Here is a 144,179-nt window from a genome sequence, read left to right as displayed (position 1 = left end):
ATTATCCTTAAGGGTGTTTGGTACTTCTTTGTAGTATTGTAGTGTGTAGTAAAGGCTGGGTGCCTTTAGATGTCTGAAATGGTTTGACTTCACAGAGACTTCTTATATTTTGTTTTTCTGAAGATACTGTTACTGAGTTAAAACCTGTGTATGTCTCTTGTCATACATCCAGTAGGTTGCGTGGTGTAATGAATGTGATAGAAATAGTGAGATTGCAAGGATACTTGGAATAATTCAGCCTGCTGGGTATTTCCTAGCATGAATAACTTGTGTTCGAGTCTGGCTTAACTCACTTTTCTAGGGGCAAATGTTCTGTGACGTGGAGCATTGTTTTTATATTGGTACTTTCTTCTGTGTCGAGGCTTGGCCTTTAAGCCAAGCTACCTTTCCCAAGGAAAAGGAGTGGCAGCATGGTGCGCGGTGTCACTGCGCATGTAGTCATCGTGCCTACTATTGAGATTTTTCCTAGCCTGCATCACACGTTCTCCCTTTCGGCCAGTCTGGGCACTAGTTTTATGCATGTGTGCATTGGGAGCGCATTGGGATTTCTGAGAGTGGGTTCTCCATGCTTCGCATTTGATGAGTTGCATCTCTTGTCTTCTACTTTCCCTCCAGCTGTGGTAAAAAGAGCTAGAAGGGGGTTCCTGCTATGTGGTGTAAATGTTTGTTTATAAAAGCAGAGACCTGAGATAAGGGATCACATCTAATGTATGGCAGAAGTCTTGTTAATCACACGAATTATTCAAATTAGTGGTGTGACACCTTGGGAGAAAACCTCCCTGTTTGCATAGCCTGTGCTTTGCGGTGTCGCATGGTTCTGGTGTTTCAGGCTAGAGGGCAGAATTTAGAAAAGGTAGCGATTGCAAAAATTGGGTCTTGACAGCTAATTAGGAGATACAGCAGGGTTGGCAAGTCTCCTTGGCCATACTCAGCTGAGAGAATTCTAAAGTGCTCTGGGTGGGTATGTGTCTACAGTCCTTGTGAATTGAAAGTCTGTGCAATACTTACAGTAAAAGGGAAGAAGAGCCATCTTAAAAACAATCTTAAAATTAGAAGGTCTGTTTTCTGAGGAGTTATATCACTTGTTTCTATGTGAAAGCTCAGCCATATGATTTAGGCAGAAAGAATGTTTGTATATATTTATAATTACAGTTAATAAATGTCTAAGATCTAGTTTTTATCAATATTGCGTGATATAATGGCCATCCCTTTGTTTTTGTCTTTGAGGGCATTGGGAAAATATGAAGCTTTGATGCTTCCTAAATAGCCTAACCCCATTTTCTTTTCCCCTCTCTTTTTGGCTGAGACAACCCGTTTTCATGGCTAGGCCATCTCCTCCTTGGGTTGTGGTGTTTTTTTCCACAACTGGTTTTGCCTTGCAAACTGTAGTGTCAGCATGAGAGCAGCAAATGGCTGGAGCTGTTGCAAGCCTGCAGAACTGAGTGTTACTGCAGCTGACTGTCAATGGGCTAAGCCCATCAGTAAACAAATTGGCCCCAGAGCTCTTTTGGTGGGGTAAGTTTCTACCAGCTTGCTGTTGAGCTGCTGAGTACGGGAAGGTGGTAGGTACCACTCCTCCTTTCCCTATACAGATCAATTTAAAGAGATTATGCTAGTGCAGCCTGCTTCACCTCCGATCAGCTAAGTGGTTTTGAGCTGTGGAATATGCAGAGACATCAGATATGATGCTTTATTAATGCTCAGCTCCATCCACTGAGGACTGCTGTGTAGACACACATGCTACTTAGGATGCCCTTCCAGTACACTTTGATCCTCCTCTACTCGAGGAAGATTTATAACTATAATTATCTGTTTTCCCCTAATTGTTCCATGATGTTGGAGAAAGAACAGTGCTAGTCTCCCCAGCTTATTGCGACGTGCTTACTCTGAGTGCAAAACTCTGTCCTCTACCTGTTTTCTCTTTCTTTCCATATACTTTCTAAATGCCATACCACCCTCCATAATGAAATGCTCTGTTAGAATTGTCTCTTGGAAGAAGTGGCAAATCATCTACAGAGCAAAGGGTGTTTGCCATGGTTATCGATCTCCGAGTGTCCTTTTGATGGCTTGGTTGCCAACAGTAGTTAGTAAATATTTAGAGATTTTCATACTTGTACATGTAGTTTTGTATCTATGTACATAAGTTCACGTTGACTTAGATGCCTAGAAACAGGAATTAAAGAGAGTGGAACCCCATCTAACTGCTGTTAGATGGAAGAAAGTCATTTTACACTGGTCTTCCTCTGACTGTATTGCACTGTGCTGCTGCCGGTGCAAGATTTAGCTGTGCCACTAATGGTATTCCCACTTCAGCCAAGCAGGATGGACAGTGGCTTTAAAATGAATTCTCTTCCATGTAATGTTCTTATTCTTACACTGTCCTGTTGCTTTGGAAATAGGAAGAACCTCAGCATGGCTCACCTAAAGGTTCAGAGTAGCCTCAATCATTTTTTTTTGTCATGCAGAATATTTTTTTGTGCTAATAACTGGTGCAATTTGATTCATGAGCACAAGCCAATTACACTTCACATGGTTTATATCCTGGCTGCCCTCTGGTCTCCTCCTTCCCTTTTCCTAAGTCCTTCTTATCCCTGTGACAGAGGAAGCTGTTCAGGAGCTCATCTAGTTAATAGCTTTATAAAGGAAAGAAAACCAGTCCCGATTTTGATGGGACTGATAATGAATGGTTCTTGCCACTGTTGCAAAATCATTTAGTTAAGCAAGTGAAGGAGTTGCTGTTCCCATCTGACTGCTCCTGTCTTCTGTTGAAGGTACTGCTCTTCTGCCCTCAGTATCTCCCATCTCCCTAACCCTACAGCATGTTCATGCGGGAATGCTCACATCCAGCGAAGCTAAATTGGCAGCTGTGAGAAGCAGAGTTTTTTCCTCTTTCTTTCTCAGCCTCACAGCCTTGTGTACAGGTGGAGTTTCCCATGCAGTATTTCATATATATTTTAAATATCATCCTTAATAAGTGACGGCAATGATAGATGCACCTCTGTGGTTGCTGTGTGTTCTTTTTCTTTCAACTTAAGACAGATGATTATGGCCTGGATAAACTACTGAGCATCCTCTAAATACCAGATTTTTGTTACTTTTGCCCTCCTTTAGGGTTGTCCTCTACTTGAGTTTGCAATAAGAGGCTGCTTTCTATGTAGTATTCCATAAAGTAGACTTTTTTGTTTAACTTTGTGCCTGTTTTTCCTCCTTTAGTCTGAAATTGAAAGCCCAGCCTGTGATCTGTACTTGCAGCTTGTCCACAGCCACCCCTGTACATTGGCTGTGATGCTCTGAGCAGGCTTTGTATAGATGTAGCACGTTGACTCTCTTGCTGGAGTTTTGCCACCCCTCCACAGGCGAGTGGATGATCCTCAGCAGCTTTTTTGTATGCTTTTGTAAGGCCCTTGTTCCTACTCGACAAACAGCCTTACTCCATCAACAGTGTGTGCCCTTCGGTGGAATGCATAAGCATCTCTTGAAGCAACCAGCCTCGGTGCTGGTGTAAGACCTCCCAAATAACATCTGCATAGATTCAACTTTTGTAGTTGAGGTGTCCAGCAGTGAGGCTGATTGATATTAGAGCTGTGCATGCAGACCTGTTTCTGGTATAATGAATTACACTTTTTTGCTTCGTAAATAATTGCTGCAGTAGCAGCCAGCTAGGGTGCATGTAGAGCCATGGTGAGGTGGAATGGTTGGGATGATGTGAAACACTGGCATAGCCAGCAAAGATTTGAGGAATTTCCTATGACTTCTTTTTGAACCATCACTCAAAGTGAGGGTCCTTCTGTGAACTCCTTTTGAACCAGAGCTTGCTGCTTTGAAACTTAGGGTCCTGGAGATACTCAAGCTTGGAGTACAAGGAAAATGAAATTGAAATGAAATGAGGGTGGTTGCTATTGCTGCTATACCTTATAGAAGTGTACTGGAAGGTTGGTGTGACATTCTTGTTTTGTTAAAATGGCTGCAGATTGCACTTAGCCGCAGCAATGCTGTGTGGCTGTGTTGACAAAGTTGCTTGTGTGAGCAGGATTAGACCGAGGAGCTAGTCAGATGGCAGGGTGGACTTTGTTTCCATGTGGGGTGCGATTGTGCTTCTGTATAAATGTATTTGCTGATGATTAGGAATTTACAGTTTTTCCAGGAAAGAGTGGCAGGAGTGTGGAATATGCCGTGTCTTGTTCAAAAAGCAGTAGGTATTTTACTTGGAGAATGGAACCTCCTGAAAGTCACAAGATTGGCACAAGGTTTGGACTGAATAAAAAACTGCCTGGTTTTCTATTCCATCTCTCCATGTTGCATGCAAGGCAGATATCGAAGTGCCACTTCAGGAGCTCTGAATCATTATTTCATTCTATTTTCTTAATAAAACTCTGCTCTGGTTTAAAAACTGTCTAGCTTTAAGAAACAAACACACAAAACAGACCAAAACAAACATGTGTACATAAAGGTATTTCTGAATTCACAGAAAACAAACCATGGATCAATAATTAAGTGCCTTCCCTCACTCTCATACTCTTCCTGATGCATTAATTTTGAATGAATCCCCTGCATATCTTGTCTTCATTCACTTATAGTATTAGAGCACAAAGGCTTTCAGTGCTGCAGATGCTTGGGGCCTTGTTACAGGTCTCTGCATGGGAGCTGGGAGCAGCTCCTGGTGACTTCAGGGGGAATCACTTGGTGACAGCTGCTTAATTAGGCCCTTTGTTTTTGAGTCCTTTGTTTCTTCGGGGGGGGGGGGGAATGTAGGGGGAAGACTTTTGAAAGAGCCATTTCTTGTGCTCATCTAAAGAGCTAAGAGCTGACAAAAAGGGTGATGCTCTGCAGTCCAACCAAGAGGCAATGGCCAAGAACAGCATCAGGTAGTGCATGCGTCTCAGCAGTATCCTGCCTGACTATTTTGGACCTCTAAATGAATGTTTTCCCTCAATAATAGGAGCTATGTGTGAATCAAATCCTTTTAGCACCGGGAGAATTTAGCTGCTGAAGCACACAGGTTTCATCCGTGGCTGGCTGTTGTGTTCGTGTTCTCTGTTTTTGTAGTTTTCGAGAAGCTAGTTTATTGAGTAAGCTAGTGGGGCAGATATGCTTAGCTTCTTTTAAAGAGCTCCTGTAAACTAAGTGTATAAATCAGGTTTGCAAGTCAGTTTATAGATGGATGCAAACCAAACCTTTTGGATTGGTTGTAGCTGTGTGTTATGCTTCAGTGATTGATAGAGGAAATGGAAAAAAGGTCTACTTAAATGCAGAACTTGGTGAATATTGTATTTAATTCCTGCTGTCAGGTCCAGGTCTACATATAGAGCACTGGAAGTAGATGGTTATACTCTGTGCTCATACCAATGGTTTCAATGTTAAAAATGAGTAATAGACACAATCTTTCCTTTTACCTTCAAGTTTTAAAGAAATGTAAAATTGATACTTAACCATTGGCCTTAAAAAAAGGCAAAATTAACATTACTTCTTTGAACTGTTCATACTACCAAAAGAGATCAAGAACTTTTGAGCTGCTGCACTGAATCCTTAGTCTGCTGGTGTCATACGCCTTCAAATGTAACAGTTAAAATTATCTTACAGAGTCAAAAACCCCTCCAGGGTTTTGGAGGGGATGTACTGAGCCTTAAGTTCAGGTGAAAGGAGTTAGGAATCCTCCTCTCCTTTGTTTAGAGTGAGGAGGAACAATGTATCAATGCAGCTTAGGAAAATGTGTGTTAGTGAGGTGGTTGTAGCAGACAGTAATTGTCAATGAAGAACATGAAGCAAAAGGAGTAATAGCCTAAATGTCTGGAGTAGTGTCCAGGGGAAGGGCAGCTGGATGTCGCAGACCCATGAGCTTGCTTCTGGGAAGAGGAGCTGTAAGTCTCCAGATGGTGACCTACTTGGGTCTTTATGCAGCTTCTCCAATTACTATCAATTAATCATTTTTGCTCCATGCTGTGTTTGATTGCAGAGAAATACCTGCTGTAGTACCTTGGTAATAAGTAGTCTTTCTGTTAGCAGTTTTGATGTGGGATTGCAGTTGCCCACATCCTGGTGTGTTTTTTCATCTTTTTGTCCTCCTTCTGCTTAAAAGGAAGTAGCAAACAAACCCAACTACCTCCAAATCACTCTTATTCTGTCACTGGTTGAGGGGAGAACTTGATAATTCTAGAACAGTATCTGGGAGATGAGAATTCTGTGATAAACAGATATCCTGAAGGGGATTCTCAGGGAAAATCAGATTTTCCCCTCCTATTACTTGCTCTGAAAACCTTAGCTCTACTAACATAGTATTTTAAATCTCAACTGGTGCACTTATGCAGAGTGCTGTCTCAGATGTCTCTGAAGCAGAGACCAGTGCTGTTAGGAATATGTAAGGTGACTGTGGGCTGTGGAAACAGTGTGGTGTAACTATGATAACCTTAAGGTTGTACTGTAGCCCAAGCAGACTCTTTAATCAAGGCGAGTTTACAGAAAGGAGCTTACAGAATTTTACATTATAGCACAGCATTTGACCTCTGATGTGAATAGTGATGCTTTTGTTGTCATTTACTTAAATAGTTTTTGTGGAAAGGGGGAAGAACACAAATGGCATAGGTGACTGGTTGCTGGTTGTGCTTGGGTTCTAAGTTTGTTTTACTAAAATAAATGAATACTTTGCCTTTGTAAGGTCTTGTTCCCAGGGCCCAGATCTATGCTCTGATCCCCTTGGGAATCAGATTTCCGCATAAACATTTTTTTGATCTAAATTCCTGTTCCTATAGGAAGTCTTTACTTAAAAGCAAAACAAAAACAAACTAAAAAAACTCAGAACTATATGTATAGGCCTGAGAAAACAGTTGGGTATCTCTTCTCCCTGAGGTCTTTTTCACTTGCTCTATGGGCTTCTATTTTAGGACCACCTCAATGAAAGCTCACACAATGCAACACTCCTTGAAGGCAAGTTTGTTGATAGCTCTAGTTTGCCTAAAGCCTTCCCCACCTCCCTTCCTCCCCACCCCCGCCAAGCTTTTTTTTCTGGGTGGTGGTTAGGGTAAATGGCTCCTTGCTGCTGCTAAGAGGACATCAAAGAACTGGTCCCTCTCTGTGCCCCTCGGTACTCGTTGCACACCCGGTACTCGTTGCACACCCGGAGTCCCCTGCTCAGTGCTCAGTTCACAACCCTGTCCTGGCCTTGCGCTTCGGCAGCTGCTCGGCCTCAGCCTGACAGCCAGAGCAGGAATTAAAATACACGGGTCTCCTGTGGCTGTTCTTGGCTGACACTGATGGCAACTCAGACCTTCTACATCAGCCTCTCTTCACTTTCTTCTTTTTTTTTTTTCCTTAGGAGTTTCCTCTCTATTTAAATTGCTCACTGTCTTTCACTGCAGAGCTGAATAGGATCAGCAGCCCAGTGACTCCAAATGTTTTATGTACGCGAGTGACTGAGCAGTTTGTATGAGAAAAGAAGTAGCAGTGTGGATTTCATCAGCTCAGGTCTTTCCTTTTATGCTTCCTCAAGAAGAGGGTCTCTGCTTGAGCTTTTTGTGGCTGCTTATAGATAGAGCGAGCTGGGGAGCTTCCTCTGGTGGCTTTTGTTGCTAAGGCCGGGCATCTTGCAGCTTGCCTGTAAGGCAGCTTTAACTTGGATTTGGGGGTGGCAGTTTGTGGGAGGCACAATATTGGTCAATCTACTTGAGCATGGGGTGGATTTTTTTTTATAGTTAGTAGGTGATTTATTTTTTAATAAGCTTGTCTGCCCATCTCGGCTTTGTCCTTGCTCCAGCAGTCACAGCCTGGTGTGGTTTATGCTGGGCATCTGTGTTTGGGCCAGGACAATGGGGCACGAATGTTGTCCTGTGTGGTCTGCCAGGCTGTCCACAAGTTTTTGCCAGTCTTGCTATGTGTTTTAGTTCGGGTATGAATTTCAAGTCTCCAGCTAAAAGCTGATTTCTTTGTGTACAAAAATAAATGGACTGTTTGAGTCTTAGAATCATAGAATGCTTGAGATTGGAAGAGACCTCTAGAGGTCATCTAGTCCAACCCCCCTGCACACGCAGGGTCACCTAGAGCACGTGGCACAGGACTGGTCCAAGCGGATTTTGAAGATCTCCAGTGAAGGAGACTCCACAACCTCTTTTGGCAACCTGTTCCAGTGCTCTGTCACCCTCACTGTTAAGGAATTCCTCCCCCTTTCTCTTTCTTGGAAAATTCATTCTTTGCAGATAGATTCTACATTTGAATTTGCATCCTTTTGTGTTTGTGGCCCTTATCATGATGGGTTTTTCTCAAAGGTGTTACCAAAATTAGAAGGCAGGCATAAGGGAAGGGAAATGGTTCATCTCTGGTCCCTGGATATCTTGTAGGACTTGAGCTCTTTCTTTGCATTTCCTGTTAGCTTGTCAGCTAGTCCTCAACACAGGAGTAGCCTTGCCCTCTCCTCAGCTGATACTTCTTCTCTAACTTGAGGCTATGCAGGTTCTCCACAATTTGTGCAGTGATTCAATAGTTTTTCCTTTGATGTAGGCACATCCTGGCTTCAAATAGAACCCCTCCCAGCAGGGCAGCCAGCTTTCTGATTTAATCAGACTCTTGGAAAATGGTATAAAAACACAATTTGGGCTTGCATGTACTGATACCTCTGTGTGTGGATTTCACATCCTGTTTTTATTCTCAAGAGAGCATGTTAAGTCACAGAAGCTTTTTCTAGCCATTTCATTTTCTTGATGATGCTGAACTTTTTTTGAGATGAGTGAACTCCACTCTACCCACCAACATCTAGTTGTGAACTTTATGTTCCTTAGCATTTAATAAGAATATCAATTTGATCATCTGGATTTCCTGAACAGGTCCTGAAGGACAGAGTCAATGACAACATTTTTTCCAAACTGCTGTCTCTAATGAAGCTAAGTGTAGCCCTCAAATTTTCTGTCAAAACTACCACTGAATCCTTTTGTCCAAAGAGTTATTTAGGCTTTGGTTTGTCAGGGATAGGCTTCTAACACCTGAACAGCCTGTTTCGAAATCTGAGGCACAGCCTGTGGAAGCAGTGGCCTTATCTGCAAAGACTTAGGTTAGAGGAAAGAGGATGGTAAAACTTGCAAATGATCTGTAAGCTGTTGCCAAAAGTGGCTTCAAGTTGACGAAGGCTGATGAGAACTTCTCATTGACAGTATAGCATACTTGAGTCTATGCTGAATATTAATCATAGATTTAAGTCATGTGGATGCTTTTTTTAAAAAATACCCATTTTAAAATTTGTTTAAAAGTATCGTAGTATAAGTGTGTAGTAGTAATAGCAAATAATTGTGGGACTAACCATGGAATTGCTGTTCTGGCGCTCAGTTGGACTTAACAAGAACAAAATACCATTACTGCCTTCATAATCAGATTTATTTTAATGTCTTTGAACAAAATACCTCTGGAATCAAATGCTGAATGCTTTAAATGCTTCCTTGCTACTCAATAAAGCAATAGCCCTGCCAGGCTGTCAGCTCATGGGGTGGCTGCTCCATGGGGTGGCTGCTCCTTGGGACTTGGCCTGCTATTTTTTTCCTTCATATATGCGAAGTCTTCAGTGATGCCTGTTGTAGATACACCCAGTATAATGAGGTGTGTGCAAGAGAAATGGGGTTAACGCCCATTGATCTTCTTTCGCGTGTCTTGCACTTGGTGCTCACAGTAGGAATCAGGGTCAGAAAGTCCACTTCTTTTAACTTGAAGTTCAGGTGAACGCTCTTCCAAAACTAATGAGAAATGTACTGATTCTTTCATCCCATCTGATCAGGGATCTGTCTGATATTTAAAAAAAAAAAAAAAAAAAGAACAAAAAATGCATCACCTTTGGCTTTTAACTTTTAATAGACTCTTAGAGCAGATTTCACTTATGGTAATCAAAATTTATATTTTGTAACCACTGGTCAACCAGGATTATCTGCTCCTAGGGGAAGTGTAGGGGCCTTTGCTGGAGCTGGTGGTTCTGTGTCTGCTGGGAAGGTGTGGGACGATTCGCTAAATGGATCCAAGGGGTGTTCAGGATCACACTTTTGCTGGGTTTCCTAGTGTGTCTAATTCCCTGAATATGAAAGCGATGAATGCATATTAGCAGTAATTCAAGTAAGCCTCCTGGATTAATATGCAGGCTCTCTTGCTTTGTCGTAATTAGTAACTTTCTGCACTTGGAAAGCTTAAAAATAAAACCTGCACAAGACTAGGAAAGCCTTTTAGTCCACAAGTTTTTTAACCATAATTATATAAATATATAGTTAAATACAGAGATGCACAGGCACATTAAAATATATCCCTATATATATATATAGGTATCTCTTAAATTTACCTCTGTATAGAGGCATATTGTCAGTATACATACGTTAAGCCTCTTAAACATCCATTCAGATTTTATTGCTACAACTTTTGCATCACATTTTTTTTTCTTTATTTATATAATTGATTTGCTAGGAAAGAGAGAAGGAGGCGGCAAGTGATTTGATCTCTGGGTCCTTTTATCATGCTGCCAAACCTGAAAGGTACCATGGTGGTGAGGCAAGAGGATGACACTGTGCAAGCAACCTGTTCCGTAACAGCAAACAAAGCAGAACAGTGTGTGCATGCTGAAAAATGTGTAGTGGGCTTTTCTCTTCAGTAAACTTAGCAGGTGCCCGATGAATAGTCCTAGAGGTTCTGACATCCTGAATGTTCAGTTCATGTAGAGCTTGGGGAGTGGGCGAAGGGCCTTCAGCGCAGCATCCTGTAATTGATATGCAGAACTTGACCTTTGCCAGAAGGAAGATTAGGATTTTTTCCTCTTTCTCCTACCCCTCTTTTTTTTTTTTTTTTTCTCCTTTTTCCTCTTTCATGCTTCAATTCTTTTAAAACTTTTTAATAACTAAAAAATAAGGATACATCAAATTGCTCAGATTTATTGTATTATGTTGTATATATTGTATTGTGTGGACTGTAGGCTTTTCTTTTTTAAAACAGTAGACCTTCACCATGAGGAGAATAAGAATATTTTGTGTACTGTTTTGCTCGTGGTGGCAATAAAAAGGAATAGAAATTTGTGTATCATTCTGATAAGTCCAAGTATAAATCTTATGAAAAGCATTTTGGTAGAAAGAGTCCAGTGAGTGGCAAGATGCTTGGATTGCTGAGGACTGGTAACCTCAGCAGTAGGAGGGCTTCATGGAATTGTGACAAGGAACTGGGTACAGTAACCAAGACCAAAAGAAAATCCTAGCAGACAATTAATGTTGAAATGCAGCTTGGGGAACTGCTATGAATGCATTTTTGTGTTGCCTTTACTGTGGCTTCAGAAAACTGGCTTTTGTTTAAAGCTCCTCCCTGTCCTTCCCCAGCTGATTAAATAAATAACACTTTCTGAGTTTTTGGCATACCTTTCTGTTTCTGTTATCCTGTAAAGGTGAGGAAGAGGATTGAGCAGCATATCTGCATCCTCTTCCTATTTAATATAATAGCCAACAAAATAGACTTCAAGGGTGTGTGAGGGCAGCTTGGAAGTTTGTTTGAGTCTCTTCTGCGAGCTGGACAGTCAGCAAATAGGAAGAACACCTGCAGTATGTGCAATGACTTCCAGATAAACAATATTCCTTTGTCCTTCACTTGGGACCAGCGCAACTTGGGTCCTGCTCCATGTCTAATGTGAGCTGAAGAGACTCTTTTGGGAGTAGCTCAGTGTCAGAGTGGGAGAGCGAAGCTGCAACAGAGAATTCATTTTCTGTAAAGTGATCCTGGTATGATTCAGCTGACAGTTTTTAAGCTTGCTTGCATAGTCCTTTCACAACATAGGATGCTCTACTCTTCTAATATTGTGCTAAGTGACTGCCGTGCTTTCCAACAGGCTGACTGAGACTTTGATGGTTGTGACACCTGGCTTGGGCTGACTGTACTAGCCTAGTACAGGCACTGTATGTAATCTTATAAATTGTTATGCACCTACTTCTGACCTAGAATATTGCTTTAATGTTGTTTCAAGTCTAATAATGTTTTCTTATGCCTCTACAGTTTTTTTTCTCTTTTCTGAAATAAGATTTCCTGCGAAGTTGTTGAGATTATGGGAGCTTTTTAGGGAAGAATATGAGTTATAAGTCTTTTCTTTGAGACTGACATTTCATCCTTGCTTGGAATCCTTCTTTTTTTCTCATGGGAACTTGGGAAACAACTGCATACATATTATCTTCTGGTCACCGAAAGCTATTGCTCAAAGACTTGTTCGCTCTGTCCTGTTTCTGCTGCTTCCTACTGCAGGGAGGTTTGTCCTGGTCTGCGTGTTTGGAAGGCAATTAGTCCGAGACCAGAATTTGCTTAGTAGGTAGGAAAGCACTCAGGAAAGTTGCAGGATATTTGACAAGGTTTTGGACTACAGTAATAGGCTTTTGTTTTGTAGGACTTGCTGTTGGCTATGCTTTTCTAGAGTTTGGTATAGCTGAAGCAGTGTGCGTGTATCCAGCTAATTAGAAAAGTTTGATTAAGAATATTTTTTGGCATTAACACATGCATTTCTGTACTATAACCAATAAATGCTAATCTTGCATTTATTCTTAAAAAGTGGTATACTTCAATGATGTCTGTGGAAAAATAAAAGTAATGGAGTAAGATGAGCTGTATACTCTAAAACAGAAGTTGTGGCTTCTTTGTTCCAGTTAGAGAAATATGACTGGTATGACCTAGTTTATTTGCATATTTAACATGCTAAATACTTTTTGTCCCTTTTTTGCCTGTTTCCTAAGAAACAGATGCCCTGGTAGAGTTGAGAACAGCTGTTGTATGGAGCCTGCTGCCTGCCTAAAGCATTGTGCTGTTGTAGATGGTGGGTTTTAAAGGCAAAATAAACTTCTTGGAAATACCTTTATAAACCTGAATGGCATGAGGGTGTGCCACATGCTGCTATGCAGATCTCTAGTGTAATTATATTTCTTTCAGTGGGAATAAGTATGTTGTCTTATCTAGTAAAACTAGTATGCATGCTTCTACTCAAGGCCTTCTAAAAGAAAATGAGTAAGTGCTCACCTGTTGTTTTGGTGTCCTTGTGGAGGCCCATGCAGGTGCGTGGTCATCAAAGTGCTCTCTTTTGGTCTGTCTGGAATGGCACTAGGAATGCAAATTTGGGGGTCAATGTGAACTTCTGAAAATGGTATTATGTTAGTATGGTAGCTCAAAATATCTTCCCCCCCCCGCCCAATTTGATTTGATCTGCCATGCTCTCTGTCGAGCCTAAAGAATACTTGCCTAGTGTGTAATGGAGGGACATGGTCTTTGGTTTGTCTTTCTTCACGGTGGTCTCACAAGCCACCATCTAGGAACTGCTGATCTATGGTGCAGATAACTTAGAGCTGAATTTTTTGTAATTAGAGACACATTCTGGTGGTTCTGAATAGCTTGGAGGGTTGAGCAGGTAGCGTGGCATGTAAATCTCTTGATTGCATCGTTGGCTGGTTGTGTGTGGCAAGCCGTGCGGTTTGACTGGCTCCGGGCTGTGGCTTGCTGGGCGTGAGTATCGCTTCCCCCATGTGCAAGGAGATGCTCCAGAAGACGAGTAAGTTGTATCTTTACAATTTGTTATTTCTTTTCACTTGCGCTGCCGAAGCTTTTTACGTTGCACTTTATTCAGCCCTGCTCCAAGGACAAGAACAGGTAGATAGCAGTGTGGCAGGTTACTTGCTAGGAAGGTGAGGAGCCCAGGAGGCTGTGCTGGGGAAAGGGGCTTGTTTTATTTGGTACTGCTTTCAGCTTTGGAGTGTGACAGAGCTAATCTTTGACCTATTTGGCAGTAATAAGGATGTAACGTGTGCTTGTTGCCTTTTTAAAAGACTGTTGTCTTTCTAAAGCCGAAACAAATTTTGATAGCAAACTGCACTGAAGGCACACATAGGACTTTGGGAATCTTGTAAACGGTTTATTTTTTTTAACAAAAATGTAAAGTTTTGCAAAAATGTGTAATAAAATGGTACCCTTAGTGCAGGAACTAGGTGTATAGGGAGGCTCAGGACAGAGTGACTCTCCAAGCGAGCACTAAACAACCTGAAAGCAGATTCTCCTAACAATGGCCAGGTCTGTAAGTCCCAAAGCCACCACTAGTATGTGGTGCTTGGCTGCAGCTGGAGGTGGGAGATGGCTCTTCTGAGCACCGCCCCCATAAAGCTGCTCCTTCAGCAGGTACTGACAATTAGAGCTGCTCATGGCGAGAAGGTGGTGAACCACATTGCCTGGAGCCTTGCTCTGAGCAAGAGTGGTCAACAGTGCAACGGACATGCAACATGCACCAGTGTTCGTGTGTGGCCTGCTCAAGTTCCAACCGCTTCCATAAGTGTAAGGCATTTTGGGACACTTTGTGTATACATCCCTGTTTAAGTGAAGGCTGTTTGGTGAACTTGAGACTTCGGGAGGCTTTCTGTACTAGTAGTGTTCTGGTGCAAGTTTCAGGGATTGAAGGGCCCTGATCTTTAAAGCAAGGGCTGGAAGGTAGAGCTTGTTCAGTTTCCTTTCTGTGTTCCTAAATTTTCATGTTGTGATTTGGAGAAACAGCAGTACAATCATCTTTCTGATGCCCTACAAAGTCAAAGTATCCAAGTTATCTCTTTTTGATAGTTTACTAAGACAGAGCATCTCTTGAGGAAAATGTGCCCTTTTTTTTTTTTAAAATAAAAAATCTCTTCTTGGGGCAAGGAGAGGTTCAGCTTCTGTACGTTAAGTTCTGTAAATGAATCATACGGTGGTCTCCCCTGCATTAGCTCAATTTCTAGGCCAGAAATTCATGGTAGTTCATTGAAGGGTTTTGACTAGTGGCAAGAAGAGGTGATTCTGTCATTGCTCTGAATATTCAATACCACCAACAACTGCTTTTTGTGCTGAGTACCTGTGTCACACTGTACTTGACTAAAGACAGTGAAATTGCAGTCAGAAGAGAGACTACAAATCCTTGAGCTCTTCACTTGCTTTTCTGCATTGAGAGTACGTTCTGCCACTGCACTCTTTTACTGGTTACCAGTCGATAGGGTCAAACAGAAACCAAACTTGAAAATAAAAGCATTATTTTTAAAAGCCCTCCAAGTGATTGATTGAAGTTCTTATAAAGGCAGCTGTAGTTGATATAATTTTGACCTGTTATGAGAGTTGTGTGACGGTGGAACTGTTGATCTTGTAGGCTGATTTTTATGTAAGTGAAATAAAGCTTTTTCATCAGCTATAGTCAGGCTTGGTGAGCAAGCAACTTTGGATTTCACCACAAAACATAAATGTCTTCAGCTCTCATGCAGTAACAACATCCTAGGTAGTTTTTTGGCTTCAAGGGCCTGGTAGGGCAGGGGGAAAACTTCTGTGTCAGAGATCTCTTTAAATATCTAGTGGGTGAAATAGTGAAAAACATGTATGGACACGATCCAGGCCAATTGGCCAGTGCTGAATGGTGCCTTTGTGTGATCGATATTCAGCATGTGAGTTAACAAACTATTCATGAGAAGCTGCTAGATTTAGATTGCTGTTCCCTGCTGACAGTAGGAGGGTATTGGAGAGCATTCTCTGCCTTGCCTATTCTGTTGTTAACATCCAGGGACACGCTGACTGAAATGGCATGAATGGAGAGGCCGAGCATCTGTCAGGGAGGGTGTTTCTTGCTATTCCAGCCAGGATGAAGTTGAAGCCTGGAAGCAGCAGCTGTAGTAAACTTAGCAGCACACTATGGTGATAGCAAGAGTCTCTGTTCCTAGGTACAGCAGTTAATGTTGCAAGCTGTTTTCTTCAAAAATCTTATAAGATTTGGTGGTGGTGGTTGTTTTATTTGCTTCTGGTGCCTTTTTCCATGAGAGAAACTGGAAGGAGGTTGTGAGGAGTGAAGTGACAGAACTGCACATACAGCCTCAACTTCTCCTGTCTCCATTTTGCTTCCCAAAGTGTTGGACCTTTACCACTTTATATTTCATTATTATTACTAAGTGTGGGTTTTCTTTATCATACATGCCATGCACGTCCTCTGCTGTTGTCTGAGCTCTTGAATGAGAGTGTAAAAGCTCAGTACTTTAAATGCCTCTGTGTAGCAGCATTTGAGTGTGCATGAGAATTTAAGTAAAGACTCACTGCTGGCTGTGGAATAACTCCATGTGCATTTAGGTCAGGATCTGTACTGTTGTGCAAATATGCATGGGAATGTTTTAAGATTTCATTACATAAATAGAACATCTGGTTGTTGTTAACCAAATCAATTCTTCTAATGAAAGCCAGAGATCTGCAGAGTTGTTGCTCTGGATGCTGAAGAGCCATCCTAGCTGTTCCACAGTGCAGTGCAAATCTCAAAACAGCTTTGAGGCAGCATTGGGCTACTTCTCCTGTGAAAGAGACCACTGAATTTAGTTTTGGTGCTCTTTTCATCATATGCTTAATGTTATGAGCTCGGGAAATATTATCCAAATACGGCTTTTTAGAAATTCTTCCTTGAAGATCTGGGCTGCCTCTTTGAGCGGGAAGAGGAACACATTTACCCGAAGAAGCAGTCTCTCCAAATATCCTCCTGCTTGGTGGTCGTGCTGTAAATTTGCTCCTGTTTTGTTTACCCACTGTAGTGTGATAAGGAAAAAACCAAAATGTACATTTGCAAGTGGTTTCCATGAGCTGTGAGCATAACCTGCATCCCTCAGGACCGTAGGGAAGCTCCTTGGACACTTGGAAATGTGGAATTTTAGAATAATCACAGGGACTTCCTGAAATCTCTTCAAACTTCTCACTGCTGCTAAAATCAGCTGCTACCTAGTCTTTTGGAAAGCAGATGCCCTTGGGAAATGAAACTGTAGCTCATGTACGAGAGCAGTGGGTGTCAAGCAGTGGCTGCTGCAGCTGCCCCGGTTGCTCTAAACTGGCATGGGTGATGGTGGAGCAGGGTCTTGCATGGCGGGCAGGCTCCTGGTGGAGCAGAGTCCTGTGCAGCGGGAGGGCTCGTGGGCTCTGGTCTGCAATGAGGTGCGCAGATGGGTAGGACCTGTGAAAGACTGATTTCCTCTTTGAGGTTCTTGTGTTCTCATATAGGATATTCCAGCCCTATGAGTTTTCTGTGGCCATTTGCTGGACTTGCTGTGTTTGAGTGTCTTATTTTGTTTCTCTTTCTCTCCCCCGCCCCCCCCCCCCCCCCCCGCCTTGCCTTTTAATTAATTCAAGGAGACAGCAACCTCTGTCTCTGTCCCAGGGTGGAGCAGGAATGAGCAATGGAGGGAAGGGCTGTTGCTGATGGAAAATCTTTTGCATAACCATGGACCAAACCCTGGGCTGAGGGGGGCAGTGACCTCTGAAAGGAAACAGAGATCAACTGGAACAGCTCATAGTGAGACTGCTACGCAGTGCTCTTGGGGCTTTCTGCTTGCTATTGCTAAATGCAGTGGTATAGGGAATTTGAAATGGTAGAAACTTCAAAAGGCTTCTTTGGGGGGCAAACGTGGTAACTGGGGGATGCTTGACAAGCTTATTGAAGATGGTGTTTCTGATGGAAATACGAAAACTATTTTGTTTCAGTTTTTTTTAACTATTGGAGCTGTAGTTCCTGCTTGTCCTCAGTATGCGTGTATGTTCACCTTTCCTCCATTTAGTGCAAGACTGCAGGACTGCATAACCTTTTTTTCTCTTGAGTAAATTGCTATGTATTAGTGTAATTATACAATGTCTATTTGCTTGTGCTTTCCTTTTGTTGCTTGTTCCCTTTCAGTAGATGAGCAGTTCTCCACACTGTGTAAATCTCCACACTTCAAAACAGGTTGTAGACCAGCGCTGGGCTCCTCAAATGTGACCTGTGTTTCTACTTGGTTCTTTATAAATGAGTAGGAAAGTTGAGTTATTGACCTAAAGAGCAATATATGTGGCTTGATGCTTTTGAACTAAAATTTCTAGGAAACTCTTTATAGTGCTTCACTAGTACTTGAATTTTCCTTTCCTTTTGCTTGTACAGTGACCAGTGTCTGTGTACTGAATGGGGCTGGGAGGGAAGGTACTTCCCATTGCTGTCCCATGTATTACTTGGAGAGCGGCATTGCTGGGAAGAAAGAAGTGATATTGTAAATTTACTGAAGAGTGTAGAGATGATGTTATTGGTTCACACACTCATAATGATAATGGCTTTTTAATAGTAAGAGAAAAAATGATCTAGCAGAGAATTGTATGCCTTGTGCTTTCAGGCATCAGAGTACATCTGCTCTCTGAAAAAGGCAAATGGGAATTGGACTTGGGGATGCACCATCCATTGCTCAACTGGCACAATTTTTGGCAAATACGGTGTGTGCTACTAACTTGAAAAATTGGTGCTGGTTTTCGAGCACCCTACTTTTTACCTCTTTTGTTCTGATAAGGCATGCAATACATGAAGTAAATATGTGAGCATTGCCAAGGGAAGCTCTATATATGTGGTGTGCAGTCACACTACCCTCCTTATTAGTTCTTGGAATGACATGGGTGCACCCAGACCTGCCAGTGATGCTCAGGAACCCTTTGCATTCTCACTGGGCTTCTGGAATGTGAGATAGTTGATATTTTGTTTGTACTCCTTCAGAGGTGTTATTCTTAAGCACTTCCTCAGGAAGGAGGATTCAAGGATTGTCCCCTTTCTGTGCGGACTTGGCATGAAGTAGGGCCAATGCTGTTGAAGCAGAAGATGGGAGACTTTTTTTAAATTCTGTTGTTGCTGGTTCATCCATGATCTTGTGTTCTTCAGATTTGGTGAGCTATATTTTCTTTATCTACAAAGCTCTCCTGTCATTCTTTTTAAGCATTTCTAGCCTCTCTCACCTCTGGCAGCTCTCAAAGCAAGAAGCAGCAGTGAGAGGTGCAGTGCAGTGAACTTCCTCACCTAGAAGAGCTGTAGAGCTGCCTGCCTGTAAAAAGGCTGGTCGCCCCTGTTATTTCCTGGGGAATAGCTTGCCCTCATTGACTGGCATGAGACCTTCCTAGGTTAATGTTTGCTCCCAGCAGTTTTAAGTCTGCCAGAAGTTGATTTATGGTGGTAGGTATACTAGCACTAGGACTACTGGAAGCTTATAGTTTACATGACAGTGTAATAGAAAATTTAGGTGAGTGCTTTAAGAACCTTCTGCAAGCACTGAGATTCAAAGCAGTCGTTTGTTTTGGCTCCTGCTTCAAAGTAACTGTTTTCCACTCTCTTTGCTTCCCTCCCCATGCAATTTGAAGATCAACAAACAGATGCTGATCAAAATATATTTATAGCAGCTTGTGATACAGAAATAATTCCTTTTTAACAATGGATTTGTTGCTGAATCGGAGTGTTGTTCCTTAATGTTTACTTACTTGGAATGATTTTATTCATGCACTGTAAATAGTGCTGAGCTCCCATCCCTTGCTTATTGATCAGGATAGAGTGTATGCATCAGCACTGAAAATCGAACTTTTTAAGTATATAGTAGATGCATGACTTTTAATAATAACTTGCAGCAGGGTGCCTAACTCTTGGTTTGGACAAGGCCTCACTAAAATGATTTTTGAGATAATTATAACTATAGCATTTTACTTGATCAAGCGATGTCCTGGATGACAGTGGCCTGTGCTTCTGCACCACCCTATTTCGGAAAGGTGGCTTTCTGCAGTTTTTAGTGTGATATATGAGTTAAGTAGCCATTAGCTCTCTGCTTTTCCTGCTATGTAAGGAAACAGTCCTTATTGTGTGTAATAGATGTTTGTGTAATGCTCAGGGAAAGGAAAGCTCTGAAAGGAAAGCCTTTCTGTAGGACATGGTGTAAGCAAAGTGGTACACAAACAGATTAAGTGGTGCAGAAATTCTCCCATTGGAAACTCACAAATTGCAGGCAAGATGCAAGTCTGGAGAGTTGTTTAAAAAAAGGAGGGGGGGCAATATTTAAGGACTACAAAGCTGTAGGCTGTTAGTAGATATTTGTATCAACTGTAGAGTTGAGGGGAAATGAGTGTTAAAGAAATGGGTGTTCCCAAATTCCCCTCCTCACAGAGCAGTTTCTGTTCCAGATACTTGGCTTTACAAAAGTCAGCATGATGGTAACTGAGAAAGAAGCCTCCAGGGAATGTTTGAAAATTAGGGCATGTTACTTGAAAAATGCAAGTTCAGTGAGTTGCCACCACTGGTTGCTCATTAATTGGAGGGGGTACCCCACCCCCCCAAATTTCTTCAGAACGTGTTGTGTTTTAAGTTATACCCTGAGTAGTTTTCTGTTGCTCTGTCTACTACTGTGTTTCTTCAGTTAGCAAGCAAAGAGGGTGTTAATATAAACCATTTTTTGAATTCTTGTTTTTAGCATGGAAATAGGTTGAAAGCTAAGATTTAATCGCTGACTGCCTATGTTTAATTAATTGTAGTACATAGTTACAGATGTATTTTAAGTGTTTGTGAAAATAGGTCATTCATAAATTAAGTATCTTAGAAATGACACACTTCCAGAAGTGAATGAGCTTGAGGAAAGTTAACTCTCCTAGCAAAGATGGTGAAAAGTAGGGTGTCGTGTTTGTAGATAGTCTTGTCTGGTTTTGCCTGTTAAGTAGGCAGCTCATCTGCAAGGGGAATGATCTTAGCTCTTCAGGATGCAGAACTGAGGGGACAGTACCGTGCTTGCCCACCCAGTGCAGGCTCAGTGCCAGACCTTGGCCGCCTCTTCTGTCATGGGTCATGCACCCACGGCTTCCTGTTGTTCCTGCAGAACAAATTGTGCTGGAGCTGCTCCTCACATACTGCACCTGTTGTCCTAGGCCAAGCAGAATGCTACTTTTAAAAATACTTAGAAACAATATATGTAGTGGCCCAAAGCAAGCACTGTGTATCCCTGGGACTTGAGTTGACAGCTTGTGAGGATGCTTTGCCCAATACCAGCATGCGTTGCTGTGCGTAAGTTGAGTTTAACTCTTGCATGTAGTGTCCAATGTTGAAATCAAGTTTATTCTCACTTACGCAGTTTTGATGCATTGCGTTATACTTTTTGGTTTAAAGATCTGTAGCTGCTTTTCTATATGACTTCCATTTGGGGCATGTCTTCCCACTCTCTAACATATGATTCAAATGTAGTGTCTAGTCCATAGTTGTCTTAAGATTTTTTTTTTTTTTTTGGCCTGGAAGTGCAATTTAATTGCCATCAAAAATGGACACTCTGCCATTTTCTTTTAATGACATCTGATGACTGGTCATACAATTGCTGCTTTCATTCCTCTTTATGCCAGCACTTGGAAAGAGGGGCAGCCCGCTTGGGATAACTGCTCTGTAACTGTACCAGGTCACAGTGGGTGTCACCTTTTTGTAACAGTGACAAATGGCATCACCCCTTAGGGATAAACCTAGACTTACTGCCAAGGTGTGGCTTTATTTAGGTCAAATTGTCTTTGTTAACAGTGCTAGATGTTTTGATTTATCATGGTAAAATCTGTAACAGAGTAAAAGACTTTCCATTTTTATTTCATTGCAAGTCATCATGCAGCTGCTGAGTTGTGGAGCTGGCTCTTACATGCAGTTTGCACGGTGGCAGTGTTTTGGTTAGATTTTTTTTTTTTTTTAGTCCTGGCATACTAAAGCACGAGGCATGTGTAAGCAGCTGGCATCATCTATACTTACTTAGGTCTGTTTGGGAAACTCAGGGTAGGTAGAATTGCACACAGAGTGAATGCTACACCATTCCCCCATCAGTGGGTGTGCGTGATAATCCCTTTACCACCAAGCCCATTAGAAAAATAATATTCAAACTTTTGCTGGGCTGCTGGCACTAACACAGAGGAAGTAACATGTTGTATATGTCCATTGGCTCCCTTCCTCCTTTTCCTCTAATAATTTCAGAACCCTTTGGATCATATGTGCTATTTTTTAGGGGATGGGGAGCACATGTAACCCTGTGAAGATGAGCAATGTTGGAAGTCCTCAGAAGTGTAATACCTTGCCCAGAAGTGCTGTGGCAGGAGCCCTGCCTCAGGGAATGCTGTTCTATAACCAGGAACTCTTTGGTTACTGAAAGCTCCCAGTAGACATCTTGAATTAAAAAGGGAAAAGGGGTGTTGGGAAAGCTAGGGATAACTGTATCAACACTTCAGAATCATAACTGTTTTCAAAGGAGACCTGTAGCAAGGCAATGGGCACAAACTGCATTGAGTTAGTGAGAGCTCTGCACCCTTCAGTGAGCTGGGTGCTGAAGCTGCGGCCTGCTGTGGAGACTGCTGAAGGCCGAGTGCTCCTTGGTGCTTGGCGCAGAAATATTCCCAGGGATCAGAATAGGCTTTGGACGTTGCAGCACAGGAGCAGGATGAGAACATGAATCTACTACAGCACTGGTGAAAACAGCATATGTTTAGTTCTGTGAAGACTGAAGGACAGATGGTGACCCATAGGATAATTATGTAACTGCCGGTTCTCTTAACAAATCTTTTTATAATAGTTGTGATAATTACTCATAAGTAGCCAGTCTCTTAATGCTTCCTCTATTTTGTAAGTAGGGATCTAGTTTAGCCTCACATAAACTCAGATGTTCTTTAGGTGAGGTGGTTTTTTGCACTTACCTTGCCTCCTCTGCTGACTTCCCTTGCTCCCAGCAAAAGGCACAAATGGTGGGTGTTTCTGACTAGTCAAGTGAAGTAACACCCAAAGTGTTATTTCTTACAGCTACCTCTTCCTGGGTTCTCTTATCTTCTTTGCCTCCATGAATTTTCGGTATGTTTTACTCATCCCAAACTCTGTCTGAAGGGAATAATATTCCCCCAAGAAATGGGTTCCTGCTTCTTGCTCTGGAGCCTTCCTTGGAGGAATAGAGTGTAGAATTAAGATCGGCTTTCTGGGAACTGCTGACTCTATCCATGATTTTACCCCCTGTTTGTTCAGCTGTCATCTTAGCTGCTTTTTGCCTGACTCTTCAGCAGACTAAGAAGGTTAGCAGGATCATGCAAGAATTTTTCAGGAGCTGGAGCTAGCTGGGCTGCCACATCTGTGGTCTTCGAACCACCCCTGGCCCTCTGCCCTGGACTAATTCTGCCTCAATATGAGATGCCTTTAGTTGAGAAGTCTCAGGGCTTCTCAGGCTCAGGGTCAACTTCTGTTTTTCTTTTTTTTTTCTAATTCTTTTCAAATGCCTCCCCATCCCTCAAAGCAATCTTTTTCAGTGTTCAGAAACTCGTAACCCGCCTGCTTGTGGTATTAACAGGGCAATTTGGCAACTAGATACAAGCTATGTGTCCCTCACTGACTGATGCGATCTCAAGAGAGAGAGGAGTATTTTCTAGCTTGCTGCTTGTACTGTGTTTGTGGCTGATTCCTGCTTTTCCTGGCTAAGTTGAGGTACAGGGCGGGAATTTATGGCAAGGCTTGTTGAGCAGGCGTGCTGAGATGAAGGAGGTCCTGAAGAGGGAAGGGGCAGAATTCTGCAAAATTTTCAGTGCTACTAACCAGAGAGAGAAGTGAGTGCTAGCCAATTTGTCTACAAAGTGTGTGCCTGCCTTAAAGACCTCTTTGTGTGAAGCTCTATCCCTGCTTTCCCCAAAGGAAGCATTGATAACTTCCTTGCTAGCCATGGACCTTTACCAATCAAAACAGATTAGGCCCTGAAAAAGTAATTATAGGAAATTCAGCAGCAAAAGTACTTGAGCAAATGCCACTGCAGTGGCTCAGCTGGAGGAGTACTAACATTGTGTCCCTTTGGGACACCACACTTCATCCTTGGCAGTAGCCCAGTCAATCTGCCCTTCATAATTTTGCTCATGTAACTTTATAGGAAAATTCCTTATACTAAGAGCAGCTCAGAGCTACAAAAGAGTAGAGGGAGGGAACTTATGTTAGCCAGGTCGTTACCCTCTGAAAATTAGACTGTCATGTGAGTCTGTGGACAGAGAAACTTACTTTCATGCCATTGTATGGCAGCAGGAGCCCTAAACAAATCCTCTGGAGCAGATAGCTGGAAGCTGATCAAAGTCTCCTGCTTGCTAGGGCTGTAGCTTTCCAGGCATGAATCCTGCATGCCCTGCATTCACCTGTGGCAGCACAGACTGGGGGAAATATCCTGGAGTTCTGCAGAGGGGGCAGATGTTCTTTGTAAATAAAGGTGTTAATATATAGGTAACCAATTCAAAACATTCAATAGTAAAGATTAAGGAATATCTTCCTAAATTCAGGGAATTTCTTGAGCTCTTAATTAGGAAGTACCAGCTTGTTACAGGTCACCAAAAATGCTCCTGTTTTTTCTTTTTCTTTTTTTTCCTCCTCTCCCTAAATTCTTCTTTATTCTGATCTGGAATTTCTTGAATAGCTCTAGTAACTTGGTTCCTTTCTTCCTCCATTAGCAGAAGGGTTTTGGATCCAGTCCAGCCTCTGGCTCCTGCTGAGGAGCTGCACACAGTCTGCAGCATGCCAAGCAGGTTTCCCCATTGCTGAGCTCTTGATTGCTCTGGGGTGAAATCTCTCGTGACTACCATCAAAGAAACCTTGCTGGTATCTTGGTCGGGAGGAGAAACTTTTGGTTAAGTTGCTTGGACTCTTGCAAGTTATTAAAATATTGTCTTTTATAGCTCTAATACATTTTGCTCTAAAACTTTAGAATATACTTTTACAGTTTTTTGGGGTGTTCATTTAAACACTTAGCTCATTTCAAATGGTCTTTTTTTCTGATGACATGAGGCATGATTAACCACTGTGGTATGGCTCTGAATCAGCACTGGCAGCAGTAGGACTTCTAGTTTGCCAACATGGTTAAAAGCAACACAGCTGCTTTTAATACAGGTGATGGGAGGTTGTTATCCTTGAAACCCTCAGTGCTTGCTGGCTGCCAGGTGAGTTCAGAGCTGGTGGTCATACAACTGCTGTTTGTCTCATGATCGTCTCACCTTCCCTGTTCCTCTGCCTCTGACTTCTTTTCTCACCCTCAAAGTACTCTGGGGAATTGTAGTCTTGTTCTTTATTTTCCTTGTGTTTGCTAAAAGCAGTATGATTTATAATATGCACTTAATATACAAACTCACAGATGAAAATCTAGTCTGTTGGATGGTAGAGATTTCTACCTCAGAGCTATCAGCCTGCTTTTATGGCATTCTCCCTGCCCCCCACCTCCTTTAGTGTTTTTCTCCCCCGTTTACTTTCAGAACTGGTAGCTTTTATTGAATTTTACCGAGTATTACAAGATAAGTCAACACTTTCTAAACCAATGTCAAAAGTAATCACATGCCACTTAAAATGGAGAGTGACTCCTGTCCTTTTCTATGTCCTCCTAAAGCTTGGCCTATTAAGATGACTACACGTTGTCAACCCTGTTCCTCTTGTGTACAGGGGCCTGACTGCTACCTGGACAAATGAGTATCCACAAGTCTTTTGGGAAAAATCTCACAGTAGCTTTTGGGGTGTGCAGCTTATGATGCCCATTCGAAATGGGACATAGCTTGTTTTCTGGTCAATTGGTCATTCTGTAATTTGCTTAAGTATAGTTTGTTCATAATACAAGTCATAAAGGCACATAGTTTGTATTTGGGAGAATACATAAATATTTGTTGATTACTTGCTTTGAGAGCTCTCAGAAGGTTTGTTTTGGTTCTTTGCTATTAAAGAGCTCCCAAATTACTGTTGGATGACCTGTTTGTTGAGACTCAGTGTTATGTGTTTTATTTGCCCTGTGAGATCTGTGGCTGGAACTAGTGCCCCTCTGATAGCAGAAATGGGCATTACTCTTCAAGACAATTTACAAAGCTTGCTGCGAGACTTGGGAGCATGACTGAATTGCTAGGGATAGGCCTCAGGAACCTTTTCTCCCAGAACTTGGAGACATGAGCTTGCTACTAATGTAGCTTTAGTGTCAACTACCTTTTAACCCCAAAAGGGGCTGAGCAGGATGCTTGCCAGCATTTTGCAGTAGCAGATTCTTGTATGTTTTTCCCATTGGTGCAGCTTTTGTCTTTTTATTTCTTAGGAGTCAGATCTCTTTTAGAAAATCTCTGCACTGCAAGGCACATGGCACTGACCTTTCTTCTGTGCTAGACCGCTGAATTGTGTGGAAGGTACAAGGTTCATGAGAAAAGGCTTAGAAGTGGCAGGTAGTTGGGCTGTGATTTACACACCATGCAAATCTCTTGAACAACTGGGGGCCTTCAGTGCATGCAATTCCTGAAGGGAGCGATTGTCTGTCACAGTCCCAGGACAAAGGCACTTGTATGGTCAAGAAAATGCTGCCTTGGAGAGACCAAGTAGCTCCATTCCCAGCCTGGGACAAAAGTGGGATTGTTGCTTTTGCAGGGTGATGGATTGCAGCGTGGTAGAAATGGTGGCGTTGCGAATAAGCGGTGCAATTTTGAAAGATGGTTCTGAAAGTGCTGAGACATGAAGCATAATAGCACATACACCTAAATTTGAGGGTTTAATTAGTCTGTTCACTTTGCACCATTTTTGTTTCAGCCCCCAAGCTTTGAATATGTGCAACTTCTGCTAAGGGGAAGAAAAAGGCTTTGTGTTTGATAGCAAAGAATGTCTATTCATTGGTGGCATAGGAGGTGGGTGAGAGATGGCAAAATAATTACCATGACCATTTGTAAGGTGGTCTGCATTAACTTGAGTTATAACTTCTGTTGGTGAGAGTATGTGTGTTAGCTTTTTTGCCACATTTGCCATTTATAGTTATTTTTCTTGTTTAGCTACTCTAAATGATCCTTGTCTTGCTAGAGGTTTAGTGCCCCAAATTAGGTGCAACACCCAGCTGATCCTTACAAGGGCGGAATATAGCGCGAGGATTACTGTCTGTATTTTGCAGGGTATGTTGTTTCATTTATTAAACTCATACTTAAAGCTTGCTGTTTTTGTGAAGGACTGATAACTACCTGCTGAGTTGGGTTTTTCTCTCCCTCTTTTTATTGTTTCTCCTTCCTATTGCCCACTGTCCTTCTGATAGCTTCCCCAAAGCCACTTTTTTCAAGCTTGGTTTTAAGGGTGTCATAATTCACATGCTTGCAGGAAATGGGGCCCAACACAAACCCAAGAGAACCTGTGGGGGTGGATATTGCTGTAGGATTAGAATTTTTACTTTGTATATTAGCACTGATCAAAATACTTCCAAGTGTAGATTGCACAGCTGCAGTGCCTATGTCCTCAGGGAAACTCTTTTCAATCAAAATGTGGTGAGTGTCTTGTAAGGGCACCTAAGGTGTGATGGAGAGGTAGTTTCCCTGTCCAAGATGAAAAGAGCAGCCTTTCTGACAAATGTCAGGTTTTATGTAAAAAGGAGTATGGAGTTGGAGTCGGATTTTTTTCTTTGCCTGTTATGTTTCCTTTCATCAGAATGGGAAAGAAGCAGTTGGTTACTTGGGTTGTTTCAGAGCTATTATTGATAGTGGTAGTTGGATCAGATATCTGAAGATATCTGCTTAAAGCTGATAACTTCCATGAGATGTTCTAGACAGAAATGTTTTGCAGTCTTTGCTGCTCGTGATAATATCAGGGGATGCGGAAGAAGGAACCTGTTTCTAAACAGAGAATTAGCAGGGTGTTGTGTTGCAGGGTGTGCAGTGGCCACTACATGATTTTTGGTGGCTCTAGAAAGCGGCCTGGGGCTCACTGCTGCCTAAGGGCACATCAAAGCATGTTTCTGTTCTGTTTTGAAGTATTGTGAAGGTGTGAATGCCAAGTGCTGTAGGGAACTGAGCTGGGGAAAAGTTGCTGCCCCAGCCAGCTGCTTTGCTCCAAGTCTCATTTAATAGTGGAATTTCTTTTCTGAGGACTTGGTGGGTGTGCAAAGCAGCTGAGTAAATTTGGTGCAGACAAGTGCCACCCGGTGTAGGCCTTGTCCTGGGCAGTGCAACAGAATCACCCAGGCAGGGATAAGCAGTTTGCAGCGAGTGTGTTCAGCACTTCCGCTCTCTTGGGGTCCTCCGTGATATTATGGGGCTACCTACTGCACTTTGATTAGGACAGGGATAAAAGGAACCAGACAGCACAAGTCACGGGACCCTCCCTTGCTTTGCTTTTCATGTTCTTTTGTTTTGCTGTATGTCTCTTTTCTGTCTTTCACCCTTGTATTAAGAGGTGGGGAGGGGGAAGCCTGTCAGCAAGGTAATTACATCTCTGAAGGTATAGCTGTCTGCTTGTGTCTTGGAGGTATCAAAACAGCCTTGAACATGGGAGTTTATCAAGTGCAAGTGGGCTGGGGTTGGCGCTAGGTTTATTTTCATCATCACAGACACATCAGATGGGCCACTGCATCTCTCAGGTCTCCTCTGTATCTTTCTAAATCTTGTTTGCTCTGTGAGAGCAGTGGTACTCCATTACAATGGCATTTATCTTCTCTCTTCACAATATTAACTCTTAGTCTTCAGAAAATCCATCAAACAGTAGAATTTATTTCTCTGTTTGTAATATCAAATAGCTAAAACCAATGAGTGTTAGCAGTATTGTTGGAACAAAACTTTAGGAAATACTTTTCCAAAGCTTTCTTATGTTCCATATTAAAAATGTTAGTGGTAGCAATCCAGGAATAACTTGCTGTAACCCTCCAAATCCAGTGTTATTTAACATTAAGAGACCAATGCTTCATAAATGCTGTAGCCTTGTTCAGCCTGGGAAGCCCCTCTCTCACCCTCTGCGTGACAGCCTGTATTGTGCTGAAGCATTGGTTTCGAGACGGGCCTGCTGTGAAGAATGCAGTCTATTTGGACAGGACAAAAGATGGTAAGAAAAACTGAGGCTTGAGGGGGACGTGACCTGTCCAGGGTCTTGTTGCAGGTCAGTGGTGAAACTGTGGAGACCTTGAGCTGCAGCTGCTGCTTCGGTGGCCCCCATCCACCGGCTGCTGCTTCTCGGGTGCTGTTGATGTTGGACTTCATTTATATAGGGGAGCTTGCGCTGCTGCAGCTGTCTGCATGGTGGGCATCCTCCTCTCTAGTCTTCCAGCTACCCTTCCAATCTGTCAGTAATTTGAAATGAGGACATCTTGATTTATAGGACTATCTTATGCCAGATTATAAGAAGCAGCCCTCATGGTCTGACGTGTTTGGATTTAATACTGAGACCTTTATTCAACACATTATTGACACTATATAGCAAATAGTATGTCAATAAAAGTTTGTGACCTTAGGAAATACTGCTAAAAGTTTGTGATTTTAATTATTATTAGTAAAAAAAAGAAAAAGGCACGTATATGTTTTTGCAGTTGTTCTATTTTAAGGTCAGTGAAAGAAAGAAAATGGTCTCCTGTAGTTCAATCTCAAAGCTTTTTACCAGTAACTGTGGAGTTGCACTACTGCCAGTATTCGGTTTTGCTAAGCAGGCAACAGCTTTCCTATGTTGCAGTTCTTGTGTGCTTTCATCTTCCAAAGTTATCTGAAGTTAATTTGGCATGGCATGAATTTGGCTCACACGGCAGTGTGAGCAGAGTTTGAGATACCTATTTGTCTAAAAGTACTGATCTTGCACTCAGTGCAAGCTCTATGTTGAAGTTGCATTTTTAATGTATGGGTATGTGTCTCTGTGCAAGCAGACCCCACTGGGTTGGCCTGTGGGAACCTGGGTGCAGAACAGAGATACAGATGGGCAGAGTTGTCGTATCTGCCCTGGGGGGTCAGCAGCCGCTTGGGCCTGCACTGCTGCAGCCTTTTGTCCTTCACACCACAGTGAGAACTGTAACTAGGGTTTTAAAACAACAGCTTGGGAATAGGGAAAAAAAACCCTGCAGCCTTGATCCTGGCAGCCTGTAACTGACCATAAAAAGGAAAGAAAAACACCAGAATTTACTATGTTCGTTTGTGTTAGATAAATTTTCTACTTAGGGCTTTCAGAAAAGAAAATAATCATAGGCTGAGGTTTATTTCTTATATTATTACAACTATAACATCAAGTTGCCTGTGCTAATCTTATTTTGGGGAAAATACGTTTACGATTTACTGGCCTAAGCTCCAGTTAGCTGAATTTAGTAGACAGCTGAAATTTTAATAATGAAAAGAATTTAAAATTAATACCAATAGATAATAGTTCTGAAGGCAGAGTGTTTTTAAATATTAAATGGAACATGGGAATATGAAATAGGTTTATTTTTAGTTATCTGCTTCATTCAGCCAAGCATAAATCGATTAGACTCTGTACTCCTTCTCCTGGTGATCCCATCTGCCCTGTATGTCAGTCTTATGGGAACCTTGGTTTTAACTTAGTAAGGGGGCCTGTTAGGGTGACTCATTTCAGTTGTGGGATACAACACTGGTATGTAATGAAGTATCTATAGGTGTTGGGATTTATACCTTAACTTTTCAGGAAAAATACGTTTTCAAAATGACTTTACAGTATTCCTAAGATGTATTGAAAGATCATTTTCCTATAATCTCCTTATTGGATATTGGTGGGCATGTTTGTGAGGCATGGAGTATTCTTCTATAAAGTTACCAACCTATTTCTTTAATAAGAAATTTTCCCCCTATGAAAGAAATTTTCTCCCTATGGAAGATGAATGGCGGTAGCCTTGTTAATTCAAAGCTGTTACTTCACATTGCAGCAAGATAGCTATTTGTAATGGCAACTTATGCAATTCTGTTACAAACAGTGTTTCTAGGTACCCTTTCTTAATGGTGTGGGAGGAATAGATGAAGGACTATTCATTTAAACTGTCAGGCTTGAGAATGTAATTATGTTACTGGTTCAGCAATTAGTCTGCCTTTGACCTTTCAAAAATCAAACAGTGAAAACAGTTACTAATCTGCAAATTCAGGGCAAAAATCTAAAAGCCAAAATAGCAGCACAACGAAGGGGCTATTTTTAAATTTGTTGTTTTCCAGATAGCAAATGGATAGCACAATGCTAATGCAGAATGCTAAATACCTCCCAGAAAATCAAGGGCAGCCAGGAGGCCTCTGTGGCACTGGCAGTTGTTCTGCAGGACTTGTAGCAAATGCCTGCTCATCTAGAGAAGCAGCTGGAGCCCACAGTGCTTAAGGTGCCTGTAGATGCCTTGTATATTGGTGAGGATTCCTACCACAGGTGTAGAAAAATGCATGTATGTAATTTCTTGAGGAACAAGCCCAAGCTCATGAACTTGCTCAGTGTAGAAACTCCTTGCTATGCAGAGGCCATTTCTTTTGTTTCCAATAGCAAATATTGTCTTTCAGTGTTTTCTCCAGGATAGGTTTTGCAGGTTATAAGGTGGTACCTTAATTTCTGTTGTGGAAGGAGACACCTTGCTACTAATGAGAACTTACCAGCTTGCTTCTTGTGCAGCTTATCGTACTGTATGTTGCGGATAGATACTAAGGATAGCAGTTGTTTAGAGTAATTCCAACAGGATGTCTTGAACTGCGTCATTTTCAAGCTAACTGAGATTAAAAAACAAAACAAACACAGAAACTTTTTAACTACACTATAAAAACTAGAAGAGATTCAGGCCTGTTAAAAAAAGATTTTGAAAAAGAAAAAGAAGGAAAAAACCTGAGGTATAGAAATTGCCTTTATGAATGTTCTTGATTGCATTTTGTCTTCTATAGCCAGGAAAATATTCTTATTAATATGAAAGATCCTCTATTTCTGTAAAAGCGAGAGGAAATTCTGATTTTGGATTTGCAAATATGTCTTCACAAGGCAGTGTGTTGCAGAGGAGAACATTTGTCCAAAATTGCAAGTATGTTTTTGTAGTGTGCGTATTTGTCTACACATGGGTGCATATATGCATAAGTAAACATGGATGATATTTTTAATCAGTCTTATTGCATTTCTGGTGCATCTCTGGAATAATAGAATGGCTAGATGGACAGAAAGTCCTTGGCAACAGGATTTGGAAGAGTGAATTGAGTGGAAAGTATATCCCAGAGCTTAAGCTGAGCTCTTAATTGTATTGCTCCTGTCAGTTGAGATTGACCTGCAGAGCAACCATCCTGCTGTCTTGTCCTGAACTTTCAGTGTGTTTTAGCCCTGGTTTATGTTAAGGCTGCACAGCAATACAATAAAGAAGCCAAAAAACACACTTTTTTAAATGATGCTTGTTGCAGTGTATATATGGGAGCTGTGAGTCTATTGGTTTTGCTCCTATGTATGGTGCCTGTTGAGTCACAGAGCAGAAGAAGGAAGGGCAGCAGTGTCTCAGTTCAAGTATGTCTCAGATTGATCAGTGATGCTGTGTTGACAAAGAAATGGATTTTACTTAATAAGCTTATTTGAGTATTTTCTTTGACTCAAACTGGGTCAAGTTACTTCACAACTAATTAGAGCTGAGAATTAAGGGAATCCTTGAACTGATGAGATAAAGGAAAATGTTATATTTTGGCTCCCTCTGAGACCCACCAAAAGAAGTGCGATCTGTTAGATGTGTTAATTTTTCAAGGAGATAACTAGTAAGGAAATCTTATTGAATTGATGCATCTGTGAGAGAAGGCACAGAGATGGAGATGAAACTATTTCAGCTGCAAAACCAATTGAAGGTCATTGTGACAAAGCAGGAGATGGGGTAAGGCTGGCAAGTGTTCTGACAAAGTTTGACTCAAGTATTTCTAAAGAGGAGATGCAGCAATATGACCTCAAATGCAGTGGTACTATTTTTGTCTTACCGATTCTGTGGTAGAAATGGATGGTTTCCAAATGAATCTTCTTGTTTACCATCATATTTTTCTTTCCCGTCCTCAGCTTTACTAGTGTTAATGAAATGGTTCTTTTAAGCCAGGTACTGTTCAGGTTGGCAGGAATTATTAGGAAAAATTTCGAAAGCTTTTGGTGGCTATTGGTTGCTGTCAAGGTCAAAAGAGAGGATCTAGAGAAATGGTGCCATAGTTGAGGATATTTTATATCGTGGCTGCACATGTTCTACCTAGAGTGTCTCCGTCATATTTGCCAACGTTTAATGTGCTTTCATTTTAAGCAGTTCTATGTATACCTCTAGACTCGTAAGTGATGCAGTATCTATTGGGAACAGGGGTGTTGGTTTAACTGGCAGCCAACTCCAACGTCTTAGTCCTTGGAGATATTGTAGAGCGTGGGTTTTGTGCTGCTGCTTTCGCAGCTCCCGCCTCCGCATAGCCTCGTGAGCGATGCCAGGCTCCCCAGGCGTGCGTGGGAGTAACGCTGGTGGCTGGATTTGTGTGGCGGGCTGTGCAGCGCTGCCTCCGGGAGATGTGGCCACCAGGCTGGTGTAGGAGAGGTGGGAGTAGGAGTGCCGCGTGGGGTGGTGACAGACTAAACGGGCAGCGTGGAGCAGAGGCGTCATGGAGCTGCTGTTCTGCATCCTTGTATAAGCGTAATCTCTACTGACTGCAAGACAGGCCAGAGAGACAGCCCCTTTCCTTAATTTCCCCGTGTCATTTGTATATTCCCTTCTGCCCTGACCGGAAAAGGGCTGGTAGTGTCAATTCCTGTCCTACCTGAAGCAGAAACCAAAGGCTCGTGTTGATGTCCCCCGTTCTTTATGTGTGTTCCCCATTCTCGCTATCGAATGCCCTGAGGATCCCTGCTGTGGAATGTAATTGCCTGATCTGGGGCACTGAGCTAGAGGGCCTGGCCCAGCACCCTGTAGTTGTTGGCAGAAATGGGGCTGAGGTCCTGTGGGTACAGCCAGATGAGCATGGTCCTGCCAAGAATGTGGAGCTCTGGCACTCTGGGCTGCTTTCAGGCTGCTCTCTGAACAGGACCAGGGCTGTACTCAGTGTCATGGAATTAATTGGTGATTTTATGGGACGCACATGGAGAAAACCCTACCTGAAGCTGGAAACGCTGCATGCTGTGCATTTGTGTAGCTGCTGGAACACAGCACCTGGTCAAGGGAAGGTCGAAGTTGCCAACTACCTGTAGGAGTGACTCTGCTTTTGTGGCAAAGCAATTTATGGGCTCAAAACTGTCCATCAGCTGCCCGTATGAGATGAGAGGTGATCTGGTGCCAAATGAGTTGGATCCAGGTTGGGTATAATCTGAATGAAAAATCTAAACCTAAATAAATAAACACAGAAGTAATACTAATTACACAAATGCAATCCTTAAAGGAGTAAGTAGGACCCAAGTCTTGCAGAATGGACTGTTGAAGATATGTTGCCTGGCTTAAAAAGAGAGCCTGTTTTCTGTTGTGTTTCCAAAGAATACATTTTTTGATGTATAGCAGGTATGTTCTTGCTTGTGAAGTACATAATATTGTGTTTGGATTGCTAAATACCATTCCATCTGTATGTCCCATATGCCCAGCCTTCCTGCTGCTCCAGCTTGTGGTCACCATGCTTTATTCCCTGGGGGAAAGGACACACAGTATCAGTGCTGGGCTCTTGCAGGGAGCTCACAGCGATGGTCGCAGACAGTGCAACTGTGTAAAGCCAAACATGACCCTTTCTCTTCCACTTGTTCCTTATGTATTCCAATACGGATTAATTGTGGTACATGTGTGTCAGGGGAGGATGAAATTTCAAGCATCTTCCTGTTTCCTGATGTTTCAGTTCAGATGAAGTATCTAAAAATATAAAAACAAAGGAAGATAATGTTACTCTGAAAAGTCTCTCACATCCTTGTAGTGGATGAGCTACAGCACAGATACAGGGAAGCTTTCCAGTCTGATCCATCTGGGATTGGAAGCAGAGTGCTCTCACTGAAAGAAGGCAAGCAGACCATCTTGGACTTTCCCGAGGGCATTGGTCATGGTGCAAGTAGTAGTAGATGAATCTATTGAGAAGCAGGAAAAATGTTTGAGACTGCTTTTCCTTACTCATTAGTTTTTTGTTGGCATTTACTTCTTGAGTGCTTGGAAGTGACTTGCAAAAATGCTTGCCCTTAAGCAAAAGCAGAACTGAAAGCTGAAAAAGTTAAGAAGGGTTTCCTTGCTTTCCCAGAGAAGGGTTTGGAAAGTTGCTACCGCAAGCTGTTGCCCCTCCTGTTGCCTGTGTGTTTTGTCCTGGGTAGTAGCTGGAAAGTGGAACTCTGACATTTTTGCCCTTGGGTTAAATGTCAGTAACATGTTCCAGAGAATGGGCCTGTTGCCCATGTGTAGTGCAAGGCCTGCCCTCGCGGGCAAAACTAACTCGCAAGCTAACTGTGCAGGTTGGTCAGAGCATGCTTTGCTCCATCTCTTTATTCCCTGTCTTTTATATTAGAGGTGATAAGGCCACCACCAAAGGTGGTCAGGTGGCAGTGGTTCTCAGTCTGACAGATATATATTATTCAAGGTTTGTGTCCCAACTTGTTGCTGTTGCATAATGTGCCCAAAGCAATGTTGTTCCAACAAGATCCTGCAGGACTCCGGTTAGTTTTCTGAAGTCACATTATCTTTGAATTAAGTCAAAAGCCCTGTGTCTGCCCAGAGGTTTGTGCTGAGGGTCTGCAGAGGTTCGTGGTGTGAGATTGTGCAGGATAGCTTTTCCGTGAGAAAAGGTTAAAATTATTTTAATAGGTTCTAGTGCTGACACCTTGCAGTAAAAATAAAGTGCTTTATTTTTTCCTCTTTTATAGCAACGTCCAGCTGGGCACAAAAACTTATCTAGAATTCTTTTTTTTTTTTTTTTTTTTTTTTTTTTTTTTAACTATCAGTGTCTGCTTTATGCTGCTTATATACCTTGCACCTTGAAAGCCCTTGGGGCTGAACAGGAAGTAAAAAAAATACTTATGCTACATGAGGGGGAGTTGCTCTCTGGCCCTAAGCTACAGGGATCAGTGAATGCAGAAACTAAAATCCAGTTCTCTGGGTGTTATTTTTCCTTTGTGAGATCCTATTTGGAAGCTACAGTGTGATAAAATGACTTTATTTTTAAGATTCTTTCAGTGTTTCCAAGCCTGACGTAGAAAATAATCTTGTGGTGCTGTCCTCCTTGCTAATGACTCACCACATGTAAAGTGAGTTAGGAACGGCAGTTTTGCCCTTATAGCTAAGGGGGAAAATGAGATTGCTGCACAGTGAGGGGGCTCTCTGGCGAACCAGGACGCTGCCTGCATTGCTGCCTGGCTGTAAGAGCACAGCAGTGCAGCATGTGGCTTCTGGGGAGGAGCGCATACCTCAGAGATTCTCCAGTGCTCCTTTTAGTGGTACGTGTCAGAGGGAGGGATTAACTACGAGTGCTTGTGCAAACCAGAAAAATAGCTGTTGTGCTGTTGATCAAGCTGAAATTGTATGAGGAAAACTAAAACGGGTCATAGCAAACTAGAGATCTTGCAATATCACTTAGTTCTATTCCTTTGGTGCGTTTATTTTTCCAACAGACTTAAGTTAAGACCTGAAGTTAAATGTAGTAGTAGCCTTGCAAGTCCGGTCAAGGTATCAGTACTGAAAGCTCTGCAGACTGCTGCCAGATCACATTAGGCACCTGTGATTTGAAGAGACGCCTCTCAGGAAGCAAGGAGCAGTTTGATCCACGTGTTCAGTGAAGTCGTGAGTCCTCTGTGCAGAATGACAAATAATCTGATGCCATCTAGAAAGCAGAGAAAGGGCCAGCAGTCTGTTTTGTTTAGACAAGCAGCTGTTTCATAGCTACTTTTATTCATTGCCGAATGGCAAAACTCCTGCCTTAGAATAAGCTGGCAGGTGAAGGGCCTTGTGGCCACTGACTGTCTCCTTTTTGTACCATGTTGCTTCTGTGTGAAAAGAAATAATAATTGTTTGCTTTGTCCCCTGTCAAGTAATGCTGTTGCCAAAAGGATAAACTGATGGCTGCTTCTGTAGATTTTGCTTTAACTGCTAATTAGAAAGTTACTTGGTAATATAAAAAATAGCTGCTAATGCATTGCTTAGTGTTGTAAGAAAAGATGTGTGATTGAATTGTCTTCTCAAACAGAGTTTGTCAAAGCTCTGGTGTGCAGATCAGCCTATGCAAGTTGCAGTAAGGGGTCTAAGAACTACATAAAATATTAAATCTGATCTTTAGTTCTGCACAGTCAGCGTAGCAGACAGGGGGAGCTGAGATTGACAGAGGGTGGAAACACTACTGGAAACACTACCCCCAGGATGTTTGTCTTTGTGAGGACTGCCTGGTGCAGAGCAGTGAAGAGGGTTGCTCAGTATGTGAATGTGGCTCTGTAACTTGGCTGGGTTAAAATAGAGCTGGACTTCGTGCATCTGGTTTGCTGATAGTGGTCGTGTGTGGTTATTGGAAAGTAATTTTATGATAGTTTTCCCCCTGCACCTCCATCACATATCCTTCAACATGCAGTGCACCCAATACCAGAAGTTGCTTCATACGTTCCCATATGCCATATATGTGTATTTTGGCATTGGGATTTGCTATTTGGAGATGGATTGGACTTGAAAGTGGTGGATGGACAGCCTGCACAACAGACATAGGATTTTTGGGTGCTGGTGCTTGGCTTCTGGCACACTATCAAGTTGCCGTGAATCATTTCTTACCTTTCATGCCTTAATTTCTTCACATGTGTGACACCAGCTTTCTTGCAAAGTGCTTAGAGCATTTTGCTGAGGAAGACCCCTCAAGGACCACCATAAAAGTTTACCTTCCAGAAAAAGGCCCTTCAGGAAGGGTTATGGTGGTGCTGTCCCCAGCCTAGGCAGGGAGGGGAATCGAGTGCCCAAAGAGCAGCCCACGAAGGTCCTGCTGTCCTCCATGCTGGGAACCTGCTGCAGTCCTGCAGGCTGCAAAGCTACCTCTTCCAATAGTGCTCCCAGGTGCTCTCGTCTGGTGCTGGAAGTAGAAGGGCCTTTCTTGGCCTTTGTGCCCACTCTCACCTGCAGGCCAGGCTGGCATGTTACAGTTCTGACTAGCTGGCTTGACAGTCTGGTCAGTGTGGAGAGCAGCCATGTGTCCTGCACTGCTAGGCTCAGAATTGCTTTTCAGTGTTTCTTATTCTCTACTCTGTTGGCATACGTGGTTGTGTTTTAAACCTGTATTTGACAGAGCCGTTCGTGTGCATTGCTAGAGCACTGCTTACATAATTTTTTGAATGTTTTAAAAATAGAAGCTGACTTCAGATGGGGAAGCTGCAGTGGAGGGGACTGAGCCAGAGCTGGAGGTGGGACTGGGGAAGGAACAGGACTGGCAAGGAAAAATGGAGGGATCTTGATGGGAAGATACTCATAGAGCAGCAGTTCTCTCTTTGCCCCCATGGCCTTGTGAGCTCTGGAGGAACAGAGATCAAGAGAACAGTGAAGCCAGGGCCACTAAGGAAGAGTGGACGAGAAGAGAAAGGGGTCTGTGTGATGTGGGTGTACTAAAGCGATGGAGAACAGGGGTCATGTAAGATTTTCTGAAATGTTTCTTCCGAGTGGGATATGCGTTGAAGTCCCTTGATTTTTAAGACTCGGGTTTGGACAGTATAATATTGTGAACTTAGAAAGAGTTAACCTTTAGCTTTGAGGAGAGTTGTTACAAGCTGGAGCAGAAGAATTGGATCTAATTCATCCTTTTTTTTTCTCTTCTCCAATATATCAATTTCTGTGGAAAAGAGGAGAGGGACTTGTGTCTTCAGGGACTCTTGCTTCCAAGCTCCTTGGCAGTGCTTGCAATTGCACCACCAGAAAGCAATAAAATAAATACATGCAACTGTAACAGAAAGCAGATGTCTTGCTTTTGTGATTAAAAAGAATGGAGAAGGCAATAAGAAAAAATAATAGCAACTTGACTGGTACCTTTGAAAAAAAGTATATTCTTTTGCCTGTAAAACAGCACAAAAAAGCGCATGCTAGTGAAGCTAACAGGGAGGTTAACAGTGCTTATATTAAAAGTTGAGATCATACATGCTTATTTTTGTTCATTTACTTGCATCAAGCTAAGAATCCTGCAAGTTAAATGGACAGATTTTTATGTTCAGATCTGATTTTCCACTTTGGATGACTGTGAAATCAGTTGTGTCTGAACTGAAAAATGTGAAAACTGGCATTTTTTTTCCCTAGATGTGTACATTTTGCATTGGGAGGGAAAAAGGTAGCATGGGAGACAGTTATCTGTGGAGCACACTTATTAGCTTTAAAAATTACAGATCAAATGAGAACAGATTGGAAGTCTTTTAGCCTATGTTCAGTCTATATCTGACTCTGTGTAAACCAAACCTACATGGCACCTTTCTTCACTAATTGTGCTACATGGAGGCTTTTTGCTTATCCTGGCTCGAAGGTAAACAAATAATAGGCTTTAGGAGAATGTATTTTCTATATGCATTGGCATTTGATATAAAGCTCTTTTCTCTCTCTCTCTTTTTAAAAAAAAGGCATTATCACTGAGGCTTTTAAATATCCATAGGTGAATCTGAGCAGAGATGGCTGCAGAAAAACTCCTTAGGAGGAGAAAATTTGAAGCATTTGGCCAACTGGGGGCTTGTCAGCGCTGTTTTATGTATGTCTGAGGCTCAGAAGTCCTTCATTTTCCTGAGTGCACATCAGGATGTGAAATATTATCCCTTGTATTGTCCTCATCCCTGGCATTTGTCAGTGAAATACCCTCCTTGCTCACTCTCTCCATGCTGGTTTGAGTTACACAGAAGGAAATCTTGTCCTGGGAGTTGCACAGAAGGAAATCTTGTCCTGCAGGATATTGCCAAAGAGGAAAAACGAAGCTTGCTGTCCTAATCCCAACAGTCGCTTTGCTAAAGGCTGGATAGAACTGCTGCAGCAGTCCCAAACAAAGACACATGGGGAGTTTGTATGCTATGCGTACACATAGTTTCCCTGCCCCAACTTATTTTCTCAAATTTTCCTGGTTTTGGCATGTTTCTGGCACAATGTGTGTTCATTTTGGTGCAGTGAAGGTGGAAGTTAAGCAGCTGCACTATCTATCGTTCCCTCTCGCATAACCCGTTGTTTAACTCTGTGGTTACCCACAGGCATACACTGCCTTATCCACCTGGTAGGTTAATGGACTAAGCAACCTTTTGCTCCTTGGCTGCAGCTGTCCTCCTCCGGCCTGAAAACTGGGGTCGAGTTACTTAATTTGAGCTGAATTGAAAAATACAGTACGTGAAGTGACATCTGATAACTGTGGTGTAACTGATCTGCCTCTCTCTCGAACTGTAGCTAATATTTGCATTGCTGTTTACCCCAGCACCTTTCACATGAAACTCTGTTCTGTATAATCACGGATCCCTGGCAGCCAAGAACCCTTTTCCTTGTTGGAAGCAAGACTCGGAATAGGATATGTTCAACTTGAAGCACTTCTCCATCAATCTCTGCCTGAAAACTGCATGTAAACCTTACAAGGAAGTATTACTGCGTATTGTGTTCTTAAATACATATATATTTCTCCAGAAGAAAAAATTGAATACATACTTCTTTGTTTATGGGCAGAAAAGCTATGGTTGATCGAGTACTATTATGCAAGTCCTTTGTGCTGTTGCAGTGCCCTAGAGGAATGTTCAAATATTTTCTGCACCCTGTTTTTTTTTTTTTTTTTTTTTTTTTTAAGTCAGTGGCCAACTATAGCCAGGCTAAACTGTTTTATTAGATGTCTGTGGAGAATGGAGTCTGTTTTCCCCTGAAGTGCTTTGTAGATAATGAGGCAAGCTTCCACCTTTTTATTACTCATTGGAATAATTGAATGGATTTAAATGAAATTAGGGGAACTTAATTGAGAAGATGTGTATGCATCTCCTCTCCCCGTGCGCTTAGGCTGCAAAGAGTTTTCCTCTGGTTAAAAGAAAGCAGAATAGGACTGGAAACAGTTACGGCATTGCAAGTGTGCAGGGCAGGGAGACTTCTGCAAAGTGCTTTCTATTGTTTTAGGCTCCTCAAAAGTTTCTTTCATAATTGCCAGCAAATTCCAGAGTTAATCCTGCTCGGAAGCTTACACTTCTTGGGGAGCAGCTCTCCTCTGCCAGTGGGGATTATTTACTCACAGCATTCCTATGTGCTTCGTCCTTGGAGCAGACTGTGCGCAGGCAAGCCTGGACCAAGGTTGGTTGCAGGGGGTTAGGTCAGTGGGCTCCCTAGCTCAGGATTTGGGCTAAATTCGCAGCCTGTGTATATGGCTATAAGTTACATATATATATATATATATATATATATATATATATATATATATATATATACACAGATGCTCAAATGTTTAGTTTTCCATGCTCATTCTGTTAAAAACTACATGAAGCTAGTTAGAAAATGTGTCTTATACCTTAAAGTTAAAGTGTGTGTGTGTATATATATATATATATATAAAAATATATAAAATTAAATATATATATATATATATATATATCACTTCCAAATGCAATTTATGGCTCTTTTTCCCCCACTTCTGTTCTTCTTGCTGCCTGTGGCTGTGTAAGAAAGGGGGAAAGCTGTTACTGCAAGAAGTTTTACTGTGTTTGCCTGAAGGGGCCTGGAAACTCGTGTGACTTGAGATAAAGTTACCAATAGTCATTCCAGTCAGAAGAATTACATTTGCTTTTCTGGTAAGCTGTAAAACCATTTAAAAAAAGAAGCACTCTAGATACAGTTAAGATGCCCTTTTTTTGGCTTACTTGGTAGATCGCAGGAAACTGTATTTTCAAATCCATCTCGTAATGTATAGACAGGGCTGCTGAAATTGCCTGGATCAAATACAACATAAAACCTAGATAGAAAAACAGAACTGCTGGTCAAGAAGGGCTACGTTGTGGTGCATGTTTGACCCTTCTTGGACACTCCCGTGGTTAGGCAATGATGGTCCCCTGAGGCATCATGGAAGCAGCCAGCATGGGAGCCAAGTGGTGTTTTGGGCACCTGTGTTGGAGCTTCTTCCTGGAGGACAATTTCTTTGCTGCTTCAGGGCTTGCTAGTCTGACTTTTCCATGCAGATCCTGCTGCTTGTGCTGAAGCAGCTCAGCCAGCATGTGTTAGAGGTGACCATTGTGTGAGCTTGAATTCCTGGCTCGGTTCTGTGAATCAGTGTCTGAGGGGGAATTGAGAAAGCAGGGATAAATCTTTGTGGTGTAGGTTTCTCTCCTCACTATAGATTGTTAGTCTATGAAATTTGTGTCCAAAGTATTTGATAATGTACTTTTTAACCCAATGAAGAACTTCATTGCTTTTTATTATTGAGCTACAGTTTGCACAGCTACTTGTGGTACAAGCTAAAATTGCCACTCAACATGTGTAGAAGGAAGTAGGAATCCCTCTTTGAAGCTGTTGAAATCATTTCTGGGAAAGCTTTTCAAGTCATCATTCCTTCCTCCTCCCACCTCATCGTACAAAATACTTTTGGACTCTTTTGCAAAAGAAGAATCATTAGGATACTTAACTGTTTACACAGGTCTTAAAAGAAATGTGCTGCACCAAAATGAATCAGGGCACCGCGTTGTGGAGAAACCACAAGGAAAACCAGAGATTCATGTTCAAGCAACACTGCAGTAGATGGCCTCAAACCAGACCGCAGAGAGTTTGCTTTTCAGCGGTCACTTAGGATTTAAGAGCAGGAATGAAAGCTGGAGAGCTGCATCTTCAGAGATGTGCTCAGGCCCATGCTGCTCTCCTTAAATCCTAATCTAGATTTCTCCTTTTTTTAGGAGGAGCCTTTCACTATATTAAAAGTGAGCATTACTGAAGTAGGATAGAGATGCTGAAAAATGTATATGGATTTTTTAGCATTGCCTATAACTGGTAGTGCAGTGTTGGGAGAGGAGATGCTCAGCCTGCTCTTTGGGGCTTTGTGTGTGAATGAGGTGGGGGGAACAGTGCGCTTAAGGCTTTTGAATGCAGTGGAAAAAAAGGGGGTATAGTAAAATTGTAGTGACTGCTGCTTATTCCATCGTGGTGGGAGACGTGGTCTTTGAGGTTGCTTATTTCAAAGTCACGAGAAAGCAAGCAGTAGAAACTAACTTCTCTTATGAAATTCAGAAGCTTTCAGAAACAAAAAGTCAGAGAATGTTTTTTGTGTTTTTGATTTCGTTGATTCTTTTAAACCAAGATCTCCTCCAGAACACCTGGGTTATGCTATTTAGCGACTTCCCCGATTCATGCCGACAACATTGCCAAAACCGATAGCAAATGTATATTTAGTGCTTTCTTCTAATGTTTTTTTTGTCTTACCCAGGGAGGCACCCAGGAGGGGAGAGGTGCAAGGACCAGCTGTATTGGGTGGGTGGTGGGCAATACAATGGCGAAATAATATGTTGCAGTGGAGTTATCCACCACCCGCCGAGCACAACTGCCAGATTGATGGCAGAATTACTATCTTTGCATGTGGAACATCCCTGCGGTTTGGGCAGAGCAAGCTTCCCACACTGCTAATGCTTGAGTTGTGAAATGAACAGCGTGTGAAATGAAGGACATTTTGTCAAAGTCTCAGCGTGCCCCCAAACTCCTGATAAAATTTATTATTTGGTGGACAGGCTGAGGCAATGCATATGCAGGAAGGGGATTTGCATGCATAAATTCATGGTTTGTACTAATTTCTTTTCTCTCTGTTTTTTTTTTTTTTTTCAGTTCCTTGGCATAGCATTTCTTGGGATTGGATTGTGGGCATGGAATGAAAAGGTAAGCAAATTTGCACTGAACTCTCCCTCTACACACACAGTTTCTACCAAAACAGTGGAACTTCACTGTGGACTAAAGCCTCGCCTTGCCCTGCCTTGAGGGGGAACCCGGGCACCTTGCCCGAGAAGGCCTTGACAAGAAACCACGGGCGACACTTGGGCCTAAAGCAGCCGATTCCTTCCGTGTGTGCCCTAACTGGAGCCCAGGCACTCACGGCCTTGTGCAGAGGTTGTGCTGGCAGCACTGCTTTGCCACGCGTGTCCTGGCATTGCGTGGGGGCTGCCCCAGCTGGCATGGCTGAGCACAGTGTGCTAATTGCTGCTTCTCTTAAAATGCAGCGCCTCCTCCCTCTGAAGGGAAAAAATCCAAGCCAGATCTGAGCTTGACAAAGTAACTGTTGTTTTCTTATGCAAATAAAATTGTCCACCAGAGCAGTTGGCTGTTAGGAGACTGTGAAATCAACTTGGAAATGGCAAGAAAAGGAGTGGGGAGGGAGAACCTTTGTGAACCAGAGCTGTGTTCTTAGTTTGCTTGCTGCAGGAGTTGGGAAGGAGATAAAATATCAAGCTGTAATCAGTTGGGCTACTGCTTGAAATGCTTGGCTTACTAAAAGGCAATAGCTAAAACAAAAGTCAGGTTGCTTTTTAACAGAAAACACTATGCAAGTTGCAAAATGATGCTATGTTCTCTTCAGGCAGAGTACCTGGCTCTTGCAGCAGAACAAAATAAAGCACTGGAGGCACTGGCGTGTTGCCATTTAAATTCAGGACATTTTTTTTTTTCTGTTTCAGAAGTAAGTTTTTAGCTTAGAACAATCTAATGGTTCTGTGAATACTGGATATGGAGAGTTATAAATAGCAATTCACAGTGCTAGCAATAGGATATTGAGTGTGTGTGAGTGTGTGTATCTATGTATATACACAGATGTGTATTTTTTATATAAAATATACACTGTATGAAACTCATGTTGACTAGAATAAGCCTGAAAGGAGGTGCTGTGATTTTTTTAAAATGTCAACAAAGATGTAAAGACACATCTGATTTTTCCAAATGTACTCTCAGAGCTTTTGCCTAAGCCTCAAATAGTGGCTTGCGGTGTATCAGCATGACTTCCAAGAAAGGGTTTCAGAAATTTTGTATTGCTTCAGTAGGTAGCACAAATAAGTCTTTAGATTGAATGAACTGATAAAAGGAAGATGGCCATAGTCTAGTGTTGGAAGTTCAAAATATACCAGCCCTACAGCCAAAGGGTGTTCTGGTGGGATGATAGGTTGTTAATATATGGGCCTCCTGTGTGAAAGGGGGGCCCATTTCCTGTGAGAAATGTATTCAGTTCATGATTGCTAGTAGCCAGAAGCTAAAGCTCATGCTTTTGCTTGAAACCAGGGTATTTATTATCATGTCATCTTTGAAACAGTGCTTAAAAAAAAGAAAAAGCTTCTCTGCACTCCTAAGCTCTACAATTCAGCTGTATCCATGCTGCCTTGCAGCCGATACACCTGCAGAATAAGACAATTGGCCTAAGACATGGTTTTACCTGCTTAAGAACAATGTGACATTAGTTTCCCACTTTCAGGATCTGATTAAAAACGGTTTAAGATGACATGATAATAAATACCCTGGTATCTAGCGAAACAAGTTCCACATACAGTCCTGTGACCTTCTGTAGCGCCTTGGGGGTGGTGTGGGCAAAAAGAGCTCTCTTGTCCCAGGGTGTGTGACATGGGCCCGTGTAACCAGGACTGATGGCATGCTCAGCCACGGAGCTGCAGCAGAGCTGGCGCGGGGCGCAGCAACCCCAGGTACACGGGTGTCCTGCGGGGCTCAATCCTGCTGTGTTTTCGGGCACACTAACCTTGGGCTTGGAGCACAGCGAGTGGCTTTCCCTTCCAAGACCATAAGACTGTCTGGAGAGAGACGGCTTTTAGGAGGAACGATATTGGGGTTTTAGGGTGTTTTAAGTAGGAGGTGGTAAAGATAGAGTTAGTTGGAGGGAAAAAAAAATCTGCAAATGTGTGCAGAATTTGTTGATGCAGTGTCTAAACAAGCTTTAAAATCATGTTACCAGTGATTCAACTTCTAGAATATAAAAGTGTAATTATAACTTGCATTTGTACCTCTCTTGAGCTGTGCTTTCCCTTGATGAAGAAGCTAGGCTAGTTCTCCTCCTTTACGAGATATTTAGAAAATGAAGCGCTGCCACTCTTGTTGTTTGCTGTGGGAAATGCAAAACCAACACCAAATCAAGGAAGCCAGTTTTGTAAACATCCCCCACCTAGTTTGTTTTAGAGACAGAATTCTGGAATGGGATTAATTTGGCTATTTCCATGACTATTGTTCTTTCCCTGCTCATTCAGATGCGCAGCATGGGGAAGCTGCGGGGATTTTGTGCCTATGAAAGTAGAGGGGCATTTTAAAATAATGCAGTTGGAAGTTCCTTTATTTTCTTATCTCTTCCATGTGTTCCTGTGAGCTTGTGATTCCAAGTCCTTTGGATGAGACTGGGGAAAGGCTTTGTTCCCCACCATGGTGCTTTTCCCAAGATGTCTCTGAAGCCAGATGCCTTGAGTTTTCATGACGTGAGAAGCTGCTCGGGTGTGCTGCTGTGTTGTATATTCACTAGCCTGTAGTTGTGCCTATGGAGTGCCTGCCTCTACCCATCAGAGCCTCTAGATTGGAGCCAAACACGTGTCAAAAGCTAAGGGACCTTTTCATAACTTTACCATTGCTGATTTTTAGTTCAGTTATGGGCGGTACTTTAGTTCCATCATTGCCCAAGACAAACTGGGACTTTGTGTGGATGAAAAGTCTAAATAATAGCCCGGGTGCTCTAATGTACTGCAGGCCATGGAGAGTGGGGGAAAAGAGCAAACAGATGAGCTGGAGACTGGCCAGAGAACATGTCCTATTACCTCGCCTTGTGGGACTACAGCACAGCCCTGGACTGATGCCATTATGGGAAGGAAAGTATTAGAATGTGTAGCCCTGTAGAAACAAAGTGTTTACTGCCAAATAAAGAATATACTTATGCCTAAACTACCAAGCAAGGGATGCACATATGCCCCAGAAGCATAAGGCTGCATTTGTAGCAAGCATGACTTTAAAGGGTTTACAGATGTCTGCTTAGGTTTTGTGCTCCTGTGACAGATCAGTGGGCCAAGAGTCCCTGTATCATATGTGAGCAGATATTCAGTGTGAGGATTTGGAGCATGCCCCTGGAATAGGCAGCCGCAGAGTGGGAGATTCCTGTTCCTGTGCTCTGGCACCCCTGGGATCAGCCCCTTCTAATTTGGGGTAAAGTTGAGATGAAGATGGAATTGACTATTGCTGGGCTGTTCTACATCTCTGCCAAACTTGTCCCAGCAATAAGCTGTCATAACTAGGGGAGATTATAAAAAAAACAAACAAACAAACAAAAAAAAAAAACCACCTGAATACCAAGATTTTAGAAACCCAAACTGGGTTTCTAAACATAGGAAACATATGCGCCTAAAGGGGCACATATTTAGTTCTTTTTAACAGTATAATATGAAAGAATACTTCTCCATTATTACCCTGCTACTGGAAACAAAAGATGCATTGCTTTAAAGTGTGACACTGCTGTTTCTGTTCAGAGAGCTTATTTGTAAGTGCCCAGAAAGAAGACGAGCCTGGAGGATGAGCAGGCCATGTTTCAGCAGTAAACAGCAATCTTCTAGCAGAACAGCTCTGTGTATCCACAGCTGTAACTGCGAAGCGTTACCGGCCTTCTTCTGCCTGCTGCTAGCTCTTGGTCTATTGCCAAGACCTTGCTGCCGATTGTATGTCCTGGGATGTCCGAGATGCGTCTAGAATGCCAATAACCTGGGATGTAGGGAGTGAGCAAGCTAGTGCAAGCTAGAGCTGTGCAGTGCGCGCTTTGCGCTAGCGGGGTGCGTTATATGTGACTCTATGCTACTCTGGGCAATGCTGAGTAGAGAGACTTTTCGTACTTCTGGATTTTCTTTAATTTTTATGTTTTAGTAAAGGAATCATAATACAAAGGCAGTACTGTTTGTCTAGTGGCTGTTTTGATATATTTTGATACACCAAAGTGCATTAAGATATAGCAAATGTTAAATTAGACACAGGAGTGTTTGCTTTAAGGCAAAATTTCCTGTGATCTTACACCATCTGTAAGCATTGAAGGAAAGCCCTGAAAGACTTCGAAACTTGGTTAGATGTCATTACAGCAGCCGTTTTCTCTTAGGGCAGAGCTCGTGTTTCCTGACTTGCATGTATCCAAGGCTATGATTCTTTTGGTGATTTGTGGGTTTGATCTCATTTGTTTATTTTGATGCTTTTCATTCTTAGCCAGAAAGTTATGCCTTTGCTTTTTCTAGCATATGTAGTGAAGCTAAAGGAGTGGAAACATTGCTCACAAGTTGATTTAAGTGTTAATGGCTGGTTAAATCTTCATTCCAGCTTGGCTAGTACCACCCCATCGCTAGTTTCTTAGAAATGGGAGCACGCCAACCAGTCTGCTCTGATAGCAACGCTGCCTCAGCAGCGTTTTGTTATTTCATGCCTTTCCTTTCTTCTGTTTTTGTTGGCTTAATGAATGGCAATAAGACTAGTTCTGTAGGAGGGAAGGGATGAATGTGATTTTTAATTTATTTATTTTTTCCTCCCCATCCCTGTCTGTCAGAACATAGCCTCCTGCAGTAGGAGGAAGAGAAATCTGGTTTGACTGTCATTCATGCTCTTGGTTTAGTGTTGTACTTTAACATTGAGACTGTAACTGTCCTGTACAAGCTCACTGGAATAAGGAAGACTGTATTTGCCCCTTGCCATGATCCACCTGTTCAACATCAGCTAAACTCTGGTTAAAATGTGTTCAGAAATGAAATCGCTGCTCAGCATTTACAAGCACCACCGTCGAAGCTCCTCTTTGCAGGGCTAAAAGTAGTGCTAGCATCCAGGGCTGACTGTCGTGTCTAAAGGCAGCGTGGGAAGATCGGACTTAAGTTATCGCAAGTTAACTCCCAAGAAGAGTCCTTAACCTGCCTGCTAGGGAGGTCCTGTTAGGAGCATACTAGCTTTGATACTAGTTTCAAAGTTTTCCTAAATTGAGATGTTGCAACTATTCACCTTTCGGTCATAACATTTGTACCTGCATGCTTATATAAACAATGCATATGATGCATAAAGTGTATTCCCTCTTGAGTTAGATAGAGTTCATTTTTGTTCAGATGTCCACACTGACTTCCTGGTGGAATAATTTGAGCAAGTACAAATGCAGCAAAGCACCCAGTGACTTTCTTGCAAAAGACTCCATCGTAAGCACGTTTTGCTGTTCATTCCATGTGTTGACTCAGCAAATATTGTACATAATGGCCTTTTTTATCTCTTTATGCATGCCAAGATTGTATTAATTGAGTTTTCTTGCAGTACTGATGAATGCTTATTGCCGTAGATATCTACCTTTTAAAAAAGAAAAATGCAAGTGGGAATTGCCGCCCAGAAAGCTGGACATATCTTTTATGCCTTGGCATTGTTTCTTTTCCAGGGAGTGCTGTCCAATATCTCCTCCATCACGGATCTGGGAGGCTTTGATCCCGTTTGGCTCTTCCTGGTGGTGGGAGGAGTTATGTTCATTCTGGGATTTGCAGGATGCATTGGAGCCTTGCGAGAAAATACCTTTTTGCTCAAGTTCGTAAGTAGCCTTTGCAACTGTGGGATTCATCCCTTACGTAGCATAAATCATATTCTTTGTTTCTGCTTGCCTCTGTAAAGACTTGAAAATCTCTGTGGTGGGGAGAGAGTGGGGGTTATCTGGTGGCAGAGTATCATTCTCTCCATTTCTGTTTAACTATGAACACTTGACGCAGCAAGGATGCTGAAGAGCTGAACTGGTTCTGTTTTTGAAGCTGAAAAATCATATAATGGTAGGAATCATAACATGGGACTGCTGCTCTTCATATATAGCTTAATATTTTGCCTATCTGGTGCTGAAAGAGAGAAACTTCTGTTAAGAATCTGCACACTGAACTTAGAGTCCATAATGAGCTGCCTGTGAAATGGGGAGGGCTATAAATATGCCATTGAATGGGAGCCATGTGGCGCACGAGGGGCCCTCATGGTCCGGGGCGGATGAGTGTGTGCTGTGAAGGGGCTGACTCGCTCGCGTCCCTGCCTCCGTGCTGCCCGGCTGGCTCCGCAGGGCTTCGGTGCTCAGCAGCAGCGCTGGCGGCCAAGGGGAGGGAAGGTGGATAGGAGCTGTGTCCTCAAGCTCTGGGCTGGCCTGTTAGCTGGAGAAAGCACTGCTCGTACACAGACATACACTGCTATCCAGAACGTCTTTAGCTAAAGCTTGATCTTGGCGGATCCCTTCTGAGGGCAACTGTATCATCTTCCCTTTTAGCCAAATTTCAGATTTATCATGAATTCAAGGTTCCTCGCCCTGCACCCACACTCTTCTGCTCATGGAGATGGGCACAGCCTGGGTGGTATTAGTCTGCATCCTCACATCCCAGAGCTGTTAATAGACACACAGAAAGGCTTCCAGCAAAACAACTGCCTCCAGATCATGTATCCAGCTCTTGCAGGCAAGTGTTGTAGAGGGTGAAGAAGCAGTTGACAGTTACTGTTCATGAGGCATTTATAAAGCAGCGTGTGATGGTTCTACCCTGCTCTTGCCTCGCTTGAAAAGAAAATAAAGGAGAAAGAAGAAAAGCTATTGTAGCATTTTTTCCTCTTCCTTTCTTCTCTTAGCTTGCCTAAAGTGAACCCATCTGCTGTCCCAGAAATAGCTTCCTATACAGCAGCTGCAGGAAAAATTAAAAATGCATCTGAACAAACACAGCGAGCATATTAAAGGAAGCGCAAAGGCGCATTTGGAAAAGGGATGGCGCTCCAATGTAGCAGGGGCTTTCTGTGCTTTAAAACACTGCATAGCCTCAGTAGAGATGCTGAAAGTGACAGATCATTAGTAATGCCTTTGGCATCCATTGCATTTGCATTAATCATAGCAGCCTCATTTGGTTTTAATGTGGATGTGAGTCATTCCACAGACATTCCACTCTGGCTTGGTCATTAATTTCTGCTGTTACCAATTTTTGCCTTTCGTGCTTATGCAAAGCTTCTCCAATAAGGATGGCTAACAAGAAAGTCACTTAAAGCATTTTGTTGGCACTGGAAGCCGTTCCATGCCTTGGAAAATATCTCTATACAGAAACTGGAGTAGTTTCAGAGAGCCTTCCACGTGGCAAGTAGACATCTCCAGGGACATCTACAGTGAAATCTCTTGAGAAGTCCAGTGAAGTATCCTACTGTAGCTACTGAATTTGCATTTGTTGGCCTTTGTTATTTGTTAGGCATGACAAAATTAAGAATCCAATACTACAGTGTGTTTTTTAATTTAAAAATTATTTTGTCCTTAAAATAATTCTAACCTTTTCTTTTTCTTCATAGTTTTCAGTGTTCCTTGGAATTATTTTCTTCCTGGAGCTCACTGCTGGTGTGCTAGCATTTGTTTTCAAAGACTGGATCAAGGACCAACTGTATTTCTTTATAAACAACAACATCAGAGCTTACCGAGATGACATTGATTTGCAAAACCTCATAGACTTTACACAGGAATATGTAAGTTGGACTGTGTGTGTTTTATGCTTGCCTTAAAGAAATGCATGCTCCATGTTTACTTCCCATCTGTCTAGTTTCTTCAAGGTACAACAGAGTCATTCTAGAACATGATACTGTACAATATACATGTAATCTTTTATCTTTTCACATAACTTCTATAAACAGACAGCACCTGTGACAGGTAGTTAATTTACTGATATTATAATTGGGAGAAATAATTATGGTAGAGAATTATTCTTGAAGATGTTGAGAGATGGTGCAAATCTACCATTTGTTATCAATCTTGTGCTTAGCTTGTTGGAGCGTACTCCATGTGCATGTTTAAAGATATTTTAGGGCTTTTAAGGGGCGCTTTCAGAACGTTTTATTGTAGGAACTGTCACATCTAGAATACCTTTTTCAAGCTTGGTGGAAAGTTAATCGGTTTTGAGATAGATGTTCACATCTTAGCAATGTTAGAGGTGAGATGCTACACCATGCTGCAGCATGACAGAGATGTGCCACTAGTGGGGTTTTTAAGAAGACTTAATACACTCAGCTTAACTGGAACTGGGCCATGAGTCCTCATCAGAAATCTCTAAAAGACACTGTGCCTGCACTTTAGGGGAGAAAAGGTGAAGCCAGAGATGTGCGTGCCTCTGAAAAGCTTTACCTTAGCAGTGCATAAAGACTTATATGCACAAATTATTCTGCTAATACTTTCTGGTTTCAGTACTCCTTTGACCTGTGTCTGCCAAATCCTCTTTGAATTTGGCGCTGCGTAGCCAGCTGGCTAAGTGGTTGAAAATGTGTCTATTTGTGTACATACTGCAAATATATTAATTTTATTTGATGCTTCATCTGTTTTTGTATGCTGAGGGTGGGAGTGGAAATGACAGGGAACGTGAGTAACAGGGTGCAGTCCTCTGCATTGGGTTTGGATCTGTTCCAGCTGGGTGAATGCCCGAGGTCACCCCAGCATGAATGTAGTGGTCCGTGGGTATGTGACCAAAAGGCCACAATCCAATTTCATAGTAGACTGGCACCACATAATCAAACTTGCTCTCCTAACTGGATTAGTAGCCTTGGCAGGTAAATCCAGGACAGTGCACGTCTGGAGGGCAAACTGCTTCTTTAGCTGGTGGGGATAATGCTTGAAGACAGCACATTTCAGGTATTGTGGGGGGGATGAAAACAAAACAGTGCTACGTCTGCAGAGGGAATTGCAAGTCCAACACTTTTTAAATATAATGGTGTGTGTGTGTGTTCTTTGTTGTTGTTGTGCTGGTGGTTTGTTTGCTTGCTGTTTGACATAGAAGGATTAATTGGACTGGAGCCTCTAGTGATACAAACTATCAGTGCCCCCTGACATCTAGTCCATTCTTATTTTCAACATGTTTTACTGGAGACTCAATTACTTGGGGTATTGACCTTCTCATTCAATTTTTGAAGAATCCTACCTGCCTGCACTAAAGAAGATGTTGTCTGCGTAATGTGCTGACGCAGGAAACGCCTACAGTGCACGGACAGGTGAAGATTCCCCCAAATTCACCCCAATTGGAGTGCTCCTTTTCTTCTGCTTTTCTCCTTTAAAGCACAGCTCCAATGAAACTGGAGGGAATCTGCAGTTCCTTTTGGAAAGCTGGATGGCAAATGATGGCCATGATGCATGTTATTAGTGCTGAGATGAGTTTGTGCTAGAAGTCAATCTGTTGTGCATTTGTTCTAGTGGCAGTGCTGCGGGGCTTTCGGGGCTGATGACTGGAACCTCAACATTTACTTCAACTGCACCGATTCCAATGCAAGCCGAGAGCGCTGTGGGGTGCCCTTCTCTTGCTGCACTAAGGACCCTGCCGTAAGTGACAGTCAAGGGGACAGGATGGCTCTGCTGTTCTCATTTTAAATCACTGCATTAGAGTGTCCTCTTGAAGTCATGTGTCATCTCTGCCTTTTCTCCCACTATTTTTTTTTGACTTGCATTTCAGCTTAAATGCAAGCTTTCATGCAGTCAGGCAAAACCGTAAGCTAACTTAAAACCATTGGCTTGGCTTGGTTGAACGTACTTCTTAGTTCTAGCAAATATAAGAAGTAGAAGCCTTTCAGTTGGACATCATCAGGGTGTTGCATCCTCTTCCATAAAAGACAGCAGTTCCAAGATCAAGCAGTCCAAAGCAGATATTATGTGGTATTTAATGTAGTGTCTGCAGACTGCAGCCAGGTTGACCCAGTTTGTGCTAGGTATGTTCATAAATGATAATCGCTGCCCTGAGAGTTCTCTGCCCCTGATGCTCCCAGCGTTAGTCACTCCTCTTGCCCCTGTAGTCCCCTGCCGAGGCATTGCCCCTACCGTGAGCTGCATGCTGGTTCCTCCGCACTGAGCGAGCCTTCGCAGCACTTCGAATCTTCCTCAGAAACATCACTGCTTTTTAACAAGATAAGCTGGAAAGTAGGTTAGGCTCAGGCATTACATTATGCATAGAATTCCCCCGCCCTCTGTCCATCAGCCCACTCAACCACACAGAGAGGTCATCATAACCCAGTTTTAAAAATATACTTGTTATAAAACCAAACCAGCGACAGCACTCTAAGGTAATCCTATAAAAAAGCAGTCCACACTAAACTTGTCTCCGAATCTTTGTGTGTGTGGTTATATATTTTCTGGGAGAAGATACAGCAACCAGAAATTTAAAGATAAGTCTCGCTCCTTTTTATTGTAAAGCAACGCTCTTAGTATCTCTGTTATCCAAAGTCAGGGATATAATTGTAACCAAGCTGCAACTGGTTTGATTGCGGTGATATGTGGAGGTTTTTTTCCCTTGTGAAAGCAGAACATGTGCAGCTGCCCAGCCATCTGTGATTTGAGAGCAGCACTTAGTGTGGTCAGTGTTGTGAAATGTGGCTGGATACTGATGGGGACCAGACAATCCGAGTCCCTTATAGCACCGGAAAGAGAGGCATGGAAATATAATTTACATAACTGGGCTTTCGCTCAGGCCCTTGGTGCTGTGGAGGTCCACAACCAGCCCCTTTGCTGTAGGGATTTTCATCCTGGGAGTAACTGTTCAAGGACTGTGATTTCAGTCTGTGTGCTGTTACCCCATCTGAGTTAGTACACTGGACTAGTTAACAAATCCCAAGGTTAAAAGCAGAAGACTTCCTTAATAAGGTAAGGGAGACCTTTAACAGAAAGGATTAAGCTTAAATGGATCTATGGAACTCTTACTTGCTTTTACAGTCTTGAAGTGGGTGGCTGTGCTAGTACAAATCCTGGAATAGGAGCATTTGTCTCATTATAAGATGCAAAGTATTCCAATCTTGAAGGTCTCTTGAGGGAATCCAACTTTGGAAACTGATGGGAGGCATCGAAAGACCTGGTGACGCAGTGGCACGATATGTGTTGACACATTTTCTACGTGCGCTTATGGAACCTTAACTGCAGAAGAGGGGATAGATTTTCTTCATATGACTGCTGTTTCTAATCAGTGTCTGCTGGATGTGAGCAATGTCTGCTGGATTGCTTGTTTAGCAATTTAATTTAGTGTTCAGTACACCTGACTAAGATGGGCTTATTTTCTGACTTCTTTAAGCAGCTCCTTGCACATTGCTAGTATGTGAGCCAGAAACTGAGTATTTTGCTGCCATTATGGCCAACCCCCAGAGCCCCAGTAACTAAGAAGGGTTGGCGACCGACTAAAAGTGGGAGTCTGTAGCGCTGGGGTGGCGGCTTGGACACGCGGTGGGGCACACGTCGTGGGCACAGTTACGCTTCCTGCGGCCCCGTGAACCATCCTGTTCCCCTTTCACTCCCACGTATGTAACCAGGCTGACTTTTTTCTGTAAGAAACAAGTGGGAGTGTTTCATACTTAAAAAGTCCAGAAGAGAGGCTGCAAGTCTGGCAGTGCTGCCAGACTTGTGCTATTCACTAGTGCTTATTCACTGGGCAAAATCTACCGCAGCCTTTATTATTTCCTGTGCCTTGTGAGCACTAAATCAGAAGTAGCAGGAAGAAACTCCTTCTCTCTATGTATCAAGCCCCTGTAAGAAGGAGTAGGCAGTAGGAAAACATATTACTGTCTCTTCTCCCTCTCTTGGCTTTGGGAAGGAGCTAGGTACTGTGTATATTGATAAACTTATCCTCTGAAAGAACTCGCAGGTTTGTCAACAGATCTACCCTTTTTCACTGTCTCACAGTGTTTCTTGCTGTGCAGGCTGAACCCTGAAAAATGTTAACAGTTGTCTTGGAATATGAATCTTCAGACAAGGCCTTTTCAGCAAAAAATAAATGTTCTCTAGTCCCTCTTTTTGACTTCCTGCTGTATGCATCCAGAACGTGGCACTGCCCCAGGTGGAGGGCTGGGTTTTCGTTTGTCTTCTGCCCCAAGAGCCAAGAGTGTACTTTGAATGTGTGATATTGTTTGCTGAAAATAATTGGTGGCACTGAATGGAAGAGGGATGAATTTTTAGAAAAGTAATGTTGCGACCAAAGCTGGGGTAATCGTCTTCCAGCTCTCCAGACTTGTGGGATATAAGAGGATATTTTGGAGACATTTTCTCATTTGCCTCTCTCTTTTCCTCCTAGGAAGATGTTATTAACACTCAGTGCGGCTACGATGCAAGGCAGAAACCAGTAAGCGTTCCTTTTCGTGTGCTGTCTTAAAGATCTGAACACCTCTTGCAAGAGCAAGTTGCTCTGCTGGTGGAAGAGTCGGGTGTAATCACCCTGTTCTTGCCTCTTGTCCCCGGCAGGAAGTCGATCAGCAGATTGTTATCTACACGAAAGGCTGCGTCCCACAGTTTGAGAAGTGGCTGCAGGACAATCTTACCATAGTCGCTGGTATATTCATTGGGATAGCTCTACTGCAGGTAAACATCATGTTCCCTGGAATGAGCTCACTTAATTTTTTATCTTTGTCTATGTTTTTTGCTTGCTTGTTTTTAATATCAAAGATCTGTGTAACCTAAGGAGTTCACTTATATAAAAAGGCCTTTGTCCAATGCTCCAAATGAATAAACTGTTGTCTCTTCCAGATATTTGGGATATGCTTAGCCCAGAATTTGGTTAGTGACATTGAGGCTGTCAGAGCCAGCTGGTAAAACTGCTGAAATAACCACACAAGACACTGGACAACCGAAACCCTCTGAAACCTCCAGTGTGTCGCTCCGACACCAAGCTGTATGGACATGGGTGACAGGGAAGTCTTCTCTCCCAAGTAGTCTCAACTCTTAAGTTCCTGATATTGCGGTGAACTCGTGTTTCTTTGGTGGGGCGGGGGAGAGAAGAGTGGGCTGTCTTAAAATCTGCTGCTCACTGACGACTTTCTTCGCTTCAAACCACCGTTTTGAAAGCTGTTGAGCCGTGAATCTCTACTGTATTCTTGATCCTGAGTAACATGTGGACACTTTTTAAAATTGGTGTATTCAGTGGGACAGAGTTACATTGTAGTTTGTGGATATGCTGTTTATTCTGTGTGTCATGAGCTCCTGATAGCTGCCAAATATTCCTGAGATGGTCTCGCTCTTCACCACTTTGTAAAGGAACAGTCTTGTTTTCACAACTAAAGAGAGCTCCTGGCCTAAACCCATTAAGCAGAAAGCAACTTTCTATGCACCTATTGTACAATAAATGAAATTGTTTTTAAAACAAGGGAAAACTTTTTTTACACAGGCTTCCAACCATCTCTCCATAGTGCTTTGAGGTTGGAATCAGCAGACTCGCAGGGAGAATTGCCTAATTTTGTCAGCATCTTTCTTCCTTTCTCCACCCTTGTACTGAAGGGAAAGAAGTTTTATATTTGACAAGCAAGGGTTGCAGAGCCTCTGGTTGCTGCCATGCTGTAGGCATCAGCCTCTGAAGGTATAATGAGATATAACTATAAAATGTATGAAAGCAGTGTGGATGGTGGTCCAAGTGAATGATATTGTTCAAAGAATGAACTATATATTAACTTAACAGAAATGAAACATATGTATCTGATATGGCTAAATCTTTGGTTTTTCTGGAATTAGTGTTACCTAATGTATTTGGGGATCTCACTAATACTAGTACTTTGCTATACTTGTGCAAAACTTCTCTAAAGGTGTTTCCTTGGTCTGCTCCTAGCCGATGCTTTGGTCTTTCTTTTTTTCTTTTTCTTTTTCTCTTTTTTCTCCTTTAACTTGTTTTTTACTTGCATGAGCTGTAAGAGACTGTGGCACTCCAGTGCTTTAACTTTGTGCATATATTTTAATAACAGTCTAATCCAAACTTATTTATTGGTAAGTGCATGAGATTATGGAAAGATCATATCCCCTTCCCTTGAAAGTTGGAGAGAACAGCTTTTGCCAGAGTAAATGATCGCCTTGGTGAAAATATTCTTGCTAAGTGTATGTATCCCTTTGGTTGCTCTGAATGCAGCAAAAAGCTTTCTTGAAGCAATGGAATAAAAGTTTTAAACCGGATGTATGGATCAGCATCAACCAAGGCACATTCCCTTTTGAATTGGAGAAAAGATGGTGGAATTTGGAATAAAGCACAAATAGTAGAAGAAGAATTAGTTCAGACTCCATTCAGTTTAGAGTTTGCGATGATTCTTTACAGAAAATGAACGTACACACCTAACTGTGGCTTGTGTAGTTTTATTGCACTTTGTATAAATTTTGCTTGTTGTAGGACCCTTCTCAGTATCTGTTGAGCCAGTCCTGAGAACGGCGAGCTGCCGGCTCCCACTGTGGTGGAGCGGGAAGAGGGGTGCATGGCACCTTCCTGTGAGGAGCCTTACATCTTTTGGAGCAGCTTCCTAAAGTGACATACATGGAGCAGAGGAAACGAGTGCGTTGACTCGTGTGTGCGTGAGTTCATTTCCTTGCACATTCTGCCTTTCTGTGCCCCACGGGGCTGTGTGCTCCCCCTCCGAAGGCTTGTGGTGGCTACGTGGGTGTCCCCTGGGTGCCCGGATAGTCCCGTTGCCCTCCTGGCTTTGAGCGGTACCTCATCTTCCTCTGACTGCCTCCCGCGGCTGCCTCTGACTCGGGCAGCCTCCCTGTCCTTTGGTGTCTGCTGTTAAAGGCCAGCCATGACTCAGAGCAATTTTTTTTAAGCCGTTGAAAGCAATTATAACTTGCTGTCCTTAATAAAGTTGGTTCCACCCCACTGCAGTGTTATGTTTTTCTTAGCTGCTCCTCAACCCAAGTTGCTCCTGGGGTTGGTTTCACCCCCACCATGGGGAGCTGCTTTCCTGGCAGCAGCAGGACAGGCAGGTGGTCGCTGCTTGTGTGGAAAGTGGTGTGGGAGCTGTCGGGTAACCAGGGCTCAGCAAGCCACCCCGCCACCCAAAAGCCTTGCCTGGTTATCACCCAGCACCTTGAATTGGAGGAAATAAAAGTCCATGTTACAGAGACATTCCTTTGTTGTCCCTGATCTTGAATGCTGCTGTTGCTGCTATGGGCTTCTTGAAGGTAACTCCTGTTCCTCTACTTGAATTTCTGCAGTTGCGCTGCGTCGGCCTCTTGTCTCGTCGCGCTGCTTCCCGGGTCCAGGCTGCTGCAAATGCCGTTGGCAGGCCAGGCTCATAGGAAGGTAAACGCTCTCTGAGGTGAGGAAATCTTGTTCTCGCCGTTTGCAGGTGTGTGTGCAAATGTGCAGCACTTTTGCAGAGTCCCAGAGTGACTGACTGATAAAAGGCACTAAATAAGAACTTTTTTTTTTTTCCTCCTCTAGAGCTTATCCTCACTGCTGCAGGTGCTCATGTCCCCTCTCTCCAAAAGCTACTATTATTTTCTCTCACTTTTCATACTTGTGTGTGATGGAGGTATAATGAATGTTCAGGATTAACTGCCTATATTGCACCTTTCAAGCCCATGTTTTTGTCTACAGGCTGGGTAATGAGTTCTTGGAAATGCACCATCCACCCAGCAGCTTGGGTGCCCAGGTCAGAAACGCAGCGGGAGGCGCTGGGGGTTGGTGCAGTTGGCTGGGGCAGGTGCTGCAGCTGCTGGGCGCCCGTGGGCTGTGCTGGGGCGGCCGCATGGCAGAGCTCGTCTGAGCTCTCCCCAGCCAGGAAACGCTTTGTGGCCTGAGGCCACTTCTGAATCCCCCACGGAGTCTCTCAGAAGAACATTGCAGCTTTCAAGTTCTCTTTGTGTTCACAGGCCTTTCTTGCTTTGGCCTTTTTTTGGAGTGAATGTTTAGGTGTCTGTGTGTTGAGCGTCTGTGAGAGCAGTGGCAGAGATCTCTGCTCCAACACCCCTTACTGGGATCGCGCCGTGGTGAGCAGCAGCCGTGGCACTGGCTGCCCCGTGCGCTCTGTCCTTGAGCCTCCTCTCCGCTCAAAGAGAGGCGCTGCCTGCCGTTCTGGTGTGTAAATAGTGCTGGAAATGTAAATAGTAGCATGCAAATGAGATGGTCCTAGCACAAGGCTGCTGTTTGCCCCCCAGGTGCCCGTAGGGGCAGGACAGATGCCCAGGATGAGAGGGCGCCGGGCTGGGATGGTCCATGGGGCTCCGGCTCGCGGCGGGACGAGCCGGGAGTGCTTCCATCGCCATCTAGTGTCTCCCCGGCCGCTGCAGCTGGCGCCGGCAGGAGGGCAGCCCCGGCCGCCCTTGCCGCCTGGCAGAGCGGGGCCTCCCCCGCCGTCCTCCTTGGCTCTGTGCAGCGTAGGGGCCCCGGCCGTGCGCCCTGCCCCTCGCGGGGGGCTGCCAGCGCTTGTGGCAGGACTAAACATGGTGCTAAGAATCGCTACTGTCCTGAACGTTCCTCTGTGTGTTTACTTCTCTAGATACACCCAGGGCAAGACTGCTTCTGGGTAACAGTGATGGGCAGAGAAGCTCTCGTGTGGTTTTGGTAGCCTGTTGTCCTTCTTGCTGTGCAGACACCTCCCAGGCACGAAGGGATGGCAGCCCTGCTCACCCATAAGGAAAAGGTTAGGCCTGGGCAGGGGTCAGGAGCTTCCAGGTTCCTCATCCCGTTTGGTTCCTTTCCCTGAAGCTTTTTCATCTGTCTGTGCTTGAGTCTCGTTGGTCACAAAGCAGAAGTAAACAAAGTGACCTCACGTTCATATTGTTTCCTCAGTTAAGTCTGTTACCAACCAGCTTTTCACTTTCGCGGGAGCAAACACCTTTCACAGCTAACATGCAGTATAAAAATAGGCACCACCACTGGTAGCGGGCACTGCCAGCCATCCTGTGGGCTTCTGCTGTAGGAGCCTGCCCGGGTGGCCCCATCCATGTGTCCGTTCACTTGCGCTCTGCAGAGATGCTGCCTTCAGCTCTGGGGAGATGGGTTTGGGCTTAGGGCTCGCTCTCCTCTTGGTAAGTATGTTCCAGATACGCTCTGAGTGGATCTCTCTCCTCGAATCATCCCAGGGCGTAAGGCGAGGTGTTGATATTTACCTTTTATGTATCATTCCTTTTTCACATGAATGTATTCTCTTGTGTTCCTTTTTTTTTTTTCTTTAAAAAAAAAATCAGTTGTAAAATTGATTGTAAGAGCCAGCCACACTTACTGATTGAAAGTATTGCTATAACAGAACTGCATGCCAGTAGAGTTTGACTTGAGTTTTAGTTGTCTGATTTCAGACTGATCATCTTCAGCCTAGAAGAAAAGCATAGATCAGGTGCATATGTGTTACTTATATGTGTCATCTTTAGCATTAGACTGTGGTATTGTATCACATGCTGATCTCAATGGATGTAACTGGAGTATACTTGGGAACTTGGTGCAGCTTCCTGGGTATTCATTTTAAGCTATTGAAAGTGGTCTTGGTCATGCTACTTGTGTTCTTGGGTTTTTGTTTTTTAATAGATGCATTTTTTAGGAATGTTTTAATACATTTACAATGGACAATATAATAGTTTTAATAGTTGTGCAGTATTCTGTATTACTTGAAGTAAATCATTTTATATGCAATTTGTTAGATAATTGCAATTTTATAAATAAAATTGTGTGAAACATCTTGTGAACGTGTACTCTTGTTGCAGCACTTGGTATTAAAGGTTCAAAGATGCCTTCAGGCAAAACTCCTCTTCTCCAGAAGTCCCCCAAAGACCAGTGGTGGTGGTGCTGGTGGGGATCCCAAGGCCTTACATATATCGTGTAGCACCCTGTGTCCCAGTTTGGTCACCCAAACTGCTTCCAGAAGCTGCCCTTAAGCATAAGCTGATGTGACATAAGTACCCCCTCCTGTGAGGAGCTCCAGATGTACTGGGAGCTGCTGGGAAGGCTGTGGCTAACGGCTGTGCTCTGTCTTTGCTTCCCACAGGTTGCCGGAGCTCCTGGGCCTGCTGCGCTCGGAGCTCTTGGCCTTGGAGCTTGGTGACTGCCGCATGCCCACGAGGTGCAGGGCGCAGCGCAAAGGGAACATGTGGATTTGCTGTGCTTTAGACTAAACTTTTGTAAAGGGAGGTAGGAATTTGACCTTCTAAGGCTGACATATCTTTAAGCAGAAGTAAATAGCATGAACTGGGTAGTTTTATTGCTCAGATTAAAATGGGGGAAATCCACTGGTGTCCAGCGCTTGTTGTTTAGAGGAAAAAAGTATATTTTCCAATACTCAAACTTTAGAGAGAGCAATTCCAGTTCAGTACTTGTAAAATACAGTTATTTCATTCCTCTGCACTATAGTACTTACAGCAAAAAACATGATGAACATGGGGCCCTTTGAAAAGCAAGTTTGCTGTACCACACAAAGGAGGTTTTAAATGCTTCCTGGGGGTTGGTGCCACCTGTAGCAGTGGTCACCTTTCTTTCCATAGTGGACAAGGGGAAGGTTTGCCCCTTGGGAGCTGCCCTGCAGCACTGGCTGGGTCAGGAGTCTGCCCAGAGGTAGGAGCCCGCAGGTCTCTGCTAGTTGCTGTGGCTGAGGAAGAGCCATTCCCCAAGAAACGGAATTTCTGAGCCCTGGGGAGCCAGAGGCTCTTCCTCCTGGCTTTGCTCTTGAGCTTGATTTGAGCACAGTGTTCAGGTGGGTTGTGCCGAGTGACTGTGTTGGCTCCCCCTGCCACAGCTTCTGTGCATGATAGGTTACACAGTGCCCCGGTGTAAATGCTCTCTTCTAGCCCCGTTGCAATCAAACAGCACATGCCCTGTTCTCCCTGGAGCCCCAAAGAGCAATCGGTTTTGTGCAGCAACCTGAGATTGTTTATTTATTTATTTATTTATCATACTCCAGCCTGATCGGTTGGTGTGTTAGTCGGCAGAAAGTTGACTTGAATGAGGCTCCTTTGCCTCTTGTTCTGAGCCTCCCTTTGCTCTCCTGGGGAAACAAGGAACAGGCTCCTGTCACTCGCAGCTCATTTTATCCCCGAGCTGAGATCTGCTCAGGAGCCGCGTGGGGACTGCGCCTCTGTTGTTGTGACGCTTCGTCCACAAGACGCCTCCTTGACAAATTTAAAAGCACATCTCTGCAAGGTCAGAGGCCTTTCACGCATTCCAAGGGTGTGTATATGGAGAAGACTTTTGGCAAAACAAGAATGCAAATGCAGAGGCCTTTTGAGGAGCAGGGGAATGAAAAGCAAGTGAAAAGCAACCGAAAAGCACTGTTCAGGGCAGTGCTGAATCCTTTTTAGACATGGGAGAGCCCTGGGAAATAAACCATTTTCACAGGGGAGGGGGAGACTAGGAACAGCTATCTGCATTCTGTATGCAAAACTGAGTCACTAGTTAACATTTCTGGGATGCTTGAAATAAATGACCCAAACTCTGTTTGTGGTCTGATTTGAACGAATGGGGTCTCATGAATCCCAAATCTGCACTGGGATATGTACCTTATGCAAAGTGATTTTTTGGATTTATTTCCACACTGTGGTGTGTGAACAGGTACCTGCTCACTTGCTCCTTGACTGGTGAGATGCTGGACCTTGTGCAAGTCCCACAGATGAAGGCGAAGGAGTCCCCAGGCCGGTGCTGCCTCCTGCTCTGCCCTATGCACTGCAGCAGCTGCTGTACGTTTTGCCTTGGTTTGTGGCAGCAGCAGCAGGCAAAGAGGAGGGCCTTGTGTGCCTAGCATCTTCTCATGACAAAAAGGAAAATCTCTACCCCTACATGAACTTTCCTTCTGTGTATGGATTTAGCACAGATTTAATCTAGGAATGGGGGTCACTTGATATTCTGTCCATATAAACCACTTGGAAAATGGCCAGAAGGATGTGAGGACTGACCTATGTACATGCTTGCTGTAAGTGTGGTATCCCTAATAAAAAATTAATGGTGAGGATATGGCTAACGCTTAACCTAAGGTCTGGTTAGTTAACCAGAGGAACAGAAACGGTCAGGGTTTTTACAGACAGCTCACGCCAACGCCACCAGTTGATGTTGGTGTTGCAGGGGATAAAGAACCCTGTTCTAGACTCAGGTAATTTACCCAGCCGTTCTTTTTCAAATATGTTTTGGAAGCTGTTGAAATTGATGGAAACTATTTCCATGCTTCAGAAAACTTGAATTCATGTGGCCCCAGTGTGACATGGGGCTGAGGCACCCGGGCTCAACGTGACCTCGCCAGGTCCCGCTCTGCGTCCACAGCTCTGCAGCCTGTGCTGTTACTGCACTGTTGCTAGCAACTATCTTTGGGATTTTTTTTTTTTTTTAATAAGAGGCTATTGCACAGTTAATGCTAAAAGCTTTTTTTTTCTCCTGACTGTACTGTTGCCAGTTAGTTTCTGGCACTGGATTAAATGGACTTGGGATCTGGTCTGCTGTGGGAATACTGCTGTAGCATCTGCTGCGTTTTGGTACCCCCTCAGTAACATTTAAACTCTGGCTAGAGAGGAAGGTCTCTAATTTCTTTTTATGCACAACTTCTGTTCCCCATCAGAGCCGGGCCCTTCCCATCGGAGCGTCGGCTGGGATAGCGTGTGGATTCCTGAGGCGGAGTGTTGTAGCTCATCAGGTCAGCGTCAGGGCTTTGTGACCGTGGCTGCTTGGTTTCAGAGAACGCCTTTCCTGCTGATAAAGCAGCAGCCTGGCCTGGGGATCCCTGAACTCCCTTAATGTTACAGCTCGCAGGAGCTCGGTACATGCGTTATGAGCTCAAGCAAGCTCACCAGGGGGACACACAGTCTAAAACAACACGCTGGAGCATTTGCTAGGAGCTGGCATTGCCGCTGCTCTTGGTTTTCTCAAGAGCTGTCTCTTGCTCTGCCCGCAGTCACGTGTATTGTGAGGCCGGGCAGCTCAAACGGGCCGTATTGCAGCCTGCCCAGGAAAGGAGACAGGGCAGATTCTTGCATGCTGTGCGTGTCACTCGCAGCCACTCTCCTAAGAGGTGGCTGCACGGCCTGCCTTTGAATACCCACCTTCAAAAGAGGCAGAGAGGAGAGAGGAGGAGGAGGAAAGGAAGAAGAAACCAAGCCCAGCAGCACTCAAACTTCTGTGGTTTTCGGGGACAAGGATTGTGCAGCATGTTCTGGTGAAAGCCCCACGCATTTTCTCTGTATTTCTCTTTACTGACAGAGTGGCTGCTTTGAGGCCAGAGTCAGGAATGAAAAAAGGCTTCTCACAAGTGCAGGGTGATGCAGTCGCTCCTGCTGCATTTGCAAGCAGAAAAGGGCAAACCATGGGATAAAGTGAGAGCACTGAAAGTTTTATTTGTTACTTCTAGGTACCATGAGTTTGACATTTATAGGCAAGACCAGTGAATGAGCAGCAGTACATTGCATTCAAACCTACATCTCCGAAGCACCAAAAATGGAGCTAGATTTACCTCTTAATCCTATAGACAGCCCTCTACCCTGGACTTGCTGCCTCTTGTATTATCCCTAATTTAGTAGCACATTGTTATGTAGTTTGGGGTGTGAGGAGAGAGTTATTGTGTAGTACCACTTTACATCATCATAGGACTACAACATGCACATTCTACTATGTGGCCCAAGCAACAAGAATACGAGTAGAACAGTTATGGGTGGAGGAGACTTGTTCCTCACAGGTTCATGTGAACACCACCTATGGAGTTTTAGAAATCTTTTGTTGGTTTTTGTTTGGACAGGTACCTACAGCAGTTCATCAATTGGTGTGGGGACATTACACGCATGCACGAGTGATACAGTGGAAAACACAGCAGGAGCGGCAGCAGGACGGAGGACGAAGGTGAGCTCTGTGATGGGATGCTGCGAACGCGGGAGACCTTCCTCAGCTTTCCACAGTGAGTCTCTGCTCTGTTAGCGAGGCCTGCTGGGCCACAGTTTTGTTCTCGTGGCTGCGGAGCTTTGATACCACATCTAGGAACGCCAGGCTCTGCACTTCCTTCTGAAGAGGCTCTGGAAAGAGAAGTAGCCAAAGGAAAAGCCCTTGGTAGGAGACAGGCTCAAGAACAGAAAGGTTTCGTGGTTGCAAGAAACTTGTTCCGCTCAGTGATATCCTAGGACTATGTTCTCCTATACTTAGCTCTGAAATTGTTACAAACACATTTGGCAATGTGCTATTATATAAATGCATATATATTTATAACCACACACACACAGAGGGCACTTAAGTTTTACCTAAAAGGGTGAGTCTGTCTCGAAGCTTGGGAGCAGCCCGCAGAACTGGGGTAATGTTTCTTTGAAAGTGCCGCGGGCTTCCTTGAGGCCACGCGCTGTGGGCCTCCAAGCTCAGCCCTCACCAGCTGCTTTGGGTTGTCCAGGCCGTTGCAGCAAAGTGCAGAGCAGCAGCAAACGCCCGCGCGTGTTTCTGCTCTCCAGGCGCTGCTGGGCCTGGCCCCTGTGTGTCCTGGGGGATCCCGACCATCCGCTGCAGACGAGCTCTGCTGTTTGCTGTGCATGTGTAGGGCTGTCCTTACAGCAAACTGCTTGGACACTTGTTAAACCCAGTAAAACCATCGCTTGCCTAGTCTATGCTCAGTCTAAAATCAGAGAACTAATTTTAAATAGATGTTTTTTAGGAAAGCAGCCCCTTCTCAATACTCACCAGATCCTATAAGGGCACAGATCAACACCATGGAGTTGTATTTTATTTCTGGTGCACTCCTGTCATCTGAGAGCAGTCTGTGGAGAATCTGAACAAGCTGAGCATTTTCAAGATCCTTTTCAGCAGTGACTGTAATACAAGCAAAAATTGGTAAATGTGGAAGTGCTGCTTGCTTTATTTTTTTTTTTGTCTTTCCTTTTATTGAAACCTTAATCACCTTTCTGGAATAAAACTGAAGTGTTTTAGGTGGTATGCTGATAGAAATTACAGCTCTTGCTGTGATTTCTATGTAAAATCATTCAACTATTTGAAAGGGTCCTCACAGAGTTTAATGATAAAATGAAATCTTAAATGTGCAGTGAGTTGACAGAAACTTCATCTGGTTTTCTAGCTACTGAGGTAAACACTTGCAATACTTTAGGATTTCAACTCCTCCTAATTGCCTAAATTTACTTTTGGAAATTGTGGCCGAATAAATACAGATGGGGCAATCCTCAATTTCATGGCAGAGGAAACTCGGGGTCCATTAGGAAATCTGTGAAAACCTTTGCAAGATCAGTGTGTAAAAAATTTCTTTTGCAGTTTTTAAAGAAAAGTTAAATACTGAATTTAGGCTCAAAACCTGTAACTTTCTGAAGACAAGGTAAAGGCAGGTTAGAAGACTCAAGCGAGTACAGGTGTTTTTGCCTTTTAATTAAGACAGCCCCATTTCCTTGGCTTGGCGGTGAGGGAGGCTGAGCACAGGGCAATGAGATCAGCCACAAAAACACTTAATGTTGCTTGTTTAGTTCTTTATAGGCTCCTGATCTACCAGTGTGCGAGCAGAAAAACAGCCCCTGTGTTGTCCACTTTGGTTTTGCGAAACTGCGCTCTTACGAGGGCACCTTGAGGCCTTGAATCATCTCTGCCTTCAAGGCAGGCTCCTGCACCTACTGGTGCTGTGTAATTTAATAAAACAGGAGATTTGGGGGCCACTTGTCCTGCTCCTGGCGCTCAGGTAACGGCAGGGTTTTCTGGGGGCCGTCGGGTGCCGCTCGGCGCGGCCGGCGCTCACCTAGTTCCAGCGCCGCGATCAGCGCCAGGGCCACGAGCGCCTCGTTCTGCATGATGACGTGCTCGCTGGTGGCCATGGTGACCAGGTGCTTGATGCCCCCGCTCTGCACGACGGTCCTGATGACGTCCTGCAAGGAAGGGCACGGAGGAGCAGGGCGGGCAGAGCCCCGCGCGGCGCCCGCCGGCCGGCGAGGGCCGCCCCGGGAACGCGCGCGCAGGCCTCAAAACCGCCTGGGCTGGCTCTGTGATTTACAGCAACAGTTACAGCAAGGATTCCTCGGGAGGGCGGTGGGAACTGTGCAACGCCAGCGAAGGGCGTCAGCACCTTTGAAGTCAAAATGCCCCCGACTCCGCAGGGGAACGTCACCCTGGGAAGGGCAGCGTCCCACAGACGACGTGTAGCGACGCTCACCTCCCTTGGGAAGCCTCGCTCGAAAGCGCCTTAGCCCTGTTCTAGAAGGGGATACGATTTCCAAATCACTGCTGTCCTTGTAGATTTTACTCAAAATACTCTATAGGCTTTTAATTTCAAAAGTGAATGTAATTTTAATGTGCAGTAAAGAACCATACAGTTGTGTTCGTCTAAACCTAGAGGGCAGTAAAAGCATTAAAATAATCCTACAACCCCTCCCACCTGTAAGTATTTCTTTGCTCCCAATGCAGTGTTCTCTAGGAGTACCTAAAATCACAGGGACATTTATTTGTGCTCATTTTGTTGTTATATTGTATCTGCTTCATGCCGTCCACAGTGTCTCTACAATTAGGTTTAGAGTTCCTCATGTTGTAGAGCATTTGCATTTAAAACCTCAAATTTCTGTGGCTTTTTACAGCATCTCTCCATGCAGCTCAAGGCATAGGGAAAAAAATATAATTGTGATAGTGGTGGTGGCGAAACTGAGCAGTTTTGCAGCCTCACTGTGAAATGGAGAGTGGGGAAAGAAAAGGCTGTATTAGAAACCTGCAGTGATGCCAACCCCAAGTCCCTCAATGTTGATTTTTGGTTTGGACAGGCTCGGTATAGATCAGTTTGACAGTATCTGTTTGGCTCTTAGCAAATGCCATGTGTGAATAAAAAGGCCTTTGATAAAGTCAGAGCTTTCTGAATCATATTTCTTAGTATTAGGCTCAGTCCTGCAGCCTGTGCTCTTATCAGTGCACTTGCTAAGTGATAAAGCCCTTGGAACAAGGAAGAGCAGAGGAGATGCAGCTGTTTGTCATTAGGTCCTTACTGGCTGACTATTTCCTTGAGCAAGGATGGCAGGTGATGACTTTGTATGTGAAGGCACTTGGTTGCTGTGAAGGTGATGGGAGGAATAGCAGTTATCTGTCCTGTGGCTCCTCTCAATGCAAAACCTCCAGACAGGTACCAGAAAGTTTCTGTTGGGCTTGAGGATAACTGATTGTTTCTAATGATCCCTTAGGGCTGTGAACCTCTGTAGTGCGACACGTGAAGAGGGATCCTCTAACTGGCCTGCAGCTCTGAAATTAAATTTTGCTTGGTTTTTAACTTTAACTGTGTAATTGCAGTGAGTTATTGAGCTTCGTGCTTGTGTCTGATTGCCAGGTCCCAGGCTCGGAAGAAAAGCTACGCATGAACAAATGAACCCGGTTCTGCAAACGCTCGAGTCATCGGAGGCTGCTTTCAGCAACAGGATTAAGTGCAGAGGTAACCACTGAAAGGGACTCACTTTGGATTTACTGTGTCGTATGAGCGCGGACAGCAGTCTGTTGGACTCTCCCATCACCCCCGCGTGGTCCTTGGCCTCGCACCACTCCACCAGTCGTTCCACCAGCTTCACATTCTTCCCCAGCTGCTCAGCTGCTTCTGCTGTGTGGCGCCCACAGCAACACAACAGAAAAGTTGTCATTTTTTTTTTTTTTAGCACGTTCTAGAAAAATGTGCAGGAAGTTAAACTAGGAGGGAATTGTTAAACAGAGCCTCACTCTGCACTAGCAGTGAGGAAAGCCTGGGCTTTGAGCAAGTAAACCTCAAAGTCAAAATCGAAAAAAAAAATGAAAATGCTTCAAATGCATTTTCCAAAAACAACCGATCAGCCCAGCTCATGAGGCTGGTGCAGTGACCAGTGGCAGAGCGAGTAAAGGTGGTATCGTGCTCCCCCCAGAGTCACCCTCAACATTTCAAAACAAGAGGTAGCGCTCTGGTCACTCGGATTGCGCTTTGCAAACCCAGGGGTCGCGTACAGGGAATTTCTATTTTGCATCCAGTAGCTGTGCTAGAGTTGGAATAGATGCTTAGGGGAGGGAAAAAAAAAAGGCTGTATTGACTCAAAGATAAATATTAATGAAATGCTAATAAACCTGCTAAGTGATCCCAGGAGCATTTTGAAATCACAGCTGATCGATTGACACCTGTGTCTTTCTGTTCCAGAAAATCAGGGACAGAGGAAAGGCAGATGGGGAATCCCCCAATTGGGAGTGGGAGCTTAAAAGACCCATGCCAAAGTACATACTCATAACGTGACATTGTAGAGGAGTTTGGAAGTACAACAGTGAGTAACATATAAAACTGAGGGTCCCCGGCAGCCAATTTAAAAGTTCTAAAAATTAAAAATAAGATAAAAATCAGCCCCCCTTTCTCTCATTTGGCATGGATATTCTAGGACTTCAGGAATAAATTGTGGAAAAAGCCCTGCTGCTGTCTTGTAAGAATCTAAAGCACATCACAGACTGAACTAAGAGAATCACTTAACATAGAGAACAGTTTATTTTTACCTTGTGCATCTATTAACATTCGTAATGTTCCCAGCAGCTTGAATTGAACAGGGGGCATCTCGGATCTGAGAAATTTCAATACTGCTTCTGCAACACCAGCTGATAGCATCTTAGCCTTATTTACAACTGCATGAATAAAGAACAGAATTGATCTCAGGAACATTTTATTTCCAAGACAGCCTGGAAGCCTGAAAAATGGCTTGTGAACACAGACTGTAGGGCACAAGGGTGTGCTGACAGCGCTGAGCTGCAGAACAAGCTCACCCAGTTGTGTGCGTAAAATGAGGTGCCTTGTCCTAGCACACGGATCGAATTCCCAGAGTTTGGCCTGAAGATCAGTTTTCTGGCTCTAGGAAAGGATGTCCCCAGCAGGCAGATGCACAGCCTGGTACTTGCACCCCAAAATACAAGGAAACCTCTCTGATTCCCATCATCATTCTCCTATTCCTTGTAAGGTAAGGAACTAAAGGGACCTGTTAATACAGCAGTATCTTGTACAGTTACAGTAGTCTATGCCAAAAATGCTGTGTCCTGACATATCTGGAGCCTATGGTCTTCGGAGCCTCCTAAATTACTCTTCATCCCACCCACTTCTCTGAGTTCTCTGGATCTATGGAGATCTCAAGTGTTCGTAAGGTGCAAAGTTGGTTCAGTGCCTTACTCGGGGGGAGGCAGGGGAGAAGTATTTAATTCCTACTCAGAATCACAGAACCACAGAATCACAGAATGGTTAAGGTTGGAAGGGACCTCTAGAGATCATCCAGTCCAACCCCCTGCTCCAGCAGGGACACCTAGAGCATGTGGCACAGGGTGGCATCCAGGCGGGTTTGGAAGATCTCCAGAGAAGGAGACTCCACAAACTCTCTGGGCAGCCTGTTCCAGGGCTCTGTCACCCCCACAGGAAAGACGTTCTTCCTCACATGGAGGTGGAACTTCCTCTGTTTCAACTTACACCCATTACCCCTCGTCCTGTCATGGTGTTCAGCAAGCAGTTCATCAGGGGGATATTTTTTTTTTTTTTAGTTTTGCATAATAGAAATATCCATAGGGTATCCATAATGCTGCCTTGAAGCTGACTTTTCCAACTACAAGCTACAGGGAGGAATGACTCCCCTGAGAAAGGCAAGCAAACAGGGTAATATCTAAGCTGCATGAATTTAGAAGGTGTGCAGGGTCACTGTTAGAGAGTTTTAGCTTTTCAAGACTGCAAATAGCAAAACAAGGTTAAAGGGGTGAAGGCCGCCCTTGGCCTGGTACAGCACTGGGGCACGGGATAGTCTGCAGGTCTGGGGAGTTTTTAGCTGTGCCTGTTGAAGCTGTTTTGCCCTGGGTGCTGCGGGGCTCCCGCGCGGCGGGGCTCACCGGGAATGGCGAGGTTGCGGAGCGCGCTCAGGGCCGCGTGCTGCACCGTCACGTTGCCGTCCTCCACGTGTCTGTCTAGCAGATCCATCAGCTTCTGCACGATGCCGTTATCCACCATGTGGATGCAGTTTCCGTCTGGAAAGTCACCCGCGAATACGGGAGCGTTACCGAGGTTCTCCCAGGAGCTTTTTAAAGCCATGACTGTTATTCCCCTGCTCCTTTCCAGGTTTTACTTTGGAGCAGCTGACCGCCAGCATCAGTGAGAGTTGCAGTGCTCGTGGCAAGTTTGAAATAGTGATTTAAAAAAAAGTACCAAGGGAGTAATTCTCTGCACGTACTAGATTATATACTGTACAAAAATGTGAAACACCTTTTAAAAGCAGAGTCAATGCCTCTCAGGATAATTAAATGTAATAATACTCAAGTTGCTGTACAGCTAAATAATAATGCCTGACGACAGCACATGCTGCTAATTTGTAGTTGTACAGAGGCAGCCTGCAAGAAGGGCACGCACACACAGACATAAGCTATTATGGCATGTTCTTACCATTTCTGGCAAAATTTGCAATAGCCAGTGCTCCTGCCAGCTGCAGTTGATGGCTGTTGGAAGGGATCCAGGACAGTACCCTCTGGAACACGCTGCCTTTTCCTCCTTCAAATAACTTTTGCATGGATTCATCTGGGGTGAAAGGCACAGATAGTCAGCGAGCCAAAGAAACGCGTGTTAGGCAGAAGTCTCCTGTTAGTACCCATGAAGCTCTGCTGGCTTCACTGCAATCCATCCAGGTTTGCAATGGGATGAGATACAAAATCTGGCTTATGATTTGTTGTCCCCCACTGTCAGGTCCTTTAAGTTATTTAAAATGTGTTTGATATAAACACTAAAAGGCAGCAGCCAAATGGCACGCAGGTATCTGCCATTGCTTTGCAGCAGGTAATGATTTGCTGTACTCACCTCCAAGCAATAATAAAACCATAAGATCAGAAGCTGTTTTAAGCTCTGCGATGTCGTCCTCTTTGTCACTGTCCACGGTCTTCTGGACAATCTCAAGCAAGCACTCCACCAAGCCCGCTTCCACCAGCTGCAGTTTAATGACATCTGAAGAATATCAGGGATATAGGAGTCACAACTGTGATTTTTTTTTTTAAATACGATTGTATGCATGTGCTAGACAGATGGAGAAAAGTAATAGTGGTTTACTGTGGTTTCCCTCCCAGCTTGCGTAGATAAAAGACACAGCCTTTTTTTTTTGCTCAGCCTCAGTTTTCACTGTTTTTCATCCAGCAGGCCCTGCCCCAGCTCTGGACTTCCTTTCCTTCTCCCCACCAAAGCTACGCTGAGCCCTTTGGCATAGCACTCCTCAGTTTTCCAAAAGGAGATTTCTTCATGGAAAAATTTCCTTATGGAAAACATAGGGCACACTGATCTCAGCCCCCATACAGCAGCCTGGTTTGGGCTCTGCCATGCTAGGACTTTCCCAAGGCCTTGACTGTACTACAGAACAGGCTCAAGGTCTCCATTTCTGTGTGCAGAAGAGCCAGTGACTTCCCTGAGATGTGCTTGTGCAAAACAGAAAACTTTTGGGTGATATTTTAACAGAACAACTCATCTCCCATTTCTTTCAGCAGCACCAAGATTTCCTGGGATGTGCAGGAGTGGTGTCACGCCAAATCCAAAGCATTGGGTTGGGAGAGAAAGTCGTGCTGATGGAGAACACTGGAAACTGGTGAGGCAAAACTCGTTTTTTATTTGTTACTGGGAAGGAGGTTCAAGGGAGGAGGGTGAATGTTATCCAGGTGGAGGATGGGGATTTGGAAGTGGTGGTTTTTGTTCTTCTCTCTAAGATTTCTCCCTGTGACCCGGGAGCTGGGAACCTCTTCTCTGCATTCCTAAGCTCCCTCTTGTTAAATGGGAAAGGCTGGTCTCCATCCAAAATTATAGGATGTTTCCTTGTTATGTGAAAATGATGCTGGTAGTATTTGTATTTTCATGAGACAGAACAGAGTCATGAGCTCTTCAGAAATGTCCAAACAAATGAATTCCCATTGTTTCTTTTGTGTTTAAAATGATGTTTTAACAATATGTAGTTTAGCCCAAGTTGAAATATTTTTAAAAGCCAAAACTTTGGAAGTGTTTCTCATACAGTTTACAAGTGGTGTTTGGGTTAAGAGAAGTGTTCTACGGCTCATGAAGGATGTGTCTGAGTTTCTGTGTGGCTTTTTAGTCTGAGTGAAATTCACTGCTTCTCTCAGAGCAGCTGACCTATTCATCAACTTTGCAACAAGATGCAAAATGATCAGCCAAGACCTTGAAAAATATGCTTTTACACTACGTTCCATTAAGGAATACGGTGTTCCCCTATTTTTTTATTACAAAATACCAGGTTGTAGGTATGTTGGGAAGTGAAATACAGATTGCTGTATGAGTGTCTTAACAAAAAGAAAGCAGATGGTAAATGCTTCATGTAAATGTTTTTCCCTGTTGACTTATTGCCAATTACGTAGAGCCAGAAGCAGCTCAGCAGTCTCAGCACCCAAACTCATTCTGCTTCAAGGATGCCTTGAATTCCCAGCAAAAGAGTTCAGCTGGCTGCCTCCTAACATGCAAGCAGTTGAGTTATGTTCAGCAGCAGTAAACCCATCAAATTTTATTATGACTATAAAACATAGCCTAAGAACAATTAAGTGTTGAATTGAAATATGTCAAACTCAAGAAATATTGTAGTCAAATCTCTGTTGATCTCAAAGGATGGGACTATCTTAGAGCAATCATATACTTATGCACTAATGTATTTTGGCAAAATACACATTCTTAGAACTGGAGAAAGGAATCCCATTTTTACATACCACTTATGATAAAAGACAAAAAAAATCATTGCTAAAAATAGCCATTAACATTTTTAAAAACTAAAGTCAATCTGTCTTGGTTTATACATTATGTAAAAGAGATGGACACAGACAGAATAGAATAGGATGAAATGTGAATCTTCAGGATCTGTAATTCTCTTCTGTTGCCTCCACAGCTGTCTCGGCGCCGAAGGCCAGGCGTAGAGCCACCAAGCCCTAAGCTGTCCCCTGTGCTCAGGTGCGCTGCCTCCCTCCCCAGTCTTGGCCGAGTCCACCTGGTAACTCCCCCTTTTCAGTGTCTTTTGAGTTCGCATGCTAAGTTATACAGACCACATAGAATTATTCTGGGAGGAAGAGCTCATCCGAAAGGGATGATCCTGCACACATCGCTCTCATTTACTGCTCAAATCTCCTGAGGCTAATAATAAATGCCAACAAAGACCCAGATACAATTTATTCAATGTCTCGATGAACAGTAAGTGCAGAGAGCGTCCTGATCTTAGCCATGCAATCAGAATACCTCTAGCGAAAAAAAAAAAATCCATAGGAAATGAAACTGTTGGTGGTTCTAATATGCCAGAAAATGAAGAAGTGGCTGATTTATTGGGACTGCAATGCACTGTGGAAGCTGGAGCCATTTCCTCTGCCTCTTTTGTCATTCTTCAGGCATTACAGAACTATGAGAGCAGCTCATGGGAGCTTTAAGGGGAAACAGTCCTCTACACAGAGGAACTTTCTGGCTACTTCTGAGGAGTGACGATCAGTTTTAGGCTCAGAGAAGACTTCTCAAGCAAATAGTCCATTCTCAAAACATAGGATAAAAACAAGGTGCCCGAGAAAAGCACAGATCTTAATAGTTCTACAAAATAACATTTCATTATTAGTGTGCATTAATATGAAGCATAGGTATGATAGTAATTATATAGTACCCTAACATAATAATAATACCATAATAATAGTACCATAATAATTATATAAAGGCACTCCGGGGCATTTTTGATCTTCACATCATTTCGCAGATGAATCTTGCAAGGACCTCTAAAAAGCTGGTATTAATATTCCCACTGCAGACCCAGGGAAGTCAAATATAGTGGGACCGTGGACAGTGAGGCAGAGGTAGGAACAGCCTCAGCCTTTTGCTGGCTGTGGCTCTGGTGACCGTCACATCCTCCCTCAGGTGACTGAGACACATGCACTGCACAAGATACTGCTGTCACAAGGGTCAGGTCGGCCACGGGGGCTTCCAAACTTGGTGGCCAATTAGTGTGCAGTACCAAAGTACATGTTAGGGAATCAATTGAAAATACTGTAAAGAAAAAGGTCAGATTCTCACCATTTTCTGCGAGGGGAGCCAGAACTTCAAATATCATCTCTTTCTTATCATGTTCTATTTGCTTCTTGAAGAGTTTTACAAGCTCTTCAGCAATGTTTGTGTAAGCAAACTGCTCTTTACTTGACTCTGTTAAACAGAAGAGAAATTTCAGTATTAGGTAAGCAAACCACATCCAAAGGAAGAACTGTTTTCTCTCTTTATTACCAGGTTTATTCAGTGAGATGATTAATGGTGCTTTTCACAGACAAGAAGAATACGCTTCAATACTTGTGCTTGTCACTGAATGAAAGGAAAAATGCTTACCACTTTAAGGTAAATGTACTGACTGGAATTAATTATGATTCAGGCTGTTTATAGCTATTATACATGTGTATGTGTGTATGATTAAGGCTATGGGGCTGTTTTCTCCCAAGAGAAGGTACAAGCAGCTGTAGCCACAGTGACGTTAGAGAGCGCCACCCTGAAAGCTGCAATATTTGCAGGCTGCGCATGGCGGTGGCATTTGGTGACCTGCTCCTGCAGACCTGCGCGTGGCTCTCGCGAGGGCGGCCTGAGGGGGCCCGAGCGGCCCCGGCGGCGTCGCGGGGGGCAGGCGCAGGGCTGCTGCTCCACAGTCCTCACCCCCCGAGGCCGCACGTGGCTGGAAACCCTCCCAGCAGCTCTGCTGCTCCCGCGTGCTCAGGGACTGCTTTAGTGTGGGCCTGACCAAGGAGCAGGGAAAAGCCTGAGCTGGTCGCCTGGGCCACTTGGTGTCCTTCCCGCTGTTGGTTTTTCTGAATAGGCAGGACTGAGTGGCAGAGTGGAAGCACATTTTTTTTTCATACATTTCCAGTGTTTTTAAAAGTCTGGCCATCACTCACTCTATTGAGATTTTGTCCTGCTTTGACACAGAATAAGAGTTTCATATTCTGCTTCTCAAGGGATCCAGGGAACGCGGTTGTCTCTTCTAAGTGATGAAATGTGACAGCCTGACAATAAAATCCCCTAAAGTTACAAGGCAAAAAATATTACTGTACTAAAGTTACAATGTGACTGACTAATCTATTGCTTAAGGGAGATTAAAAGCATTGCAAGTTAAATTAATTTTGTGCCAGTGTTAAAGAACAGGAATCTTCCCAATGTATGGGAACAGGCAAGGAAGGAGCTGCTGCTCAGTTGCTTTTCCATAGTTCTTATTACTCCACTGGACAGAGCTGGATCCTCCCAAAGAGGGAAGGGAAATGCAGTTCTCAGTGACAGGACTGATTACATTTAATACCCTTGTGGTTTTAATTGCCTCTTGGTAGCATTAGAGTTTCCATTAATGAATCATATTACGGTTTCACTGTGCAGACATGATAAAAGACATAGTGCCCGTCTTGAGGATCTGCCACAGATTAATTTATTTCGTGCTGTTGCAGTGACCATTTCTATTATTGTTTCATTGCATAGACTAGACTGAAGAGGATAAAGGTGCTGAAATAAGGAAAGAATAAAGGCTTTACACATAGGAAAAGACTAGATGAGGACATTGTAGTCTCCCTACTCTATGACCCCCGTGACAATTTTGAATGATTTGAGGGCTGCCTGTTTTGAACTGCTGAACGTTCTCAGAAATGCATGGAAATAACTGTAACTGCTATATCATAACTCCAAGGCAAGTTTACACTTTGAGGAATTCCAGGGAAAACTAGTGCATTTCCAAGGACTCAAATGAAGCCGTAACTGGACTTGTTGAAAATAATATCAACATCTTAGTATTTGTGATTTATACAAGCAAGTATTTCCTCTAGAGCATGTTAACTATTTAAACTGCACATCAAAAAGTATATTTTGAAAGCTGATTTAGGAACTGTGCCTCTCTGTTTCGCTCAGTGATTTCTATGAGCTGAATTCAGTCCTGATGTAACTTTGTGGAGATGCACCGGGATACATTATTTATATTATTAATAAATAATTCACAGTGAGTATCAGAGCTCAGGAAATATTGTTTAGATAATTTAAAATGCACTTAGTTGCGCTGAAGAGCATTAACATAAAACATAAAGTGTACTAAGTACCCAAATAAATCGGAGATAGTGAAAGAAAGAAGAGAGGCACCTACAGATTTTTAAGGACAAAAACCAAATTGCTCGCTCTAAATGTTGAAAATACTCAAAGGAAAGGAAAAAAAAAAAAAAGAAAGAAACCTGGATGTAAATCTGAGTTTAATATCATGGACTTACCAAGTTCTGCTAAGTTGCCAAAAGCAACAAGGCACATCTCAGTCAGAGCTGCGTTTTGGCAATGGATACCCAACAATTTCACTAGCGTAGGGATAACCCCCATATTGATAAGCTGAGACTGCAGAGTATCTACATAAAAAGAAAGTACAAGGAGTTAGGATTGGTGTTTGCAAAAACACAAGAGCATTTTACACACAAAGCAGCTTCAAGCCTAAGCAGCACTAACAGGCCTGCTGCCTCCATTCGTCTGCTCTACATGTGGGATGTGGACTCACAATTCCACCTTTATTTGGCTCTGGGTTATAATAAGAATATATATATATATATATAAAATATTCTTAGAATATATAATAAGAATTTTCCCTCCCAATCTGGTCATAAAGGAGTATCTGGTAATTTTGTGGTTATTGGGTTTCTGCAGTGCGTTGTGTTTGATCTTGAGCTAACCAAGACTAGTGGCCTGTAATCAACAACACTGCATCAGTGAAAACCTTATTTTTATGAGAGTGTGTTTCTAAATACATTTCTCCCTTAAAGACCAAAACTGGAAAATTAAAAGTAGAATGAATATAAACTGGCACTGAAATAAACATGAAAAGTTTTATAAACACAGGAAGTCACAATGTAGATTATGAGAAGCTTGAGAAAAAAGAAAGTTTAATAAAGACAAAAAAAATGGAAGGTTTAGGAAAAGCCCTTAGAAGCCATTCTGATAATTTCTTGCATAGGATGAAAGTTTATAGTATTTACAAGTAAGAAAGTTATTGCTCCTAGATGTCTGCAAATAGAAAGATGCTTTGATGGTTAGGCAGAAACATGATTTTTTAAAAAAGATTATTTATAACCATATTTTCTCTTGCAGATTTTACCTATAACATAGCAAAGAAGAAAAACATTTTTTCACAGTTGAAGAGAATGAAGCAGACACAAACACATCAAATGTTGTTTAGTAATTTCCCTAAGCATCTTCTTTCCTTTATTTCTAAGCAATTTAACTACTTTTAAATACTGTAGTCTTAAAACAGTAGGATTCAAAGCCCTGCAAATTCAAGAGAATTCTTTTTATTACTTCATTTAGATTTGTCTCAAGCTCTATAGGGGATTTTAGTGTTTCCTTTTGGTACAGAATTGTTCTGAGCAACTGAAAAGGGTTGGAGTTTTTACATCTGTGGAATCAGGGCCATAAAGAATTGCAGATATTTAAAGGGAGACAAAACCATATAACATCTTAGGCCTAGCAAATTTAGTCCCATCTTGCAGCCCTGGAAAACTCTGTGCTTTCAAGATTCTGCCAGGTGGGTTTGAAATTTCCATATAACTTATTCCAGAATCTGTTCTTAATTATATTTTTTATATTCAATATAAAATATTTTTACAATACTCATTTTTGTACACTAAATAAGTAAATGGCATGTTTATTGCAGGTTATTGAAGATAAGCAGGAATCCTTAAGACTTGACATCTTAGATAAAACTGCATTACTTACCAGTAACTGAATTTTCTTTTTGGGGGGAGGGCATGGGGGGTTCTCTTCCACAGATTCATGGTCTTTACAGAAATTTTTGAGAACACCATCTTAGACGTCAAAGAGCTGTTGAAGTTGTCAAATTTTAGGTAAGCACAAATTGCACTAGCGCATGCATTGAATGCCATTTTACCTCTGGCAGATGTGTGAGTCACTGCTACACCCTCCTACTTCTTTCCAAACCCACTGTAAAAATCTAAGCTTTATTAGACAAACTGGGGGGGAGGAAGATGGAATGGTTCTGTGGAGAAAATGACTGTGTAGGAGAACTCAAGTTACTGGTAAATAATTTGTTTTTTTCCTTGATTTGTGATCGTCCCCTGCGGACACTTAAAAATTCTGAAGAAAAAAAATGGTCGTCATGGAGAGTACAGGAACAAACCACAAATGCCAAGGAAAATTATGTTGCACGAAATTGCTTTGTTGCTAGATGATGCCTTTAGTCGCTCTAAAATCACTTTATCCAATTGTATGGACAAAGAGGCAATCTCTATGGGCTCCATTTGGCAAAGCATTTTGACACCAGGAGCAAACACCTTATTTTGAGCAACATTTCTGTTTTTTTTTTTTTTTTTGGTCTTAATACAGTAGATGGAAAAAAAAAAACGCTCAAGGAAAAGACAAGTGAAAATGGGGAACCCATATCTACCTTTGGAAAGGAGTGGGTATCTTAAGAGCCAAATGGCAGGATAATATTGCTCAGGAGAGCATGATGCCCATAATTAAAGCAGTAAAAAAAATGTACCAAGAAAGAATAACTGCTTTTTGGATCAAAAGTCAGGTATTGTACCTGACTCCATCCCAGCCTCATTTCCCTAGGTAGAAGGATGGCACCCGAGCTATAGCATAGGCTCACGGGAACTGCCAACACGGTAAAAATTGGGCACCGTTTGGATGCCTTGACTGCAGTAAGCAGAAGGGTAAATTTTCTCCTTTGCAAAGCTAGGACCACCCTCTAAGCTAAAGCTGTATTATGGGAGGTAAAGCCTTCAAAAATGAAGGCCTGCCAGCAGCTATTTGCTGTATTTATAGTTAAGCCTGGGCTTACCACACAAATTCTGAACTTGTAATTTATGTCGGTCATTACCACAAGTAAGCCTGTTTCATTTAGCAAATGCAGAAGTAATTTCTCTTATGGTTAAGCTTGCAAAATTGCATTTTTTACAGGAATTCTTTTTGTCTGCTATTGCTAAAGAAAACTGAAACTGAAGGGGAATAGCCAGTGCTTGGGTTTCGGTTGCATCTAGCAACCTCAAGAATGAGATTCTCTTGTCCAAAATGTGCCCCTAGGGGATGCTCTGAGATAAATGATCGACTGGGGACTCGAGCACTAGGCTTTTTACTGGACAGGAGACCTGCAGCACTTATGATCTACAGAATATTAAAAGCCGAGAAGTGGTTCAGCCTTCTGAACAGTCAAGCAGTTCTCGGGCTCTCCTGTTGAAGACCACAGAGCAGGAAACTTGGAGCATGTTGGAATAAAGGGTTCCTTCAAGGCATAAAGGGTTAGGGCTCTGCTAGAGCAGGAGACAAACTGGAGGAGAACAAGCGTCCACGCTAAGCTGAGCCCCGAGGCCGGGCGGCTCCGCACTGCGCGCTGAAGCGGCAGCGCTGCCGGCCTGGGAGCAAAACACTGACAAAAGCTGAATGCCGCTTCCAAACTTCTGGCTTTCAACCCCCCGTGAAACGTGCCCGAATTTTCCACTGCTATCGGATGTTCTGCTGATAATCTGCCCTCTCGGAAGGGCGAAGGGAAGCACTGGGAGGCTGCACAGATGCATACACAGGTAGATAAAAGGCAATCAATACATGCGCCAGCACAAACAGTTACCTACCTAAAACTTGAATTTCAATGGCTCCATGTCCTTCGGTGACACACATGGAAACTCCAAAGAGTAAGATCTGGGGAGAATATCCCAAATTGAGAACTTTACTTGGGGCATTTGCGTTAAAATACGAATTCAGGCTAGTTCACGTTTTTTGCTAGAACTTCAGAAAACTAGAACTAATAATTTAGTGTTTCATCAGTAATGTTTATGTCACTAAAGGAAAATCTGTCTTGTACAGATTGGTGGCATAAACCCATTTCATACCCCAGAAAAACCTACTTGCAATCGCCATGGCTAAATTAACTCTATACAACAGATAAGCAATCATACTGGTTATCCCGCTATCATAAAACTCAAACGTTTTACCTACTTTTACATGCTCTATGTTATTCTGCATTTAAGTATATTTAGGTCTGAAAGCATGCTAAACATCTTTAGCTGTGATGTAAATGAAACAAAAACCACGGCAAGCATGAGAATTAGCAAAGGTAAGTCTTAGAAGGAAGCATTATTGAAGTATCGATTGCTATTAGACCACACTAATGGTACCGTAAATCTCCCTTTCATTTCCTCTACATTGACATAACTTCTGTAGATGGTTAACAATGCAAAGCAGTCCCCAGCATTCATTCCTGTCACACACTGAAAGAGTTTTGTGAGACTAAGAGAAGCTTGGTAGTTGTATGATTTAATATCAGAATATTATACAAAGGCACTGAATGAAAGACAACCTTGACAGATTGAAGTTTAACATGAAATGAGAAAGTATCTGTAAACAGAATTATTCTTATCTGTATGCATATACTCTTGCACATGCGTATTGCATCCAGTAATTTCTTTATATACAATTCAGCTACCTAATATGCTATTTTGGTCTAATGCTTTCACCATTTATCCACTTTTTAAAGTGCTTTTTCAAGTTTGCTGGGTAAGTCTCAAGAGATAATTAACTACTGTATAGACTGATCCAATTAACTTGTAAATAGTCTTAGCTCATAAGATTGAGTTGCACAGAATAACTGTCCATGTCACTGACTTTTTAATGAGTTCTTGCATATAATTATTAGTTTTATTAGTTATTAGTTTTTCCCTCTTCATCTAAGCCTGCTTTGTGTCCCGCCCTTAAGCAGAATCATAGTTTGCAGTGATTACATGTAACGATAACCAACATCAGGAGGCGAGAAATCTAGTGCACTGAACCCACTGAAAGGTGCCAAAACAGCTGCTTGAAATGCAGCTGCTTTGTACCCCCACTATAGTTTGCATGCCTTGACAAAGAAAGAATTATTATATTTTTTGTCGGGGCTTCCTGCTTTCACCTTGTGCTGTGAGCAAAGCCTTCACAAGCATGTGCAACACGTTGGTTTTACTCCCAGCCATATCTGAAACTTGGCATTTTAAGAACTAATAATGTAAAGGAGGCAGGAGCTATTTTTGTCCCATTGAGTTCAGGTGGTAAAATATGCTTATGGTAGAGATGCTCAGGATATCCTAGGCAGAGGACAAAGGGTTGTCTTCCATCAAAAGACAATTCTGATTCTAGTAATTAAAAATTGACTAAACTTGATTAAAGTACACTTTTTTTTTTGGGTGGTCATTTTGAAAGCACTGCAAGAGGTGCCCAAACTGAGTTCTTTCTGTTAAGGCTGTAGCAGCTAAAGAAAGGACAGAGCTACGAAGGAGGCAAAGGAAGACCTGAGAGGCAGCAGGCAGGAGTAATTCCAGGATACAAGCAGATGGCACGAGGACTTCAGAAAAGGAACCTTAGTTTTCAGACTTTGACAACATTATGAATGGCGTTACAATTGCAAGCTGAGTATCTAGAACCAGTGAGAGAGACAAGGATGCCAGATTAATTTGCTCCGTTTAGCAAAAGACAAAATATGGCTTGTAGCTGCTCTTCAGTTGCCAGCTTTGTAAAATTCACGTATGGTAGATGCACTACGCTAATTCCAAAAGTTGAAGCACTCAAGAATGAGTCTCTCATGTTTAAAAAATAAGGTAGTTAAAATAGTCAGTAGCTGTTTGAAAATGAGGGCAATTAGCAGACTGAGACTAGCAAGCTGTTTAGAATCAAATACAACAATTTACATGCTCTCTGCTCATAAATTGCTAAGAAATAGAAAATATTAGGGTGTCTACAAATAAATAAATGTAACTAAGAGCCAAATACACTGTAACTGTCCTTATTGGGATAACCAGCGCAACTTGAAAGAGCGTGGCAGTAAAGAAATCTTCAAAGTCCCCCCCTGTAATTTTGTAACATGACACACTAAGCAGGAAAGAATTACAGAAGCAATAAACCAGGAGGTAGAAGTGTTGCTTCACAGACCAAAGTGTTTCCCGCTTTCATCTCCAATAACCTTTTATTTTTCTTTGCTTTTTTCCCATAACTACAGACAAGACAATCTGAGAGTTTAAGATGCAATCCTATACTCTTCATCTTTAAGCAAAGCCAATGGAGATTTTATCTTCTCTCTAAGTCAAATGGAATCATTTTTGTTTTTGTGTGTAAATCCTCAAAAGGTGTCTACTAATCTGTGGGTGCAACGAACTGTCGGGGCAAGCTGAGATCTTAGCTGTAACAGAGAAAGAACTGAGCTTATTCAGATGTTTATGTGGTGGTGCAATATACGGAATTAAGAGATTTTCTTGTCCTGGTATTTGACATAGTCATGTTCTGCAAACTTACTATGGCCTACGGGTGGCATTTTTAGAGCACAGCTGGGCTTCAGTTGCACTCGTGGTTCTTGACACAGAGTTCAAGCTCTCTTACTAGGTGGAATGAATCATTTATTCAACGTTTATAACAGCAAAGCTGTATGGAAGCTGTTTATTTTGGAGGTTTATGTCATGAGTTTACCTAGGGAAGGCTTTCCTGGAGCCTGGTCACTGGACTAAAACTGACAGAGTATCTCTAGACATCCACGTGCTCCCCTTCTGCACTGGTCTGTTTTGAACTACCAGAAATGCTGGATGGTCATTAGTCTTCATCAACGTAGGGGGCTCTGGTAGTTTAGAGGTGGAAAAATCTATTCAGCTCCATTTTTTTTTAAATTGAAAATACAGAATAATACTGCAACATTTAATTAACTATGACACTCATGCAGACATCAAGCAAGACACTCCCTGGAAAAGATATGAAATGAAGGAACTAAAAAGCTGCTACTTGGAGAACAAGGCTGAAATACTGTAAAGAAGCATTCTTGGGTGATGCCAGGAAAAGAGCAGAGTGAAAGAATCCAAGAAGGAGAGAGAGATGAGAAACACATGACAGTGATATTTGTAGCTGGAGAAGGAGAATTAAGAGCTGGGCTCTGGAGAGATGGCACAGAAAATGCACAAGGAAACCATAGCAGAAGACGTGATGAAGTAGATTAAAAATTGAAACAGACAAAGGCCAAAAAAAATTAAGCCTCGAGGCCATCCTGAAAAGCAGAGCAGTTTAGATATAGCTTTGGAAAATGAGTTATAGAGAGTGATAATTGAGAATGGCAAGGAAATAGTGAATGGCTAGTAAAGAAGTTATTTCTTCCCATGATAAACCCCTGCAATCCAGGAACGGGGCATGGCTACAGACACAATGTGATTACCTCACTACATTTGAAATCCGTGCCATTACAAGGCAGGAGCGCAGCCTTTATTTAGCTTTCCTCATTTCTTCTGATTTTCTTAAGGACTGAAATTTTCAAAGACTTGGAAAACTGTGAACACTGAAATATGCCTTGGCATATTACCATGCTCGCATGTAGAAGCAAACCTTCTGACAAAAATACTAGTATATTTGTGCAACTATTGCAGAACACATTTTTTCTTAGTGGTCAATGGTTTCTCACTTAAGATACTGTCTTGCTTTTTATCTTAGCCCTTGAACATCTCCATTTAATGTGATAGAGAACATAAACTTGTACGTTGTAGACATAGCAGAGTATTAGATATATAAGCAAATTACTTCCCATTTATCTTAGAAGAGTAAAATATGTAATTTTATATGCATTTCACAAAAAGAAAATGATTTAAGAAAAAGCTGTTTAGCATATATATACCCCAAATAATCAACACAACAGCACTGCTTGCTTGAGGCAGATTAATGTTATACTATTAAATTTAGTTTGATGCCTAAAGAAAAAGAGAAGACTTAATTAAGCCTCCTAGTAAAGGCCTCTATAAATCTGTTTTTCTTAAGGCATATGATATATCGGTATGTATTGTTTTTAGACACAGAAGTCCAGATGTTGATTTTAAAACTTTATGCAATATGCTATATGGAATTACTATAGGAAGAGTATCTAATATTTGGGGAACATAATTTTACCGAAACAGAAAATTGTACATGTGAATTGAGATATTCAGCCTTTTTAAAATAACTTCTTTTATTTTCTATAGCATAGACCTACGGTTGCCTTTAATTTTTATAGGCTTTTCTGACAGGGTGGATCTCCTCATAGACATAAAGGAAGTTTTTGGTGTTGTTTACCATTCTCATTGCTATAGTTCATCAGCATGCCACAAAAGACAGTCAAGAGCTTCTCACTGGCTGGATCTGTTTTACTGCACAGTGACCTTATATGGTCTACTACAATATGTGCACCACCTGCATGGTCAACTGCGTTCCTGCCCTCATCTGTAAAACAAAGAGTCACATGTAAAAAACGAAACCAAAACCCCACCACAGAGCCCCGAAAATAACAGTAATCATACAAAATGAGCATTCAAGCAGAGCGCAGTCAGTCCTCCAGTGCAGTCGCATTCATCTACAGGGTTGCTTGAGGGCCACGTTTTAGTGCACCAGAGCTAGGAAAGTGAAACCACCTACAAGCAAAGGCATTAACCGTCTGGCACTAATACCTTTTAAAGAAGTTCAGGGTTTGAGGCAGAGCCACCGGAGCGGAGAAGTTAAACAATATCCTGAGTGGACGCTGAATTTTGCCAGAGGAAAGTTTGGAGCAGTTTATAAAGCCTAGTTCATCCACCCTTGTGGAGCAGGTAACTTATTCTTGCCATTATGAGATTGAGAAATTGAAACACAGGGAATAAAATAACTTGCTCAGGTTGCTTGCAAATGGACCAGCGCATAAAACCAGTCCCGAACTGTACCACGTAGCGCGTCCCGTCTACTGATTTCCCTGAAATTTAATACCACTTTTGAATTGCTTCTGTATGACTAAAGGAAAATTCACTCTTCATCTATATCAGACTGCAATGCTCTGAGGTTATTATAAATAACGCACCATGATCTTTGTGTGAAACTTGTTCTGTACAAGAAATCAGATTTTTCAAGTACCAGTGTGTGGCAAAAAGGACAAGTTAGCCTTCTACTTTAGCAATCAATAAATTGCCTGCTTCATTTTCCGCAGGCAAACAGCAGTAAGAACCAGTCAATAGCCTAAATTCCATGGCTTCCAAAAGGAGAGATCTCCAGATGAGCTACGATGGAAATTAATTGAAAAATCAGGATGAAAATAAAATCATTGGGGGAAGCCATAAAGTGAAAATCATTGTAAAGCAAAACAAAATATATATATATACACTTATATATACACATACACGTATATAAATTTTCTCCCTCCCCAATTTCTTAACTTCCCACTAGCAGATGTTCTCCTCCTCTTTCTGTGTTATTCAGCATGCTGTTATCACCTGCCCTCCAACCCTGGCCATGCTTGGAAATTGAACTATGGAGTTTTTCCTCATTCTGTGATATACTCCGGGTGAAACCCAAAGCAGTCTGCATTTATAGTGTTATCTCTCACTAGAAAGTGTTCCAAACCTCTACAAAAAGAGGTTTTGTATCTTGCAATTCTTTTAAATGCTACTTCTGTGGGGTCTTGGACTTCAGATCATTTGTTGGGTGGAGCTGGAGGAGGTAGGGAAATTTTTGGTGGATCTGGACTTTTAAATTTACTAACACAGTAATAAGGGTTCTGCTGAGTAACAGTGAAATGGGGCTTGCTGCAGAGGAAGAACATCATCGTTATCGTGACCGTCTCTACCTCTACCCCGTTAGGATATTAGAGGATTGTGGCTCATGCAAGGTATGTGTATACTCTTTTTTAAAAATAGAAATTGAAATCTGTTTTCAATCAAACAAATTCAGGGTTAGACTCTGTAAAGAAAGGAGTGTGGAAAGGGGGGAAATATAAAGAAACAGACCTCCCACGTCCCTGATATAATGACAAATGCAGACAAAATGCTGAAATGAAAGAGGGCCCTACCTAATAAAGTGAAATGATGCAGTCAGTTGTTAAGAATCAGTCTTTAGGTTCACCAGATGAGCAGAGGAAGGAAAAACAAGCTTGGCTGCAGTATTCGTGCATGTTCTTTATAGTCTTTTTCTTAGACAGTGTCTTCTGGATTACAAAACAGGCAAAATATATGATTTTGTATCTTTGCGAGTCAAAGTAGATGTGCAAAATGAGACAGAATCACTTTGCTTCTGAATCAGATAGGCTGCATGTGGTTCTCAAACTGGTACAAAGCAATTGAAATCAAGCCACAACCATTAGAAAAACTAAGCTCTCAGATAAGAACAGATGTCAATTTGTTTCTATGACTTGGTATGAAAGCACATATAGAATATGTGAGCACAGAAAATTATTAAGTAGAGTGTGGGGTCAGAAGTGAGGACCAAAAAACCAAACAGTTATAAGCCGGGTTCCTGGCCTCCATGGTATTTAGCCCAACTCCACTGCAAACAACTGTGTGATACTATCCAAGAACGAACAAAGATTCAGCCTCATACACCCCTTGTCATTCTCTCTCTAGCTTGTCAAAGTAGTTGTATGCCAAAGTCTGTGATATCTTTAAGTACTTGGTAGTCCCTCTTACTTCAAATGCATGCTCAAGTTGTTGTCCGTGAGGTATTTTTCTTGGGTAGATAATCAAGCTTCCACTGTACAGACAGCAAACTGGAGGCATAAAGATTCAGAAACCTCTTCCAAATTAATAGTCTATCTATCCAGTGTGCTAAAAAAGCTAGGCAAAATGAACTTTAGGATTCCTCCCACATGGGTGGCAGAATATAAGGGCTCAACTTGGACATGACTCCATAGGCTGGTAGATTCAAGTAGCCTGGATGCTTGAAGTACACTTGTTGCTCCAGCTCTTTCACGGGTTGGAGCTCACTCACCCTTGTAGCTGCTTCTCCCTCCTAGGCAGCTCGGTGGAGAGCACACCCCTCCTGGAGCTATAATGAGGGTTTCCTGCTGCCCTTCTCTCATACTCGAGAGTATCAGCTCGCCTAATTAGCAGAGGGCCACAGAGAAGCGGGCAGCAGGTGTAGGTGGACGTGCCCCAAGGCCCTGGCGACCTCCTCTGAGCTCATCCCATCGCATCCCCAGGCCAAACGCGCGTTTCCGACCCAGCGCGCTCCGTGTGCTCGCTCCGCTCCCCGTCCCCTGCTCTGTCCATAAGAATCAGCCCTCGCGCACGGCGCTTGCCGGGCGCCAACGCGCTCGCGGTCAGAGAGCGCGGCCACGCGCGGCCGCGTCCCGCGCTCGGTCCAGCCTCCCCCTGCGCTTCGGCAGCGCTCAACTCCTGGGCTTAAAGTGCCTCAGCTTCCCAGGAGCTGCTGAAGTGTTTGTTTGTTTTTCAGTGACCTTTTAAAATAAACATTTGCTATTCCTCTGAAATCAGTGATGGGAGGGGTTAATGTGGTTTGGCTGCTGTCCTTCTTGGACAGGATAAGTACTTGGGAAAATTTGTACTCTGGCAGTCAGAGACTTTAGGTAGAAATACAAACAGAAATGGTCATAGAGCTACAGTGCAGTTATGCATAACTAGATCAAGGGTTATGTTAGCAAGTATGTAATATATGTCCTTATGTGATTAATATGCTTCTAGATGGAGCTGCTGCAATGCAGGTGCAGTTTGCTAGTTTCACGTTCTACTCCCCCAAGTCCTAATGCAGGAATTTTGAGCAGCTTAAGTTTTTAAGTTTAAAGCCTTTCCTAAGATGTGTCCTCATCACCTTCCCTTGAGTTTTATTTCCCGGTTTACTAATCTTGAGGCAAACCATGAAGTTATGCAAGATAACAGGAAAAAACAAGTGCTTAAAAAATGAAAATATTGTAAGATTATGAATTATACAGCTAATGAGATAGGTTTAAAATATTTCTGTCACCACTGTAAGGTGGATATATCTGGAAATACAATTACATCAGGCAAAGGGCTGTGCCGTAATACAGGTATATGTCAAAATATTTTTGAGAGTTATTCACCAAATACTCTTTAATCTAAACCTGTATTACATTTGTAATTTTGTACAGCGCCTTTCTTTTAATACAGAATTTAAGCTCTGTAAATCCACATGCCATTTAAAAAGGCAGATGCATATGTCTCTTACTGATTGGGACAAAAATATTTCTTGTTCATGTTTTGTTAGGCTAGGGAGTTGTGTATCTGGAGACAAAAAGCAGCTTAATTTCAGCTATTCTGAAACCACCTGGTCTTACTCAGCTTTTAATGAACTCCGCTGGTTCATTCCTTATTCCAAACTTTTCTCCTGGACATCTCTAAGAGTCGAAGTACAATTTTGAAGCAAGTTATTTTAATGTTTAAAGTGACCCTGCTCCTGCAAGGTTATACATAGTACTCCAGTATGTGTATGATTTAACCACAGTCTGATAAAATTAGGTAGATGTCTAAAACTCAGATGATAAGGATGATAGAAGATTATTAGCTAGCTAAGTAAAATTACAGAAAAATATGTTCAGTATGGTGATGTAGTTGTGTGACTGAAAGCTCCTCTATTTTTCCCCTCCCAAGCGAGATATGAATTCTCCATGTCACCTTTGCATCTTATATCTTTACATCATGATGCCCACAGTGCAGCTACTGTGTCAACACTTCTTTCCTGAAACTCTTTGTCTCAATATTTCCATTCTGAAATGTGAAATTTGTCTCACAATGCTGTCTGATGCGTAATTACGTTTCTCAGTAGGAGCTCTATATCAGTTTGCAGACTTCAAATGCAGAAAATAGATTTAACCTTTAAAAAGCACCAGAAATCGCAAATTACCACATTATATTAATGTTTATCACACATGTAGCCTTCAAAAAAAATCTGTGCTTCTTAGATAATTATCTAGAGGGTTTTTTTTGGTGGCATTACTTGGAAGTGATTTTGGGGGCTTCAAATTTAAAGATCTTTACTTTGATTTCACTGATTTACACTGTCTTGCATTCTTCACCTCAAGTCACAATCTTTTGTGACATCCAGCTGGCTGCAGCAGAGGTAATTGCGCTGTGAGATAAGGGGAAACGTTACCATTTATACTAACAGAGGGTTTATCTGACTTGTGTGTGTGGGGTTTTATTTTTTTCTCTATCTGGAGACTGAAAAGCTTAAACTCGGTAATGCAAAACTGCCATTCTGTTTTACCACCTGATCCTACTTTTGAGCTCGAATCAACCTGTATGCTTTAAATCATTGGCTTCTGGACCCTGTCTAATCTTTGACTGCAAAACTGCAAGCTACATCCTTGTTAAAGCAAAGCAGCTTTATGCTATCCTTACTTTTAAGAAGCTACATTTCATACAATTCTGCTATTATTAGTTTGCTCTTTTTCCTTGTTGTCTTGCACTCGTTGATGAGAGATAGATAAGGCAAATTAACACCTTATTTAGAGACTCATTTTTTTAGTGATCTGAAAGATAAATTTGGGGATAGCTCTAGTCTGTTTTGTGTTAAATTTCCTTTCAATTCATTTATTTCCTTTGGGAGCTATGGGAATTTAATTGCCTGAAATAGTTTTTTTTTTTTTTTTGTATTTGCTCACTGATTAAAATCAATTAGAAGAGTTTTAATATTTTTGCTTTATGAATAAAAAAAAGCTCTTGATTAGTCAGACTTGCTTCAGAGAGAAATACAACATTCTTGCAGTGGTTTCATCTTAAATGGCTGACAACTATCCTTAGCCCTAGCCCTAAGTCCACCTTCATTTAGGGTTTAGAACGTGCCAGATTGAACTCAACAATTTAATTCGATAAAAAACTTGCTAATTTCTGTTTGAGACAAAATTATGTATTTTTGGTATCAAACAAAAGGGGAGATGAATTTACTACCCAAGACATTTGAGTACTGCACTTGCAGTCAAATTCCACTAACGGGCACGAGTTTTCAAACAAAAAAAAAGAGTCTTTTTTTTTTTTTCCAGCAACAAGATATAAATTACTGCTACTCAGAGTATTGGCAGGTGAATTTTGAGAAGACTTTAGTTTTAAAGTATAGTAATTATTCATAATTTCCACTGCTGAATTCTATTGAATAGCAAAGGAACTGTGCAATACCAAAAAAAAAAAAAAAAACACATTCTGATATATATATGGTGTGATCAAGAGACAAGCAAAAGTCCTTACTTTTTCAGATGATTTAAAAAAAAAAAAAAAAAAAACCCTCCATGTAGCTCCAGGGCAATTCCCTTGCCGTCAAACATATCACTCCATGTTTATTGGCCAGCCCATTCTTTTTTATTTCACCCAGTACAAAATGGCTTGTGGCACCCAAGTGCCCAATAAGACACGAGGCAGTTTTTCTCTGCTGCCGGCTGGGCGTTTGCAGCAGGCCGTACCGTCCGCAGAATCAGCCTGAGTACGTCAACTAACTGCAATTATTTTCTCCCAGTAATGTTTTCTGTCAGCCTCTACCTGCCGGAGAACAAGGCTGGGAATGGAGCATGGCTTGGTCACAGGCAGGGGCATCATCTGAACGCGGCCCAGCTCTTGGCTGCATCCGCTCACTGTCTTTTCTCGAATACGGAGGCTGCAGTTTCCTCTGGTGGGCACCATCTCTCCATTGGTGTGGGAAAGCCTCCAGCTGAACAGAGTGCTGCTCCCTTGCTGGGACATTAAGGAGCTTCAGACCACCAACACCAGCTCGGGAGGTCTGCATGTTGTCTGCCAGCTAAAATCTGTGTATGAAACACTGTGTAAAAATGAACCCCTTGTGCAACCATCATAAAAACGTCTAACAGGTTTGGCTTGAGCATGGCACACTGTGTTACACAGTTCTGAGGAGGCAGATCCGAGCACAAAAGAATTACCTCTGCACCCTCCTTTAAGAAGCCCTGGTTGTATAATTAGACTGTATTAACACAAAAAGCTAAAAGGAGGCCAATGATGGTTGCAAGCATAACAAGCTCTTACTTCCCACACAAATAAGCAGGGCTTAGCAGAGATAGGAACAGGTCCTTTCCTCTCTCTTTTCCATGGCAATTTGGATGATGTTTTCTGGCTTTGCTAATACTGATAGCTGATCTGTCTAATTATATAGTGCCTACTTTTCTAAATTAGGTAATGTAAGTTGGACACTTTGGTCATGTCTAGACTTGCAACCAGCAAGCTTTGTTTTCTGAACTGCTTGAAGCCCACAGGTGAGAAAGTGCCACTGTTAATAAATCTGCACAATTCCAAATGCCTTCAAAGGCAGCATCAATAGATTAAAGATATGACAAAGAAGGCTGCATTGCAATGGAGAGTGGTTTACACTTCTTGTCTTGATCAGGGAATTTCAAGTTTTTGTCTTTCCTGCTTTTGTTTGAATTGGGAGGAAAGAGCTGTGTCCTTAACCAAACTTTGAATTCTTGCTTCTAGGCTGAGATTCAGGGTTTCTTTCAGTCCGCTCATGACCTTTTTCAAGACCTTAGAAAAGCTCCTGTCCTTTTTTACACTTTTTCTTCCTCTCTCTCTCCTCTCCTCCTTGCCCATGGCTTTTATTTTGATTATAAAACAAGTATGTGTCTCTGCTCCTCCTATTGTAACACGAGCACTAGAGGAACTTAGTCTGTGAATGAAATGCTGGAGGGAAACAAAGTAAAGAATCAGAAAAATGCAGGCTTCCTTGGTTAGATTTTATTTGTTGGGTACCTATATTGACTGGAGTTTCTATTATTTCTACTTATTCAAATATTCTTCCTTAAAAAAAAAGGAGAGAAAATGTGCGCATTGAAAAAATAACAGTACCCTTCATGCCTACTTTTCTGAAACAAGAAACAAAAAAAAAAAACAGGCTTCATACCTTCATTTTAAGGAAGAATAAAAGTTGAAAATCTATTTCTTTCTTTTTTTTTTTTAAAGTCTTTTCCCCATGTAAGCTGGTGTTAAATTTTGGCTTAAGTCACAAGAAGTTTGTCCCTTGTGTCAGTAGGACCAATACTGAAAATGTGGAACTTCATGAGTGCGAATAGGGCCAGGAATGAGAAATTCATGATTTATTTTTTTTTCTCTGTAACACCTCCTCAAATGGCTCTTTCTGTTGCAGTAGGACGATTCCTTCATCATTCTGAATCCATTTTGGCCAGCTATAAAATGAGTAAATTAGAATAACAGTGTTTAACAGCTTCCTAAGAATCTGTTGATGAGCACTGAATATTACTATGAAAATGTGTTTTGGCATGTGTGTGCTCACCTGCAAGCTGAGGCAATACTTGTACTGCAGATGCTTGGGGAAAAAACAAAGAAACAAAACCCCTGCATTATCAAGGACCCTTAAGTCACAAATGCCCGTCTTCTAAGATGCAGACATACTTTGGGACAGATCTAAAAGTAGCACAAAATTGCCGAACAATACAAACTAAAATGTTAATTCTCTTCCATCTGTTCCAAATAATCAGTTTTCAAGTAATAAATTGAAACCTGTCTAATTTTCATGATGTTGCTTGGGAAAGAGCTTAATAGGTGGTATTTGCACTTGGTTCCTACAAAAATGGTGAAAAGCAAAAGATGGCCATAAGATGCTACTGGGCTGCATGAATCAGGGTGACCTTCACAAAAATGATTAGCTTGCAGCCTGCCATTATCAACACCAGTTGTGTTCCTAGGATTCTGCTGGCTTTCCATATGGTACTGAGAAAGGTCATGCCATCTTTTGAAGAAAAATGAACTTGATTTTTGTCTCTAATATGCTTCATTCCTAAGAATCTGCTTCGCTGCTTTAGTTCCTGAAATTAATCTCATGTCCTGAGAGTGAGAAGATGTATGTAACTGTAGATGTGAGTAATTTCTTAATTTAATACTTGGCCTTTCTCTTGTAAGAGAATTTGTAGCACGTCTGAGATCTTTTTAAGAAGAAGTGGTATAATGTTCCTGGTGTGGTGTTAAGGATGGGATCAACAGAGATCTGGTTGTAGGTAAATGCCACTTGTCTGAAATTCAGTGAGAAGTCTTGCCATCAGTGCGATGAGGCTGGCTAGAGAAAAAGAGAGTTGTATGGCTTGGGAAATGGAGAAAGGATCCAATAAATTGCCTATGAACAAACATAGATAAATGAGCCTCTACAGAATGAGCCGGTGGTTTTAGTTGCTTTTCTAACATACAGCTGTTTAAATCATGAGGAATGGTTGGTGAGAACATGGACTCATGTGCCTGTGCTGGTGGCTGAAGAAACAAAGGACTGGATTGGCATAAAATCAAACTAAAGGTGAAAACATCACCAATCTGAAAACTAATTTGGTGATAAAAATAAACATTATGAGGGCATTATCTTCTAAGGAAACACTGCTGTTTTAATACAGCATCATCTTGCATGAAAACTATTGACTAACGTTTGTCCAGCTGGCCTGTCTCGGAGCAGAACTGAAAACTAGCTATGGTCAGGTTTTGTGTCCTGTCAAGTGTTTTAGCTACAGCTGAATTAGCCACTCTGCTCTCATTTTAGACATTGCTTTTTGCAGCAAGAACCATGCTATGTTAAGCAAAACCTTTGCTGACCAACGGAAAAGAGATCTAAGTGTTGCATTTGGAATAAGATTCAGGCAAAAGTAGAGGGGAAAAAAATTGAAGGTATGTCCTATACACCTGTAACTGGACACCAGCCATAAATAACCTTACTAAAGCAGCAGCACTGGTTTGGGGAAGAAGGGCAGTACAAGGGTAGCTCTGATTGGATTGAGGGAAAAAGCTGGCAAAGACTGGACAGGCTAGAAAGACCGGTCTCGTGGGCAATGTCTAGCATTTGAGCTTTGATGAGAAGCAGAGTAGCCGCTAGCAGTTGAAAGGAGGGAGTAGGCTGGAATCTCTGCGTCTGGTAATAGGGATCAGACAAAAGTCTCTCGCTGAGCGAGGCTATTGTGGAATCTCCTGTGTGGGGATCGGAAGCTCCGCACAGGCCGTGCAGGCACCGCGGGGGAGAAGGTGACACGTCCCGACGCTGCTCCGTTCTTTGCCTTGCACTTGCTGCCTAGGCTGCAAGCTGGGCGTTGTACGTAGCATGGCTAGGTAAAGCAGGAGGAGCGCTCGGGGGCCGCGCAGGAACACACGTGGGAATGCAACTGTTCTGAAATTGGAGGGCAGCACTGAAAAATTTGCATCTTGTGATGAATTACCTAGTTACACCTGACATCTTTTTGGTTGCCTCAGTTCTTTCGTTTCTGCGTGCATGAGGGAGGCTGGAACTCCAGGAACCTCATCAGTCCTAACAAAGCTTCCTTCTACTCTGCTTTGCAGATATATCTGCCTGTCTTCTTGGCATTCAGAGAGTCATACAAAACAGCTCTCTTTACAACAAAAGAAATACTTGAAAAAAGATGCTGTCAAAGGTACTGGGGATAAATCTGATCTATTTTTCCTCCTCATCACTTTTAAAAAGTATTTAAACTTATGTCTTTTCTTCCCTTGCTCAAACAGGTGATTCAGCATTCTTCTAGGAGCCTAGCACTGAGGAGCACCCAGATAGTAACACTGTGTGCCTGTACCTCAAACTTAATGGAGAAGAAAATCTCTCAGTAAGTCAAAAGGTTTCTTTGTTGTTTTCTGTAAGGAGATGATCTATTTGATAAGGTCCCTGGCCGGCAAGAGTGTAATTTCTCTTTTTGCTTGTCAAAGACTGTTAAAATGCTTCCAGCACTGGAGCTGGGAAATGAATTTACTTTTCCAGAGCAACGTTCTAGGGTTTCTCGCTCCTGAACTTATGTGGAAATGGCCTTGCCTTCATACAGCAACTTTGGGATTGTGAACTTTGAGAAATGGGTGCTGCTTTTTCTTAACCAAAACTAAAAGATTAGGCTGAATTGCTCTATATTATTTATGTGGGCTGTCTTCTTTGGGCTTTCCCTGGAGGAAGAGCCATTTGGCCCACAGCTTTCATAAACTGTGCTAAATGAAGGGTTGTTTCTCAGTGATGGAAATTTCATTAGTGTCCTGTGCCATGTAGGATTCCCTCTAGAAAAAGGGCAATGAAATGCACTCTGATTAAGGCTTTCAATAAATAGAAATGCTGCTATGAGCTATTCAGTGTGGGCTTGATTTCCTATTGTTAGCCTGGCACTGATTTAGCTAGGGTGTCTTACAGACCTTCCTCATAACTGTATGGTATAATTGTATGGAAAAGCACTCCTGCATGTGGTAAAATAGCTGCTGAGGTATGTGGGGTTTGTATATGATTGCCAGTTATCAAACAGGTAACAGCTGCCCTTATCTCAATTTGAAAAGAAAAACTTATCTATACATAACAGCATTTGTGATATTAGCCTCTACATCCTCTTTGGTGCGCTTCAAATGCATTTCTTTATAGACTTTGGTGCATTTCTATAAATGCAAACAACAGTCATAAAAGAAAATGTATTAAATTATAATTTAAATTATTTGTCCTTATATAATATCCTAGGATAGGATACATAACTACAGAATTATTTCATGTTAAGATAACATACAGAATAAAGCATGATAGGATGGATATGGTAAATAATGATTGCAAAAAGCCCGTTACACTTACATTTAAGATGCTAATCTTGATTTAAATGACATTTTATAACACTTTGTTTATCCATCTTCCTCAGAGGTACAGGGAGGGCAGTGACTGTCTTCCTGTAGGGCTGCAGCAACATTTGCTATACAGAACACATCACTGTCTACTGTAGATCTGATTACTGCCAGTTTTGATCCAAAAAAGGGCAACCCAAAGCAGATAATATAGGTTCTCTGTACTGTATAAATCCTGCACGGTACAAGCCAGCAGCAGCTCACAATATCTGATACTACAGGACTTTTTTTGTATGTCCTAATTATATTTCATGCAGCAACGTGAGTTGAACAAGAATGAATAGACATGAATAATTATTTTACTCTTCAGTCAACAGATGGCACCTGGAAGTAAGCCTTGTATCATATATGATCCTGAAATAAAACTTAGTAAATAGAGCATGTTATTGAAAGCTCAACAGCTTCTTCTTGACGTTTCCACGAGGAAGGAGGTGTTCAGTTGATTGGTCACCTTAAAGAAAATCCTAAACAAAAGAATTAAATATTATCATCCTCAAGCACTGTACATGCAAATACCAGCATGGAAGTCTGCTTAACTTCCCTGAGGTCAAGACAAAGTAATTTTAAAACAACATAAAATGTAAATTTCCAAGCTAGTATGAAAAAAGTAGTAAGGAAGAAAGCTAATAACTCAGTCCCTTGCACAGACTGGATTCAGAACAGTAGAACTTGTAGTAAATGTGACACATACCAGAAAGAAAAGTTCTTGCCATGTAAAATAAGGCACAAGATCTCAAGATAATAAAATGCTTTTAGAAATTGACCTTGCTTCTCATCTGCAGACAAGCATGACCACCTCATTACTTCATGGGAATGCAGACATTCCTGTTGCCTCTGTTTCAGTATGTGTTTATCACGTGCCATTTTTATCAAAACACTTAAAATAAGGAATAATGCATTTTCAAAGCACTGTAACGATTGGTTTGATTTTGCAGGTCATGCATATACGTGTGCATGGAATCTGCTCATAAAGTCATGATTGCATTTCAATTCACTAATGCTTGGCAAAACAAAATTTATTGTAAAAAGAAAAACTCCCCCAACTCCCCAGAATAACCCCTGGCCCCCAAACATATCAATGTATAATCTGGGCGCAACTGATGAGCTATTGAAAACTGCTAAGAATCAGCAAGCCATCTTGGGCATCCCTTCCTGTCACGTACGTGGCTTTGGAGCCCGATAAAATGCGGCCATCCCCTTCTGACTCCCTCCACGCTACCATCAATTCAGAATAATTGGCCATTCAGGTCTTTAATCCTCCTTAAAGAGGAAAGTGACACTCAGTGCAACATACAGATGGCTGAAATGGTCCCTTTCCTCCTACAAGGCCTTCTACGAAATATGGTTTAGTTCAACACTTACGGCTGTCGTAGCATATGTTGCCCAGGGCACGTCCTGTCTGAAGCAAAACTTCCTGGTCTTTGCAGTTTAGGAGCTGCACCAGAGGAGGGATCAACCCGGCGTCCACGCATGGGTTCCGCATGAATTCTGCAAGGAAGCAGTGAAAACCCTGTTACACTGGCGTGGCAACTGGGCCCTTTGAAACTTGGTGTGAAACTAGACATATGCACAGACAAGCAGGGGAAATTCTCATGCAAGTTCCTAGTGAGGATGCAGAAATTAAGGATTCTGGCCCAAGTAATTTCCAGTAGTCATTAATTTAGAAGGAATTATGAGTATTTAAAGGAGTTCTGTGGAAACTGATTTAACATGGCTCAGAATTAAGCATGTTTTCAAAATCATAAAGCAATGTTGAGAAGAACACTGTACTTGCACCATTTTTCTCCAGCCCTACAAATTAAACATAAATCGAAGTACTGAATTAGACAAGAGCTGATTTAAAACTATAAATAAGCAGCATTTTTGCACCTTTTAACCCAATTTAATAGAATTGTAAGCCAGCATTCAAATCTCCTGAAGAGCTTTTGCTTTATTAATTTAAAAAAAAAAAAAGCGGAATTAAAGCTGAGTAATAGTCCCTATAAAAAGAGGAGAGGAGAGGAAAAAGTTTTCTGGCGTAGTTAGTGGATCAGCAGAATCCCTCATGCAAAGAACTCTGATTTCATACAATGCCTGAAGTACAAATGCAAGAACTTCTTAGTACTCTCTCTTTTGCATCTGTTAAAATACTCTCTGAAGTTTCTGTATTCCTGAAAAATCATATGTGTTGGAACTAACCTTGCAATGTTGCTTTAGCTATAAAAATCATATCGTCATAGAGAAAATCAAACCTTGCATGCTGATAAAGTTTGATATATCAACAGGTAGATAAAGTAGGATCAACAGTATTATACATTGGTGTTGGGTTAAGGGAAGGCTGGTCAGCTTAATAGACCCATTCTCCTAAAATACTGCAACATTTTAAAACTGTAGATGGATGCTGTGCCAAGGTAAAAATGATGGACTAGGTAACAGTATCAATTCTGTCATGAACAGATCAAATATCACATGCATCTCCTTAAAAATTACTTGGCAATGTTCCTATTTTTATCTGCTTTTTTCTTATCATCCATGTTCATATTCATCCCAATAGTCATTTAACATATTACTTTTTTCCCCCTAAGTCAGTCTTCTCTGTTCTATCAGCCTCTTCCTTTCTTGTTCATGGAAAATCTTTTCTCAGTTCTCCTGTTCCTCCCTACTCAGTTCTTCACTCTTGTCTCCACACCATGAAAGTCTGATTTTCTTTTCTTTCCCTTTGGGTCTATGGGAGGAAATGGCTTTGCTGTATGTGTGAGAGTCTTCCCACACGGTCAGAAGGGAAAAGAAATTCTTGCTCCACCAGCCTCCATTTGGACTGAGCAGAAGTTTTCAGCCTCCCATTGAACCACACACAGGAAAAGGCAGTTTGCTGAGGAAGCTGGTAATTAGCAAGGCCTTGTGTAAGGCAAGAAGTGATAGAGATGGTGCCATCCACAGCAAAACAGCTCTGTTGAGACAGCAACCAGTGTTAGCTGCTGCAATTACATTTGCAGGTGATACTGGGTAGCAGTAATGGGAAAGGAGAAGGTAATCAAAAGCAGTTGTTCAGCCTGCAAGGGAAAGGTCTTGAAGGAAGCTGGAGGACACAGTGAAGAGTTTTTTAAGATGGCAGGAGGAGAACCATGGAAGGAGCAAGTACTGTAGACCAAAGAAAGAGAGGAGTTGAAGGAGAACTTTAAATGTGTGAAAACATGATAGATCATGAGGCTGGAGCTCCCACTCCCAGAGCAGGCAAGCAAGGGGAGTCGAAAGAGTTCATGAGGTCTGTAGGGGGAAAGATGCTCCAGTTAGCGAGCGCGCCTGAGCTCAGTGTGCTCAGAGCTGGCTGGTAAGTGGCAGCAGTTGGAGAAACTAGATGGACTAAAGCATTTTTTATTTGTGTTATTTCTCTTCTTAAGTTGGGAGAGACAAACGCATTGGGAGGAGAAAAAGTCACGCAAGCTGGAGAGGTGAAAGTGAAGAGCAAGGGCAGGAAGAGGTGAAGGGAAGGAGAGGAAGTGTGAGAGAACTGCTGAGGCAAGTAGATGGGTTTCATGTGAGCAAAAGTCATAAGGCGGGGGAGAGAACCGGATGAGAAGAACGGGAAGGAATATAAGAAGTGGGAAAGAAAGAGATGTTATTTTATTTTATCAGTAAAGTGCAGACTAGGAGTCCAAGACACTACTGCCAGCTCCGCCAGCACTATGTGGCATGACCATGGGGAAATCATTTCAATTTGGGGGGTTTAATGCCTATCTGTAGGGTGTTGATAACACAAATTTCACAGTGCCCTGAAGCTCTTTGAAGCAAAGGTGCTATGTAAGCATGGAGCATCTTTATTCCTATGTAAACAGAGGACAAAGCAAACAATTCAAATGTGGTGCTCTCAGCTATTCTGCTTAAGCAACTATTTTAGCAGAGGTAGAATCCAAAGAGAAGTCCCCAGCTCCATGTCCTCACTTTAGCCTTAGCTGCCAGCGGTCCTGCTTACACCTGGCAAGAACTCTAAGACAGAAGCTATTTTGTGTGATGAGTCAGATAAAAAGCCAGCTCTTCTGAAGAATGTATTTCCAGCAGCAATTTAAAAACCTGGCAGGGAAGTGGACAAATTAGGAACAATCTAGAGGTTTCATTTATTAAGTCAGATGGAAAGGAACTGGCTGAAATGCTCTGAGAGGGCAGGAAACCATGCACAGGAATCAATTAAGCTATTGTGAATGTTATTCTTACTCTTAACCTTACTTTTGAGGTAGGAGCTAACAGGACTTGACAGTCAATTACAACAATCTAAATACATATATTAAGAATTTATTAAGTACAGGAAAAGCATGTGATAGAGTTGGGTGAATCTCTGTATTTCTAAAATATTTTTAAGTTTAAATATTAGATATTTATCTACATAACCTGGAATCTTAAAAGCAAAACTACAGAGGAAATATGTCTTCTCTTCTTGTGTTTCCTAAGGTTTATGCAAGGTAGTGTCCCTAGTTCCTATTTTTATAATTCTTTATTATAAAGGGAAAATATTTTTAGATAGTTTTATATTATCTTCTGTATTATATATATATACATATACACATATGTATATATAAAAATACATACCAAAATGGCCACATGATTGCCATTCAGGATCTTGGGTTGCGTCTCTAAGAAATTAATGCCCTTAACTAAGCGCTAGGAGTAACTATTCTTAGCATGGTATTAGCGGCCTCATAACGGTAATAATCTGCTCACAACTCTGAGCCCAGGGAAACAGTCCATTATCCCTGAAACGTATCTATACAAACTGCAGCTGTAGCATTATGTGCGTTATACATAACCGTGCCCAAATGATGCACATCATTTTTATACATTTCATAAAGCCTCATAGGACTTGCTGTTTTTTTCCAATGAACTATATTACAGATTATCTAAAAACTCTATAATATAAAAGTAAGGTCTAAAAAATTGGCAGCAGCTAAATGCTATTTTGATTGCATTAAGAAGTGGAGAAACAAAATGGACAAGACAAAACTAAAAAAGAGTGAAAAAGAGGATAAGAAAGATGTCTAATCTATAAAATGAAAACATAAATGAAGTAAAACATACTGACAAGTGAGGTGAAAAACTGAAGATGTTCCAGCAGAAAAGTTCTTGTAGAAAACCTCACCATTTCTGGCTACTTCTGCTATGATGTTAGCTACTTTTGCAGTGCAGGACGACTGTGGCGTCAACAGACTCGCGAACACCTGGAGAACTCCACTTTTCTGGATTTTTTCACTTGTCTCCGTATCTGAAAAACACATAACAGAAAAAGGGCTTGAGTATTAGCCTGCTATTGGAAAAAAAAGAAAGAAAAGCTGGGGAAAGGAACATCGCCTTAAAGGTAATTCTCAAAACTGCTCTGTGTAAGAAGCAGAGGCTGACATGGTGTTTATTTGACATGAGTTGATCGCAGAACTTAACACTTTATGTTTCCAAGTCAGTTAAGTCAGATCAGAAGTGACTCTCTTATGCCAGTAAAGGCACCCACATCCTCATGTATACATAGGGAGACTGCTGCAGAGACTGGTAGAAGGAATTAAGGTTGTGGCTTGATGCACAGCAGCCTAAAGTATTAGGTGAAAAATTGTCTGAGGGCGGTGAAATGCCAACCTTAAACTGTAGGAGATGGAAAGTTAAGCAGAGCCTGGTCTAAACACTTCTCATCTGGAGCATCCTCAAGGTTACTCTGCTAAGCTACAATAGCCCCAGGACAGCCCTAGTCACAGGGAAAGGAAAAGGCATCACTGAGATCCTTGCAGCAGCAACCAAGGATATTTGGATGATTTTTTTCCCTTTCCTTCAATTCCCTCAATAGAGGAATGGCATCTGTAGTAGTGGTGACACCTGATTACAACCAGGCTAGATGCAAAATGAAAGTTCATTAAGTGAAGGCTGTCATGGAGTTTCAGCCTGTACACAATATGCTAATTATTATTAATTTGTTTGCAATCTAGTTAACTGCATTTTTTTTCTCATGTTCTCAAAAGCCCCTTCAGTAAATACAATGTAAATGAATTATGACTGACTTGGAAGCTTTTATAAATTCAGTTATATGGCCTATAATTTCAATATATATTTTTGTATGGATATATATATGGATGAAAGAAGTTTGAATGCAGAGAAAATCTTACCAGGATTAAAGACTGCTACAGAAATACCTTATGTATCTCTGAAAGAAGAGATCCCTCCTTCCCCCTAAGTTAAAAACCTAAAGTGCAGGATTCAAAACTGAAAATGCTAACTTGCATAATGTTAATCAGAATTAGCAGGCAAGAGACATTAATGTATTTTCTCCTGCCAAACTGCTGAGATATACAGCATTCAGTCTTGTTTTTATGGTCTACACTTTGATGGGCTCTTTGTTGTGCAATGCATAAATTGCATAAATAGAACAAAATATATCCTGCAAGAAGTGGGGAAAGTAAAATTAAATGCTTCCTCAGGCTGGTTGCATATAGCAGCTTTGCTCTGATTTATTTGACTAAGAGATGCAAGCGAGCACCAATAAAAATACAGTGCTTAATAGACCCGTTGGAAAGTGGCTTGTCAGCTACATGGTACCACTAAGTCAAAACCAGAAATAACACTGACCTTTGTCTCTTAAGCATTACCAGGAGCCACAGGTGCATATACTCTCCCCTTGAAAAAGCCAACGTGCCCCTGGCTCCCGCAATCCCGGCGGAGCATCCCTGGGCCACCAGCTCCTGCCAGGCACGGGGAGGGAAGGCCTCTCTCCGTGGCCGCTGGCGGAGGCCTCGCTGGTCGCGGGTTTTGTGCGGGGTGTGTGAGAGGTGGTGTTTCTTGTTTGGGATGTGCCTCTGGCATGCCAGTCTCATCCAGGCCTCATACTAAATCATTAGAAAGATTAAACTCTACTGAAATGTTACTTGGCTGCAATATTTCAATTGTAGTTGGATCAAGTAAAACCAAAAAGTGTTTTCATAGATGCAAGACAGATCCAAGTGAAGTCTTAACATATAATCTTTTCTCGTGTTTTCTGTAGTGGCAGAGAAAGGGAATTAACCATGTACTAGCAAGGGAGCTTTTGCCAACTGTTTTAATTCCTTTAGCAGAACTGCATGGACTATCCCCCTTCAAATCCACTATGTTTCTGGCTTAAGGAAGCCCAATAATCTAGGCAGTCTGATATTAGAGAGCCAATTTTACAATCCTTTTGCTGGATGTGCATGTCCAAACTCGAAAAACTTTCTTCTAAAGCCTGTTTTTTAGTCTGCATCCACCCACTCACCTACAGAGCACCCACTGCTCCCTATCTCGAAGCAAAGAATCTAGAGAGCTGTAATACTGCTGCCTAGGAACAGTTATGTGTACAATACAGTAATGTGCCAAGGCAGTGTAGATGGAGGCCCCAAGAAAACACACCCAACTAAGGTTAAACTTGAAGTTTTAGAAGTCTCTTTATATTTCTAGGTATCAAAACAAAGAGTCTGTTAGATCACACAGTGCCAAAATCTTATTAATGTCATAGCCGGGTGATTAAAGTGTCAATATCCTTGCTTTTCTAGGGTTTAGTAGTGCCTGAAGTCAAAATAATAAAGGGTATGGGCAGGAAATTCTTTAATGCCACAGATCAGAGTTGAGCACTGGGGCTGTGAGGTTGTTAATTAAGTAGCAGAAATCACTATAAGAAAAAAAAGCCAGCGAGTGTCTCAAATTAAATTGTACAATCTTTCCCTTTCAGCTCTATTTCATTTTAGATTTCACTCTTCTCTGTTTTACTCATTCTTCATCTCTGCATCGTTTCTTCTACCTCCACAGGGAAAATAAACGGCACGAGGGGGAAGGGAAAGGCGCATCCGTCAGCCACGCTCCTGCTTGGCACTTGCTTGCGAAAGGAGGCTCTGGGTGCATCGTTCCTGTCCTTTGAGCAGGGAGTTGAAGTGGTGCTATTAGATGGTTGTGTGGCACAGGCAGCTTTGAGTTCTGGAGAGTTGACAATAACCCTCCAGGAGCGACAGCGTCGCGCTGCAGTAATTCCCCCAGCGTGGAGCTTGACGCGAGAAAGGAGGCGGCCACAGAAGGACAAACGGGCACCTCCACGAGTGCCCTCTTCACTAACCCGGCCGTGTTGGCAATGGGCTCTTCTACAAAAACGTATGTAGTGGAGCTGCAAATTTGCTTTATAAGCCTCCTGAAATCACTGTGGGAAATTAGCTTGGCTTTCTGATGTCCCTCCCACATGTACTCTCATCAGAAAGAGGAGGATGAGCATATGAATAAATAACACTGAGCCACGTCTGTCACGCGAGGAGCTTCCATTTGCTCTCTCCAAAGGCAGCAGGGAGGGCAAGGAAGGGGGCAAGGGGTGTCTCGGATCATCACAGCCTTGTGCAGTGAAAGAGGTTCATCTAACCTGGACTATGTATTCGTATGCTCTCAGTTTATCGCCTCCCTCAGGAAGCTCTCTCTGTCTCTCCGTAGTCTCCTCTTGTATTTTCCAAACCACAAAATGGAGATTTTTAGTCTGACTACAGGAACACAGAGAAGTGGGTTGTAAAGAGCCTCAGTAAAAAACAGATGATCTCATGCAACAGAGCACACTGCTAATACAGGAGGATTTTGCCTAACACTTCTTAGCCAAAAAGCCTGTCCTAATTATCTAGATTTATTTTACAGGACAAAGTCCGCTATTAATAATTTATATTGAGAAACGGTTTATGTAAGGAAACAAACACACAAAAATGACTTTCTGTTGGTGTGTTCCTCCTCACATGGGGAAATGCCCACAACTAGAAGCTGCTGCTTCACCTCCCCTCCGCACTGGACCCCAGGAGGTCTGGAGAGGAGCTTCTCCTTAGCTGCGCGAACGCTTCCGTCGTGGTGTTTGCTCTTGGTTCTGCCCTGCCGACAGCAACATGGCAACTTATGCTCCTATTTTTAATCAAGAAGCAGAGATAGTGCACAGATGTTTGTAATTAAAAATCTCAGCCCTAACAAGGAAGGAAGGACAGATGGAGAGGGACAGATTGGCCAATCAACTAGCTGCCTGATCCCTGCTGATTAAATATTCCTGAAGCTCTAGCCAAAGAACAGAAGTGAATTTCAGCATGAAACTCGCTCCTTGAGTAGCCTGTTGCAGGTACCAATGCAATAATTTAATGAATATTTGTACTATCTTTGGCTTCTATGAGGAAATGTGCATATCAATACATAGATAGAGGCAAGACAGCACAAAGCAGCAAAATGAAGTGAGACAGCTACATGATTCTGTGCTTTCCTGAGTTGGATCTGGTTTAGAGCCCTGATGGATAAACTTGGGTGGATGTGATGGAGGTGCTGGTTCCCCCTGTACCCTTCTGTCCCACTCTATGAAGGAGGCTATTGCTTTGGTAGCTGAAAGAGTCAAAAACTAATGCCTTGGCTGCCCTACTTAGTAGTCTGGCACCCTAGTGCAAATGCAGTTCTGCCATCCATTAGCAGCTTCACTTTTTATAATCAGCTCGTGTGGACATTTTAATCTGCCTCCTCCATTGTTTGTGCTAACGGGATTTATTATAGGACTCAGTAAAGCCTTAAGTATCCTCATGCCTTAGTTTTTCAATCTGCATGACGGAAACACAAGACCTATCGTGTAAAATCCTTTTTCTGCGTTTGGTTGAGCTTAAAAATCTAATCAGATTTGAAGGCTGTGTAAAACATATGCAGAAAATGTATCATATTTCTTTCAAGCAATTTCTTAAGAGTGCTCCCAAGTGAGCCCAAATGCACCTTGAGAAATTTGGCCCAATGCTTATAGGGAGATTATGGCTACAGATCAAGAACTATCCTTTTTTTTTTTTTTTTTTTTTTTTTAATTCGAGTTTCTTGAATAGTGGCTTGAAAAAGTTACTCTGGTCAAGCAGATTAAGGAAAAAGCCTAATTTAGAAATGATTGTGTTAGTCACAAGGGACAGGGTGAAAGCTAGGAATAAAACTTCAAGCCTAAAGTTGTGAATTTCATGATCACCTGATACAAATTTTTATAAAGAATGGATTTTTTTCCTTTGCTTCTGTATTGCATTTCAAAAACGCTGCCTAGAAAGAAATTTCTAAATTCTATTATCCGCCGTTGGTATTCACCGAGGTCTTTTCAGAAGAAAAAACATGTAATAGTTCATCTTATTTGGCACACTGTATATTCAAAAAATAGCATTTGGAATTTAAAGCGTCATAATGTTGGATAAACATCACTTAACTATTTGGCACTAACTAAATACATCACTATTATGAGGAATTTATATAAAATATAAGCCCACTACACAGCAGTGATTGCCATTCAGTATCATTAAGCTAAGCCAGTTTACTGGGAGCCAGCCCAATAGAAAGCAGTCACCTTGATTTACTGGGTTCCAATTAAACAGGTCTACTGTAATAATGTATCATGCGCTTACCATAAAACGTTCCTGGATTATATGTAAACAGTGCCATGAAAATGCACTAGCCTCATGCGCTAAGATGCAATAAACATCTTTCAGCGGCAAAGAGAAGAAACACGTCATGCCCTGAGGTTTGAAACAATCTTCCCTCTTACAAAACCGCATCACAGTACTTTCTGAAACACATTTGATGAAGCTAAACTTGCACTTAATGGGAGGCAATAAGCTTAAGTGGCTGAGCTGGCCTAACTAGATTCGAACCTCTGGCTCCACTATGGGAGAGTATCAGCATCTGAGAGGCTCTAGAATTTCTTGCTAGTTTGAGAATGCTGCTGTAAAAGATGCCCCCTGCCCAGTTTGAGGAGTTTCCTACCTGCAAACGCTCTTCTGTTAACGCAAAGCAGAGCTATGACTCCCTTAGCAGTAAAATATAAAAGCTTGCTTAATTTTATGTACATACCTTAACTTTCCTACTAAAATCTCTCCATAGGAAAAAGTTCCTGTCAAAAAAGTTCCTTCACCTATAATTAATTATCATTTTATGTGATCATTAGATTGGGACAGCACACATACAAAATCAAAATGTTTTCTGAGCATGCAGAATGTTCTTTATTATGTTATATGCTATAATGCTTTCTAATAATATTTATGTTGTGAAATATAATTCAACTGTAAAAGCTAATTAATATTATACTAAGACAATGTTATGCTATTTGTTTTGCTTTTTATTGTATCATATCCCCCATCAAGAAGACCAGCTTTAGATGATGTTCAGTGAAAATAATGTCTTAAGAAATAAACTGGAAATATACTTTTGAAGAAAGCATGCTTGGTTTGGTGACTCAAAACAGGAATTACAGAAAGATGGTGTGCACATTGTGGCTCTGAACATGCAGATGCTTTTACATACACAAGGAGGTCTTTTGAGCTCTGTGGTACTCCCTAAAGTAAGAATCAAATCTCTCAGGTATGAATATATCCAAATGTTTGCAGAATCAGCACCTTTGTATTACTTTGACTATCTTTCTTCTGTATTCTGAATATATCTGCTACAGTGTTCTATAACATGCCGAGAAAAATCAGTGCAAAGGCTGAGGAAGGGCCTCAGAAGGCAGTGGGAGTTACAAAAATACTACAGCATCTCTCTCAGCTCTAGTTAGTCGGTTTTCTTTCAAAATTATATTTAAATCTGACTCTTCCCCCATCTCTTTCATTTCTATTCCCTCTCCCTCCCTTGGTTTGAGTAGACAGATTAACAGCATTTTCCCTGCATCACTGAAGTCTGAGTAGGAGCAGGATCAAGGCTTAGCAGCCACTAAACAGACAACACTTCATGTCTCCAGTGTGCAAAGAAAACAAGCTGTTCAAGGTATACAGTCACCTTGGTGCTACGTGTAGTATTTTCATAGTTTCATAGAAAATACAGGACCAGTAAAGTAGTAAAATCTGTCACAGGTTTTACAAGAGGGGAGTTTTCAAACCAGCAGATAACTACAGATTGCAGTAGGTAATCAGCAATAGCACTGTTCTGCTCTACTGTCTTTTTTGTGAGGGTATATGCAAGAGATCCTAGTTTTCACCCATATAATCCAGTTCATGGATATTCACCATAAACGTCTGTTGCTTGTTTGAATGTTCAAGCTGGGACTCCCTGCTGCAGAGGTGCTGTCAGAATATGCACCCATGGGTGTCACTGACTCCCTCTGAGGCGGCATGTGGGTGTCACAGAGTGGCAATGATGGGAGAAGGGGGCTGGGGAGGCTCTTATAAGAGCAAAAATCTACGTGGAAGGGAGTCTTGCTAAAAAGGGTGGGAAGAGGAAGATGCCCTTTGGCGTTGGGCTGAATTGTGCTCGTTGTCCATTGGGTTAACGGGGCGCTGATGAGATGGGCACAGGTGCTTCCCTTTGAATTGTTTTAACCTGCGTGAGAATTTCTAATCCTGAAAGCAATGTTTCTTTATTACAATACCCTGCTAGGACAAGAGACTCTACAAATATTTTTTTCTATGTTTAGGAATGAGGATAACAAGTTTAATATTAATACGTGACAGAATCATGAAATACAATATGAAATGATTGCTGCTTGATCCTCTATGTGCTGAACGGCACAGAATTTCACTGAAACTAGTTCACACTTTGCTGTGTTAAAAGTTAAATGTATAGGGGCTTACTTGATGCTGCCAATGAAATAAATAAGATGATTATATATGCAGAACTGCCAAAACAAAAAAATAAATAAAATTTCCTTTCTTAGGTCAAAGGCATCAATAGTGGCAAAAAGCATTTGATAAATTTCAAATATTTTTTTTCAGTTGAGAGCTGAAATTAACAATTACAGAAAATATTTCTGAATTTTCAATTGTCTTGCTGGTCTGATACAGGAACTGTTCTGTCTTCTATACCCAGCAGAGATGAGAAAAATCAATGGCGAGTATACGTACTTGCTAAGCACAACAGCATGTGAACGTCACAGCTATAAGGAACAGAATTAAATCCAGAATTTCTAACTCAAAAGGAACCTCTGTGTTAACATATGGTTGTGAGAACTGGAAATGTGCCAAAACATTAAAGATGGGAAACTCACTGCCTTTGAAAGCAGGTGCCTTCAGACGATTCTGGGCATTGGGTGGAAAGTTTCATCAGGAGTGAAGGAATGTGGGAGATCAGCAAATAGCAGCCTTGGCTGAAATCCGACATGTCCTCCTGCACTCCAGCTGCTGACACATTCTCCTCTGAGATGCATCGAATGGAAACTGACTGGTTTGAGAAACCCTCCATCGACTTTCAAGAGACAACCAGAGAGCAGCTGTAGGTAGGAGGGCTGAGCAGATAATCTCCACACCAGAAAGCAGAAAGAAAGTGTAGGAAATAATGCAGGAAATCAACTCTGCCAGCAGTTGCTCAGGAAGTTTGGAACATAGCGTTATCCTCCCTGAGGCAACACAGTGAGTATATTGAAAGAAAACAGCATTTGGCCATAATATATTTGTGGCAAGACAAAATGGTATACACTATTCATCATGAGAAAAAAATATAACAAGCCTAAGAAGTCTTAGAATAACCCTTAAATTTACAGTTTCAAACATGTAGTTAAAATTTTCATGTCCCATGTGATGGTTCCTTGAGTTACCAAGCCTCCGTGTAGTTTAACAAATCCTGAAATGTGCACCTTGGCCAATCACGTCTACAGTTTAAATGTTCTTATTTTAAACATTCTTCACCGAACTTTAAGTGATTTCCAAATTTTTTAAGTCCCTTTTGGGAGTGAGGGCCTTTGCTTCTCAGCTGAGCATTTTTGGGTGTAATTTTCTTTCAGATATTACCAGCATTTTTATATATAAATGTGCAAACTTAAAGACTTAGCGCCCCCTTCCCCCAGATCTTTGCAAAACTGCAACTTTAAATTAGAACCTCCTTTCATGAACTTAATCCCTAGCATTTTTCAGTAGTTGTTCCTAAAGACTCCGGCCTGACGCGTGGTTGATGAGAAGAGGCCAGACAGCACGGAGAGGCATCAGCTTGTTTTGAAAGGCATGTGCTGGCCTTGGCCTTTTGGTGACGTGCCAGACGTGTTTCCGAGCCAGGTGCTGAAGGCTGGGATTAGTGGGCATTTTCAGCCTCTTACACTGAGCGCCCTAGAGCCAGAAATAACATTCTCAGCAGATTTTCAGATTTCTCATCTGTCAAATCTGGGTTATGTCTGCTATCACCTCTTGCATCTGAAACAGAGCATGTCTGAACTAGCAATAACATTTTTTGATTGCTGTAATAACTGTGTCTCAGAAGGCCAACAATTTAAGAGAAAACCTCTGTTTCTCCCTTGCTTTTCTCATTAAGTCATTTCTTGTGGGCCACTCTTTGTGGATCTTAGGATAACTGCATTTCTTTGATAGGCACCACATTTATGAGACATCTTTTAATGGGTAAAAATCAATATACGATGATACAAAGCAACAGCTGATGTTGCTTTTATTTTACCTCTCTGTACAATACAGTCAAACTTTTGCACCCAAAATTTCATGGTATAAAGCTCTAATGTATCATATAGACAACATTTAACATATTTTTCTTACTTCTCCTTTTTTGAAGTTTTTTCTTAAGCAAATAGATACTAAGATGCAAAGCACAAGTTATGATTTATCATATTTTTCTTTGTTTAACTTGCCATTGATTATGGCCTAAGCTGAGAATACTTGAGCTGAAAAAAATATATAAATTGAAATATCTCAAAAGAAGTAATTCTTCTCTTTCTTATAACATAGATTAGGCATAGAAAACATAGAAACATGATCAAAATGTCGTAATATTCAGTAAGATACCAAGTGCGATGATGCCACTATAGCTGGTATTTTACTACGGTATTTAGTTTTTAGGATTTCTGTTTGGCAGGAAAACAAACATATCTTCCTTATATCTATAGCGCAACATTAACTTCCACTTTGATTTCAAAGCTGCTAAACATGGCAGAAATTTTGTAAAACTATCAGAGCAAATGTACGTCTTTCCTAACTGCACAGTAGGAATGGCCCCGGTGCGGGCTTGGCTGCGGGAAGCTATTGGACACAGGGCAGCCGGTAGCCCAGGGAGGAGGGAACTGGCAGGTATTTCTGCAGACTTTTATTTGATTTTTTTTTTTTTTTGCTCTACAGAAATTTTTATGGAGCAGCTACAAGATAAGCTGCTTATTTCTCTAGCTCATTGGGAAGAGGGAGGGGAGAGATAAGAAAATGACCCTAAAATCATGTTTGTAAACCATGCTCAATTATAACATCAGGAATTCTGTTGTATTAAAGATTAAATCAAATTGCAGTTTTATCTTGTGCTAGTCCACGTGGCAATACATGACTAGGATCAGCCAGAAGTGGCTGGTGACAGATAGGAACTAAAAGCAGCATCGATAGGAATAAACTTCTCTCTAAACAGTGTTTCCTAAAGCAACCCTCTGGGCAGGATTTTTAGACATGCATCTCATGAAAAGGGTTATGCAAATATCTCTCTAGACAAATAACAGATAAAAATAACTGATTTTTTTGGCCTGCAAACAGTTACTGATAGTCACCACATTCAGCAAACCTCTTGGTTCCCCCTTGTATAGAATAGCACGTGTGTATGGATATGTCTCAGTCGGTTTGGTGTAACAAATAGCAGAAAGCAAGCAATTTGTACTGTTTGAACATACAGGAAGGTTAAAAGATTGCGCGTGAAGTAAATGAAACTGCAATTGTCCCTGTGTTGCTAGTGATGAAGGAGATTAACTTATGTTTCCACAGCAACATGCATGCAGTTAGAAATTAAAAGTAGCATAATATTCTGTGAAACATTCATAAACATATGCAATATATCCAAATAAATATTGAAGGAAGGATATATTTCTATTTCCTTTGTTAAAATCATAATATTGCATTAACCCTGAGTTTGACTAGGTTTTTGGTTGACAGTAGACAGGATGATTTGCATCAGAAAGTTAACAAAATAGTAAAATTTATATAAGTTAAGATAGTAAGTAAAATTTATATAAGTTAAGATAGTATTTCTAGCTGTAAATCTTAAAGAAATGAATGAAACTAAGTTCTGTGATTTATGATACCACCGCAAACTCACAATGAAGTCACGGATCTGTAAGATTCTCTTAAAACATACTCTATGCCTCACATGGCTTATTTTTCTGTGTTACTCTAATATGAGGATTTAATGAATGATGATTAGAATTTTAGTTTCTTTAATATAACCATACACATGAGAATATACTAAAGGAAATCAGAAAAATTCTTTCAGAAGTCTTATTTAAATTATCTTTTTAATGATTAATACATAATTTATTATCCTAGGATTACTAATTATTATTATATAATTTCACCTTTTGTCTTTCAAAGCTCTTTGGTGAAAACAGTAGTGTTTTAAAGTTATGTGAAGACATATGCAATGGAACTTTCCCATATAAAATATATTCCACATTATCTACCTAGACATAATTTAATTCTACCTTCAAAAGAACAGCCTAGCTCTGAATCAATCATTATGGTGTTATGCACTCTGGGGACGTGCTGTGCAGTCTGAACAGACTTTGAAACAGTCCCAGCAAATTCCTTTAGGTTAAAGGAAATGTACAAAAAAGTCCTTTAAAATTTGTTTTAATAATGGTTTATTTTTCACACTTTCAAAGATGAAAAATCTTACTGGAACAGGCTACCCAGAGAGGTTGTGGAGTCTCCTTCTCTGGAGATCTTCAAAACCCGCTTGGACGCAGTCCTGTGCCACGTGCTCTAGGTGACCCTGCATGTGGAGGGGGATGGATGGATGACTTCTAGAGGTCCCTTCCAACCTTAAGCATTCTGTGATTCTATGATCTGGGAGAAACTGTTTGATAATGTATCTTTGCATTGTAGCTCCCTGATTCTCCTGCTCTATTTTATTTTTAGGCAAATCAGTTTATTTAAATAGGCATTTAGATAACAAAAAATGTTGAACCAGCAGGAACAAAACTTTTCATAAAAAGATCCCTTTGTAATATCTCAGGTAGGATGTTTGACTTGAAATTGTTTAAATGATGTCTAAAGAGCACAGGAGTCTCTCTGAGGTGGGGGGGACCATCATGTTGCCTTGTTTTTCCATTGCTTCATGTGTTAGTATCTGTTAATGTAAAATTGTATTTGCTGTTTCTGTGAACTGACTGTTTGCTAATGATATTCAACATATGTGACCATTCAGCCCTAAATAGTGCGTGCGCATGCTCTCTCTCTGTGCTCACAGTCATAGACGAGTATGCATGTAGGCATCCCACCCACTGCCTTGTGATTACAGATATTGTCTTTAAAGTCTGCTTCAGGCATTTCTGTAATAAAAGCCATTTCATATTCTCCTTTGGGGCTAGGCAAGCATTTCTTACCTAGCTTCGGATGCTTGTTTGACCACTGGCCGAGTCTACTCGCCTTAAGTTCCTGTGGAACTTTTGGTGCTTCAGTTTATGGCCATTACCTCTAGTTCTGTCAGTGGCCACCACTGAAAAGAGGCCAGCACCATCCTCCTCACTGCCTCCCTTGAGGTACTTATAGACACTGCTCAGATCCCCTCTCAGCCTTCTCTTCTCCAGGCTGAACAGGCCCAGCTCCCTCAGCCTCTCCTCATAGGGCAGATGTTCCAGGCCCCTGATCATCCTTGTAGCCCTGCGCTGGACTCTCTCCAGCAGCTCCACATCCCTCTTGTACTGTGGGGTCCAGAACTGGACACAGTACTCCAGATGCGGCCTCACCAGGGCTGAGTAGAGGGGCAGAGCCTGTGCCACGTGCTCTAGGTGACCCTGCGTGTGCAGGGGGTTTGGACTAGATGACCTCTGGAGGTCCCTTCCAACCTTGAGCATTCTATGATTCTATGAATTACAGACGGAAATAGGAGTGTATTCGTACCTCACTCCCAACTTCATAGCTGCATTAATCTTTGTATCACAAATTTTATCCTCTTCTTTGGGGATACTGTCAAATTAGGAAATTAATTATATCAATATGGGAAGGGTCAGCGTAACCACCCAGAGCTGGAACCAGACAATTTACTACTTTGTTCTTTCGAATAAGACTAGAATCTATGTATTTTCTACAGCAATTACTAAGGTTCTAGATGGGGGACTAAATTCTTCCTTTTATTTCCTCCAAAGAAAAAGATTTCTCTTTTGAGCATATAGACTTAAGGGATATCATGTATCACTCAGGGAACTAAGTGGCTTGAATAATTTTTAGAAAGAGTGACAGTGATTTTCTACTTTTCCAATGAAAAGTTAGCTTGAGTCAGCAATGGTTGAACATTATCATGTATTTGCCGATGTTTTGGTCACCCTGGAAAAGTGTTCCAAACTGCATCACTCTTGAGGACAACCCCCTTGAGGAGTTTCAGCATAGGAAGATCTCAATGGCCCATGGAAGTTAATTGTCGTTATGTCCTTTCAGAGCGGAGAAGGGGCTAATGCATGCACTGAGGAGTGCCACTGTGTCTAAAAAAGTGTTGGATAGATGACAGAAAAGATGATGATCATCTATGCAGGGGAATAGGTGAGGAGAGAATACAGGAAGAAGAGAGGAAACAGGAAAAAACACCCTGTGGTAAAATGGATACAAGAAAAGGCAAAAAGATGCTAGATTCACTGGCAGGTGAGAAAAATTGAAAGAAGAATAGTAGAAGAGGATGAGAAAGGGAAGCAAAGTAAGTTTTAAAGTATTTAAGAATGTTTATTGCCTTTTGGGAATCAAGCACAGTTCTGTTTAAGTGGAGTGATTCAGTTTGCCTGAGTCATAAGAGAGCTGAAAAGATGTTTAGATATATAACATAGTGTGGTTCATCTAGGTTATGTTCACATTATTGATTGATGCCCAAAGACCAGAGTAAACCGTGGGGAGATTATGGTGGAATTTTGTAACTACCTAGAAAAGATAGCTCAGAGTCCTAATAATCTGCTTATCTGATTTGACAGTCATGAGAGCGGGAGAGAGAAGATTTGAGAAGGAAGAGCTAAGCGCTAGACTGAGCCAGAGAAGAGTCCTCTGCTCGCAAGGAAGGACCAGTAGGTTTGTTTATACGTTAGTCAAAATCATTTTGCATCTGCTGAAGTTGTCCTGGAGACACAGTTGCGTCGCCAGGACACAGGCAAAATGAGAAACTCTACTACCACTGAACACTTCATCATTTTGCATGTTTTTTTCTCTTACTATCTATCTTTTAAGTAAGAGACTGTTCAGTGGGTAAAAGTATTGGAAATAGCTTATGAATAACTATAGAAAAAAAGGATGTATTGTTTTAAAAATATGTTGCCCTATAAAAACAAATATTTATTATCTTCTGCATAACATCTCCTTGCAAAATAATTAGAATGAAAAAACAGCCCCATGAAATGCAAAGACTTTTACAATCTTTCTTGATGCCATATGGATGGGGCTAAACTTTTACTGTGAAAAACCTCATGAAGAATTTTACACAAATAAAGCCAAAAAGCTGTGATTTATAGAATAAAATAATGGAGATGAAACAGGACTCTTTTAGGAGTATTATTATATACAAAGGACCAATATTTGTTTTAAAGAAAATTTCTAGTCAGAGCTTGTATTTATCCTACGTTTTTTTTGTCCTAAAGTTTTACATAATTTTTCACATAAATTTTAAGACAATTGAGAAAGTTCTGTCATCGTCATTTCTAATACCTGCCTGCCCATAGGGAGTGGGGACACAAACTCAAGAGCTCGGGGAACAAAAGACATTTTGTTCCATTCTTACGAAGTTATTTTTGCTATCATACCATAGGTCTGTTTGGATTATTTTTGGATGTCCAACCTATTTCTGATAATTGAAATAACTGAAATAACTTTAAGAAATATGTGATCAGAAGCGTAAGGAAAAATACATTGCAAAGTAAATGGCAAATTATGCTGCTTTTACCTAGATTTAGCAAACAGTTCCTATATCCCTCCCCTCCATCCTACCAGGCTCATTTGTTCATCCTTGTGCTTTTTATCTAGAGAGCAGTTTTCACTTAGTTGGAAAAATAATAGTGCTACTTCTTAAGACTCGAAAAAGACTTGAACTACGGTTGCTCCAAGTACCCAGGTACTCACTCACTCTCTTCTTACCTGAATGCCATACATATCATGGATTAAAAAAAAACCCCACAAATCTCAGAACAGCCAATCCAGCAGCCTGGTGCTCGAGTCAACCTTTCTGTTATATTTTACTACCTCAATTTTCATTCTGTGATTTTGTTATATGATTTAAAATACGAAGGAACCATAAAACTTACTGTTTTGTGCCAGAGCCTGAAGCAGACAGTCCAAGCATCCCTCCAAACTATCTGCCGTGCTGTCGGTGGCTGTTATCTTCAGCTTTTTCAAGGCATCGCTTAGATTATCTGCTTGGTTAACACAAAGGAAAGAGAAATCAGTGTCCTCATCTATCTGGTAACAGCTTTATAGTTACTCTAAAGTAAACAAGATCCTATCTCAGTGAAGAAGGAAACTGTATCTGTATATCCAGGATACAAAAAGTCAGGAGTCAAAGGTTTGGGATGAAATTACACATTTCAAATTTAAATATATATTTATCATTTGTCATCTCAGAGGAGGATTCCAGGCAGCATTTTATGAAATGCCACTGAACACTGATTTAGCCATCAATATTCCCTCAACCTAATTTGCATTTTTGCAAGTGTATCTGCATCTTGCATTTTTTCATCAAGAAAAAGGGAAAGTAACTGAAAATGCCGTTTTCTACATGTTCTATAGGGTTCCAACTTGGCTTTTTTTTTCTTCTTTTGACAATATATTTGAGTCAGTGTCAATATCCCTGCAAACTCTACTGCAGGGAAGCAGGCAGTGCCTTAAGCAATGCAGAGAGTGACAAGGATCCTGTCAAGTGGGAAGTGTGGCCTAGACCCTCCACATCTCAAAGAATCTTTGTTTGCACATAGACATGGGGAGGATAGGTTGGCCCTTTTCTATTATTTGCTAAATCAAATTAAGATAACAGGCCTAGTGGTCAATGAACAAACATAAAATGTAGGTAATTAAGTATGTATACAACCATGTATTAAAGGAAGGAAGCAGGCATTAAAAGCAAACCATTCAAATGCAGAAATACAATGAGAAATTTCATGCATCATAGAAATATTTTCCTTGAAAGGCAGAATACTGTGAACTACTGATAGATAACAAAGTACAAAGCCTCTAGCAATAAGGCAATATTGTTCTTCATGAATACTCATCTGCCTGAAAAATAAACTTAGGAAGGGAAAAACATAATCTCTGCTCATTTCTTCTTATATAGTTTAAAAATTCAATGAGAAAGAGACAATTACCATGCATTTTAAGTTCCCTTAATAGCATTAATAGAACAGTGTATGTATGTTATGCTCAATGACGCATTTTGGGAAAAATGTTCAGATGCAACTATCTAAATATTTTTTATTTCCAGGACAAGCAGTTCAGTTTTCCATGGTACTCAGCATATGCACACCCTGATGACCTACCTGGACACGTACCTAATTTCTAGATATGTGCTTCAAAAATCAATGGATATTGGAATACTGTGACTTTTAAAATCTCCTATCTAACCATATTACAATATAAACAAAATTGCTTTCTGCTAAAAAGGATTAGATACTATAATGATAACTACTCCTAAAATAATGCACAGAAATTAAATTAGAAACCAGCTGTCTTCCCTCAGGTCCCAAGTGTGTGAGGCCTCAAGCCAAAGGTTCACCAGAAGTAGAAGCAACTTTACTGATGGTACTAAGCCCAGGGAGTTGTTCTGTTGATCGTGCTTGCACTGGGCTTCTGGAATTGCTTTTCAGGTAAATAGTTCTCTCATCTGGACATGAAGTCTCTGAATCTCACAGATTTGATTCCATATATCCTAATAATAGAAAGTGGGAAGTTGTGCAGTAGAGTCTGGCAAGACTCTTGTCATAGAATCATAGAATGCTTAAGGTTGGAAGGGACCTCCAGAGGTCATCTAGTCCAACCCCCCTGCACACGCAGGGTCACCTAGAGCACGTGGCACAGGACTGCGTCCAAGCGGGTTTGGAAGATCTCCAGAGAGATCTCCATAACCTCTCTTGGCAACCTGTTCAAGTTGCCACCAGGCAACCTGGTGTTTTTTCAGGTAGAAGTAGTTGTAAAGTGAGGAACATAAGTAAAAGCTCTTATATTTCATTTCACTTGAGTATACCTTTTTTTCCCCTGAAAGCTTTTCTGTGAATTATTCCTATTTTCAGTCACTAATTTATTTTCTGCTGATAAATTGTTCTTTCATCTCATAAAATCTGGTAGTTGATCATCCTTGCTCAGGGTCAGGGCCCCAGGAATGCTGATTCTGCTATACAGGCATTTACAGAGAAGCCACGAGTGTGGGGATGCAGCCTCTTTATACAAGAACCAACTTGCTAATTTTACCTTGAGTTTGCAGCATTTTCATCTAAACCGAAGAGAAAGTCAAGGTAAAAAAGCTGCTTAGCCCTGAGTTTTTAAAAATTAGCTGAGTATTTAGGTGAATAGTTTTGTCTCTGCAGAGCTTATTCTTTCATATTTTGTTATCTTTTTCCAGGATAGCTATTTAAAAGCTTTTAAGAAATACTCTGTTTGAACATATCATTAATCTATTCTGCATCTTCGATTAACACCTAGTTTAGTGTTGTGGTTACAGGGACCAATTTGTTGATGGTTGGCTACATTACTCTGAGCCTATTGTGAGTCCCTTGACTGTCTCTTGGGACACAGTGAGACATCAAATTAAGAAGTGGGAATGATGTCAGTTTTATGGGTCTTTTTGTGTTACAGTAACTTAAAAATATCTTAATAATTTAAGTACATATGTCTATATGGCATATGAATGAAGCCACTGGGGAAATATATTGTATATTCAGTGCAAGTTAAATACCTTTCTGGTATTCTGGGGAAAAAATGTTTAAAGGATTAGACTTGAGCAAGTACTTAGTTTTGTGTGCAGACTCTAATTTCCTAGGATTGCTGCACAAGCTTGGCTATATGGAAAAGCCACCCCTGATTCAGCACAGCTGGTTTTTGACTAGAAGCGTGTCCTTGAGGTTATATGACTCAAGAATATAGGAACTGCCACGCATTTCAGATGCTTAAACCACTTTGGGCAGCATCCAGCCTCCGGGGCTTCATCCTTGGGAGGAAGGACACAAGGGCAGGCCTTGTTGCCCGTGGATCCCTACAAACCTCTTTCACGTGCTGCTAGGGCACAACTTGGACAACACGGATATGAACTATGCCTGCTGCAGGCTGGCTTAACCACTGCCTGGTATGGGCAGGAGACGGCTCTGTATGGACCATGTGAACCTGTCATTCCACTTGCTTCTCTGCAACATAGAAAAGAAAGTTGTTTTGATTGTTTGTTTTTGGTTTTTTTTTCCATACTATGTGTAATCTATGAAACTGTTAGGAAGCTGAAATAAGTGGTTTTTTTAATGAATTAGGAAAAAAAATGAAGAAAAAAAATCCATACATGGCTTAATGCTAAGATACACATATCTGAGTGTTCTTAAAAATTCTTAATGCTAAGGTATACATAAAACTGCTAGCACAGAAAGTTCTGAAACTGCAGATGACTGGAAGCTTGGAGGATACTGCTCTGCACTTGCCCTGTCCTTGGGGTGTTTTTCTGAACATCTGCTACCAGTCTCTCACTGTCAGAGACAGGACAGGTTGGGTGCAATGGCCCACCTGCTGAATGGCATTTGCACTAGAACATTTTGGATCAGATCCCAGGTTTACCATGGAAAGAAAGTGGCCACACACATCTCACCAGACGGGACTTTACTGAGTCAGGCCTTGGGACTTGCTTTGCAATTAGTTTTACCAGTTCTCAGAAAATGCTGATAGATCATTAATGCAGGGTTCCTGCTGCAACCTGCTTTTACTTTCGTTTGCTCTACTTTCCTAGCATAGTAGCTAATTTTAATGAGATTGCCTATTTTTGTTAACCGTTCAGCCACTTCATTCTTAAACGCATCTTTTGAATTTTAAGATATATACCATCTGGTCCTGAAGACGTGTTACTCTTCCTTTTATCCATTTGCTTCAGCATCTGTTCTTCTGACACCTCAGCTCATAGAGCTCAGCTCATTTTTATTACCTGGAAATACTGATATCCTATGACGTGCTGCCACCTGAGCAGCAAGCTACTTAGTTATTTTTGGTGATGAACAGGTGAGCCCATACATGCTAACAACTACTTGGTTTGTATTCAGAATTGAGGTTGACCCCTAAACTAAGTGGCACCAGCCAGCATTCAGGTCATTTGGACTCTATTACCAGTGCAGAATTTTCATTCGACTACAGCCTGGTTTTAGTTAATTTTAAGTAAATGGGTTTTCTACTTCAGAGCTCCTCTCAAAACATGCCCCCATATAGGCAAGAAATACACGTTTTAAAAGCATCAACCCTAAAGACAATCAGAATCACGAGATAAGTTGTCTTTTTTTCTTTTTTTTTTGTCCTTGAGATCTTTGAAAATAGTTTTGTATATTATTTTTAATGTAGTCACAGATACACATTCATACAAATTTATTTAAACTATTGCAAGTCACATTGATCTTCTGTACCTGTAATAATTTTTATGCTAACAATGTTTGGCTTATTACTTTAGTCATGAGCTGCAAAGGCTAAATTGCAAGAATGACACTTAAGAAGATTTTCTTGGAAGATTTTATTCCTTGGGAAAATGTGATGCAGACTTAGAGATCTGTGTGTTTTCTGATGAAACACTGAACATCTGGAATTATCTTAAGGCCCAAGGAAACTGATCAAAATTCAGTGAAACCAGCAGGACGATCTTGTATTGATTTTTGAGATGTTGAAAGCATGTCTTAAAAGGCACTATTTTAGCTGGGTCCCAAAAGAACAAAGAGGTAACATTTTTTCATTAATAAAAATACATTGTGTTTGATCAAGACAATCTGCCCTGAATTAATTTTGTTTAAAAAAAAAAGGAGGTAATAAAAAAAAACTTCAAGTGAGACATGTTTTTTCAGTTTATGGAAATAAGTCTTTTTGGGATACTCTATTACTTGGAATAGCAGACTCACACATGAGTACTGATAAAAATGCATTTAACTGGCAAATAACTACACATTTCATTTTCATATATTGAGATTTTTTTCCAGGTGTTTGATCTTCACAGATCTACACTAACAAAACCCTGGAGATCCAGAGAGCATGAACAGAAAATACTAATTAGGACTGGTGATAGGCAAAAGGTCTTTTAAATTGCTCATTGGGTCCTTAGCGAGCAAGAAACATAACATCCTGTACAATCAAAACTCAATCCGTCGTGGTGGGGAAATACTCCATTGTAAGAAAGGTAAGCAAGCAGGTAAGACACATATTTTATCCTACGTGATATGCTGTGATTTCTTTCCCCAGTGGCCTTGTGTTTCCAGAAAGCAGCACCACAATTCAGAATATAGAGGAAAACAGAAGTGCAGCAATTTTTCCATGTGTGGAAACAGTTGAAGGCTGGGCAGGGAACCCACGCTGCGTCTTTACCTAACAGAAATGTCTTCGGCTGCTTCAGCTGGTGCCAGCAGTGACACAGCCAGAGAGGCTTCTAAGCAGCCAAAAGACTAGCTTTTAGCACCGCTACAGCGTGAGCAGTTCTCATCTTCCCACTTACATTACCCAGGGTCGCTAAACCTCTTCCCAAGAAATCTGCAGAGGTAACGTAGCAGGGAAGTAGCAATCTTCCTACTCTGTTTACATGAAAAAAGAACCATCTCCTCTCCCAGGTGAAGAGATCGCTCCGTCATCAGAAATAACAGCTCAGGCACAGATGTAGCATGTTAGAAAACAAAACAAAACAATAAAATACATATAAAAAACAAAGCCTTGAAACAGCAAGCCCGATAAAGGTTCTGTGTTGTCTCGAGAATAAGGTAACACTGGAGATACATAGCTGTGTGTCAAGGTGTATGTGGATTTTTCTTATTCTCTGTGACCTCAATGTTACATAACAGATGAAAAGTTCTCGCACAGACAGATTCTGTCAACATTTACACTGCAATCTATGCCGTGGAGAAGCACGAAAGCCAGGGGGCATTCCTGTCTGTGAACAACTGCATTGAACAGATGAAAAAGGGGAGAAAACAGCTCAGGATTTGCCAGCGTGCTGGGAGTACTATGGGCGTTATGCTCCTTCCTCCTCCTGCCTCCTGCAGCTCTGACCTGCCATGTAGCCACAGCCCTCAGTTCACAAAAGTCAACAGCCTCTTTCAGCTGTCACCAGGTTCTGGCTTTTTAGCTCGAGTTAGAGAAATTAATCTTTCCCACACCAGCTCCCAGAATAGTTAAAATGATGCAATTCCCATGCTGTCAATTATCACAATTTTATTGTGCCTTGGCTGATATTTCTCCAAAGGCCTTACTCCCAGGCAACCTCAGAAATACCTGAGACTATCGGGTTTCATTTCTCAAGATACATTTTTAGCCTTCAGTTTTGCAAGAAAAACACTTGAAAACATAGACTAGTTGCAAAAATGTAACCAAAAAGGACCCATTCTTGTTTCCAGTCTGGCCAGTCCTTTAAAAATAATGACTCTCTAAGCCAATCTCAGTGATTGCTTAGGTTTCAGTCATAATTTTGGAATTCTCAAATTCACTGCCACGAGATTGCCGTAATGCCTTTCTCCTGTATGTTAGGTATACACATGGATTTACACACAGATAAATATATGCCTATATTACTTCAAAAAAAAAAACAGTCCAAATATCAAGTAATAAAGTGATAGAAAGTTCTAGAACTCAACCAACCTTCCTGGCTTTAATTTGACCCAGTAAAACATTTGCCACACAATACCATGTTTAGATACATGATGTGTATCTTGTGTATCTTCCCCCCCACCCCCCAAAGGAACCTTATGTCTTTCAGGGTAAATGCTCAGTCCCAAGAACAGCTAATTAACATTTTACCTTCTCCTTGACCACTTGTGGTTCTAGCCTGGTTTGCCAAATAATAGCCAAAAACTTTACTCTGAAAGGAGGATTACTATTTTCCTCCTTGCCTATTATATGAGTATCATTACATTGTATCTTAGTATTTCAAAAAATATGGACATGATTTTTTTACACCATGTTTATAAGGCAGGATAGAATCGATGCGCCATTTGAGAGATGGGGGAACTGAAGCATAGAAAAATCAAGGTCAGAATTGTTTGTCTGATAATTCAGGGTTTCTAATCAGATATATCTCCTTCTTTTTATGTTCCAGGGTACTTGATATTCTAGAGGCTTTTTTAGTCTTCAGACTGCAGTACGAATTATGCTCAGCACTTTGATAAAAGAGACCACAACACATCAAGGTAGGTTTCAAGAAAATATGTGATGGGAGATTACCAGGGATACACTTGGTTGAAAAAAAAGTTGCCTGTTTTATTTTCCTACAGTTACTGTGTGTTCTTCTTGGCACACAGCTCCCCAGCCTCATTTACACCACGGTTTACAAGCAGCTTGGTGGCAGGGGTCCCTCAACGTTGTTACGTGCAAAGGTCTTCATCAGATCACCCTGGATTTTACTGTCTACCCTAGGCGCAGAATGAGAAAAATTCTATGGAGAGCAACAACAGGACTGAAACAGTGGCTTAAGTTATTACCAATACCTCAGGCCACTGTCCAAACCTGTTTCTTGCTAATGCTAAAACAGAAAACCACCAAGGAAATGAAAACGGACAGCCTAGGGCAGACAGTCGGCATAGAATATAGCTCATCTGGAAGAGCCAAGTTCAACAATAAAGTTGAAAAGATGGAAACTGTATCTTGTAAATAAAGAGGCAGCCTAAATGATAATCAGTGCTGCCATTTCAATTAAAGCCCACTGCTACAGTATAAATAGAGAACCAAACAGAGCAGAGGAAAGAAAAACTTGTATGTATATACACATAGCTGGTAGGGTTTGCTCTTCTGTGCTCTCTTCTTCACTTGTGCTTGCAGGTTTGCTGTTTTATTTTGTTCCTTTCTCCTTTTTATTTCCTCTTACTCATCTGACCCCCAAAATACTTCCTGCCTGGGGCATTTTTAATCTGAGAAGCAAGAGAAACTTCAGCAATCAATAAAATAGCAAGAACAAGTGATCAAAAACAAGTAGAAGGAAAATCATCCAGAAAAGTAGTACAGTCTAGAAGCAAAACATTTGTACTGTGTTAGGGCCTCTCAGTTCCATCTTTGCTTTCCGATGCTTGTCACCTGTGCTACTGCATGTAACCTTTCCTGAGCTTCTCTGCTTGGGATGTTGGACCCAGTCAAATTAACAGAGTCAGCTGGTAAATGCTGATCTGGTACCACATAATCACATGATGGGGATTTTTCTTTTTATTTTTTTTTTAAGAAAAGTTCTTGGATTTTCCTTTAAATTGTTTCCTTTATATACTAGGACAAACTAATTATTTTTCCTTGTACAACTTAATTGGTGTACAATCCCCTATACTTTTTGTAAGTTTTTCTTATAACCAAGGTCTTATAACCAATTATGGCTTGTTAAACAACAAAATAACCCGTATGCAATACCAGAAGTTGGGTTGAATGGACACTTATGGGATGCTACAATCCAGGACAATGATTCAGATAACAAGTATACATTCCTGGTCTACATAACATGGTTAATGGCTGATCCTTTTTTTTTTTTTTTTTTTTTGAATGAACAAACATATTCTCTTTCCTCTTGTAATGATACTGGGCCCCTCATATTCTCCTATATGAAGGCTACGAAGAGATTTATTTTGGTTACATCTCTGAAGTTTTTTCACACAGATTATCTCAGGAATGTGTTTGAGACTAATTGGCTCACATTTGCCCATTACTAGCGACTTCAAGGCCTGGGCTCATGCTAAAGCTTGCAAACCCTGCTACCTCCATGGTGTCAGCTGCTCGGACCAGCTTTTTGTCTTCCTCCAGTCTACCTGGAATCATACAAATTGCAAGAACTAAAAATAATACATTTAGGGTTAACTGTGCTTTCTGATTTCCTTCCTTTAGTTGTGGTACAATGTTACCACAAAGGCAAGAAATTTGATTCTTTTTCAAAATAAAAGCTCAGAGGCTTACATTCAAAAGATTTGCAGAACTACGGTTTTAATAATAATATAAAACATTAAAAATAATCAGGCAATGCTGGGCTGAGAATAAAATGGTGAGGGCTGCCCCTGGGAATGAAGAGTATTGCTAAGGACGTCTCTCAGTGACTTTAATGAGCTCAGGATCTGGTCTTTAGCCTGTATTGTGCAAATAAGTACATGCAAATTCTACAATATAAGTCCACACTATAATATCTGTCATGACAGTATTTATGCTATCGGCTTGAGATATTGAACAAATATCCAGTCGGATACTGTTCAAAGCCCTTCGGCTCATATCTGACCAGCAACAGTGAAAATACTGCCCAAACAAGACCCCCAGGCTGAAAATTCATGCTGCTGCCTCTCCTCAGTGTATGACCACATCATGGTGAGCGCTTTACTTTACAGTCCAGATACTGCAGTTGAGGAGAGAGATGTTGTGAAACAGTCATTTGGAACACAACAAGTTTCTGGCTGTCATGGGTTCCCTGAAACCCTCGGACTTGGAAAGGCAGCCTCCAAAAGCCAGAGGCCAAACAGAGAATCCACAGTGTGCCACGGATTTCTCTTCTCAAGCAGAGTCACCCTGTGATTTACCAGAGGCAGGGGAGATTTCCAGTTTCCAAATACTCTGTAGGGCCGTTGAACCATGGGGATGATGTCAGAAAAGGAGTCACATGAATTCGTGTGATGTGCTTATGAGAACCTTTAAAATGCCACACTCACGCCGCTGCTCACAGTGGTTATGGATGTCCGATATTGAGGCCCTAGGTAGTTTTTATCTCTTACAAAGATCTAGGCTTTAAGTCTGCCCATTGAAATGTCTGCATCTAAATTCTGAAGGTTACTTTCAGCATGATAATTAATTGTACATATAAAAACACTTTTAAAAATTCGCTAACAAACACTGATATTTAAATTATCATAAACGGCCAAAATTACAGCATGACAATTTATCAATTTTTGTTGCAAATTTACTATCTTTTGCATACCATCAGTTTCAGAAATTAACCAAAAAATCATTTAGTGTTTTTTTTTTAACCTACCATACAGAAATGACAACCTTTGAAGCAGTCAATGTATTTTTACTAAGGGAAGAGAGATGTGTAATTTTGCATACTATGAAAAAAAAGTATTAGCTTTCTGACACATTTTATAAAAGCTTTTCAAATATAGCAAGTAAAGAAACAAAATCACAGTGCTTGTCCTGTTGAGTGTTAATAAATTTCCATCTGGTCACTTACGAGCTGTGCCAACATTACCACACAAAGAGCCTTTGAACTGCTACAGTGTTCAAGAGTCATTTGACAGCTTTTTATTTTCCTTTTTTTTTGTCAAACGCGCACCTAATAATGTACAGATGGCTGTTTCTAACAAGTTTACACACATGTAAACTTGAAACTACCCTTGAAGGTAAACTGATGAGTATTTTTCTTCAAGTTGTTTTTTGGATTTTATGTGCCTTTTTTTTTTTCCTACCATTTGGGATTATTCAATCTACTGCTGCCCCAATTTCCTTATGAAGCAAATAAAAGCGGAAGTTAAAGTTTGGTTTATAGCTGTTTGAAAAATGCAACCAGAGTGAGAATCTGCTGAGCCAGCTGTAGGCCAGTGGCTGGGACCAGGTACAAAGAATTAAGGTCGCGCTAGGCAGTGAGTTAAAGAACTGTCAAGTGACAAAAGTGACAGTGACAAAACCCTTCACTGGGGAAACAAATCTCAAGAGCTTTTCTGAATGGTGAGAGATGTTTCAGCAACAGATGGGCACTGAACTCAGTGCGTAAGTATATATGAAGTACACATTGTGTAGTGCCAAAATGAATTACAAATGTACTCTTTCATCATTGTGTTTACATATGTGTATTTAATAGAGAAAAATATTGCAATACATATTCTTTTCCCTCAATACCTTTTAAGAGAATCAAGTACAAACCCTCTAAATCAATGAGATTAATTTATATTTCAAATCTCTTTAGGACAAGCACCCAAAAAAGTGATAAGGACTCTGCAACTACTTATATGTGAGTAATTCTTTTCATTTTTACTGGACTCTTTTTGCAAATAATTTTTCAGATGTGCATAAGCACTTGGAGAAATTAGCCTGCAGTGTTGGAAAGGATTAGCTTTGACAGTCTTTTCAATGCTTGGCTGCGGACTTGATTAAAACTAGCTATTCTGATCTTATTCAAAGTCATAACATATATGACTGGATGCAAAGAAAAATCTACTAGAGAAAATAAACCAGGCCAGAGCAATGGATAAATAGTGACTAATTTAGGAAAAACTTTGGAGCTTCCAGAGAGATTAGAAAAGACCTCGTGACAGAGCATAATGATGTTTCTATGCATGTTCTACTTAGTGCTATGCTATCAAAGTTATCTAGGCACCTAAAGATGCAGATGTCATTGAAAATTAACAGTTTAAATGACTGACTTTGGTACTCCTTTCCCCAAACTTACCAAGCTTACTGCTATTTTTAATTACAAACTACAAGCTAATTACAAACTACGTATAAAAACATTCAGTTCAGAAAAAGCCCTGCTTGAGTTTGACAAGTGCGTGTAAGCAAAATTATAAGGAAAATCACTTGCAATGAATATTATTGTTTTGCTTTCAGTAGAAGTTTTTTTTTTAAATATAGGTTGCAAAGCTGTGATTCTAGAATCTTTTATTTACAAAATTCCTATGATTTAAAAGTCATATGGTAGTAAGTACTTGTTTTCCAGAATTTTCCTACTAAGTTACTAAGTATAGCATGTTTGTCCCAAGAAAGTAAGGGAGGTGAAGACTAATATAAAAGAATTGCCTTTCCTTATGAAAACACGGTTATTAAAACCCGTAATTCAAAAATTTATTTTAATAGCAGAATTTTCCTTTATGTTAAATATATTTTCCTTTAATAACAAAGGTATGACAGTCTCCTCATGCCTTGAAGAAAAGGTTTACAATATTCATAGGTCTAGAAGCTTTTAAGGCCAAAATGTACTCTAGAGTGTGTTTTTAAAAGTATCAGGTATTGCCTTAATCCTGGTGTTACTAAGATTAGTATACAGCTGTGGTTAATCCTTCCAGTGATAAATATTTATCTATCAATGCAGTTATTTGTTCTTACTCAGGGATGCATAGGATGCCTAGCATCAATAAAAAAACACTTCACTGATAGGATCAGTTCAGATGCTCTCTAGAGGATAAGGATTCAAGTGAATTTTCACCTAAGACTGCCATAAAGCTGCACGCTAATCAGATGGTGAAATTTTAAACAGTGCACAAAATAAATTCTATTAAAAAAAAGAAAAAACACAAACCCACTAATATGCTGCATGATTACCACAGTTATAAGTGGTCATTAACCTTTGCACATCATTTACGAGTTTTATTTAGTATAAATTATGCAACAGTGACATTGCAGTACCCCTGATCCTGATGTTCTGAGGCAGCACGTTACAGTAGAGTGTGTGTGCACAGCTGGGTAAATCATAACCCAAATGCTGTAGGTCTCAAGTATTACTTAGAACCACTTTGAACATTTGACTGAGTGACAAGAACAAATACGTATCCCCTATAAATATATTTTTGGAGAGGGAAAATCTGGCAGTGCAAATCAGGGGGAAAATATCTCACCACTTTACGTATCTTAAAACTCCTTAACACACTTAGCACAGTTAAACCATTAATCTGCCAATCTACAGTCAGCTCTGGATGACACCCTAAAAACAAGTGAAATGCTTCCCAGATGCACATATCTGTAGGAAGCTCATAAAAAAAAATTCAAGTGTATTTTTATAAGATAAAGATCTCTGTTTTATGGGTAAATGCGTGAATCAAAAGACTACTGAGGCAGGCAGTTTGTCCCAAAGATGAAAGTGGAAACCCAGTTACACCTCTTCCTCAGTTCAGATTTGAAGGGGAGGAGTAGTAAAGTTCAGGTTTTGATAGAAAATGTACGGGCACCTAGCTTTTGAAACAATTCCAGGCTTTAAGTCCTAGGTTTCAAGGAAAAATGGAGCTGAATAGAAAATGGAGCTGGATATTCATAGTGGAGGTGCTTCCTGCTGAGGTTTGATTGTTTTATCCTCCCCTGAACTCTCTGGGCACTGGATAGAGAGCCAAAGCCCGAGCTCAGTTTCCGAGTGCCACGCTGGGAGTCAGCACCCAACACGCAGAGCATCATCTGTCCAACGCAGTCCCCTCTCTGCCTGTCTGCAGAGAAGCTTCTATTGCAGTAGGCATTTCTGATCGCTCATGCTATTTATTTTATGCCAATTCCAAAGACTGTCTCAGAGAATTGTATTGCTACAATTGCAGTTACATTGGTCTAGGATGTCAGGAGACTACCTAATATAGACAGACCCTTAGGAGGACTTAGCTGGTGATTTACTGCCAGTCCGTCTGCCATTAGGGCCAAGAGATGCTGGGTAACTTCAAAAGGCAGAGGAGCAGAGAGCAGAAGCCACAGCCCAGCAAGACGGGGAGGCAGCAGGGAGTGTGTGACCAGCTCCAGCCTGTCACAAGGATTGCTGCAGCCTTTAATGTAAGTCACTGCACTGAGGAATTATTTATGGGCTACTTGAATCAAGCACAGCTAGGAAGCTTTGCAGCAGTCAAAGTCTAAAATACTCCAGCAAAGTGTCTTTAGCCCATGCCCTGGTGGCATTTGGCCCCAGTGCCAGGAAGGAGCAGCGCAGGGCTCACTGCATCACATTTGCGGTTTGTGCCAAGGAAATTCTTGCTGGTCAGCACGTGCAACCCCTGCAGAGGTCAGCCACTGCTGCACGGGTGCACAGGGACCACAGCTGAGAAAGGATCTCTCCTATTAACTTCAGTTTTTCAATTGTGCTTTCCCAAAACTTCTCAGTTATAATTGGTCTCCTGCAAGCAGAAGGAAGGAAAACAGAAAGGAATGCTTCAGAAGCTGTCACACCTTACCAGGAGAAAGAGGCATTAGAGAGGCATTTTATGGAATGAATGCGTAGTTTCTGCACAGGCCAGAAGCTTCTGTCAATTTTGACTACTGTGGACACGCTAAGATTTTAATGAAGCTAGAGGAAAAGACCAGGATGCTTCTGCATCAGAAGGCATATATCAGTGCAGCTTTGCTGCTGGCCACGTTCCATTTACTTCTGGAAGCAGCATATAAGAATAAAAAATCACACATTAGCAGGATTAATATCCTTCTTCCCCAATTTATTAACTCATAAAAAGCCTCCTGTGCTGAAAGTTATTGAGGTAATATTAATTAAGACAGCCAGCAATTGATCCTTAAAGCAATATTTGTCAGGAAAACTGCTAATCTTTCAGCTCTAGGCACAAGATTAAAAGAATCTCCTTTCCTCTTCCTCTTGACCCATTTAAGTAGGCAGTTAGGCACAATGGGCAGTGTTGGGGAACTCTGTAATTTTAAATTGCATGCAACTGCAGTGGACAGCAGAACATGCATAGCTCCTTCTTTCTCTCATTTAGATACCGCCTTCCCTTTCTGTGGCAGAGGACTCCCCTAACCTTGGTCGGTGCTTTACAGCTGTAACTAGATTTGGACTGCTTAAAGAAAAATAAAATTAAGTAAGTGAAGATTCAGAAACAGAGAAATTAATTGAAATTCTACTAATACAGAAACGTCTAAAACTTTCCTAGAAAATGCGCTTCTGTGCATTGCCACCCTTTCATACTGAAGTTTGTCTTCCCTGTGCACGGACTTCAGGGTCCACTGTGATAACCCCTTGGAGGAGTGCAGTTCTTTCCCACTAGAGAGGTATGAAATTCTGGTTTCTCTGATCTAGTTAAGGAGTTTTGACTGTCCTAGGGTCAGATATACATCTAAAGTGCTGCAGGGGCATGAAAGTAGCAGTAAACTCTACCAGATAATGCTGCTAAGACACATCCATCTGTCTTGGTAAAGCTTCTTTCCCGCCAGGTTGATAAAATCTGGTTATTCAAGTTGGGGGAAAAAAAAAACAAACACATGGATAAAAATCCTCAAATGCTGATAAGAGCGGATGAAGACTTCCTTGTATAAAATTATTTGTATCTTGCATTTACTTAGCAATATATGTTTTTTTGATACTACTGGAATTCCTACATACAAGAAGAGAGACAGTGCGATTGTTAAAATGTCATGAAGACTAAGTCTTTCCATTGTAAAAGAGCATGGTCTTGAGTGTGATGGCAAATTATTGTGGTTTAAGTCTTTGCTATTCCAGAAAGATCTGAGCACTGCTTTGAAGACTAGAAAATGTAGACTTCCTTTCTTTGCAGTTTTCAATGGTAAAAGCAAACAAACAAACAAACAAGCTAAATAGGGCTTGTTCCTTCTAACTGCAGTATGATACAAAATTTCCAGTGTATGAAAGTGTATGAAGAGACAACTGTCTAACCAAAGGAAATTTTTAAGAGGTAAAGACTGGCAGAAATGTTATGTTAGTTATCCTGCTAGGAAAAAATGTCTAGCAAAACATGAGAGAAAGATTATACATGAACTTAATAACTGAAAGGAAAACCATTAAAAAAAAAAAAAAGGTAAAAAGCTGTGAGCTGATGTGATACAAATGGAACTTTAGAAATGTACCACAGAGGTGATTTAGTAAACTGATTATTAATGGAACTGCAAAAGTATATTAACTGTCAATGTTACTATTAAAAAAACTGGTTAGGAACTTCCCAGCCAATTAGGTGTAAGATGGGTTTATATATATATTTATTTATTTTTATATATATAAAAATACCCAGCAGCCTTATATTTTGAGACACTGTGAGAATACACAACCCAAAAGCTGTGGTCTGAACATAGAACTCCAAACCTGAAAATGCTGTTTTTAATTCCAGCTGTCAGTATGATGCCTTTTGTAGCTTCACAAGTCACTTAATGATGTGATGCCAGAGTAGAAAACCACATTTCAGCAGCAATTGTTTTTACACATACTGAAGCAATATCTTTTCAGCACAGTGTACTTTTCATTTGTTTGGCTACTTATTTCTTTTCATATTTCAGAGCTCAAGGTAGGAATCAACCCATTTTCGCTTATTTCCAGTTTCTCTGGTTCAAGAGCAGCTCTGTAATTCAGTGACTTGGAAACCCCATGCGAGAATGGGGGTAGAGAGGAAACAGCTTTTTACAATATGAGAGATGATTATGCCTGTTCCCTTGTTCTCGCTGCTTTTGCTTTTTCAAAGAAATGCATTCTGAGGGGGCTAAAATTGATTTTGGTCTTTCCTCCTCCACTTTTCCTGTAGTTGAACACATTTTCACTCATTTAACTCATTGGGATATTTTGTTGAATTAATATTTATAAATCACTTTGAAAAGTATTCTTTTAATGGTAAAGTTCAGTGCTGTTATTTTTTAGATTACAAAACATTTTTCTGTTTTGTTACCCACTGTAAGCACACTCTAATGCATTAAGAGTCACATTTCCTCAAATTTTTGTCTGACATTGCTATTCAGTAGAGTAACTACACTCTTTGAGAACAGAACTCCTAACTCCCTTGTGCTGCAAATTCTCTGGTGCACCAAACATCTGCAGCTCTTTCTGACTCGCACAGCTGTGAGTCACTGCAGCCCTCACAAACGGAGTCATATCCTAAAACCATTCATTCTACTAAACTGAATATTTAAAAAACAGACTTCTCCAAAATGGTTCAAATCATGTCATATATAGGGAGGCACCATGGGCATCACTTTATTACCCAGCGCTTTATCACCCATTATTCTACGGTCATTTATGCCCAGGCTGAGTATAAATGCTACAATTTGGGCCCAATTACTGTCTAAAATGAAATTTACAGTCACTTTGTGCATAATACAGGACAATGGGGAACCAAGGCCATAATTTGACTGCACAGAGGCTTCAGCAGCAAACCTGACTTCAACAGATTACCTTTGCTAAACGCTCTGCAACCAGGTAAGCTAAAGCACTACAGTACAGCATCATTTAAAACTACAGTGCACACTTAAAATTCCCATTTGATAGAGTTGTTTTAAGAACAAAGCCATGTCTTGCAACAGAAAAAAAAGCTTTACTTGCATTAAATCAATGCCTTTTTATAAGCCCTGTGTCTAGCATGCAGACCTTTCATGTCAATTCAACTAGACTTTCTTGTCCGATGGTCTTGTGTTATCCTTAGATGGTATTAGATCAAGCAGCAGAAACATCTTTAATGAAGAGATTCAAATGATATACTGAGTTTTGGGGGCAAATATGGTTCCATAAATACGGAGTGGAACAATAATGTGCTTATGTAAACAAGCAAAATTTGGCTTTTATATCTGCACTGGCCCTTTGAAGGTGTTAAAAGTAACACTGAAGTCCAACGCCTACTCCACAATCAAAACTGTGACCAAAATCTGTTCTTTTTATATAAATACAATAACCACAGTGACCATCAAAAACTTATTCAGGATGTTTTACATGAGTCCAATAGTTGAATGCTAAAACAAAAACTGCCCCAATGTTTTACTTCCAAATAGTAACCAGAATCTGAAGTGATCTGTTTTGTTATTTTGGCAAGAAATAGATGAGTCTGAAGAGGAAGAGAGGAAGAAAAGGAAAAAAAAAAAAAAAAAAGAAAGAAAAAATCTGGAGCTTTCAAGAATTCCTGAATTTTCAGATTTGATATTTCATTCTTGATCTGATAGTTGCATCTTTATCCCCAAACATAGTCTAAACTTATCTGCACAGAGACTCCTTTCGCCTATTTTTGATTTTAGGAAATAAATTCCTTGTAATGCAAAAAATGTTACAAGATTCACCAACGTACTTTTAAGAGTTGAAAAGGGTAAAAAAAGGAGAGTTTGTGTTTCCAAAAAAGGCCAAATATTAAAACTTTTTGTAAACTATGTCTATTAACCAGCTTTCCAAAAAAATCATCAAGTTCTTTATGTACAGTCAAAAATGCTGTTTTGTTAGTGACCATTTCTGAAATTTAGAAAAGAAAGCAGTTTAAATAGTTGCTGAATTATGTCGGCTTGCAAGTGACACCTGGAGTAAACTGTTTAGAATTTGAAGACCAAAGCATGCTGCAAACAACCCAGCAGCCCATATCTGTTGCTTTTTATCAATAAGCCAATTTAATATCAATTATATTGTCTTTCTCTTAAAAAAAAAGGAACTAAAATGGGCCATCCCTAAAAAGGAGTGCTGTATTATCTAGTCTCTCCCAGAGAATCTCTGAAAAGTTCTCAGCTCTACCTTGTTCACAGCAGTCAAGAACTGCACAAGGAGATTCTTTCCTTAGAAGGAAAACTTACAAAAATAAACAAAGAGTTCATACCATTTTGGGGATGAAGACACCTTCCAAAAACAGCAAGGTGAATCTTTTTGTTTCTTTCTTCCCACTGTTCTTGCCTTTGGAAAATTAAGTGTCTGAATTATAATGTATGTGTCACTAGAAACATTGTGTTTAGCAATCTCCCAGAGAGGAATTCCTAACATTTTCTGGGAATAGGTGACCTTATCAGAAAGCATCAGAAGCCATTATCTAATGGATATAGTTTTCTGAAGCAGATTTCTGCTTCATAATTTTTCTTTTTGCTGCCACAGGATAGAACAAAGGTCACTGTATGTATATTAGTAACACATGACACTGTGCTTGCTATTCCTTTTACAGGATGATGTCCTAATAATAGGATCTCCATATTGAATTGGTTTATTGTTTGAACAAATTACTACAGACTACGTAATTCCACACGTTTTAAAGAAAAAAATGAATTCAACAGATCATTTTTTGAACACAGGACATAGCTTTCTCCACTTGGCAAGTTCTTTCATATGCTATGCATTGATGTAGTATCATACCTGTGAATGATACTGAGCACGTTTTAATAGTGCTCCTGATGGTCAGTGTTGGTGCAGTGTCTGCCACTTTTCCCTTTACTGCATAAGCTGGAGAGCTTTAGAGTCTTGAAAGAGTGGAAATGCAGACTATTTTGCATAGTTTTACCAGAACAAGGCAGTCTAAGCTCCACTGAGCTGGGTTAGCTGAGTCAGAAGATACCAGTGACTTCAGTGGTACTCAGCGTGGGCTTTATGTGGGCACAACAATGCAATATAAATGGCATCTACATGATCAGGGCCCAATTCTCTATGATTTCTTTCCTAAAAGACGCATTCTTTTATGTGTTCTTGTTTCTTGTATTAGCAGCTTAGGCAAAACTGAACCATGATTTGATTGGTTGTAAGTAAAAAAAACTTCAGCTCTAGAAAATTTGGAAGTGGAGCACAGGTTTTTCAAATCTTTCCCTAACAAGGACAGTGGAAAAGGCAGATGATTTAAGTTGTCAGATAATTAATTAATAAAGACAGAAACAGAAGCATGGAGATTGGAGGAAAAAAGGAAAAGAGCAAGGGGACAACTGGAGGGGGAAGAATGTTGCAGAAAACTGGGTGATTAAGCATGGAGCCAGAGAAAGGAGCCTAAAGGAACAGAACTGCTGTGGAGGAGTAGGAAAGAATGCTTAGGTAAAACACAAAAGAATAAAATCACGGCACTGTAACACCAGTTTTTTGGCTTGGGAAGTGCATGGTGTATTCTGGACAATGCTGAATGTACATTTACTAGATGCTAGTACATTTACTAGATACTGGTACATAATATCTAGTAAATGTACTAGTATGACTAGTATCTTTAGGTGGACTGAAGAACTCCCTCATGGTAAACAGGTGATGGCCAAGGATTACAGCAAAAATCCTACTTGGTTCCTACCTCATCATGGCATGTTACCAGTCTTTCCTTCAACCTCCATCATTTCCTTGCTTAAGCCTAACTCCACATAGCAGGAGGCAGAGTGTCTGCGTATGCTCCCTGAGCCTTATGGAGATCCAGGTAAGAAAGGGCGCTGCTTAGCAGGTTTTACAGGATAAGAACAAATATATTTATATAAAACCTATTAAAATGAATTTCTACATTCATTTAATCATATTAGATATTTTATACAAAATGACTATGCTCACACACTAGTGTTTTGTTGCTGTGTGTTTCCCCCTCGCCCGCTTCCTGTGTCCCTTAGATATAAGGGCAAGCTGGATGGGACCTTTGCAGTAACTCCAGTAACTGTGAGAATGTTCAGTGGCTTCAAGCAGTTGGAGCTGCAAAGATGGTGTAACCAAATACACCTTGTCAGAAGACTGACTAGATGGTTCCTCCAGATGCCTGGGAGAGGCAAGTTAAACATTCTGTGGGCAGAGAAGGTTTAGATAAGAAAGATGTAGAATTCTGCTTTGGTTTTGAAACCTTCTTTTTCTTTTTTGCTGCTTTGTTCCCACTGTTGAGATAAAACAGTATTTTGATTTAAGGAAATGTTCCAAAGCCTTCATGAAGCACAAGCAGTGATCTATCAGTACTGAATTCGGCTGTGCCTGCTAGGTGCTTTAGATTGAGAGCATCGTGGGATTTCTCATCAAGAGAAGGGAACACAGATATGGGAATGAAGTTAGCAATGTTAGAGAAGGGAACAAATGTGCCTCTATCCCTGTAATGGTGACATGCATGCTCGAGGTTGTTTCTAAGGCTAGGAATGTTAAAATAGTCCCACTAATTAAAGTCACCCGACCGTCGTGTCAAGAGAGCAGAACAACATCAAAGTCAAGAAACTTTTCCAGATACACTCTCAAGAGGAATTCTTAGCTGCCAGAAAGAAGGATGTACTTTGGAACATGCAGACCTCAACGGAACACTCCACTTGACCTACAGATCAGAAAGGTTTGTGAATGCTCAGGTATTTTTTTTTTTCATTTATGTCAAAATGCTAGCAGAATTGTTAGCTTCCAGCCATAAAATATGTCATAGAATTAATATGGAGTAAAGGTAAAATAATTTTTTACAGTTATTAAATAAAACACAGCTTTCAGTTTGGATCAAACTGAGAGCAAATGAGGTAGAACGGTGTTTGAAAAGCAGGTATAAAAGTATCATCTTTGAACCATAGATGTATTTGCTGTATGTAAAAGATAAGATGGGACAAGGAATGAGTATTCTGTTATCTCTAGTTTTTTTTTTTTTTTTTTGACTAGTATATCCTAGTGGTATAAACGTTTATAGTAACATAAAGAATGAAATAAGGATAGGCTTTGAACTGCTCGTCTTCTGTCCTGAGGCTCTCCTATTGGTATATCAGGAAGGCCTCAAAAAGCAAAGGTACCCAGATATGGAAATGGTGAAGTTTCATGTATTTTAAAGCACAAATGTTAAGGAAACTTTCTATAGACATCTATGTTGATTTGATTTATGCAGATTTTAAATTCCAATTACTATAAACACACACACTTATTCTCTGACATTTCTTATCAGGATCTGCAAAGCTGCTGCTTCCGAAAGTGCTTGTAGCCAGAGACATTCCTCAGACAAGTGCTCTGCCAGCAGACACTTAAAAGACACAGGTAAGGAATGCTGTGTTTGTTAGGTCTCCAGATGTCGCACACTAGAGTCCATCCTCTATCTGAAGTTAAACGAATAGCAGTTATCGGCCTTAGAGATTTGACAGATTCCTTTGGGCGTCTGCCGAGTTCGTAATCTACTCGAACCACAGCTTAAGAGGTATGAGATCACTGGGGTTTCTGCACAGCTTCAAAGCTCCCTAAACTGTAACCGCGCAGCTCTCAACACCGAGCAAATGTTGCCAGGCTGTGTGCACCGCTTTGAAGCTCCTTGAACCACAGCCGTTTGTTTCACAGTTTACAAATTCTGCTGGGCATATCTGGACGTTTGTAAACTCAAAATCACATCAGTTAATTTTTTTGACTAAATGGAACTTCAGCATTCAAATTGTGCATGACTTTCCCGTATCGTTTTACCAAGACCAATTCCTTTGGGTTACGATTATATGGATTTTGGAAAGAGAAACAAATTTCTAGACCACGTTTAATAAGAGAGGCCTTGGGAGATGACACATGCTATGAAAGCTGCTACTTAGAAAATTCCCTACTAGGAAAAGCTCCCTGCATAATTTACAGTCAAACTCTAATCAAAAATTTTGTCTATTACTGGAGAACACAAATCAACATATTGAGACTTAATTTCCAGTAGTTTAGGTGCAATCCTGAATCAATCTTAGCTTGGAAGACAAGTTAGAATCTTAAATCTAACTCCTCCAACAGTATCAAGACAGCAGGATGCTCATTTTCATACTACACAGCCAGTGCATAGACCCAGGTGGACAAGCTTGACAGTGGTCGGTGGGTTTTCATTTGTGTAAATAACTGAGTCCACATTTAATGTCCCACTGCCACCCAAACACATGAACTTGACAGAGCTGAGGGGAAAAATATCAACATCTTTGAGGCAGAAGCAAGGGATGGAACTTGATAGCTTTCAACCTGTCAAATAACAATGATATTATTGAACAAACTTTAGTTTACATTGATCTTATATTTATTTATTTTTATATGTTTACAAATACATAAGGTGAAGCCTCAATGTTTTCAGAAATAGATCAGCTTTACTTAAGGAAGTCTGAAAATTACAAAGAACCCCCTCCAGGCTTGTCAGCTTTAGCCAAAACATGCTTCAAAGAGAGGCAAAATATTGTCGGGTTTTATTTAGATATATATTCTGGCTGTTTCTTTTTCCTTTCTCTCCTCCCCCCCCCCCCCCACCCCAAGGGAATGGGTGTATAGGTCCTAATTTCTTTCTATTAATTCTATTCTCTATTGTTCCATTCATTCATTTCTTAAATCTCTCTGCTTCTGATATTTCTCTCCATCCACACATCTCCCTTAAGGGTTTTTTTGTTCTTTTCTGTTCTTGCATCTTGCCTGGGTAGTTTTCTCATTTCCATTATTACTGCTTTGTTTCCTTAACATTTCATCTGTTCTTTTGCTCTTTTTCTTTCCACTTTGGACTCTACAGAAAGCCAGATGTTCCTTGCTGACTTCTAAAACTACCTTTGCATATTTAGTTGTCAGGAAGTGTACTCTTGAATGAAGCCTTTAACATAAAGCTAAATAGAAAATTGATGAATTTCTGTCTTACATAATAAAAAAAGATTATAAATAGTGGCCTGAACACAGGAATAGTATTCATCAGGGAAGGGCATTCAGAACTAACTCATCCTCTTTGACTTACTCGGAAACAGAGAATTGCAAACTTCCAGGAACTTTACTGAAAAAGAGAGATACAGTCTAAAGTCAGTTGCTTCTGTGTTTTGTTTTTGAAATACAAGACTTTTGCTGAAATCAGTTGTATCTTTGGGAAATGCTAATACAAAATCTTATACTGTCTTAAACCAGTGTAGTCTGCCTGGTTAGAATAATATGCTGGTGTTGTAAGAAATATCATTGTTTTAGGAAAAACTTTAAAAGAAGAAGAAATAAAAAAGACCATATTGTGCAATTAACACTTATCCAATTTATTAGACTTGCTAGTTTTCTCACAAGGGATGGAACTAAAAGAGCTCCCAAAATGGAAGACTATTTTTCATTAGCTGTTCTTCCTCTCATATTTGAGGCAATTGATTACTTTTTTCTTTCTTTCTTTCTTTTTCTTTCTTTTTTTTTCTCCTTTCTTGTAATGTAAAGGAACACAGGCTTCTCCTCTTCTTCCTGAAAGCAATATTGCACATAGCCATGTCTGAAGCTCAACACCATTCTGCTATTTAGTGCCCCAATGTCCTGGAGTCAGACTGATGCTTGTTTATATGGGGATCTGTGATTCAGTTTAGATTTCATTTGCGATAGCCCCTTGGCTGACCCCAAAGCCTGATATGTATTTGCATGTTGTAATTCTTCAGGGTAAGCAAGAGGAAAAAAATGAGTATAGAGGAAGGAGGTGGGCGATAAAATTTTCTGTTCTTTCATGTCTCTGATGAGAAATAGATTAGGTGAACAATGACAGTTGTGCAGCTAAGTGGAAAATACTCAGAAGTATTCATCATAAAAAAAAAATCATGTATGGTGGTTCTCCAACTTTTGGAGTCACAGGACACTGTTATTGTATTCAAATTTGTAGAATACCTGCAGCCTGCTTACCACATCTGCACAGGCCACTGCCCTAAAATTGTAATACACATGTTGCATTTTTTGAGTTGTTTTTTTTTAAAAAAATATTTGACTGAGGGAAGGAGCCATTCCTTGGGGAACAGAATTTGTAACTAAGTATCTGAAAACTAGACACCTGCAATTGTTATTATAAAAATAAAGCACTGGTGATGCAGGTGTCACCTCAAGTACTGACAGTGCTCTACTTCCAGGAGTACCTATGGCAACTTGACTTAAAAGCCAAACATTGACCACTGTTTAAACTGTACTCAGACAGGGCTTTTTAAAAACAAACTATAAATAAAAGGGACAAAAATGACAATTTTGAGAAGACCAATACTAGAGGAAATCACTGTCCTTTAAATGAAAAGTGCCCCGAGACCGCCTTCAAAGAAATAAATATTTGGAACTAGAGTAGCAAATATTTCTAAACAGTAAATATAACAGATCCAAGTATACATAATAAGCACTTTTAACAAGAGAAATCTAGATGATCTCTAGAGATCCCTTCCAACCTCAACCGTTCTGTGAAATCTTTTCAGTGAAATTAGAATATACCTTTTGTATCATTAACATATGAATTGGCAAATACCATTCCAACCTTTCTAAACACAGAGTAGTCTGTATGTTTAATCTTAAGACAGCACTTCTGTGCTGCCTGCTACAAACGCTTGCTTGTTGGGCATGATTTATGAACGGATACACCAGCTATGGAAAAATAAATAAATACTGCAAATATTCATCTTCACTTTAAATCTGAGGATTTTCAAAGGTTATGCAGTGCACTATCTATGCAAAAAGAAAACTAGAGGCTGAATGAGGGAAGCTGTTGTATTGATTTTATGAGCTCAAACATGGGAAGTCATTAGTTGCTTGCCTAGGGGAAAAGCATTTCAGTCTTTGTCACTTGCTCCTCACAGCAACAAGAGCTGCTGCAGATGCTACTTAGAGTTTGCCTTCATAGTAAAGACTGTGGGTTCAGGCCCTGATGTGTTGGAGAAGTAGAGAAAAAGATTGTTTCTCCTCATTTTCATGAGCAGCCTATCTGGTCAGTTATGAATGGGTGCTGTCAGACTACAGAGGAAAATTATTTCAGTTCTCCTGAAAATCATTATATGTAGCCTTACTTACACAGCAAACTGTAGCAGATTCTCAAGCTTCTTACAAACTCACCTGCAACTGAAATGTAGTCTCATCTACAAAGGAGTGTAGCACCCCAGCAGCTTTTCTTTGAACAGGTTTTAACTGATGTGGAAGGCAAAACTGAGTTAGCCCCAACTAGACTTTGACTAGAATTGAGAATAGTGATACCGTGTGAATGAAGATAGGCTCGGTGTGTCTTTAAGCCAAATCCCAGGGTTTTGTGTTTTCAGCCCACATGAAAAAATCACTACATCATTGAGGTTCTGCAATACTGTGACAAAATATGATAGTTGCTCCTTGGGCCTGACCTAGGCAAGTTCCATTTTTAATCATTCTCTAGAAGTTTAGTAATCCTCACACCATTGTTTTAAATGAGGTCAAAAAGTATGCAAGTGTTGCCATTTCAGAAACAGGAAAAAAAAAGAAAAAGAAAAAAAAAATACCCCAAACTTGAGGCACTGCAACTCCTCCTTTTCATGGAAACTTCTAGTTAAGGACGAAAGATGTTTCTTTGCAAATGACATACTACTGATGTACCCAAGACGTGAGGAAGTGCTGATGTCAAACTCCTGAGCCCAGGTCAGGAACTGGCACCCTCTGCACTGCTCGTGAAGCGGCTCCCTCGGCAGACCTGTGCCCCAACTCCTACCCTGGCAGCTGGCAGGCCGGGCAGGGGCTCGGGGACTCGTGGGGGACACGCTGTACCCCTCTCTGGGACCCGTGCGACAGCCCGGGCGTTCCAGGGGATGTGCTACAAGGGGAGAAGGTGGGGAAGCGCAGTGAGAGCTTTGTGAAGGAAAACAGTTAGCGGTGTGGGTTTGCATAGGCTTTGTCGGAGGATCCACCCAAGTAGCGAGCCGGGTGACACTACTCAATTTACAACACTGAGGCACAGGTAACATGGCTGCAGTTGTCAGCGTGAGCAATGCTCGCTTTAAAAGCTCCCGAAAGAGGCAGTTCCTCGCATCTCTCCCAGACAATGAGGAAGGATCCCAAGCTCATCTCGTGAGCGCATCAGTCTCCCACGGCAAACAATGCCGGGAGGTGGCCTGGGGGCGCCTTATGTAAGCCCTCGCCCTGCCCCTTGCTCGCCGCTCCGGTTGAGGCTCGTCCGCGGCGCGGGGCGCGCGGAGCGCTGGCAGCGAGCGGCGCCGGGCGGCCCCGCAGCGGCCGCGCAAACTTCGGCGAGGCGAGGCGGGCACCCGGCGAGGAAGTTGCACGAAGTCGCCGGGGACGAGCGGGCGGCGGCCTCGAGGGGAGGCAGGGAGGTGACTTACCCATGGCGCCGCCGCGGCCTCCTCCTCTTCCTCCTCCTCTCTGTGCTGCCGCTGCTGCTGCTGCTGTGGCCGGTGCTGCTGCCGCCGCCTCTCCGGGGGGCGCGGAGCGGAGCGTGCGTGCGGCGCGCCTATGAGTCAGGGCAGCACATCCGGGCAAGGCCGCCTGGGAGACACCCCGCCCGGCAGCACCCTGCCCCAACCGCCGCCGCCGCCGAGGGGCGGGCACGCAGCGAGGAGGAGGAGGCGGCGGCAGGGGCGGCCCCGCCAGCGGCAGCGCCCGCCGCCGCGCACCCCGGCAGCGAGAGGCGGCGCCGCGGGCTGGGCGCGGGCGGCGGCTGCCGCTCCGGCCCGCGCCTCCTTTGTTAGCGGCGCCGGCACCGCGGGTAACGGCCGTGCGGCGGCCGTTGGGCTGCTCGTAACGGCCGCGCGCGGGGCGCCCTAACCGCCCCCCGCTCTGTCCGGCGCCTGGGGCGACTGGTTTTTCCTTCGGGCTGTTGCTCGGGGCTGGCAGTGCGCACTGGTGAGGGCGAGCATGGGGACAGGCTGGAAGAGGATGCGTTTGAATTTCTTGTTCCTTTTATACATCTCTGTGTACGTGCTTGCCTACGTGAAGTTTCTGCAAAAGCGCAGGCCATGCCGAGGCTGCCTCACCATCCTCCTCCTCTGTGGTGAGCTGGCCTAGGGCAAAAACGTGGCACATCCTGAAATGTGTAAACTCTAGTAAAAGCGAAAGAGAGGTGTTAGTGCGTCCTCCATGCCCTTACTTTGTACGTGTGCCTGAGAAAATGTCCCTAATTTGAGAAGAAATACTTTGCAGGCAAGTGGATGAAATGTCAGGTAGTTTCCTAGGTAGGCCTTCCAAAGCAAAGGGCCAGCAGAGGGAACCCCCCACCCTGGGCAAATTCCTGTTGCTTTAAATTGTGTTTTGATGAATTAATATTGTGCCTCTGGAAGGTGAAAGTGAAAGGATTCTACAGTGCCAGGTAATGATGTGGGAAGGATGTTTTCCAGGCAAAGGCATTTCTGCCCTCTGCGCTCTCCCTTACTTCCTGCCCTGGGGTACTCTGTAATGCAGCAAGTGATAAGGAGCCATTTGCTCTTAAGGCCTTCTCCTTGTGCTGCATTTTCTGGCAGCCATTTTTCTGTATAATTTGAAGAGGTCTTGTAGACCTTCCCAATCTCTTTACGTTAACATTACCTGAATAAATACTGAAGTACATGACTGAGTGTGCTGGATGGTGGTGGTGCATTGCAGAAATAGATAGGCCAGGGCAGTTAGGTAAGAAGGATAGGATGAACTGTGCCCCACTGCAGGTGCAAGAGCACCCAGTGCTAGTCCCTTTCCCCATCGTTCAGCAGCTTGCAGGGAATTCCTCTCTGGAAGAAATCTCAGAAGTGATGAAAGGCTGCTGTATTTTTTATGCCCTAATCTATTTTCAAATCTTGCCTGTTTATCTTCCCTTTCTGTTTTTCCTTTCTTATTTCTTTCTCTC

The 144,179-nt window shown here is 41.6% G+C and overlaps 2 protein-coding genes across 5 annotated transcripts in view; one reads left to right on the top strand and one right to left on the bottom strand.

Annotated features, from left to right (window-relative positions):
* TSPAN5 (tetraspanin 5) overlaps window positions 1–56,254 on the top strand; it is a 63,395-nt gene extending 7,141 nt beyond the window's left edge. Inside the window, exons 2-8 of the mRNA XM_010224827.2 lie at window positions 43,191–43,241; window positions 48,769–48,915; window positions 50,673–50,843; window positions 52,552–52,677; window positions 55,403–55,450; window positions 55,570–55,686; window positions 55,852–56,254. Of these exons, the coding sequence (XP_010223129.1) occupies window positions 43,191–43,241; window positions 48,769–48,915; window positions 50,673–50,843; window positions 52,552–52,677; window positions 55,403–55,450; window positions 55,570–55,686; window positions 55,852–55,917 (726 nt within the window). The 3' untranslated portion in view covers window positions 55,918–56,254. The remainder of the gene's footprint in view (window positions 1–43,190; window positions 43,242–48,768; window positions 48,916–50,672; window positions 50,844–52,551; window positions 52,678–55,402; window positions 55,451–55,569; window positions 55,687–55,851) is intronic.
* Window positions 56,255–64,355: 8,101 nt separating this feature from the next.
* On the bottom strand, window positions 64,356–142,891 carry RAP1GDS1 (Rap1 GTPase-GDP dissociation stimulator 1). Of its 4 annotated transcripts, none has more exons than XM_088529479.1 (15): window positions 142,687–142,891; window positions 116,478–116,588; window positions 101,451–101,573; window positions 97,703–97,828; window positions 85,062–85,208; window positions 77,231–77,359; window positions 75,027–75,152; window positions 71,802–71,945; window positions 71,394–71,525; window positions 70,847–70,981; window positions 69,485–69,610; window positions 68,440–68,579; window positions 66,753–66,879; window positions 65,699–65,827; window positions 64,356–65,049 (listed from the first exon to the last, which is right to left on the bottom strand). In XM_088529479.1, exons 1-15 carry the CDS (start codon window positions 142,688–142,690, stop codon window positions 64,922–64,924), a joined length of 1,827 nt encoding a protein of 608 aa, XP_088385605.1. In that variant the 5' UTR covers window positions 142,691–142,891; the 3' UTR covers window positions 64,356–64,921. The 4 variants fall into 4 exon arrangements, with proteins under 4 accessions (XP_088385605.1, XP_088385609.1, XP_088385617.1 ...); XM_088529483.1 differs by having other exon boundaries at window positions 116,478–116,585; XM_088529491.1 differs by lacking the exon at window positions 85,062–85,208.
* Window positions 142,892–144,179: the final 1,288 nt, after the last annotated feature.

Source organism: Tinamus guttatus, unplaced genomic scaffold, assembly GCF_059628265.1.
Source record: "Tinamus guttatus ecotype Peru unplaced genomic scaffold, ASM5962826v1 Tinamus_guttatus_pri_ptg000028l, whole genome shotgun sequence".
NCBI lineage: Eukaryota > Metazoa > Chordata > Aves > Tinamiformes > Tinamidae > Tinamus > Tinamus guttatus.
Note: the sequence above shows the minus strand (reverse complement) of the source record. Positions and strands in the feature narration are given on the sequence as shown.

Bases quoted from the DNA above. Each gene is read 5' to 3' on its own strand.
- RAP1GDS1 (XM_088529479.1), bottom strand. The intron at 85,209-97,702 runs GTAAGTGTTGAA...TTTGTTTTACAG, and splicing joins CAACATATGCTACGACAGCC to ATGAGGGCAGGAACGCAGTT. The intron at 65,050-65,698 runs GTGAGTATTGAG...TTCTCTTTCCAG, and splicing joins CTGTGCCCTTATAGGATCTG to AGCCTCTTCAGAAGGAAGTG.